This window comes from Eutrigla gurnardus, assembly GCF_963514095.1.
Source record: "Eutrigla gurnardus genome assembly, chromosome: 19".
Classification (NCBI taxonomy): domain Eukaryota; kingdom Metazoa; phylum Chordata; class Actinopteri; order Perciformes; family Triglidae; genus Eutrigla; species Eutrigla gurnardus.
Window position 1 is genome coordinate 18,862,988 of NC_139930.1, and position 144,179 is coordinate 19,007,166.

The 144,179-nt window shown below is 43.2% G+C and overlaps 1 protein-coding gene across 5 annotated transcripts; it reads right to left on the reverse strand.

Moving 5' to 3' along the window:
* Positions 1-28,478: 28,478 nt before the first annotated feature.
* fibcd1b (fibrinogen C domain containing 1b) lies at positions 28,479-118,841 on the reverse strand. Of its 5 annotated transcripts, none has more exons than XM_084035688.1 (9): positions 118,664-118,841; positions 93,327-93,410; positions 88,403-88,882; positions 81,044-81,203; positions 74,922-75,058; positions 60,431-60,527; positions 33,827-34,006; positions 30,697-31,838; positions 28,479-30,636 (listed from the first exon to the last, which is right to left on the reverse strand). In XM_084035688.1, the coding sequence occupies exons 1-8, from the start codon at positions 118,709-118,711 to the stop codon at positions 31,570-31,572; spliced, it is 1,455 nt and encodes a 484-aa protein (XP_083891814.1). In that variant the 5' UTR covers positions 118,712-118,841; the 3' UTR covers positions 28,479-30,636; positions 30,697-31,569. The 5 variants fall into 5 exon arrangements, with proteins under 5 accessions (XP_083891814.1, XP_083891815.1, XP_083891812.1 ...); XM_084035689.1 differs by having other exon boundaries at positions 28,479-30,642; positions 30,695-31,838; XM_084035686.1 differs by having other exon boundaries at positions 28,479-30,642; positions 30,691-31,838.
* Positions 118,842-144,179: the final 25,338 nt, after the last annotated feature.

The window sequence follows — 144,179 nt, forward strand, 5'->3', positions numbered from 1 at the left end:
GCAGGACATTTGTGTAAATGCCATCTCTAAGCCCCCAAATTCCCACTGCTTCTCCAGAGCCACAGAAGGTATTATTTAACTGTTTTCACTGGTTGAGGAAGTACTAGTAAACTGGGCTTCATGCTCAGAATTTTGGCAAAGCGGCCCTTAAAAGCCAGCTTTTATAGAAACAAAAAGAAATCTGGAGATCTCTGTGTAATTGATCGAAACAAATCCAATGTTGAGCTAGACATCACTCCACCAACCTCATGGTTTGTGTCCGCCACCTGATATTTGGATGAATGCTATGTAACAATTTAGTTGTGTAAACCGGACAGATGAGACTGAGCTCACAATCTTTGTTTTTTTTCAGCGTGGGTGAACGAAAACACTATTGATTTCTCCTCTGCAGGTGGATTAAGACATACACGCTTCTCTTTCTCACCAGAGCGAACCTTTGGGGGAATTCAGTGTTAACATGAAATACCTGTCTGCATATGTGAGAGTCTGTCTGTCTCTCGAGGCACAGACAGACAGACAGACAGAGTCACACGTTGTTTGTTGGAAGTCTGGCAGTGACATTTGGTTGTTTTCTATCTGACATTTCTGCAATCAATCAAACAAAGTCCAATCTATCAAGTGTCCAAAGAGCATGTAGAAGTACCTGACAAGATAAAACTATGAAAACCAGAACGTTGTGTGAGTGCGAATGAGGTCAAATAAATGGCTGCGTAAGAACCAGATTACACCCAGTCACAAATCCCTAGAAATGCACTGCTAGCAAAACCACTGTGAGCCTTGTTTTTACCAATTAAAAAATTTGACTTAACCACTTCCTTCCAGGTGGCAAGGTCAGGTTGTGGAAAGTGAAGGCAGTCCTGAAGTGTTTTAAACTTGCATTCTCACTACTGGCCATCAGGGGGCGACTCATCTGGTTGCAAAATGAAGTGTGATTGCATGGAAGTCGATGAGAAAACAACTCTATTTCTCACTTGATTTAGTATCTCAGTAAACATCGTAAACATGCCTTTATGGTTTCAATCACTAATTTGAAGTCTCCTTCAGTACAGCATGATGTTCATTTAGTAAATTATGGTCCAATTAGAGTCAAAATAGATGATAAAGCAGGGTGTACTTCAGGACGTGGCTACCCTGTGATTGACAGGTACCGCGGCTTTGTTACTGTTGCTACCAATACAATTCAAAACTGTAGTCCACAAATTAAAGGTGGTTGTCACAATAACTACATCCACTTCTTATTTACAGTCCTGGAAGATGCCATCGGATTAGCTAGCTAGTTAGCTGTTGGGCTGTAAGGGAGCTACAGCTCCCAAAAAGGAGGACGGACAGAAGGTTTGAATCTCTGCAGGATATTGGTTTAGTGGCTTTTTGAAACAGAAATACGGCTCTGTTGCAAAACGTCTCCCCTTTCTTTTATGTCGTATATTCTCGGCTACATAGTGAGCCAGTGACAGTGCAGATAAGCTCTAGTTGTCGCCCTGTATTTTCCTGCCACTCCAATGCCGCCTTATTACCGTCTCCCCATCCCAGAGGAAAAGACCCCTTTCTACCTGTGATCTCCCGGCGCTGACACTATCTGCTCAGTGTCTCTGCTGATGCAATGCAAAATGACAGCCCCAAGTCCTCTGTTCCACAGCCAGATAACGGTGCAGGGGGGCCCATAAAGCAGAAAATACCAAATCACATTCTGCTAATACCCTTAGTGGTGAAAGCCTCTGTCCTAGTTCACTTGAAATCCACTGCAGCAGAAATACCCAGGGCTGTCCCGCTCTAGTGCTTCTGCAAGTTTGCAAGACAAATGATTTTTTATTGAGTTTGCATTGGGAGGAATGAAGAAAAGTGCCAAAGAAAGCATCAAAGCTGAAATGCCTTGCAAGGGGTTTGTATATGAGGTGACAGTGATATCCAAGCAGCAGCATTTGAAACATTTTTATGATTAAATGAAATAGTTTTGCTGTAATTCTACTGCTATGGATGAAAAATCAGGATGTCTACCAAATGCCTCCCTGTGGTATTCTGGGAATTATCCACCAGGGGGAGACTCTTCGGTGCAGACCTGAACATGCTGGAGTGATTATAAATCCTGTCTGGTCTTGGATCATATTGGGGATTTCCCAGAAACCAGGATTTTGTTGCCCCCACTGTGATCCAGAGAGAGAGAGAGTGGAATGGGTTGATTGGGGCTCTGCAGGCCAATCTTTCACGCACATCTGTGGAGCTGATCATCTCCCATCTGCCAGCTGAGCCAATCAGAATAATCTTGTGATTTTCCCTGGCCTTGCTTGGTCACCGAGGGTTTAACCTACACAGTGTTTCGTCTCACTTGTCAACAACACCGGGCGTCTGGCGGTGGCAGGATGCCAACAGCGGCGGGATGACTTCCAGGGATCTCATGTGGCGTGCTGTGTTGTGATGACAGCAAGGCCATGTGGTAGCCGCTCCGCCGAGCGCTGCCCCTCCGCCCTTGTGAAAGTCCCTCCGGTCCTTTACTCCCCTCACCTAGAGAACAAACAAAACAAAAAAAAGATGCTGCCCAGGGGGGAAACCGGTCTTTGCTCTCTAACAAGGTAGCGCAGTGATTCTCGGCTGACCTTAATTACTTCTCCTCCCATGAAGAAGGTTGTCTACACTCCTGATAATTGAAATCAACGCACGTTTTCATGTCTTTCTATACCTCTTATTTGCTGCTCGTTTTTCTGAAGAGAAAGATGACACAAACAGCCTGATCCCTTGCATCCGAGTAGCAAGGAAGACCGTGTGCAAACACATTCTAAGGCTTCGGTCTAAACATAGGCTTGCCCACTTTATTTGCGGTGACATATCAAGCTTACATCTTGGCAGGCGAGGACGATCCCCGTTGGCATCAGCGGGCCGGATCAGTGGAACGTGAGCAGGACATATGTGCAGCGTTGACTCGACCTGCCTTTGTTGGCTCACCGTCCTCCCACATTCTGCTTTGCAGGAAGGATGGGCGGGGTGTGGAAATGTATTTCTCGACTGTCTGGTGTTATGCTTGGCTTTCTCTCTCCCTCTACAGGTTCATGTTTAAGACTCAGAGGAGACCAGTGGGCGTGAGAGATTTATTGTGCAGGAGGCATAGAGAGATTATTATTTCTTTATTTTAGATCTGCATGTGTTGGCTGTGCCGTCTCTCACCTTCTGTTTAGTGGGTGGATGTGCAAAATGAGTTCTCGGTGATCTGCAGAAAAACTGTTTGCTTTGAGATGTATGTCTTAAGACAGATGAAGGCTTTGTGAATGCAACATTCACATGTGATATCTACTGAATGTTTCATAGGTTAACGATTGCTGTGGTCGCGTCTGCTGTTGTGTGCAACTTTACAGGCTGTTGTTTCCTGCCAACAAATACAACTATCCAGACTGCTGAAACTGAGCAACAGCTTTGGTTGATCTTCTGAAAGAATTGGAACGAAGACTGAAGATTGAATTATTTTGTAAAACGTAGTGATTCTAGAAAGGGATTAAGGGATACAAGGCCAATATTTAATGATCACAGCAGTTCTGTGGTGAGATATTAGATTAAAATAAGCTTTCCAGCGGCCCTATGCAGAGCGATGTTTGTGGAATTGCAGCAACATCAGCGTAACAAATCGTCCAATTCTTTAATTTATGACGAAATACCTTAAATATGTATGACGTTCCTGTCAGTTTCAGCTTTTCTTGAGCCAATTGGCAAATGTTAGCATGCTTACACAGCTAAAGTAGCCTAACAGGAAACGTTATACCTGCTACACATTACATTTACATTCAGGGCATTTAGCAGAAGCTTTTGTCCAAAGCGACTTACAATAAGTACAATGCTAACAATAGCATGTTAGCATTGCCGTTATTAGCATTCTAGCATGCACACATACTATGTAACTCCACTGTAAGCACAGAATTAGACACTTATTCTTGCTATCAAAGTCATGTTTAGCCAAAAAAGTAAACAATTGTTTGCGATACAAACTGTAATCTAACTTTCCAGAATATTCCTGCAGTCTCTCGCTCTTTAGCGTTGATTTAATTCGACTGTATGTTACACAGAGTTTTCCTGCTGTGTACATTAGAAACACAGTCTGCGACATCACCACGCTTTCCACGGACTTTCCTTCTAATCGCCATTTCATTGGTGACAAACTACTGAATATGTATGAATCACTGCAGTGACAAGAATGCCTCAACAACAGGATTACAGTCAGCGCCTCAGCCGAGTGTGTGCAGTACGGATGTCAAAACACACAAAAAGGGATGAAGGAGGGAAAACACACGGCGAAAAGCAAACACGCGAGAAAAACAAACAAGTCAACAAACAAAATGCAGAACGCAGACACACAAACAACGCTGTCATCTTCATACGGAGACACATTTTGGTGGGTTGTTTTTTTGGTATTTCTGGTGCAAACCTCTCAAGACATTAATGAGTAAAATGTTAGCTCATGTTGGGCGGATGGATTTTCACACTAGGCATATTCTGCCAGAGAGGGTTTCACACAGAGACATTGTTTTATGAGTCACACGTATCAAATGAATACACACACACACACACACACACACACACACACACACACACACACACACACATAATAAACACAGATTTAGGGAACACTTCACGTCGTTGGAAGTCGCCCACTGCAGGCATGGGGCTCTGTGTGTCTTCTATTCTGTATTCCGTCGCTGCCTATGGTTTGGATATAACTCATTTCTGAAAGCAAAAAGCCTGACGCCCCACTGCGTCTCCTGTTGGCTTTACTTTTTGTTTTTGTTTCTCTGCAGCTCTCATATTGCTTCCCACCACTTGCTCACTTGAGGACAATCTGCCTGAATTTACTGCAGCCCGTTATAAAGAGTGACCTCCACTCCAGGTGTCATGAATCTGTCACGGTTTCCCTCGGGTCGTCCGGCCCTTCGCTAATAACGATGTGCATCTTCATGCTTGACGACGGTCTTCTTTGCGATATTTTTGTTGGTTCACGTCGGACATAAATAGCTGATTAATCGCTGCGGTGTCGACATATATTACACCGTATTGTATTTGTTTAGCTTGTAAAAAACTCTACTAATAAAACTCCATCTTTCTTTCTTCCAATTAGCTTTTCTTCACAAGCCACATGAGTCTTTTTTTTCTGAATCCATCACTTGAAAAATGTGAAAAGGATGCTTTTACATGCAATGTATTTGCATTTAATTGAATTTATGTGAATATATATATATATATATATATATATATATATATATATATATATATACACACATGTAAAATGCTGTTCCATGTGTGATAATAACACATGACCTTCTTGGCTTAGGAATACCAAAGAGGATTATTGCCACATATTAAATATTATTTTATCTTTTCATATCACCTATTATAAGGTTCTGAGCAGACAGTAGAAAATGGCAACACGTCTGTGCTTTTTATTATGACTTTTGGAGGTCAATGCATATGAAAATGACATCAGATAAAAACTCTTTATGTTGCATCACAGCTCAAAGAGTGTGGCGTTGTGACAAAGCTGGAAGACGCAAGCTCCTAAAATCTGAGACGCATAGCGAATATCATCACCTCAACATGTTTGTGTAAACGGAGAAAAATATATTTCTTCCAAATCAACCCACATCACAGCAAGCGTATACATTTTTTAACACCAGCGTCCTCATTTAGATGAAGAATCACAGCAAGAATGGCATTGTGTTTGTTGCTAACCTAAATGGAAAGAGGAGATATTTTGAATAAGGACTTGGATATAATAATGATTCTCAGAACATGTGACTTGACTGACCTGGATCTATATGAAAAAGATATGATCCATAAGACAAAGACCATTTTGTAAAAACATGCACTCCACTTGTGCTTTTATTTAACATTATTGCCTTAAAGTATGAAACTTGAAACCCCCCCAAATTATAAGTGCAGGTTTGTTTTGCACGCCACTCAAGCATGATTTACATCTCGAGGCAGGTCAGCATTAACATAAAGAAAACCGGGATGAGAATACTGAACAGCAACTCCGACACCCTTTCCCGACAATCGGGTAATGTGCTGACTAAGGTTACGGACCACCAATGGAAATGCCCATAAGTTGGAGCCCTGAGCTCTTTAATGACTGCAGGTTACCATACATCGGATGTGGAGAGGGGCTGCAGGGCCGCCGATGTAAAACCCGTCCATTCCATTAATATCACAGGAGCCGTAAAGCTGTCACTGCCACTCCGTGCTCTTCCCACATAAAGCTGATTTGTGATCGCTCCAATCCGCCAGCCCTCAGTCTCCCTAATGATGGCGAGATCCATCACACTCATTTAATCAGAGCTGAAAGGAAAGCAAAGGAGATGGATGAGGCTATTGTGCGCCTCAATAGGTGCTTTATAAAGTCACCCTCGTACTCCGTCCCACACTGCCCAAAATCCGGGTGATGGTATAATCAGTGATTCACTGCAGTTGGAGTTGTTGTTGTTTCTTTTCTTTTTTTTTTTAATTACCTGCTTGAACTGTTGACACTAATGAGCACAAACAACTCGCTCCCGAATTGATGGCTCCTTTGATAGAATGTCCATTTCACCAGGAGCAGCTAAGGCCACGGAGAAGAAAAAACAGACAAAAACAGAGAGGCAGGGAGGTGACGGATGAACCAACAAGTCCCTCCGAACGAGAAAATAGGGTATTTGTCACAGCCTTCCAAAATGACCCGCGTGACCATTTCTAGAATGATTTATACGTGTTTTCTGATCTGGAGCACCCTATTAGCGAAACAACGCTTGCCAGTGCCATAACAACGGGCCGGCAACCTCCAGTTTTGGAAGAGTGAAGCCGTCGTTGAAGTGTCTTAAAGATGCATTCTCTCTGGTGGCCATCAGGAGGCGACTCCTCAGGTTTGAAAAGGAAGTCAGATAGCATGAAGGACTACTTCTCTCTTGATATGTTATCTCAGTAAGCATCGCAAACAAAGGTTTATGGTTAAGTTTTCTTCATTATGACATGTTTATTTCGTAAATGATGGTCCCATTTAGAGTAAATCGACGCTACTGTCATGCTACCATGCAACCAATGCAATTAGCTACTAAGTTTAACATTTAGTTGTACAGTTCCCTCAAATTATGGAAGCTAACTTTGTCAACAGCTTTACACCAGAAGTCGGATGGATCCAGATCCGGTAAGATTGTCGCTCGGGGTGTGTTCGTCAGATCCACCCGTCGCTCCTCCGCAGACCAAATATGGGCTTTCCTCACCGGTGGCAAACATCCAAGAATGCGACAACCAAAATGCCAAACTCCGCAAACCTATAGGTGATGTCGTGATGAGCATCCTATCACTGTTACAGAAACTAGTTGCAAGTGCTTCCTGATCCGCCACCGAAACGGTTAAGGTTTGGTTTCGGCTTAGCCAACTAAAGCTTCTTCGTTATGGTCTAGGAAGGAATCTGAAGTGTGGTTTCACGCCTCAAAGCCAGGTGCTACGTACCCCCAAATACCACCTGACCTGTCCCGGCACTATAACATCAAAAAACTACTTTTTGTCTTTGCCTCTCAGTGACATCTCGTTATTCGCCACAGGACTTCTTGAGGAACTTATTCAATCAAAATGTTGATGAACAGACAAAAACTTAGACACATACAGACAAATGATGAGACACCAGTCAATCACTCACAGCTGATATGAATATGTAATATGAGCGGTGGCTTTGCTTTGTCTGCCTGTCACCGAGAAGGTCTTGGTTATCAATATCCCTGTTCTCTCCCCCCTGTCAAGTGTGATAATGGTATACTGTGCAGCAAGCGTGCCAGGCAGCTGCAGCGGCGGAGACGCCAGCCTGAGGTGGCGGCCCTTGGAGGACCTGGGAGTTCACTGTGCAGTCAGCTGCACAGGAGGAGAAAGTTAGCGGAGAGAGTGTGGCAGTGATGTTGAGAGGTATGGAAATAAGCCTGTAATTCTCCGTTTGTAGGGAAGTGTGTACATGACCCGCCATGAATAATCCGTCATGGGACCTGTCCTTGCATTCGCACACACTTTGTGTTGAGTGAGTAACAGAAGGAAGAAAAAAAGTCAAAGAAAATTGATCATGCAAACACCCCCCTGCACAAACACCCAACTGAGACAAACCTGGATCAAATAAAACCCCTGAATTAAATGTGACAGAAGGTTATTTGGTTCTTTCAGGACATTTTAATACTATTAAATAAGAATAACGCACAATTGCCGTTTTCTTTCCCCCATCTCTCTCTTTTCAGGCGCGGCCATTTCAGAGGCTGTGCAGCAATTGGCCTTTACCTGTTTATAAGTGCAGCCAATTCCACACCATCAATGGCGGCGGCTGTGCAGACGTGTGGACGCTACGGCTGCGATTCAGCAGAAAGTTGACAACGTTATTCTTTTGCTTAAAGCTATTGAACCAAATCCGTATGGGCCAAGCAATCCACACACACATTAGGGTGGGTGGTGGGTTGATATATTGGGGGAACAAATGGGTGGACAGAGATGTGGGTGGACAGTGGGAACAGGTAGAGGGGGTGTCGGGGTGTTGGAAGCCTGCAAGCAGCCAAACAAATAGCTGACTCTGTATTCCTGCAGGGAAAATGAGGTTACTTCTACGGCAAAGCTGCCCAATAAACTCTGCAATTTGGTTAGGGTCGTGGCGAGACAGGACTCACAGCTTATCACTTTACGTGTGTGTGTGTGTGTGTGCAGTGAGCATGCATTAGCGAGTGTGTAAGCCCGTTGTTAGGAAAAGAAGAGGAGACATACAGAGTGAGACGCCTACCCTGGCTGTATGCGAGAGCTCAGCCCAGTGGGACAGCCTGAGCCACCATATTAGATTTTCTGCCTTATTGCCTCAGCCAGACATCTCACACAGCCTCAGGTCACTCTCCTGTATAAGAGGGGGGGGACGCCGCATTACTCCAAGCTCCCTCAAAACCACCCCAGATATGGTGATCCAAGCCCAGCTTTAATATCTGCCGGCTATAACCTCTCAAGATCCACCCAGGGTTCATTCAATTCAAACAAACGTGAAGAGCGAACATGTCAATATTGAAATTATTAACTGCAGAAATACACGTGGGGATATTTCAGCTGGCAAAGGTCCCGAGAGACCAGCAGGATTCATCTTAATAGGGGGCTGCTTCGGCAGCCGCATCAGTATTCATTTATTTAATAAATGATGAGGGCCGTGTTGCTAGAGAAGCTTCCTTCACCTTTTTTTTTTTTTTGGTCACGGGCTGGATGAAGGCTATGCAAATGGTGAGGGAGGGAAGCTGTAATCTGCAACTGAGACTGATGAGATCGCAGCCGTTTGAGGGGAAAAAAAGAAGCAGCAGTTGGTAAAAAAAAAAAAATCTATATGAATACACAAAAAGAGCTTTCAAAAATCACTTCATCATGTCTCCTTTGCTATTTCTCTATCGGCCTAAAACACGTATGACTAATGGAGTGTGATATAACTGCAGACACACACACAAATGCCTGGAAATATAAGCTGACACACCCAAACACTGATATCCCTCACGCCTCAACTATAGATTATTATTGTAGATACAAATGACAAATGGAAGCTAAATCTTTCAAAATAGCATAATGAAATACAATAAAGTTAGGATAAAGCACTCAGTTTTAAGGTATGCAGATAACCTTCAACGCTGCAGTCGCACTCATTCAGCAAATACGGTTCATAGGAGATGATCCAGATGAAGTCCTGACATTCAACGGTGTGTTACAGATGGAGAGAGACTGGGCTCGGCAGGTTGGTGATGCTCGGAGAGAAATGTGGAAAGCATGAACACACACGATATGACCCATCCATCATTATGCATCTGTGACATGGCTCAGCATGTGCTGGAGTCTTTAATCTTCCTCATACACTGAGCTGCATGGACTCTTTTAGACTTTTTTTCCCCCTTCCATATCACACATGAGCTGATCCACGAATGAAAGACTCGCGGCGGCCTCAGCCGCCGACGCTACTTGTCAGATTTGCTTCTGTGTGCCAAACTCAAAAGAGGAATCATCCACATTGTGTTTGCTCTGCCTGAAGCCGGGATACTGAACATGTACCTGAGTCAACGCAAAAAAAAAAAGAAGAGGACTGGTAAGGGTGTACATAAAAATCCATTATTGCTCTGTCATTTTTGCATTCTTTTAAAGAGAGCGGCGGAGACGCCGAAGAATTGGCAGGATATGCAGTGAAGAAGCTGAAAAGGACAAAAGGAGGCGCGTGAAAGCTCTAAAGACGTTTCTGTGGCAAATTAAAAAGCGATAAGTGCTCTCTCGAAAAACAGAGAAGAGAAAGTATTTGTCAAAAAAACTACAATGTCATGCAGGAAGAAGGGAAAACAAGACGAGGCTGCTGTTGAAGCCGTATCGGCTCCATTATTCTCTGCCACATTTTTAAAGCCCACTGGTTCCTAATCTGCGTGTCGTAGCAGAGAGCTGTCCGAGTTCTGGCATCAGTCGGGTCCGGTGGCCCGTGATGCTGTAAGAAAGAGCTATAAAATAAATATGCATCATCAGCAAATAACATGATGTCTGTGGGCATTCATGGGATTGTTTGTTATATCCATCGGCTGCGAGGTTCTTCATAATGGAGGAACATCCAGTGCCACGTTTTTACGTCTTTCAAAATAAGCTTTTGATTGAATGAAATACTTCACACACGATTTCAGACACACAAACAAGTACAGCGAGCCTTAACATATAATATACAACAACCTTCAAGATATAACATCAACGTTTTAAGGCTACTTCAGGGAGTCAAACAAAAATGGAATTTTTTTATATGCCCTGTGTTCGCCTTTGAGTAGGGGTGAATATTGGCAAGAACATCACGATACGATACATATCACGATACTTTGGTCACGATACGATACGTATAACGATACTTTGGTCACGATACGATACGTATAACAATACTTTGGTCACGATACGATACGTATCACGATACTTTGGTCACGATACGATACGTATCGCGATATCGCTATATAAATGAATGATGGTATTGATCAGAGGACAAATTGAGTCAAAACTATTTCATTCAAAACAGCCTCTCCATTTGATTAATTCCCATGAAATTCACTGGAATAAATACTGAAAATAAAATGAAAAAGGATAAAGTACTGCATTCACAACGCGTCTAAACATTATTTTTTTCACGATCTTTGGAGTTGAAATCAATATTATTGTATCACGATATATTGCCGTATCGATATTTTTACCCACCCCTACCTTTGAGAGTCTAAAATCAAGGGAGAAATTCTAACGTCAGACTACTGATGTGGTATTTGTCTAGATTATTATGATACGGTCAATCCAATATTGCATAAAGCAGTAATATCAGTGTTCTGTCAGTCAGAACAGATGGTCACATTAGCTTTCCTGCTAAATCCTCTTCTTACTATGCAAAAGTTGTCACTCACAGTTTGCAAACACAACATTGAAAGTTGGCCCCTCCTCCCCCTGGCTCAACGACACCAGTACTGCATGTCCCCTACCTGAACACAGCCCATTGTTCCACCCACAGCATCACATATGACCACTAAGGTGAAAGGTCAACCCCAGATTCACTTTTGGAATGAGCTTTGACCCCTCGCCTCGAGTCTTTTTCGGTGCTGTGTCTGCAGTGTTATGTCTCGGTTCCAAAATTCACAACATGTCAATCGAAGGAAATATTCTGCTTCAATCCATATTTGTTGGCGCTGACTTCGGCCTCGATGGGCCTGTGCATAAGGCGCCACAGCTCGGACAAATGTGCAATTAGAGTCAGCATTAAGTGCAAAAGCAACTGATTCCCCTCATTCAGCAGCATCATCATAACGTAGAAGATTTAAAAAAAAATAAAAAATCAGACAAACCCGGCTGGTTCTCTGCAGAGACAGACGCTGCCACACACATACAAGATGCTTGGATGCAGGCCATTTATTTTATTTTGACCAGCAATTTGAATGTGTATCCATTAATCTAATCACTGTAAATTCTCCAGTAATCCACAGGATGGCATCGTCACTGCTGCACGCTCCTGTCCAACGTTCTCAACATTCAGACCTGCACCTCCCAAACTATTTAAGTCAGGGATCATGCCGGACGCGGCGTCCTTTATTAGGGAATTAATGAACGTCGCCTCTGAAAGTCCATTCCTGATAATGGAAAACTCGAAGGGTAATATACCAAGGTCACTTACCAAGGAAAATAATAAGAGCATTAATGTATATTTACATGCAACCAAAATCTAATGTTTATCACAATCCATTTACTCTGTTTGAGCCTGAGGGGTTTGCTAATACCTGGAATATAAACTGGCAAATTTGCTACTTTAAAAAGTCACACATTTGATATGCAGATATGTACTTTATCACGATGCTAACAACTGGCATAGAGTGTACATATATATTTTTCTAATTAAAACATATGACAACGCCTCGTTAAGGTCCTTAGGGTGATGATGCTGTTGATGGTTATTGTTGGTTTTATGGATATGAGGCCATGTTGTCATCTTATGGGTGTGTATTGATCGGGGCTTTTAAGCTAAGATGCTAGCGGTAGCTTTCACTTGTCATAGAGGAAGTAAAGTTGCTTGACTGGATGTTTGCCGTTGCCATGACAACAAGTGAAAGCTATGCTAGCATCTCAGCTCACCTCTGGGCTCCGTTTTTTTTTTTTTTTTTTTTTTTTTTCCTACAGTGGCCCTAAAATGCCGTTGAACCAAATCAATATCAAGGTTTTCACAAACAAATAAAAGGCCACGTTTAGCTGCTGTCGGTTGCCCGGGGCAACAAGGTGAATATCGAATCGGAGACGATTGCTGTGTCAGTAAGTTCAAAGCTTCCTTCAGGTTGCTTGTGTGTTACATTCGCCACCCGTGGTGTTCAGAGGATGAGGAGGGAAGTTCATCCATTTTTTATTTTTGATGTCGCCTGCACATGCATTTGGAATGGTGAGCATAGGCTATATATATATATACGTTTTACTGAATCTACTAAGTTGTTGTCCATTATCACTACATTAATGCAGCAAACCACAAGCAAGTATTTGACTGTGGTTTAATAGACATATAGGATCTACATTTCCCAAGAAAGGACCTTCCACTCATGTAACCCCCCCCCCCCCCCCTCGTATGTATTTTTTATAATAAAAGGAGAACAGTTAAATAAAGTGCTTCAAAGATGTATTATACTTTGAGATCAATTTCTATTTTGGGGCATTTTGTAATTTATTAAGTTTGTTGTTTAGCCTGTTATTTAGATTCTGCTGACTCCAGACACTTACATGAAGTGAAAAATGGGTCTAATATCAATTTATCAGGGATCACAATAAATATTATCTTCTGATCTTTGTTGTATTCGAGACCTAAATGCAGGAAGGCGGGAACATGCTAACACGCTAAAGTCACATGCTTTGAAGTTCAGGGATCAATTTGCTAACATGCTAACATGCTAAAGTCACATGCTTTGAAGTTCAGGGATCAGGTAGAATTTAAGGGTGAACAACTTATGTAGAAAAGCTAAATAATTTACTTCCTGGCGACGTGCAAAATATGTTCTCAGACAGCGAGGTTATGACCTAAGAGGGAAATAAACTCCACTAGGATAGCATCAGCTTGTTGATGCGTTTATGGGATTAATGAAGATCGACCAAGACATTTAGAAAAGAAAACAGAAATCAACGTAAGAACATGTTTTTAAAAGTATTTTTGCAGCAATGAGGAAAAGGGCTTTATGTATCTCAGTGTGGGGATTGTTGATTTTATTGGTGATTCTTGTTTTGTTCTTTATTATTTATCACACATTCTAAATAAAATATGTCCTTCTGGAGTAAAGGGGGGTGTTTCTCGACCTGATGTCACCCCTTTAGGGATTTGTGAGAAGAAAAAAAGCATTCTGGGTAATGCTATTTATTTAAAAATCGGTTAAGATTAGAGCTGCAATTACACAGATACTTGAGTGGGTTTTCAGGCTATTTATGTTTTTGTTCTTTTTGTGTATTTCGGTTCCGTGTAAAGTGATGACAGCAGTTGTAAAATGTGTTGCTATCCAATACAACCTTTATGAAGCGTGCAGCTGCAGTTTGTGTATCAGAGATGTTGATTGAAGACGAGGGTTGTTGAGGAAATCATTGCGGGGCGTTGGTGTCAGGAATATAGAGTTTAAATATATCAACGTCTTCGCCTAATGAGCCCCAAACGTACGGTACTAAACTAAACGGTTACAGTTACATGTTAGATGCACAGTAGGAGGTATTTTACATGTTTGTTTCTTGTAACAGAAATCAAAGGCTGTCAATTATTCTCCATTGTGATTGAGTGAAATGCATGAATGGGGAATATGAGCTATAATCAAAATAAATGTCCCCATACGGATTGAAACCTTTTATCTTCTTGACATTTTTGCCTTCTTCGCCTGCATGTCTGAACAGTTGTCTTTTCTGAAATTGACCGTGTAATATGCGAGGAGTCAGGTGGAACTTGGAAAAGTCAGGGCTGGAAGATCACCAAGCGTGGTTTGGATAGGATGTGACAGAACCTGGACGGCACAAATACGCCGAGCCCTGCCTTAAAACACAAGCTGCAGGACTTTTTTTTCTTTTTTTTTTTTATCTCATCTTCTATTATATGTTTTATAGTGAAAGATGGCACAAGTCAGGAATTAGACACCACCCCGGACACCCTGGCATCTGCCATAATGTTGAGAGATTTCAAACGCTGTAAAAGAAGGGAGCCTTCACGCTGGGAATCCGCTGACAGATGCAAATGCTGCCACCGTGCCTGCGAGGTCTTTGATCAAGGAGTCAACCTGCCACAAAAAAAAAGAGCTAGTATCATATAGCATATGCATAATTCAGAGACTTGCCATGATGGGTCATTAAACTGTTTCAATCCGTATCCCACTCATCTGTTCTGAATGTTTCTCGTGTTCAGTTACAAGCTAATCAGTAGAGCGTTGCCTTATTTTTTCATCGAAATAGGATTAAAGCAAGGAATATGGCAAGGTTACACAGCATTTTGCTGCATATTTGAGGCTTTTTTAATATCTTTATGCAACTGTCTCTTTTACCATGCACACAGACATGCACATAAACATGCACACAGACATGCAGACGTACCACTGACAGTTCAAACAGCAGCCTGCAGAGCTCTGACGGGAGTAAATGCTCCATAACCGCCGCCGGCAAGCAGGTTGTTTTTGGTCCCATTTGTCTGTTTGTCTGTCAGCAGCTTATTTTAAGAACTAGTTCACAAATTTGAAGTGAATTTTGTGGCATACATTACAAATATGTAGCAAAACATTGAAACAAAACTAGCAGGGAGTTACATAATTACGGAAATTACGTCAGATGTCACTTATGACCTAATTTGTAGAAGATTTTGAGAGCATGTTTATGTTTACTGAGGGAAATAAATCAAGTGAGAACAGGATCATTTCTCATAGACTTCCATGCAATTACACTCCTTTTGTAATCTATGAGGCTGATAACGGCCATTCAATGCCAAGCAGGTGCTTTCATAAATTGTAATTGGAGATGTGGCAATATTCATTTTTAACTCTTAAAAAAATCGGATGAAAATATATTTTCTCCAACAATCCCCGCTCCTAGAGCGCCGGCTCCAGTGGCAACAAACTAATAAGGGCATCCTCTTTCCAAAGCCATGTCCTCCAAGCTCCTTCTCGGGGATCCTGAGGCATTCCCAGACCAGTTGGAATACATAATCCCTCCCGAGTCTTCTGGGCTTCCTTCCAGTCAGACGTGCCCAGAATACCTCCACGGGGGAGCCTTCGGGGAGAAATCTTAATCAGATGCCCCCAACGCCTCAGCATGCTCCATACAACATAAAGGAGCAACTGTTGCAAGAGTAGTTTCGGAGCTTAGATAGAGCATCAGAGAATCTGCCCCCCCCCCAACCCAAACCCTGCTAACAAAACTCATTTCAGCTGCTTGTATCTGCAGTTTCAACCCTTTTGGTCACGACCCGAAGGCTTGTGAGTAAAGGTGAGAGTAGGAGCGTGGATCGGCGGGGGAAATCTGGAGCCTCACCTTCAGGCTCCGAGCGAGGCCTGAAGGTGAAGACGGTACGGCAGATAGAATTCTGTTAGGAAGAAACAAAGACTAAATCAATGCATAGAAAAAGAGAAATGCAGATAAAGAGTAAACATTTGCCTGAGAGAGACGGTGGAGCATTAATGTCCCATTCGCTACGAGCTGTAACGCAGTTAAATGTTACTCATAATCAGTTCGGCATGAGGCTAATCTGCGGCGTTATCACCGTCGTCGTTTTCTGGAGGACCTTGTTATGGTTGTGAGCGGAGATGAGACCAGTCATGTGGAGCGAAGAGACAATTTTACTGTTTAAGTGTTGGCATTGTTGCCAAAGTCGCACATCGGAAAAACCTCAAGAGCCTCAGGAGGGATAGAAAAATGTATTATTAAATGTGTCGTTAGTTTTGGTCAATGTCAGCATTTCTAGTGGAATAAAAAGAAGAATGAATATACAATAGACATAGAGTTGACCAAACGGCTTGCACCATTGTGACAATCTAAGTTCACTTACCCAACAGTTGTTAACAAGGGAATTGTTTTTCACATTCATGTGTTGGATCTGACTTTAGCTGCGAGAAAACTACGAAAAAGCTGTCATTGTTGTTAATCTGCGAGTGTGAAAAGCACAAAAATAACCACCTTGCAATAAACTCTCTTGTTGCTACTGTGTTACCGTAGGCTGCGTTAAACATCCCGTGCCTGCTTCACAGCCGTCACCTCGGTGTTTGCCGTGTTTGTAGGCGTTTATGAATGTGTGAAGACAAAAAAGTGAGGGAAAGTAGACAAAAGGGTGTCGTAGGCAGAGAATGATGAGTTTAAAGGGCACAGAGGGAAATGCTAGAGGATCCGGTGAAGGTGTATGGACATAACATTCCACTAAAACAACAGCAGCCGCCCCATCTATCTCATATCTCCCTAATTAGGATGTGAGCGAGGAAGTCACTTTTACATTTAAAGCTCTGGAGGATGACTCCAGGGTTACGAGGTGCCGATGTGCTGACTGCAAGTGTTTGCGCGGCTCGTAAAGTTGTTCCCAGAACAGTTTCCGTCCAAACTAAAGCTGTTCATGAGCCACGATCAAGCCGAGTATGAGGGGAGTCCAGACTTTTCTCATGGCCACAAGAAGAAGAAAAAAAAGATATCTAGTCCCGGGCCATAAGCATTTTAATTTAACTGACTTAATGAGTGAGTTTTAAACACTTTGTGCTGCGCAGTAGATAGTAAGGATGATTTTTATCACTAAAAAAAAACACTTCTTATGGGAATAGTGATGCCAGGCCTTGGACTCAGCAGCTGCTGTTCAGCTCTGTCTAAATGTTTACCCACATGTATTTAAAGAGCAGAATGAACTGCGCATCCTTTTGGCTCGGTCTCTCTTCTGGGCCAATGTGGACTTTTCCAAAACCCGTCCAGGATCTGTGATGGTTGAAGCTGCAACTTTGTGTTTTTTTTAATTTATCATCACATTGTATCTGAATAACTTGTTCAGTAATCCTTCCATGTCAACAGCGAATAAATCTGAGACATTCTGCTACTTTTTCAACCTCAAAAAGGCCACTATTGCACTTTATGGTGACGTCTATAACTAAATGAGTTGTGTTTACCGGCACGGTGGGACACAATCAACGGGGTTTAGCACATTCAGTGATGTCTGCAGCACCGAGGCTGTGAGCTGTTCACTGTTAAAACACGACACATTCCACAACATCACACCTAAAGTCAAAGCCTCAGTGTATTAATTTAAAATAATTAAAAAAAAACTAAAAAAACCCCGAATGAATCTATCTTTCTAACTAGTTTCTACTTCAACTTACAGATATTCATGGCTGCAAACTTTTGCAAACTCAATTTACAGATATCGATTTCAGTAAATTGCAAACTTTTCGGAGTTGTGCACGATGTGATGACATCGGTTTGATTTTTTTTTTTGCCTGTGGAAATGTTCTCAGTCTTGATTTGTTTTCCAAAGTAAACTCCACATCCTCCATTAGTCTCAGTGACATTTTCAATTATTTCTGACAACCAGCTTATATGCAATACAAAGCATTGTACTGATGGTAGAATTCTGTCTGACAACCATAGGTATGTTTACATAAATAGATGTTGAGGTATTATATAGCTTATATATATATATATATACCCAACACTGCAACAGGAAAAATCATCAGACTTAATCCTTAATTTTCTTCAGATTCCATGGCAATCCTTCCTAAAGTTGTCGAGAAATATATATAATATATAATATAAATAAATACATAAATAAATGATGGCACTAAAGGAAATATCAGGGGATCATCCTCTGGTGACAACGAATGTCTGTACTAAATGTCTTGGCAATCCAGATATTTCAGTCTGGACCATAGTGGAGACTAAAGATCATAATTTGCATTGTAATGCTTCTACCACGGCTACAATATATATATATATATAGAAAGAATGAGAACTCATAGACCTTTTTACAATTATTAAATATATAAGTCATTTATTATTCTCACCACAATATATTGCAGAAATAAGTCCGATAGATGCTCTCAGGGTTTGACATTAAGCTTGTTCAGCCTTTGGGCAACAATCTGACTGAATTTGCAGATAGACAAATGAAAGGCCTTGTCATAAATAAATAATATCAACAGGGATATGGATAATTGGACAGATTGTTATTCTTTTACTTCATTATCATCATAAATACGGATTCTTGCAATATCATATTTGCACTGATATGATTAGGAAACAAATAATGTATTTTTATTTACATATTTCCTTTGATTACGAAACACAGTCTTGTCATTAGTAGTTGTAAGAATGGATTGTATTATAAGCTGCTTATAATTCCCTCTCTATTATACATTTTATATTTTTATATTTTATATTGTTCAAACAACCGTAGGCTGTTTCTCAGCAAAGACTGAATTTTACAAGATTTGAACACATCATGAAAACGTTATGTTCTGCACCGGCAACAGAGATACCAACGCAGAACTCATCTCTTTTATATCAAAGCCGAAGCGAGTCATTTCAATAAAAGCCTGTTAGCCAAAACCTCCCTTTTTCTTCCCACCAGCGTCCTCACATTAAAGGCTCCCGCGGGACGTGCTTGGTTATTAGCCACCGCCTCGTATTTGTGAGGTGCCACCACTAATAAGCAGGTCTCCCGTCTACCTCTGCCTGTGTCTGTCAGGTGGTATATTGGATCCACAGCTCCCACAAGAACCCCACTGGGACGTTCCACCTGCCAGTGCCATCAATTAGTTTAAGGTAGGATCACGTCACGTGCCACGGGGAGACGGGGACTCCGGAGTATAGGAGCTCGGAGATGCCGCTACCTGGCTTGTGCTATATTCACATAGAGGGGGAGCAGCAGAATGTAATTCTTCTATATCGTGGATCAAAGATGGATGCATGCAAACGCATACAGGGACAATTATTTGATATAGAAAGTAGGGAAATATTTTGGAAACAACCTTTGGTACAACCCCTGCTGTGAAATTGCAACAGTAGAAACATACCTCAGGTGTCACAAGTCGGGGATCAATCCCAGGTCTCCAGGTCTTCGGTTGGAGTCTTCCACAACTGCACCAATCTTCAAAATGTGAAGAACCAGACAAAGAAAGAGCTGCAGAAAATTCATCTTCACCATCCTGCAAAGAAACCTAATTTCACACTGAGATGCATCTGTAGAAACCAGATTTGAATGACATTTTTAAACTGCCTCCGAATCCAAATCCAAAAATAGTTTTCTTGCAAAAAACGAATCTAGATACAATCCCAGAAAATGGATTTCAGCTGTCAGTCTGAATGAGACTGGAGAGTCCAGATAGTGCAGCTGGTCAAGTTTGACATTCTGAAGGTCATGGGTTCAAATCCCTCTTGGATTGGTTGTTTTCCTTCCATCAACCCTCAGAGCTGTTTCATAAAGGCGGCTCTTATTGTGAACAAACCGACCCAGGATCAGTCTGTTTCACAAAGACGCTCAGAGCTAAGAAAAAAATAAAAGCCTAACTAATTCAAATTGACAGTTTTCTTTCATGTATTTTCTAACGTCCACATTAAAATTTCCTTAAAGCTACCTGTGAATTGGCAGAAGCAAGAAATCCAAACCCGTTTTATCTGAGCCCACTCTCCACACTCGTCACTGTCACGACACCAAATCACTTCACAAGCATCGAGTTGAACTCTGCTCAACTTCCTCCCGTTTTTCCGAAACCCGCCGCGACGCCCCTCTCATTGCTCGGCGCCTCCCTGTCACTCCTCGTGTCCGAGCGCTCGTTTGAAATGAACGACTCGTCTGCTCGGTTCGCCGCCGCTGTGAGTGTTTCAGTTATAGGGGGCTGTCACATCCGCTGCCGAGACCCTGGAAAAGAACAGGTTCCTGACTGCGAGTGTCTCAGACTCTTGTTGTTCCAGTGTCGGATGTTGGGCACCGGAGGTGAAGACGGTCCAATTTCCTGACAAAAAGGAAATTCAAAGTGCTTTAAAGTTGTCAAGAGATGAAATATAGCCAGTCAGAGAGGGGAAGAAAAGTCAGGGGTCACACTTTCATGATTCTGATTTATAAAGAAAGATGACGGTCAGGTAAGGCCGTGTAAAACTCTTGCATCAGTATTTCCTCATCCATAGCCGCTCTCTACCTGGGATTATTATTCCAATTAAGGTCCTGACATGTCAAGAGCCGCCGCCCGCCACGCTACAATAAGGCGTAATGAATCGTGTGTGGGTTTTTCTCCCTGACATTTGCAGCTTGATATGAAACCTCTGCTGAGGTCGATAAGAAAAAGAAAGGCTATTTGAAAATAAAAACGCAAGATGAATTCTGCAAGGACAGGGGCGAGGAGGGGGAAAAGAAAAAAAAGCAGCCGTATCTACAAAACCTGGAACACCTGAAAGCTTATCGGAGCCAAACGTCAAGGCTGCGTGAAGAAGAGTGACTGCTGCTCTCAAGTCGATCAGCACAATGACTCCTCGTCATTTGCTCCGTCAAAAGCCCGGCACGCCGAGACTCCTCGTGTCTCAATGATAGGCTCAAAAAGGAACCCGGTGCTTCGGCGTGATGCGATACATATCTGCTGCCGTGCTCGTTTGGAAAGTTAATTTATTGCTTGTTCCTGCGAAGTGAGAATGTGAGAAAACGTGTTGACAGCTTGTTTTATTTTTAACATCCAGATTCATGAATGCAACGAGAGGCGAAGCAACTTCAAACTGTTTTATGCTCCGAGGTGGAAATCTTTAGCTCCGATAAACTGGGAGGGCGAAAACGTGATAAAGAAATGATTCCGTGAAATGATTTGACAAGTTGCTCCGTTAATAAGGGCCTTGAGTAGAAAAATAGATGGCGTTATTGCGGCAGACTGGATATTTTCTCCAACAGATGCCCTTTCTCTGCAGCGTAATCGTCGAGCCCCTTTGAGGGGATCACAAATCCCCGTCTGTGCTCCCGGCGGATCCCGTCCTAACACCATCAAACCATCTGACATGTAACCAAGGTGACACTTACATCAAGGAATATTAAGCCGAGGTCTCTGCGGCTCCGGCTGCAAAGAACTGGAACTCCATATAGAGGTGAAATATTAAAAGAACAACGATACTTACAAGGGAAAGGTTTAAGTCGAGCAGACACGCGGCTTTGCACAAAATATGTCATGCACAAATGCAGAAGGTGTTCATGGAGATGATGGGGAGCAGTTCTGGTTTACTGTGGATCATATCAAACTGGAGCTGCTGTGGTGTGTCCAGGTGTTCTCTGAGGACTGAAGCATCATCTAATACAGACAGGAAGGTTGAGGAGAAGAAGATAATGTGCATCGATTCAGAGAATAGAGAGAAACGGAAGATTAGGAATGTATTTCTAGTGATTTTGCTATAAAAGGGGAAGTCGCAAGTAAAGCCTTGCCATTATATGCTGGATATATAGCAGCTAGCAGCACAGGAGGTATGGAAATGTCACCCATTGGCTCGATACATGGCGGTAAAGGTCTTGCACTTAACTAGCCTATCGATTAGCCATTAGTTAATTCTGGATTAATTGATTCCATTAATAAAATGCCCATCACAAGTTGCAGCAGAGACAAAGAAAAACAGAAGATTTTCCACATTTAAGGAGTTGGAACCAGCTAATTTTGACTCCATCTCTCAATTAGTTGGTGGCGGTTTAGCTGGAATTCATGGTGTGCACATTAACAACAAAAACCCCCGACGGTGATGAGGTTTCACGGCATGAAAGAGAACCAATCCACTCCTGCAGCGCCTCCATCTCTACATTCTCCATCTGCACACTCCAAAAATGTGCCAAAAAAATGTGACTAAATATTTATCCGTTTGTAGCTTGCACGCTAAACTGAGTGGTTGCAACTGTGCCTCCGATGGTGGAAAGAAAAGGATGGCTGGGCAGATCCAAAAAAAAGTCAGAGAGGTTCACTTATGCAGGTAATCATTTTAGTTATGAGCACTGCAGATGCAAAAATAAAGGCTACTGCTGCACTACTGGTTGAAAGGGGGTTACATCAATGCACAAAGGAGTGTGATTAAATCAACCAATTGAATTTATGATGCAATTAATTGATATTACCATGAAAACTTAAGTAGTGGTCCTGACTGCTGTGAGAGCAGAAAGCTTGCCCTCTGAAGTCTGAAGTGCTCTACAGCTTATTAATTGTCATTTGTCAAAATATCAGCACGCTTTGCGAGGTCCTCCGACGCCACCAAGGCTGCCACTGAGTGGTCATTGCTCATTGTGTTGGCAATTCAGTTAGTTATCAGGCATGAAGAAATGAATGGGCATAATCATCTGTCGAAGCTACATTGTGTTTAAAGTGTTCTGCAGAAAAAAACCCAACCCTAATACTGTGAAGAACAGAACATTTAAAAAAAAATAGTCATATTTAGCAGACAAAATAACTATTCCGATCTACACCCTCTGCACAGTTTAACTATAACTATAAGTGTACAAATTTGGCAGTGATGAAATCAAATCAAAGTGCCTCTTTCACCATAATAAACTGACTGTCACTAAAAGGCCTTTGCACATCGGGGTGTGAAATAAACGTCATGGTTTTGAAATGTGTGACAGTTTATCAACAATAGAGTTTCTGAGGGAGGAGACCACCGCTGGCATCCATATCGATCCAGAGCAGCGTCTGGCAGTCTGTCTGAGGTAAACCGTTGTTTAACCAACGCTACTGTAAGCTATTTTATTGACTTTCCCTTTTTGAGAGTGAATTTGAGTTCCCTCTGGTATACAGTTAAGGCAGTGTCTTTGTCTAGGGCTTTTATTGTGAAAAGGTAGAAGGAATGGATCTGGTATGTGCTGCTTTTGTCAATATAGAAAGGATTGATAAAGTTTGTCGCCTTGGTTCACACCAGGGCGACCTCAGGTTCTGAAAAGTGAAGCCAACGCAAGAGTGCCTTCAGCTTGCATTCTCTCTATTCGCCATTAGGGGGCGACTCCTCTGGTTGCAAAAAGAAGTCAGATTGCATGGACGTCTATGATGAAATGACCCCTTCTGACTTGATCTATTACGTCAGTAAACATTGTAAACATGAGTTTACGGTCTCAATCTCTAGTTTCGAGTCTTCTTCAATCCAACATGACGCATATTTAATACATTATGGTCCCATTTACAGTAAACTAGATGATAATACAGGGTATGTTTTAGGGCGTGGCTACCTTGTGATTGACTGGCCACCACCTCGGCGTCAATACTATACTACCACACTACCATGCCACCATACTACAGTCTGTTTTGAGTCTGTCAATTGTGCCTTTATTTTCGCTGTTTTCTGCGATATCTCAGGAAAATAAAACTAGTTGAGAAAAAACAATCACTTTCAGCATAATATTCGCATTCCGAGTGAAAGTGCTCATGAAAAAAACAACAGTTGGAAAAAGAATATTGACGTGCGGATTAATCCTCCCCCCAAAACAAAACAAAACAAAACAAGAAAGGCCTCTAGTGTGAAAAAGGCCTTAAAGATGACAAATAGCAACATGCATTTGAGTTCAGTCTGAAAGACATCAGTCAAAAGATCAGACCTTGTGAAGCAGCAAACAGTAACAGTTCCATCTGACACTGGCGTCTCTGCAGCCGGGTGCCGATATAGAGATATAGTCAGCCCCCCCCCCCCCCCATGGGTGTTCACAAAGTAAAGCCAGGGCAACAACAGCACTGTGTTATTGGTGTCAGAGCTGCTGGATAGACGACATCAGATAAAGACTCGGGGAGGCGGCGAGGCTTTACCTCGCAGCAAAGAAAATACAGCCGTATATAGAGCAACAATCAGTGGACAGCAAGTCATCTCAATAGAGTGATGACATTGGTGTGTGTTTAGCGATTAGCTGATAGATTAGCAAAGCATAGCCCTTGTGCTCTGCCTGAACTAATACTCTATTTCAGTCAGGTGTTCATGTGGTTAGTTGGTTTGCAGTCATCTGTATGCGGACCCCGCCGGCACGCTGGAAAAAAAAAGGGATGCAGGGAAGGAATGCTAATGCCCCCGAAGCCAGAACCGTGTGGCAAAGGGTGGATCAGCCAACAAGCCTTCACACATAACAACAGAAGAAGAGCAGAGCATCTCTTCGTATTCTCTAGACCCCTTGATCTTCCAATTTATTTTTCTTTTCTGATTGAACGGGCAATTAAAAGCCTGACGTTTCTTATCTTCACGTCACTTTCTCGCCGAGGCTCGATCCGTACTCGCATTGGAGCTGGAGCCGAGAGTTGATCAGCTGAGCGCCTCGGGGAGTTAACAAGGAGATATCATGGATGAGTTGAGAAGAAGTGGGTAGCGTGCTGCAGGAGGGCGCCACCTTTCATCCTATTACACTTGATCCTGATCACAGGTGGGCCAGTATAATGGTTTTTTTCCAGTCTTTGGCGTTTTTGTAGGCCATAGAGTTGAAACGTTAAATACTTCCTGTGAGCTCCAGTGGCGTAAAACATACGACTCCTCTAGACTTTCCAAAATTTATGGGACTGAACGGACCGAAGTCTGGTCATATAAAGAATCATTTGAGGTGTTTATTCAGCATTTAACAGCCGCTCGCTTTCTAATCATTGGTTCTTCCCGGAAGTTAAAGTTGTAACTTTTGGAGAATATAAAACCTGGAAACGTAGAGATTAAAGTGGTGAATTCATGAGAATAAACACTTAATAAAAATACTTTAATATTCCCTGGGATATTTTATAATCCCAGAGAATATTTAAGTATTTTATATAAAGTCATAAATGTGCGAGCAAAAACTGCAAACTCATCACCATGTGGTCATATATATAAATATATATTTAATTTTTTGTGATACAATATTTCAAAACAGGCTAGTTACTTTAGTTTTAATGCATTTGAGGAGAATTATGTTTTTTTTTATTATTAATAAGTTGCTAGCCTTGCAAAAAACTTTTTTTCTTTGGACTAGAAAAGGAGTACATTTCATAGCCTGTAGCTACTTTTTTACTTTTACTTGAGTAGAGAAGTTTAATCAGTACTTTGACTCTTTGAACACAAGTATCTGTACTTCTACTTGAGTATAATATGTCCGTACGCTTGACACCTCTGATCACCTCATAAGACCTGTAACAGTAATATATATAATCAGAACCCCCGCTGCAGATCTCTGTATGAGCAGTTGGACTGGAATTTAAAACGACTCGAGATCGCAAATATGCAAACATGTTTACTGCCAACTCGGCACTTTGAAGAGGCTGAGGAGACGGCAGAGCCAGCGATCGCACATACTTTAATCTAGTGGGTTCTGCACAGATACTGACATCATCATTTGCTCTATTTAGAACTATGAATGAAGAGCCAGATCACATCATCCGCCCCCTTCATGCCTCGCACTCCTTCAAGGCAATTAGTAGACCGCCGGCTTGTCTTTCGGTCAAACACGGACACTTGATAATGTGATGAGGGGTCGAGCTGCATTGTGTAGCGTTGCAGGATTTCAGAACAGCAGGGCGTCTCGGGAAGGATGTGCATTAGAGATAATGTGGGTTCTCCTGCTAGAGTGGACACTTGTGATCCTGGATAGTCACTCAGGAATCATCTAATCATCAGCAAGTCTCCTCTCGTAGCTGGATTGTCCAAAACGTCACACGGACACAAGTGCTTTTTCCATGAAATGAGATGAAACCACTCATCTACGCTGTGGGAGCCGACGGGGAGGAATATGTTCCAGAGAGGATGTGGCTACACAACCAAAAGTATACAAGCCAGAGAGACTGTAAAAAGAGAGCAATGAAATCAGTCAAGAATAGCAGAATAATAGCGTTTCATACTTAGCCAGCAGTTTGTGAGCTTTTACAGAACAAACTAATGGATCATCTCTCACTATCCCTGTAGAGTTGAACCAATAATATGATATACAAGTAGCACGTAAAGCTACTGAACCAATTGTTGCTGGGAATACAAGACCGACTGGTGAAATTAATATCCAACATCAACTTCATCATAGGTGCACCTAACCGACACCAACACGCAATGCAGCAAGTGTGATGCTCGTTTTTGCTTTTCAGAGCAAACAAATAAAGGTCAAAGTCATGAAAAGCAAGAAAAAGAAAAGATGTTGCTACAGAAAGTTAGAGTAAACCTTTTGACATACAATTTTGTCCCATTAAATTTTGTTTTTTTAATAAATTACTTAATAAAAACACGACTAATGTGATTATTATTCATGTTATATAGCTTTATGGGGCTAAGTAAGCAATCAACTCTGCAAATGAACTCTTAATTGTTCTTAATGTTGATCAGATTGACTATAAATACAGAAATTCTGTTCCCAAATAATGTTGCAATATTACATTTCTCTAAAAACGACATCAAATGTTTTTTTTTAAATCTTTAATCATCAGATACCTCCTACAATATTTGAAAAAACATTTTGTTTTTTTAAGCTTTTTCTATATTTGGGTCTTAAAGGGTTAACATTGTTTTAACTACTATTTGTTAGGAACCCTGATTTCAGACGGAATGAGCAGCGAAAGTAATTCAAATGTTTATTACCTCTTAGAGCTAAAGCGAAGGAGAACAAAGCTTCAATCACTTGCTATAAAAAAGCAGGCCTCCTTATGTGCTTACTACTAAGACTCCTTAATTCTGATTGGCTGGTATTTGATTATAATGGGTGTAACCTGACACCTCTGACATGGGTTTATTGGCTGTTCTAAATGAATGCTCCAGTATTAAAGCTAGGAAACATGGGAGAAACCAGAGGAAGGTCGATTTTGAAAATGATCCAAGCAAGAAAAGAAAAAAAAAACATGGAAGCAAAGTCTTCTCACTTGATTAAAAAAAAAAAAAAAATACATCCAAGCCTTTAAACTGCATGAATCCCATTTAATTTAATTAACAATGATGTATAACGATGAACAAACGAGGGTTATCTCACTCCGCCTGTGTTTAATTAGGCGTCTGTATGCCTTAATAACTCATACGTAGTATAGTTCATGTGTTTCTACTCTCTAACATGCAGGATTCTACTGTATGTGATCACTACTGTATGTGTCAGTTTTACTGACAGCTGATTTGGATAAATCAATAATGAAATGGAAGAAAAATGCATTTGCTGCCTTCACATCATTCTGTTACTCCTACCATTGACATTTTTTTAATATCCCATGAGATTTTCTTTTACCCACGTTGAACATGAACAGGCTTCTTTTACCACAAATAGAAACATTTCAAACTTACGTTCCTCCGTCCACGTGGCAACGTATCAGCAAGGCATCTGTGGAAGTTAAGATGATGATTTCAGAAAAAAAGCTTATTAAAAGCTAATTAATTTCCTCCACTATCTCCACTGGCTTTATTTATTTATTTTTTAAATTCAAATACATTGCCATTTTCTAGGTAAGCAACGGTGCCGTTTAATCTTGTCCGGTGTAAGCAGCTCCTCGTGGGTAGATAACGCAGAAATAGGTCATCATCTAGTTTTTTGGGGATTTTTTTTACAGGTCTGTTGGAGTTCCAGAGACGCTTCTAGAAAGACATGTAAAGTGAAAATTCATGCACGTATTTATTTTTCTAATTATTCCATCACAACGTCTCGTTAAGGTCCTTAGGGTGATGATGCTGTTGATGGTTATTGTTGTTGTTTTTTGTTGTTGTTGTCATCTTATGGGTGTGTATTGATCGGGGCGGTTGGGGCGAAGATGCTAGCGGTAGCTTTCATTTGTTGTCATAGCAACGACAAACATCCGGTCAAGCAACGCGTTTACTTCCTCTATGACCTCCATTAAAAAAGTAGCAAATCTGTGACTTTATTAACAAGCAAATCTGTGACTTTTTTCCCTCAGAATATTGCCCGCCTCTCTCGGCTCTGTTTTTTTTTTTCTCTCTTTTTTTCCTACAGCGGCTCGTAGCTAAGGTCGCCGTTCTAACCAGCGGTACAATTCTATTAAATATCAGATCCGATGAATAAACCCAAACACCAACCACGCCAAGCATGAAAACCCCCCCACACACGCTTCAGGGTGTTCCCCATTTATAAAATGTGAATGTTTATTAAATGTCGACAAGAACATTGAAACACGGTATCAAGATTCAACAAAAACAATCTATAGTACTTCACCAAAAAGAAAAGAAAACAGAAAAACAGAGTTAGTTCTGCGCTGGGACCGAAGCGATGGGAGGAACGAGGGAGAGGGAGAGAGAGAGAGAGAGAGAGAGAGAGAGAGAGAGAGAGAGAGAGAGAGAGAGAGAAATAAAAACAAAAGAAGAAGCAGAGCGTTAAAGAGGCAGAGAGTTTAGGAGCTAAGGAGTGAGGGGGAATTGGCAGCAGAGGCTAAGGCAATTAAGGAGGTACACAGTAAGAAAGATAGAAGATTTGGGGACCAGGGGGATCGATGGGGGAGGGGGGGTAATGAGCGGGATAACTGGGGGACGATTAGAGCCTCTGATTTCACTCTTTTATCATCTCGAAACGTAGCGAGAGAGCGTCTGGAAAAGCATCCGCTCAACGAAAACACAGGGAGGCAAATAATACGTTACATTTAAATCAACATAGCATCAACGTATACAGTGAGCACCACATGGTGGGGGGTTGGGGGGGTTGGGGGTACGAGCGCAGTTCAACACAGTACCAGAAGTCGGTGTCCACTCTTAATGGGTTCACGATCACGATAAGTAGTAGTTCATTTATAATTATGTAAATCTCTCTGTTATCAACACAAACAGCAGGGGGAGGCAAGTTTCACATTAAGCATCACGTTACTTCAAAAAGTCCACAGAGAGACGCAGTCGACCTGCCACTCTGACACACACACACACACACACACACACACACACACACACACACACACACACACACACACACACACACACACACACACACACACATCCTCTGTCTAACACACACACACACACACAAACACACACACACACACACACTTGCATACGCTCTTGCACGCGACCTCATGCACCTCCAGCTTGTTTTAAATGTTGCCATGTCCTCTGACATCATCAAACACGTGTCCACACACACACACGGCTGCAATAGGAGGTCCATTCCTAGTGTCAGGAGGGGAAACCCCCCCCACAGCTGATCCAGAGTCAGAGGTATCCGGCCGCTCGGTGCTACACGTTCAAAAACTGTCTCCAGAGTGCGATGGGAGGACTCGGGGGGTCAGAAAGGTCGCGTCAAGTCCCAGCATGGCAGCTCATGTGCCAAGAGTTTTATAATCTCTCTCTCTCTCTCTATGTCTCCAGTTGTGCCTCGGGCGAAAATATTTCTATTTGTGCTGCGGATTTTGAATGAGCATGTGCTTTAGGGACAATCACATTCCTCCTCTTCACTCCCCCGACCTTCGGAGGAAAAAAGGTTCTGCAAATACTTTGATTTCTTTTTTTTTCATTCCTTCTAACAGGTGGATTCTGTGAAGTCCATGTGCTTGAGTATTCTTTGTGTTTCAGCATAATAAGAAAACAGCTTCACATGCTCTAAGTCATACACACTGTACAATAAAATCTACAGATATCTTTAAAGCTTTTAGTACATCCAAAAAAACTCCATAAAACAAACAAAAAAAAAGAAACAAAGTTGATTCACCAACTTAAAAAAACAAAATAAGAGACGGAAAATCAGGATTGCACTATTTTCTGCCCCACAGTTTGCATTGTTTTTTTTTTCTTCATCACATTTTTTGTTTGCTTTTTCTGTTATTCATATTTTTTTTAGGCAATTTTCGTTTTTTTTTTTGCCATAACACATTGTTCCTACTTAGAAGAAAAACATGGCGGTTGACAGCGTCGAATCGTATTTTACAGCAACTTTCTCACCCCTCCGCATGACTACACAAACTGTGTCACGCAAAACAAAAATAGAAAAGAATGAGAAAAACAAAAATACAAAACAGAGGACAAACCAAAGAGGTGGGAATGAGATGCAACATTTCCTCGACCGGGGGAAGCGATGACACGGTCTTTGATTTCCTCCGATCCATCGCTCTCCTTCAAACGGCTCTCGGCGCCTCTTTGCTCGCCGTCACACGATCGTACGTTACCGCCGTTGTTATTCACGTTAACTACGTCGATGGAGGGCGAAGGTTCGTGTTTAGTCTGCAGCTAAACATCGTAATCGGTCGAGACGCTCCGCTGAACTCAGGATCGGAAATGAATAATGTTTGAGAACTCTGTCTTTGTCTCGTCATACACACACACACACACACACACACACACACACACACACACACACACACACACACACACACACACACACACACACACACACACACACACACAAAGTGCTGGGTTACCATCTGTGAATGCTGCATCGCTTGGCCAGTACTCAGCTGGCAGGCAGATCAGACAAAGTGCCCAATATGCTCCCTAATGGCTCAAGTCAGATGAACGAGATCCTCCGTTGTCTCTTTTCTCATTTTTCTCTTTCAATCCATTTTGCACCTCCTCTTCTTCATCTTCCTCACACCCCTTTGATTCAGCCCCCCCTCCGGCTAATTTAACTCTTGTCAAATTGTTTCCTCGCTCTCTCCGTCTCCGTCTCCCTCTAATTATCCGAGGCCCGCCGCTTCCTCGCCGCTGGCCTGCCGGCTCTCGTTCACACGGATCGGTGGAAACGTGGTGCGCCGCCGCGGAAAGGAAGAGGAGGATTTTCAGACATTCACACCATTATACATCAGTGGGCAGCGAGACTGAGTGCCATGGCGGCACAGATGGGAGGTCAGAGGTGCACGTCAGGCGTGAACTACGGGTGTGCGGCCCTGCAGGCGATGCTCGGACTGAGGAAAAGCTAGCGCGGTGGACCGGAGCTCCGGCACGCGTTAATGTGAGCTGAGTGATTAAGAATAAGCATGGCGGTTATGTTATTTTTTTTTAAGAACGGGGGGAGTGATGGAGGAAGAGGAGCAAAAAGGGGAGCGAGACATCAGGAGGCAAACAGCAGAGTTAAATCAACTCAAATGTATGTTTTTAGTGAATAAACAATATCAAGACAAGTAACTCCGTCTAGCTGTCAGAAGTTGTGGTTTGTAATGTTTCCAAAAATTTTCTTTTTTTTTTTCTTCTTCTTCTTCCACCTCTTTGCCTTTTTTTTTCTCCTTTTGTCTTTTCTCATTTATTCTCCGTGTCTCCGCGGGTGGGTCGGATCTTCATCTCGGAGAACTTGAGCGAGTACTGCCAGCCGGTCCAGGAGGACCACTCGATGCCGTCGGCGTACGAGGTGTGCTGGCCGCGCAGGTACTGGCCGTTGAGGTTGGAGGTGTGGCAGTTGCGGTACCACCAGGCGCCGTGGTAGAAGGAGGCGCAGTTGTTCTCCGAGTGGTCGTTGTCCCGGTCTTTGGTGGTGAACTTCATCCCGTTGTGCTTCAGCAGAGCGTCACCTGGTGGCGGGAGAACACCAATGTGTCATACACATAAACACATAGGATAAGGATGTAAGTTTTATTTACAATAAATGGAACGAGCTCTCATAAACATCTATTAAAGCAAACGGCGATCCCATCTCCTTTGCTTCTTTGAATTTTAATTATTTCAGTAATTGTGGATATTAATAACAGATATTTGCTACGAGGAAACAGTAATTGGACACATCCACAAGTGATTAACTTCAAAATAGAAAACGGACCTTTCAATTAATTAACGTCAACAGACAGAGAGATATGATGGAATAAGAAATTAAAGCTCCACGGTTTTCCCTGAGCGTTGCTTTCTCATTAATTAAAAAGAGGAGGTCAAACCACTTTGTAATGTATTTGGAAAAGGTTCTGCTGTGACCTTTTTAACTCGAACTCCCCCCCCTCCCCTCCCCAATGATTCATCCTGTCAGTTAATCGACAGACATTTTGAAATGGACAAGAAACAGCACGGCAAAGGAACTTCGTCTGCTTGATTTGACGATTTCCCGTTGCATCGTTGTTAATCTTAAAGTTAATTTTGTGCCGAACTCGAGAAAAGTGGGCGTGATGGTCGTCATTTCCTGCAGCCTGTGATAAAACCCACACGGCGGAGTCCAATCACCTTTAGTGCCCTTAACTATAGTCACCGTGGCAACTCTGATCCACACAATCAGAACATATCAACACAGCCACACAAAGACTTCTCTCTAAAATCGATAACTGCTTTGCAAGCCGTCTCTGAGAGGCTTCCGGGGAGTAAAACGACCTCGCAGATGCTGCAGGACCCGAACTTCTCAGCAAATGGATGTTCAAACAGCTCATAATGTTCATTAAACTCGCCCTGCACGCTCTGTCCTTTTCCTTTCGTTCCAACAGCCGGCCTCACACTGTGACCGGGAGTGAATGGAAGGAGGGAGCTGAGAGCAGAATGACAGAAGCCGCTCGCCAGCAATCAGGTGACGGCTAACAGCTCGCCGGGGCATCAAACGACCCCCTTAATTGCTCGGGATGTGGCCACGCGGCTCCTTACCCTCTCGCTCTCCATTTGGCATCGCCATGGCAACAAAGATCTGACAGGCATGTCTTGTGTTGTGTTGCTACTCGACATTAGTAGAATGGAGACATCGGGGGAGAGGAGAGAAGAAGGAAAAGAAGAAGAAGCTCAATGGGCGTGGACAATGGGATGATGTCCAAGGGGTGAAGGAGAAAAAAAAAATCCCAGAAGCACTTAGAGGCTCATTTGCAACGCGGTGGATGTCACCTTGGCGGCTGCGAGGGGCCGACAGCCTCCTCCGATGTCTATTAACTTCCAGCTGCTCCCGGCCCAAATGAGCACCTGTCAGCTGATCTGAAAGCAGCCACAGCAGAGCACAATACTAGTAATAATAACAATACTCTGCCTGGAGGGGGAGGGGAGAGTGCCGGCATCCTGAGACAGCTTGAGTAATTTGAGTCCGGTCCAACAGGCGGACGAGTCAAGCTGAGGTCACGAGGACTCGGCACCTTGCGGGACACCATATCTGGGGGGGGGGGAGTTGCACCTTAAATACCTCTATCACCCCCTCCATCCCACTTTCTCTCCTCCCTCCTCGCTCCATCTCTCAGATCTGTCCCCATTCTCTCTCTCCGTGTTCTCGGAGCAGCGCTCCCCAAAGCTTCTTTCTAAATTGCTTCTTCATTTCAAGCGGCTGTTTTTTTTTGTTTACGCTGCAGGTCAAGCAGCGCAATTAATTGGCAGTAATTTAATCAAGGTGACAGGTAGCCGGGTAGCTCAGATCTGATGTTCTGGGGGAGCGGAGACACACGGGGACACGGCGGTCCCTCTTAGTCCGTGCAACTGTCGCCGCGGTTTAAGTAAGCTGACGCGGCGGCGACTGCACTGATTATTTTACCTGGGGACGGCATGCACCGGCCGTTTCACCCCGCTGCTGTGAATTAGGGTTGAAAGAATCAAAGTCTGAGTGGTTGCATACCTGCGTTGCCAGAGTAGTCTCCAACAGTCAGAGGATATCCATCATCATCGGGGTCTACCGAGAAGAGGCCCACTCCAAAGGTCCCGTACTGGGCGTAAGCGGTGCTATTTTCAAAGTCCTCCAAGTCGATGCGGAGCTCGTAGTTTCCCTGGATGGACAGGGCATGGATCTGCTTCAGCCCTGCAGAGGAAGAGGAAGAGACCACAACAATCCATTACCAAAGCACTGCTGTTGTTCTCGGAAAAAAACAACTTAAAAGGCCATTTGAACGTCGGCCGCTTTCTGGAAGGAAGACGTAACGTGGTTTTTGGCCCATTTGGAGGTCTCCACGCTGCATTTGGTTTCTTTCTGAAATGAGATTAGAGATTTGCTTTTGCAAAGAAGGAGTCTGCTAGCATTTGCAGAACTGTTTTTCCACGAGGGCGGCGTTAACACCCTCCAACCATGCATGTGAGTTTAAAAAAGAAAAAGTAATGACACCAACTTCTTGGCACTGAAATGCAGTCGGGCGATCTTGAGTCTGGAGCTTGAGCTTCGTCTCTCTTTAACAAACACTGACTGAACGTGTGCCATCATTCCAACATAGTCATAAACTGGCAAGAGGCCAAGAGGAGTCATGAAGTAGTGACTCTGAGAAGGCAAAATGGTAACAGGCTGAATGCATGGGAATACTTTTTACATTTTGATCATTGGAGCCAGTGTATCGATAACATATCGCAGGGAGTATCACGATATATCGATATTTCAATATATTGTCCCACCACTAATGGGTGTGACTCTCGGGTAAGAACAAAATTAGGTGTACATTTTGGTCTGTATCTGGCAGGAATAGCCTGTTTCTCTCTCCCAGCCTGGTCACTACTCATTCAGAGCTCCAGCGTCGGCCGCCCCGACTGTAAAAGATTGAGAATTTGTCTGTAATTGCTTTGAACTCTCCGTGACACGCTGGAGTGTCCTGGATAAACGAGACGGTGCCGCCAAAATGAACCTGTCCAAGCGCTACGAGTCGTCTTTTCTCCGTTCCTCATGGTCACTTCTACGTTTCGAGGAAGCTTCTTTCAAAAACCCAATAATAAAACTCACAACAGAACTAATCATGTGATTGAGGTCAGCGCCAAGAAAAAAAAAACAGCTGCGATGTCTCGTATATTTATCAAAGCAGTGAGACGAAGGCTCAACAGGCTACTTTGTTGTTCTGCTCGAGGAGGAATCATTTTATTGAAATTGTATTATCATAAACTTTTGAGTTGGCAAATACGATTGAAGTCATTCCTTGTGATGAAATCCCTCCCGGAGATAATTTTATAAACCAAAAGAAAACATCCCGAGTTCACATTTTTATAAAGTTTTAGATTCGCCGAATCGCTCCATCGGATGCCCTCAAACTCATCGTTTTTTAATTGTTGCTCAATCCTTTGGAAAGAATGTGTAAGACAGAAAAGTGCCGCGAGGGAAAAAATGGTTTCCATCCCTTCTTCCTCGCCCCCCGCCGTTCTATGTTCCCCTCCCCCCCTCCCCACCCGTTGTGTCGGAGTGATGGTGCGTCCCAGGGCAAAGTTTTCCTCTCCTGAGTTGATCAAAGGCACAAGCGGGATAGAGTGTGTGAGGCGCAGAGGAGCAGGAGGAACAAGGTCTCTTTGACGAGGCAGGAAGACAAACAAACCTGAAGTCAGCCTGGAGACTCCGTTAAACAGCACCCCCCCCCCCCCCACACACACACACACACACTTTTAAATGCAAAGGTTGTTTGTTTGTTGTTTATTTAGGACACAAAAAAAAGAAATAACATTTGAAATCGTGCAGAAGGGCTTCAAAGGCTTCACGGTTGAGATTTCGTAGAGGACGCTATAGGTCCCATGGAAGAAAAACTCTTCAGGTCCACTTCTGTGGCTGGTTCAGATGCGGTTTAATCACTGACAGTGGAAAAAGGACGTCACAGCGTTGCTATAAAATCCTTTCTGACGAGAGTGGGGCAAAAGAGAGTTTAATACAGAAAACAAGGAGGAAGGTGTGATGAGTGGATTTGCATTGATTCAATACACGTCTCTTCCAAGAGGAAGAGGAAGAAGTTGAAGATGTGCTGCTCTCTGGGCAGCTGGGTTTCCCTACACAATGTCACAACAGGGGCCATTCATCAGGCCTTGATCAATAAGGATGTTTCGGAGACGGTCCAGGACGGGGGAAAGACCAAAAGGTCTTCTTACCAAAAAAAACTAAAGTTAACCACAATCAAACAGGAGCAGCAGGACATTTGATGAGTGAAAGAGAAAGGAATATTAGTATGAGATAAAAATAACAACTGTAAGGTAACGCACTTTCTTCTACAGTCAAACCACAGGGAGTACCTGAATGCCTCACTGCAATCATCGCCCTCACAAATGAAATTTCTTTTTCTTTTTTTTTTAAAGTGTACAGACCTCAAAGCGACATTTGCCTGATTTGAATTCCACCGTTGTTCGGGAGTTGCTCGCCTCGTCTGAAGTAGAGGCCTAATTTGATGACAAACAGCACTGAAAGAAACCCTCGTTATTATTCAGAGACAGAAGCCAACCCCGTCTGGGCCCCCGGCGCTTAGCTTTGGGTTTAATCTAGCACCGACGGGAGGTTGATCCCGCTCTTGTCATTTTCACAGTAGATCAGAGGATTGGAGGCGGGAGGATCATTCATTCATACATGAATGCAGGTAACTTCATGCATGTTACTCCCCGTTACTCTTATACAAGACTCTGAGAAAAAAACGGAAACGCACACAATGCTGCGCGTTCTCTCGCACGGATTCAGAGAAACAGAAACTGGCTCATTTGAAGAACTACTTTTTCATGTCGTAGGCCCTTTGAGAAAAAGTATCAATCCACACAAACACCGAAGGGAAGAAAGAACCCCGGAGTGATTTGACAAACTTCAAAAGAAAGACTTAGGATGTTTTCACTTTCCGAAGAAAAAAGGAAAAAAAGAAAAGAAAATACCAGATGCAACACAACTCTATTTAAAGACTGCAGCTTCCAACTGTATTTACATAACTTTAATTCAGTTCCTAATTAAAGCCCCAGAGAATCTCAGCAAGACGCTAATTCAGAATAATTAAAGAGGAAGACAAGTGAAATAACAACGGAGACTTCTACGGTTGGAAATGTAAATGCTCAGGTGTAACTCCCTGTTAATTAAATGCTATTGTTAGGTTATTCAAAATTGGGGCTCTGATACAAGGGAGAATTTTGAGGTGTTTTGCTTCGGTATTAACATGCTGATTGCTCCGCTGGGGGAGAGAGACGCTTCCTCTCTTCTCGCTGATTCGCCGTTTACGGAGAAGCTTAGCAGAGTCCAAAAACACTTCTGTCCTCCTACACGCTTTAGATGAGCAATTAGGCCACGCGTTCTTTATTCCTTCTGTTTTTCATCTCGGCCATATTAAAGCACATTATTTTTAATTGCTGTTTGTTTTGATTGTACCTTGTTTTTTCTAACTTTGTAAGGCACAAATATTAATGGTCATAATGATAATGACATATTATTATCAGTACTTCTAAAAATATATATAAGTAAGTCATCCTTTTGAAGTTTGTAAAATCACTCCGGGGTTCTTTTCCCTTCGGTGTTTGTGTGGATTGATACTTTTTCTCAAAGGGCAAAGAAACTGTTTCTGTAAGGAAGCCATTTTTGTTTCTCTGCTGTTACATTTCATTAGTGTGTGTGTGTGTCACACAAACAAACACAGGACTTTCACCGCTGTTCTGTCTCCCCATGCAAAACTAAAAGTCAACTTTATCAAGTATTGAATTGTATTTGTTTATTTGTTCCGAACAAGTAAAGACATATAATAGGAATAAAAAACAACAACAAAAATTCCAAGCAACATTTGAAGAGCAATGAAAATCATAAAGCAAAATGTATGCAAAAATAAATGTTCAAATTTGTTTTCTTCTTTACAGCTCGGAAAGGAGTGAGAAGAAAAATAACTTATTTACTCGCACCCCTTCTTCATAACCCTTCTCCCATATTTAATAATTAATTAATTAATTAATAATAATAATTAGTATTACTATTAGTACCATTGCTTATAAGTCAGTCAAGTCATATTTTTAAACCTAAGTGACCTAACTTCCTGTGAAGAAGGACTTTTATTTTGAAAAGACAATGTATGTAACAAGTGGAAACTGACCGAGTGTAGCATAAACGCTATTTACAGCTTACAATAAACGAGCGATGATGATATTGAGCATAACTTTCACCATTGTCAGGTCTAGCGTGCTAGCATGCTAACATTTGCTAATTGATTGCTAATGACTGTTGAGTTTAGACACTAGAGGGCCGGGACACCACGATGGCAGCCGTCTTCTCCCTTCAGATAAATCTACCACACCAAGCAGCTACAAAGGGATAAAAACTCAGTGTCATCGGGAAAAAAAAGAAGATAAATAACGCCCGGCAAAAAAAAAAAAATCAGCATCTCATTTTGAACGATCAATGCGTTTCTCATTTAGAGCGCGGCTGATTAACAAACACATCGATGGGACGAAAATCTTTAAGCTCTCTTTGGCGTTAAATCATCCGCGTCATTACATTCTCCTTCACGACGTCGGCTACAGTAACGGCAGAGCCGAGCAGGACCTTCCACTGGAAGCTAACAAAAATCATCTTCATCATGACCATTGTTATGAATATTAGGCAAAAATACAAAGAGAATCATCTCTTCTTCACGTGTAAAGCAGGCCGACCTTAATTTGAGAACACACTGGTACATTTGGGAGCCACGTATTGAACCTCTTTGGTCATAAATCCATGAAGAATTACAATAAAAATGATATATAACTGCAATTACCTCATTAAACTAGGCCATAGTAATCCATATCTCATTTTTGGAGTTCACAGGGGGAAAGGGGGGGGGGGGGGTTTCGCTTGTTTAGAAAATGAAGACAGTAATTTGTCATTTTTTATTCATTCGGAGAGTTGTGTTCACCGACGCTGGGAAAGAAACAAAGCTCCAGCCGTCTTATTGATTAAACTATGATCACCAGAGATTAAAAAAAAAATGTGATTCCACCATTAATGAGACCCACATCAGTGATTTGATTAAAAATGGATAAGACCTCTGTCAGATGTCTGTGATTCTGCTAAAAGGCCCCCCAAAAAATATCAATGATTTATTTGCTTTTATTTGAAAAGTGTGGAGGGGAAATGTATCGCGATGCTTTTAGGGGCGGCGGGTCACAGTCGGAGTAGTGCAGCACTACGGGGGCAGAACGGAAAATAATAAAAAAACAGATCTCTAAACCCAACAGAGAAATGATTACACTTCTCTGTGCCGCTTGTGACATTTCTCAGAGTTAATTATTCATCATGCTTTTCTCCCTCTGTTGCCGGGGGGCAGCTCCTGAGACTGTTTCAGCTGAAAACGGAGAAAAAAGGGAGCAGCACTCTTCCGTCTCCTCCTCCCTCGCTTCCTCCCACCATAACTCAAACCCTCCCTCGTTTTGTCTCCTTTTTTCTCTTCTTCTCCCCTTCTTGCTTAATCTTCCTGTCAAGCAAGGCGACTTTTACTCCGGCACAGATTGCGGATCGGAGGGAGGAGTTGAGGACGTGGGTCATTTCCATCGCCGCGAGGACAGTCGGGGTGCCCTTTGATACCGGGGGTCCGCCGATGCCGGCGTCTGCTGAAAGGCTTGCTATCTCCGGGGAGAGGGAAAAAAAAGGCTCGCCCCCGCTCCCCTTGTCATGCAAAGATGCGATCGCGGGGAGAAAAAACTGAGACAGGTGTGCGCTGAACTCTTGCCGCTCCCTCCGGAGCCCACGGTGACATTTTGGTGCGACAAAAAAAAAAATAGAGAAAATAATCTTAAGATCAACTGTCACACCTCTGACACGTTTGCAAGTTTCCTGTTTGCTCTCAGAACTGTAGTACGATATCATGTCTGATTCCTGTTAGTTTTTTATGTAGCTTATAAGGAGGGATGGACTCCATTTGAATACGTTTATCTGCTTTGAAGTGTAAGTGTAATTACAATTCAGAACATGCACAGTTCTTCAGAACATCTCTTACTTCCTCCTACTATATACTATATACTATATTCAGGTGTGCTCAATAGTCCAGAAATTATGGTCCAAGTGACCAACGTTGCTAATTCGTGTTGTTGTCATGAGCCTGAACGCACATCAACGACTCACGCAGATAAAGTGAAGAAAAAAACATGCAGGCCGCACTAACACCAAGCTTTGATTTCAGGTAGGGGGCCACAAAATATCCTTCCAGGGGCCGGGAACCGCAAGTCTGAGACCCCTTGGTTTAACCCAACGCACTCACTCCTCACTCTGACTGGTGAACGTTCAGACTGGCTGCAGAGGAAACAAGATACGGCCCTTTACGGACGCTAATACACTCCGAGTTCTTTCATGCTCGATGAGGAAAGTGAAGAAGTGAGCGAGGGGGCTGATTTTATGTTTGCCTCGGTGCATCCAAGTGCACGAGAAGCTGATTCCACTTCATTCCAAGTGCAGAATATGCTTTACCCGAATGAGGATTCGGGGCGGCGGCTGTTTGTTCAGCACGCCGTCGTTCCCGGGGCTCCGTCTTGCTTTGGGAATAACGATCCTGGGAATGTTTGCTCGCTTTCGCCCACAGCGCCCCTCATTACAGCTTCCAGGAGTCACTCGCTTCATCTTTTGAAGCTAACATTTAGCGATATATTATTAATACACATTGTTTCCCCTTTGAATCCTTGTGGGTTTCTGAAGCCGCATTTTTCAGACCTGAAGCGTTTTCTTCTTCTTCTCCTTCACAGAATCAAAACGCCGCACGACTGCAGACGTGTGAAGACGAGGCGTGAACGGCGTGCAGAGCAGACGGGAAGTAGAAAGGGATTAAACGGCACATTTGCAACCAGAGAGATACAGCACGTTAATGCTATATTCAACGAGAACAGCGTGACATATGTAAATCAAATTGGAAAGCCTGGTGCTTCTGTTCTGTTATTATTTCCCGGTCAAAGGTCGTATTTAAGTGGGCCGTGTGTACACACAGAGCTGCGGAGAATCACAAAGGCGGGCGGCGGGCGAGAGTGGTTTTGCGGGCGGCCCAGAGGAGCTTTTAAGTGACAGAGAGACAGTTATTATGGTGGCGTTCCAATGCAGAGGTATAATTAAATGTTAATCCATCGCTAAAACACGCGCTTTAAAAAAATCTCTCCCTCCATCAGGGACGACTCCAACTGCAATACAATTATTTTAAGTGGCAGGAAGTATTTTGGTGGGCTTTTTTTCTTTTTTTTTTTTTTACCGCAAACCCGCACTAAACACGATCTTTTAGTGTCCTCATTTCATAAAGTGAAGGCAATACAATGAGGGAAGTGGCAGTGATCAATAGAAATCACTCCCTTTTACCTCAATGACAAATGTATCAGATTTCAATTTATACTTAATCGTAATTTAAAAAATCGGATTATTATTTTCAGATGTATATATAGCCTTTTATAGGGTCGCCCATGAAGTTGGAATCATTTGCAAATGTCTCGTCTTTTAAAGCACCAAACAAATGTTATCCATGAATTCATTTCACTGGTTAATTGTCACACATAATGAAATCATTGCACCTGGGTAAAAGTGATTACTGATGCATTTAAATAGAAATAAATAGAGGATTGCGTCTGAAAACAAAATACTCCAACTTTATGGGCAACAGTGTATTATACTGTTATTAGGAATCATTTAGTGCTCTAAAGCATTGGAATCCATACAGTAAACTCTTTTTGTTTTGGTTTTATGTCTGAAATGATCGGCTATGAAACAGCAGCAGCAGTAAATATTCAAGTACTTATTCATTTACTTTTAATTTAGCACCAATAAAGTTTCTTATTAACAAGGAAAAACAATATATTAAAAGCCAAAACAGTGCACAACGTGAGCATGGTCATGTTTTCCCCCCCTATCTATTTAAAGATTATACAAATACTTCCATATATATGGTAATGAAAAGACATAAAACCACGTTAGGGCTGACGACTTCCCTACTAAACACAAATCTATCAACAGTTCCTCTGAATCTCATACTTATATTCTCTACAGGTCAATGCAAATGGTGATCCCTTCGACTTAGATGGAGCTGTGGTGTGTGGCTAACCGTGTCCATCAGAAGAAGCTTCCTCGCTGGTCAAGTTCAAACCTCCGCCATTAGCAGTGCTGCTGATTCGCGGTGCCTTAGTTACTTCTCTCTGAGCTCCCCACCAATAACAAGGCGTCTGCGTTTGAAGCCGAAACCTCCGCCTGACTGTCTCCCCCCCGTCTGCCGACTCGCTGAAATCTCTCCACGGCCGGCTGTCACTCCCGTCCCTGTCACGCCACGTCTCCCGTTCATTCATTTCAAATGAGCGCCAGTCACTTTGTCTTCTCGTCACCGCCGCCGCTGCGAGACACGGGAGGAGGTGACACGTTTCACTCACAGCTCGAACTGTGTCACCTCCGCTGCTCGTGAGCTCCAGTCGGAGCTCCTTCTTTGCATGTATCTGTCACAAATATTATGAATGAGCGGGTATATTATTTTAATGGGGGACAGGCTGAGGTTATTCTAACACGCTAATTGGCAGCTTAAAATGATGTACAGCAGCAGCGATGAGTTCTTGATTAACGCTGTCGCATTAACCCCTCCAACTGACATGGCTGCCAGTTTAACCAGGCCACCAACAACACACACACACAAACACACACTGATCTGACATCATGTTTATTTCCCTCTAATCATCTCAGCGTTTCACCTGTGAGCTTTCTCGTGTGTCGAGGCTCCCCGTAATGATATATTATGTATAAAACATCGCCTTTGCTCGGAGAATAATTCATGCGGACACATTTGAAAGCAGGAGAGGATATGAAAATGTCTGCTACGACTACGCAGCTGACAGTGAGAACGCATCGCTGTAATGTGCAATTTAGGTCCACGTGTTGACTGAATGTTTGGGTAAGAACAAGTGAATAGGCGTGCGTGCACACTAATGGATTTATCTTCTATTTTTCTGTGTGTGTCTCTGTTCTATTGATGGTATACAGAGTGGCTGATTGTGAAGGCTTGACTGTATAAGAGTATTGATTTCCTCAGAGCACTTCGCTGCTGCATCTCGTCATTATCGTCTTCCTGAGAGTATTTAAATAACAGCTGTCGTCCACTCCAGATGCTCTTCAAAAGCGGCGGCGGCAACGTCACAAATCGTCACAGAAAAAAAAAAGAGTCACAGCCGAGCCAGAGAGCTTGTTTATCCCCACTCTAGCTGGACTCATTTGATATTGATAAGCAGAGCAGGTGAGACACGGCAAATTTTAAATCCGCGAGGTCATGCGGATTTCCATGTTGTCTAAGGTGACGTGCGATTAATCTCCGCGATGCCAGGCGGCTCAGATTGATGTCAGTATTAGATTTCGGGTTCAACCTCTCGCCTTTTGTGAAACTAAACGCTTCCAAATGGCATCCGCCTGCCAAAATAAAGGAGGGGGGGGGGGATTTTTCGCTCGAGTGGCAGGATGTGAGTCATAAAATTGTGTGAGAGAGAAGAATGAGCGCCAACAACCCATCACATCTGATATCATCAGAAAATTAACCTTCGGGGTGGAAGAGACTGAGCCAAGAAGTGTTGAGGGGAAGATACTGAGAGAGACAGAGAAAGAGAGGCAGGTAGACAAACGCTGGGAGAGTTGGCAGGCCTGCAAGGCTGTAATTCAGGGAGAGGAGCACATTAATATTTAGAGGGGCTCTCAGGTAAAACAAAATGAGCAGAGCAGACCCGGCTTGACAGGAAGGACTGGCAAGAGCCGGGGCATAAAGATCTGCTGGGTATGCCGCATTCACACGGACACAAAGCTTGGGGGTTTAAAGGTAGAAGACGGAAAGGTCTTAGTAAGGAAATTTGCTTTGGAATTTGGATGACGTAGCAATAACAAGACATACCATCCACAGGATGTGGTGTACAATTCTGAAACGGATCAAAAACATACCCTGAATGCATAAAAAAAAGCAAACTAACCCCCCAAAATAAACCTGCAGATCATTCAAAATATGGCCGACCCCAAAATAAAACAAAGAGATGCACCGTTAATTACCAAGCAGTTGTCGTTGGAAAATGTCATTTTTAGGAGGTCGGTCACCAATCTGGTCCAGAACTGCATGGCATTTTGTACAAACACTAATTAGTCCAAGAGGATGGTGATGCCTTTGGCTTGAGATTTGTGATTTGGAGGGATAGTCTTGGAGGGATTGTTGTGAAATTTGGTGCACAAATTAAAGGTTTAATTACAATAATTTTAGTGATCTGTCAAATTTTCATCTAATGACATCGTCAGCTCCAAAACTTTACTTACCCTAAAATCCAATGACTCCCATCACAGCTGTAGATTGTGTTTTGTGCTACTTGATAAATGCTAGCAGGCTAACTTAATGAACTAAGACAGTGACCGTTGTAAACGCACCCTGGTAGCGAGTTAAAACGCACGGTTTGACATCGGTGAGGACGAGGAACCTTCGTTACTTACACTGTCTTCTCTCTCCCTTCATTCTGTCTGCCTCTCTCAGCACATGGACAGGAGCAGATAGCGAATCCACTTAGACCCACTCGGGTATTAGACATTTATGGACTCACGGCAGTAGAACTGGACCTGACTAATAGAATTTCAAACGGAGTCGAGTCTTGATGGACACCGAGAGAAACCGTTAAGACCTCTACAATTCTTACACTGCCCTGATGGTTCAAGCCCTTGGGGTGGGGGGGTGGGGGCTGGTAAAAATGTGAAACGCATTAAAAGGATTGCTGAGCAGCAAATCTAACTGAGCAGAGAGAATGTGTTGGATGAAAGACACTGACAGAGAGGGAAACTAAGGGGGGAGAGTTGATCTGGAGGCCTGATGAGCACGGAGGAAGACGGGGTAACGGCAAGACTTTGATCACGGGGACATGACACCATTAAAGCTCGACAAGGGCAGCGCGATGGTCCTTCTAAGCCCCTCCTCTTATTCCACCGTCAAAGTAATGAGTGGCTTGAGAGAGAGTGTCCAAAGGGATGCACGTCTCCAGGCCCTTCAGCGTTGTTTGCCTCTAATGAGGTTGCTAAGAGTTCAGCGCTAATTAAGCACCAGGCATCATTAGAGTTCTGCTTTTTGGTTAAACGTCATGAAAGTCCCTTGAATATAAGAATGGGGAAGAGAATGGCTTTTTCTGACCGTTGCGTGCACGGCGTCAGAGCAAGTCGGGTTCAGGTCGGAGACATCGGTGATGGATTCTGTGTAGACCTGGCTCACCTTGAACAAACCTGATGATTTTCCGAAGGCAACAATAGCCCTTTCATTGTAAAAATGGTTGGTCACTTCCTGCTTTTGCATTTGTCCAACTTCCCCTCCTCAGCCACTGTTATTAAGTCTAGTAAATCACAGATGGCCTAAGTGTTGGAATAAGAGGCTGAAATAGGAGATTGCAATATTTAAAAAGTAAAAAATGCCATTAGCATGGCCAAGAAAACTTCTACTGGTGCACAAATGTTCCAAAGACTGATCTCAAGAGTTGAATGAGGAGAAAATGGTGATGGCAAGCTTTCCCAAAGAGGTAGTGATCCCTTTTCAAACCTCGCTAAAGCAGCACTGGTGTGAGGGAAGTAAGAGAGACACCCTCGTCGAACGCCTGACCAGGCATTGGGAAGCGTACATGCAGAAAGAACTGAAAAGGAAGTTTGACATGCTCTTTAATCGAAGGCTTCTAAGAGAATTGGCTTAAGGGTGAGATGAATTATTGAGTGAGACAAAACAGAGAGGGGATGATGCGGCGAGACACTGTTTCTTTGGCATGAAGGCTGTCATTCGGAGAGCCGTTCAGTCAATCCTCAATCAAATTTTCAATCACCCCATCTGTGCTCATTCAACATGTCTTTATGGGAAGATTCTGCCCATAAACTTTTACATCTTTGGGAAAATAAAATCCCCCTCCACCTTAGAAAGGGCGCATTTTCTCTAGCATCATCCAAAAAGCCCGGACTTTGCTGCCGACAAGAGAGGTGTTGGAATATACCTGAAGACTGGTGATGAGAGGCATCAAATAAAGTACCTGCAGGGGGGCCGTGTGGAGAGGACCCTCGCAAATCGCTCTGGTCCTCATACATATCGAAATTACTGGCAGAATTGCTGCAAATTGCAGCTATCTCCACTCCAGCGGTGCAATCTAGTGCAGATGGAGTGTCTGCCAGGGTACAGCCACACCAATCAGAGGCTAGCATGCCCTCCTGAAGGAAGCGGAGGCTGGTGGGGGGGCTGGAGGCTCAGGCATCATTGTGTCGGCGCCGGGGCCTGATTGGCAAGACCCTCCGCTGGCTCCTCTGCCTGACTGGATCCCTAACAGCCGGCATCGGTGTGTCGGACTGACTGAGGAGGAATCACACCGCTGAATAATTGATTGGATATGAATGCAGTATTGGAGGAGCTTTAACTGAAAACACTTACGCGTGCTCTAAATAATAGATTGCAGGAGAGGGATTCAAGTCCTGGGAGATATTGTAGTTTATATTTGTCTTTGTTACGCAGGGTAACGCTATCATGTCACTCATTGTTGTATTTCCTGACAGCTGGGTGCAACACATCTCAGTCAGCTCGGTGTTTTGATTCGTAGGTTGTCCCGGTGCTTCAATCAACATATTAACTGCATTTGTAGCAACACTTTGAAAATGTCCTATATGCGGGTTAACAAGGTTTCTTTTCAACAAGCGTCCTCCTTGGGGGACAATGAAGCCTGAAGTGTTTAGAGTAAGAGGTTCCTGGAGCTTGTATTTTAGAGCTGCAGTGGAAGTGAAGAGTACATACTGTACACACTTATATTATATATGTAGTATCCGTCTCATCCGTATGCCTGTTTGAAGTGATGAGAAAATATGGCTGAAAGTCTCAATGAACCAATACGAAGGCTGCGATCGACAATGCCTCACACCCACACTGGAAGCCTCTCGTCAATGACCCCAGAGGGACACCGTTTAAGTGCTGTGTGCATTCATAGCACAGATTAGAGCACCCTTTCATAAGACTTTGTTCGTCTCTACCAGTATTAAGTGAAAAGTTAACCTGTGCAAATGCTTCGTAAAGGCCGCTTTCACGCGGAGACGATTGCATGAAAACGATCTTCACCTTTTTTTTCACGCCGTGACACAGCGAGGAATTAAAAGTGCCCCCCCCCCCCCTTCAAATGCTTTTTTTCATGGATTGTAATTATCAGCGGGTACTGCGGTGGTGGTGGGAAGCTGGCAGGATGAGCCACATGGGTACGGCTGCGTGGGCAGACGCCGACTGTAAAGAGATGCACAAGGCACTAAAAAAACAATTATTTTCCTGACGTCAGGGTCATCTCGAGGTGATCACAACAAGGATTGTTTTCGCTTTAGAATATCGTCGCGGAAAAGGTTTGACGCGTGGAATCGCTAACTTGCATTATGGAAACGGTGTAACAGCAGAGGACACAACAATACATCCATCATGTTGTTGTAGAATTAAGTGGCTTGGATGGTTATTTGTCCGTGCACTTATTGGAAATACGCGAGGCTTTTCCCAACTCGATTAATGATGTACGTTGTATTATTCAGCCACTCATTTACTCAAATGTTAAAAGGATATATTGTGCTGTTCTATCCACTTCTTGGTTAATTGCTAATTATGACGCCCGTGTTGTTGAAACATTAGACTACTATAATAAAAACACAACAACACCATGCTTATCAGTGTTTAACTGCTGGCATTTAAAAAAAAACAGCAAGCGGTGCTAAAACATGCTAAAGAATAATTACTCTTCCTTGTCGTAAAAAAAATATATATATATGTGAAAACCAGCGTGAGGCGGTGGAATACATTTACATTTTCTTCACATCCCATTTATGAAATCACATAAAGAGACGCAGCTGGCTTCCTTGCGAAAGACAATACCGTCGACATCAGGACTAATTCTATCAACGCGTACGTACGTTAAGGGGATACAGCGGCGGCGTGCGGCTAATGGATCGTGAAAAGAGCAGCGACGTCGCGCCGCGTTGGAAAATAGCAACCCTGATAAGATGTAAACTGACAAGTTGTTTCTCTCTCGTTTGGGAGTCTGGGGAGATGTAACGTCACCTGCTGTGAACACCTCACAGGATTTAGCATTAAGCATTTTTTTGCTTCCTCAGGCAGAACAAAGCACCTTAAAGGATCCGATAAATCATGCGTAATAGCCGCTACGTCATGTGTGGTTACCGGGAGTATTGTGAGAAGACGAGTTTTGATAGCAACGTGATGGGAGGAGGGAAGGATGAGGCGATTTATTCTCTCCAACAGGGAACGGAGACGAGTTCAGGGGAGGGGGGGGGGGGGCAAGCTTCTCTAAGCTGTGACCTTCCTGCAAGGTAGCAGCCTTTATTGACTGCATCGCTTTCAAATCAAGCCCTGATGCACGCCGTGGCCATGCATGCATATAAGCTTGTGCACACTTATGCTTGCTGTTTTTTGGGGGGCATTTATGCGTTTGTGTGTCATGTAAAATACTCCTGGCAGTAAAAAAACACTATCAAGGTACTGAAAAGAAAAACAACAACAGCAAAAAAAAAAAAACATTTTAATGCAGCAATTCTGAAGAAGCTTCATGAATGATAAAATAGCATTTTAATTATTTTTTTGCTTTAGTCCCTTTTCCCCCCTATGCTTTCATTTCTCCTCCTAACAAGCTATTTAATCGCATTGTGTGCTGGTTTTTATCTCCAACTAATTCTTGCTAAAGTTGCTCATTTATTTTATTTTCCAAGAGAGCTCGCCAATTTTTCTGCACTCATCATCTCTCCCCATTTTTTTCTTCATCTGTCCTCTCTGTCCAACTCTCTTAATGTATCGATGTATAATGCATTTTCACAAACTGTACGTGCACGGAGAAGCATCGGCTATCTATTAAACAGGGGAGTAATAAATCTCTCAGAGAGCGATCGATCAGCAACTAACCCCCCCCCCCCCCCCCCCCCTCTTCACTGACCTGTGAGTGTTGACCTGGCGGCTGTCAGTGCTTCTGCAGCCGAGCCGAGAGAAGAGGCTGCAGCACATGATTGGGAGGGTTTGGCAGCTTTTCAAAGATTTGTTTTACTCCTCTACCTCTATGAAAGATATGATTACTCTGAAAGATATGCTTTCAAAGTAATCAGTACTTCAACTTGAAACATGGATTTTTCAGAATATTTTGGGACCTGTTTTGGGGACACGCTGACTTCCCCTAGCTTATTTATCTATTTATATGTTTTTAATATGTTTTACTAAACCGAACCAAGTAGTTTTGTAGCTTCAACCCAACTTTATTGTTTTATGCAATGAGGCTCTTTTGCTCTGAAAGGGGTTAATTTTGCACCAAATATATACATATTACCTTCTGTAAATAGCCCAGGAGCACGGTAAGTGGTGCATTTCACCCCTTGTGGGTGTTTTGGGGAATTACACAGCTTGTTTTTTTGCCTTATTTGTTGCAGGTGGTAGCAAAGCAGAAGCCACACGATCCTTTTGTGAATTTGCCCCTTAGTGTCCACAAACAGAATAACCGGGGAAAAAAAATACACAAAGAACGGCAGAATGGGCCGTCATCCTCACAGGAATTGTGATGTTCTTTGATTTGTGCTCTTTCTTTTGTAGATACAGTCCTCTTTAGATTCTCCACTGCGTGACAAGAATACAAATACAAGCCTGGGGATGCTGCATTGTGGTGGAGGCAAGCTGTGGAGGATAAATGTGTGTAAGGATGTGTTTATGCAGGTCCCTGGGAAAGGAAAAGATTAGGAGGAAATGGAAAGATTTAAAAAAACAAAACCGAACAAAACAAAAAACTGGAGAAATATTTGCAGAAGGTAAATATATGGAGGGATTCTGTTCAATACGATGGTGTACGACCTTAAAGGTAGCTTCGGTGTTTCTCAACCCAGTTTTGCTTGTGTCCAAGTGAATAATGGGGGACAACAAGTTTTGAAATTGGCCCAGTTTTTGAGGGATAACGCTGGAACCGGCAGCCAAGAAAACCGCTGCCAGGGCAAATGTGCAGCATCGGTAAAACGGCATGTTCACTAAAAGTGCTTGTTTTTGCCACCGGCAGGCTCGCGGTGTTCCTAAGTGTCAACATTATGAAAAAGGATGCAACGAAGAAATAAAACATTCTTCCTGATCTAAGTCTGGGCTGGAAATCGGGGTTGTGACAGGTCAGACGGCATTCTGGGAATAGGGGCACCCCTGGGAACCCCACCGGTCCCCCTGAGCTTTACACTGTCCGTACTCCAACACAACAAGACACTTCAAATAACAATCAGAGCCTGTCAGTGGCAGAAGGTAAGCACTTTTAGTGGATGTAGCAGATAATGCCAGCTTGCCCAAAAAGGTCAACAATAGAGTAGCTTCTTCTTCTCTTTCTATCTCTCTCTCTCAGCAGCTGAAAACTGAAAATAATAGTTTTTCTTTAAGAGTCCTTCATAAGAGAGAATGTGGTTTTGCACCACGCAGTGTTGTCAAAGTCAAGTCAAGCACCTTGACAGTGACTTTCTAACGATGGCAGCTAAATCACAACATTACTCTGCTCTTTTTCTTTCTTGTGGCTCATCAACACTCGGCGGATCTACTTTTTCCTCCACCTACCTACACCAACGATTCAAACATGACAACCAACACCCCTAACTTTCCATCTAAACCTACTTTAAGCACCATTATTTTCCATCACATTTATTCTTTCAGTCCCATTATGTGTGTGTGTGTGTGTGTGTGTGTGTGTGTGGACACTACGTTCCCTGCACACTGACGATGAATGGGCTCCCCTGCTGTGTGTGGCTCCTCTGCTTCTCAAAGCTCAGAGTAGTTTCTACAGGCTGGGAGTTAATTGCCACAGACTCTGTGCTGTTTCACATTGATCTCAGAAACACGGGTTCCTTCCACAGAAAAAGATTCGGGGGATAGAAGACGGATGAAGGGAATTAAAGGGCAGAAAAGGAAAAGGCAACAGAGATAGTTGGCAATCACACAGCCTACCTGCAGGTTTGTATTTGTGTGTGTTTTAGCGGGTATCAGTGAAATTACTTTACACTTTGCTTTTTTTCATTTTTTTAGACCGTCACTATCTGTTCGCTGCCTCCTTTTTGATGCAAAGTGGCCCTCGACCAAACGTTTCAAACAAATTATAGCCAACCCCCCCACCCGGCTCCCATCTGCACTCCTCGTTCTTGCATAGACACACCCAAAAACACAAATATCTCATTCTACACTGTAATCACACGGGCTTACGGTAGTCGGATCGGGGGGCTAAGAGCTCAATTATACCTCTCACTCGTGTCCCGAGTCGGGAGGAGGTGCACGACAAGGTTAACACTGCAATTTTCTGGAGAATTCTGTGCAATTTCAGTGACAGGCCGGGGAAAAGGAGCGCAGAGAAGGAAAACAAGGGTTTGCTTTTTCGGTTTCGTCTCAGTGGCAGCTGTAAGTGTGTCTTTAATGAGGCAGTCAGCCGAGGAATGTTAGATCACAACGAGGCAGTCGTCGGATAGGGGACCACTCGCAGGCACAGCAAGTCAAGACACACGGGTCTTATTACATCGTTCCCCTTCTCGTACTGCTGGGGAACCATCACAAAGCTAAAAAAATACCACGATCCGACACGCTCCGAGCGACCTCGCCGAAAAAAAGAGAATCGCTAAATAGTTAAAGTGAGAATGACTCGGTTGTATTTTGTGGCGCTGAAATGTAATAATAGAGAAATGATGTCCGTTGTTTTGCCCGGTGGGCAATGACTTTTTTCTTTCTTTTTTTTCTTCATGAAATTCATATGCTAATGACCAAAACAGAGTCAGAACTAAGTTTATTGCTGGAGTGTGCTGCTCGAACATGAAATGAATTTGTCTCCGTTTTGCCCGTCGGGTTTGGAGTGGAAGTCCAATACGACTATTTATGGTGGAATCATAACACGATGAAATCATGTATCGAGGTATCGTGATGCACAAAATCCATAACAACAAGGAACTCCCGTTTCTCAGAAAGTCTGAAATTCTGCCTTAATCTGATTCCTCTGTAGTTAGTTAGTCTCCTTATTTCACCTCAAACTGTTCATTCTGCACTCAAGTTCTTAGTAAAATGAGAAAAGACAAGTGATGTGTTAAATTCACGTAAACAATGTGTTTTTTTTTTATGGAATTAACAGGAGACAGGCTACATTGTGATGATTATCGTTATTGTAGATATGTAATAATTTAACTCCTAGTCCTTGTTGTCATTTTAATTGCATAAAACAGTGACATAGACAAATAAACAACTATATCAGAACAAAAATCAGCCCAACATGGTCTTTATCCACGTACACTGTGTAAACATGCTTCTAGTCTTGTGGGAAATTGCATGTGCAGGAAGCACGGGTCGAAATAGATAATAATGTGTGATCAATAACATTATGGTGTTTGGTACGCGGCTGTAGGCTTATAACAGCGGCTCAGAGCGCCACATAAACCTGGGTGTTATGGACCGCACGGCTACCGGCCAAATATTGTTTGTGAGACGTCGTGTGGCTGAGTTATCTGTTCATTACCGTGAAGCGCGTGGGAAGAGATTGTGTCGGTGCGTTTTTTTTTTTTTTTTTTGGTGCACGGTTAACTGAATTAGAGGGCTGCACGCCGAACAACAAGCAGGTCCATTCAGCCCGCCGTCATTACCACAGGATGAGAGCGGGATTAGAGTCTGTGAAAATATGAGAGCCTTCAAATAAAGTTCCAGTCTCGCTCAGCTACTCGCTCTTCTACGACGGCCACTGTCGTAAAAAAAAAAAAAATTAAATATGGAGCAGAGAGAGGAGAGGAAAAAAGTCCCACATTTACAAGATTGTAAAGTAGCAAATTTACGAGAAAAAAGTTGAAAATTAACCAGTTTATAAAGTCATATATTTACGATGCTAACAACCGGCATTTACGCTAGCTAACTTCCCATGGATCTACGATCTAATATATCGCAACTTATCACAAAAATGAATATGGGGCCAAATTGTGGGTGTCTACTGATCGGGCGGTTGGGCTTAGATGCTAGCGGCAGTTTTCACTTGTTGTCATAGCAACTGCGAACATTCGGTGTCAGCTAGCATAAATGCCCACTGTTAGCATTGTAAATATATGACTTTATAAACTTTTTTCTCGTGAATTTGCCACTTTATAATCTTGTCAATTTGCTACTTTTTTCTCTGAATATTGTCCCTCTCTCTCGGCTCCATTTTTTCCCCTGTGACCCTAAACCACCATCATACTCTTCCTCTCTCTTTGTACACTATTTTATTTTAAGAGTCTCAGCCAGATCCGATTTGAACCGATATCACTCCCAGTGCTGCTCTGAAGGCTGACATGACGGGATCTGGTCGGCATCTTCCATGATAGGAAATGACAAACTGAGACGAGGACGCGATCCATAACATTTTCATCCACTGAAAATCCCCCGCCGCCTCAGGATGAAGTTATTTTAATTAAGCTTATCCTCAGTTCACATCTTCTACAGCTGCCTTATTAAACAGCTGAATAACTGTATTAGCATTTATTTATTTTTTTTAATTAAAGCAATGCACAAGGGCTGGGCTACACACATGTCCTACTTTCCCCCCTGAGGGACGGGACTGATTTTCCACCAGAATTCATCCAGAATTTTCCCCCAACAGATTGTTGGCGACGGGGATCAGGATCAGAAAATCCTGGCAGGTGGGTAAAGTTAAACTCTTCCAAGCCAGGGTTAAAGGAGTCTGCAAAACATGTTGGCTGCCTCCGTCCCGGAGGGTCTATAGGCAGCTTTGTGCCAGTGATCTTCTCATCAGTTTGGACCGGGCACGGCAGCAGGATTTTCCATTCTGCACGGGCCAAAGTCATTTTGGCTGGGACTCTTAATTAAAAAAAAAGTTAAGAAAAAGGATCCTTGCATACAGTAAGTCTCCATTTAAAGGCGTTGCGGGGAATTCAGCGTGCTGCGCCATGACGACGTGTTTGCCCGGTAGGCAGACTGCCGGGGGTCCGGGGGGAAGACAAACACGCCTGCAGTCATCGTCCCCGTCATACAAGCCTTAAACAGATCACAGATCTGTGAGCCGGTTGGTCACCACAAGCCTTCAGATGGAAGTGAGGGATGCCATCTGGGCCAAGGGGGCAAGTCGTCCTCTTCACTGACGCAGCATGCCGGTTGAATGGCGGGAAATCAAAGGTGGAGTGGTGAGTGAGTTGAGGCCAGAAGTATTTTCTTTTTGGCTTGTCTGCTCTATTGTATTTTCCACTGCTGTGCACCTCAAGCTTCCCGATTTTGGCTGTAAACCTCTTCTTATTGGTGTATTATGGTAGGAACACATGTCCGGTCCATGTGCACGCGTAATCAGAGGCTTTCTGGGTGTTTTTGGAAGTTGTGAGAAGAGGAGCGATCCATTCTGTCCCCCCTGTGGGAAACTTAATACTCTGTCTGTATTTCATGGTTGTGGTTTTGCTCCAAATCCCCCCCCCCCCCAGAATAATGAGATGAGAGTTGGGGTGTTCTTCCTACATGCTGGTTAGCCGAGCGCCGCTTTCGCTTATCGGCAGGATGTAAACACCGGCCAGAATAAAAGGAGGGGACACTCCCCTGGTGAATAAAACGATTAATGAAAGGAGTAAAGGCGACAGATTTCCTGCAACATCGATGTACCAACCTGAACTCATGTAAAATAGCAGCTTCTGTCTCCTATAATTTCCCGGTTCTAGAAAACCAGGTCCCGGGTGGACTCGCCTCGCCAAGTCGTCCTGGCTGGTTCTGTCGAAGAGGAACGGTGTGTCCAGAGAGCATGATTCATCAGGACTACACGCCCGTGGACGGACTCTAAAGAACCCCCCTATGGGTGGAGGTGTTAGCAGTACTAGCATGTTTTCCCCTGTTGCTCCGGAGGACGGCTGCTCCTCAAAATGGAAAATCTGTGAAAATCCTTTCGGTGAGAAATACACTGTCAAAATGATAATAAGGGATCAACAATGTTTTCTTTCCTCCCATGAGGTTGCAAGTGCCGTGAAAATTGAGTTTACCTTCCTGTTTGGGGGTTTTCCTCTGTTATACATAATTATTGAACGTGTGTATTGATTACAGAAAAAAAAAAAATCAAGCCGAAAAAGGGGAGGATGGTGTTTTATTCTCCTCTATTGTAAATAAATAAACGGATGACAGAATTCCAATCCAGCAGTTGGTATGACAACAAATTAATATTAATCCCCGTTACTCGGAGCCCCTCCACAAAAACTGGAATTGCATTTAGTGGTATTGATTAAGCTGTTAATGCTCCACTGATTGATAAAATTGGGCACCGCTAGAGAAAGTGTTGTTTCTCCTTTTTTGCGGAGAAGGTAAAGCAAAAGGAATATTCAAATAGAACAAGAAATCTTTCTGTTTTAATTAACAAATCACGTAGATAAGTAAGAATATTTAAGTATAATTTCTTCAGGGCTTTTCCTCTAATTATTACACCAGAATGACGACTAAACTAAGAAGCCAACTTTGGGAAGAAGGACTTTTCTTCCCTCGACACAAAGAAAAGGACGAATGTCTCGGGGAAATTGGTTGTGTCAACTTTAGACTGATCTTCTATAATTCTACGACACACACTGGCTTAGTGACAGCTTTGAGCTTTGGCTGTAATGTTGTTGTTCACACAAGTGTACACAAGTATAAATTATAGCTGCAGTTTAAAGCCGTGAGGAGAGAGAGGACACGGATGTGACAATGGGCAATTTGTCTGTCCTTTTATTTATTTTTATATTTCTGCTGGATTTAAGTGCTGCTTTCATCACTATACAGACCAAAGGATGTTATTGTAATAGGCCGTTTGGTAAAATAAATAAAACTAGGTTAGTCTCTTTGGGACGGCACTACAGATGCAGGACCCACATTACAGGTAGACAAGTCTGCATCAGCCTCGGCAGACCAGGTGTCTAATAGATTTGATGGGAATTGCCGTGACCCAGTTTCAGGCTCTTTATACACGTTCCCCTGGGAGGCATTATTCAGCACTATGTTAGTTTGTACACTTCGACACGCAGGCCTGATACCCCAGCATTTACCCAAACTCTATTATATTTCTATTTATGTACATGTTGGCCCTGTGATAGGCTGGTTACCTGTCTGTCTCTACATGTCAGCCCTGTGATAGACTGGTTACCTGTCTGTCTCTACATGTCAGCCCTGTGATAGGCTGGTTACCTGTCTGTCTCTACATGTCAGCCCTGTGATAGACTGGTTACCTGTCTGTCTCTACATGTCGGCCCTGTGATAGACTGGTTACCTGTCTGTCTCTACATGTCAGCCCTGTGATAGACTGGTTACCTGTCTGTCTCTACATGTCTCCCTGTGATAGACTGGTTACCTGTCTGCCTCTACATGTCTCCCTGTGATAGACTGGTTACCTGTCTGTCTCTACATGTCAGCCCTGTGATAGACTGGTTACCTGTCTGTCTCTACATGTCTCCCTGTGATAGACTGGTTACCTGTCTGTCTCTACATGTCAGCCCTGTGATAGACTGGTTACCTGTCTGTCTCTACATGTCGGCCCTGTGATAGACTGGTTACCTGTCTGTCTCTACATGTCAGCCCTGATAGACTGGTTACCTGTCTGTCTCTACATGTCGACCCTGTGATAGACTGGTTACCTGTCTGTCTCTACATGTCGGCCCTGTGATAGACTGGTTACCTGTCTGTCTCTACATGTCGGCCCTGTGATAGACCGGTTACCTGTCTGTCTCTACATGTCGGCCCTGTGATAGACTGGTTACCTGTCTGTCTCTAAATGTCGGCCCTGTGATAGACTGGTTACCTGTCTGCCTCTACATGTCAGCCCTGTGATAGACTGGTTACCTGTCTGTCTCTAAATGTCGGCCCTGTGATAGACTGGTTAGCTGTCTGTCTCTACATGTCAGCCCTGTGATAGACTGGTTACCTGTCTGTCTCTAGATGTCAGCCCTGTGATAGACTGGTTACCTGTCTGTCTCTACATGTCTCCCTGTGATAGACTGGTTACCTGTCTGTCTCTACATGTCTCCCTGTGATAGACTGGTTACCTGTCTGTCTCTACATGTCAGCCCTGTGATAGACTGGTTACCTGTCTGTCTCTACATGTCAGCCCTGTGATAGACTGGTTAACTGTCTGTCTCTACATGTCAGCCCTGTGATAGACTGGTTACCTGTCTGTCTCTACATGTCTCCCTGTGATAGACTGGTTACCTGTCTGTCTCTACATGTAAGCCCTGTGATAGACTGGTTACCTGTCTGTCTCTACATGTCAGCCCTGTGATAGACCGGTTACCTGTCTGTCTCTACATGTCGGCCCTGTGATAGACTGGTTACCTGTCTGTCTCTACATGTCGGCCCTGTGATAGACTGGTTACCTGTCTGTCTCTACATGTCAGCCCTGTGATAGACTGGTCCAGGGTGAACCCTGCCTTCGCCCAATGACAGCTGGGATCGGCTCCGTGACCCTGAATACAGGATAAAGCGATAGACGATGGATGGATGGATATTTCTATTCCCCCACCGCTGTACACCTACATCGTGAAAAGCACGACTTCCAGGGCGTCTTCAGTCCACGGCGCTGCAGCAGAGCGGATCCCTTCCCACGGAGGGGAAAGATTACAGCAACGGCTTTGCAACTAGAATTCACAAGAGTGATTGTTTCATCCCCGTATACGCAGGGAGGAATAAATGGAGCGAAGGGAGACACTTTCCCAAAGAAAACACGATGTGTGATTTGTTAACCCTTCTCTTCTTTGGATGACTGTCAATAAATGGAATCAGAATTTTACATTAAGTTCTTCAGAGGCGGCTTCGGTGAGCAATATTTGTCTGTCGGAAGGTAACGGCAGTGAATTTCTTTCTTTAGGCTGCAGGCGAGCGTGGATCCATTTTTCATTTTTTTCTTTTTTGCCCTGAGGGTAATCGATGATGGGGGTGACGAGACAACAGCACACTCTGAATGAGCGAGGCTACTCTGCAAAGGTTCAAAGTAGCCTGCTGCCTCATTGAAATTCACTTGGCTAAATCCTGAGCTTTCCACATTCCCCCCCTCGTTCTGCTACAGCCTACCATAGGAAGAGCTGGCTGGCAGTCTGAGCACATTCGTTTATTTTTTAGTATGTGTGCAGTCTGTAATGGCCTGAGGTCAGCCAAAGAGACCCAGATCTCCATTAATTCTCATAACCTCCACAGATACTATAGCGTATATACGTGCATCCCCAGGTCTGGCAAGGACACGGAGTGGTGGAGAATCCTGATATTATTCTATTAGAGACGTACTCCCAAATGTTTTCTACTAACCTGCTCTTCTGGACCAACCTATTTACATATCCTCAATTATTCATTTGTTAATGCTAGCGTCTCGTGATTAATGATTCAGGTGTAAAATATAACAAGAATCTCAATAATAAACTCACATAACTGCAGTCGTACCACTCTTTGCCTGCAGGTAGCACAAGTGTTACATCTGCAGCACCTGTTTGTTTCCTATTAATATCTCACATTTTTTTTATTTTATTTTATTAATTTACTTATTTTCTGTTGTGGTGTTTTGTTCTGTGTTTTTGTCTGAAAATGCCAATAAAAATGTGAATTAAATTTTTGTGTGTTTTTCTTATTTCTCGTCTGCAGAGCACATACTATATCTTCATTTACAACAGTGATCAGCGGTGTGCCATGTGTGAAAGCGGGCTTTAATCTGGAGCGCTTGTATGAGTTTCTGAGCCGTGGTACGACAAGTAACCTTGTCCGTGACACGAGCTCGTTCTTTTTTTTTTAAATACAGAAATAGATTCTTCAAGCTCCACTTCCTCCACCAGTCTGATCTTTTGCAAACTGCGATGAGAAGGTTTCAAAGACACACAGAGACGTGGTGATAGCTCATTAACACTGCTGCTCAAACCCCACATTTACACAGGAAACATTTCTGCAAACGCAAAACGGGGCCTTTTTTCAGACCGTTTTGTGTGTAAGCAGAGCAAATTTGCACTCAGACGACCATAAAACAGCTAACCGTAGCGATGATTTCCCCACGGATGCTGATTGGGCAATGAACTCTCCTGTTTAACGACGGGTTTTATGAAATTTAGAAGCGAAAGTTGTGTTCACATCAACTTTGTGGGACGTGATGTATCGGCGCAGGGCGGGCATCTGGCCAGCATGAAATGCCTCTTTATTTTGGAGATTCTCGCTGGTTTTCACCTCCAGTACTAAACCGGAAGTAACCGACTGGAAATGAAACAACAAAAAGAACAACGACGCGCCGCCACTAGGGGGATGTTTGCTGTGACGTGCTAATGATGCGATAAAAGGTTGTCGGAGTCGCTTAGTTCAGTCCCGCGTTTGCCCTCAAATGATCTTTTACGGCCGTCAGTTGTCAAACACGACCGCCTGATGGGAGAAACTTGTTTTTAAGTTTGGTCTCATCATGCTCTCTCGCTACCTGAACAAATGTCAAACCAATTAAAAAAAAAAAGGAGCTCCAAAGGCCATTCTACGATGGAAAGAACTGGCTGTCTAATAATAATCCCCGTCAGACCTCCGTGAGGTTCTTCGGTGTACATTTTGAGGTAAACATAAATACGACGTGGTATGAAAGTGTCAGCGGCTAACTTTGGAGTCACAGGAACGTCTGCAGATGGAGCAGAAGAGCATTGCGGTATTTTTGGTACATTAAATGAGAAGTGAGTGTGAAGACGAGGGAATTTGGCTTCGGAAAAGTTGATAATTTCACACATGAATTCATTCTTTGTTGGCATTCTCTTCCTGTCAAATTTGAAAAGGAGGCACAGACTAATGTGTCACGCTGCCAGCAAGAAATAAAAAGGATTGTGAACAAGTACTCTGTGGAGAAATGCAAATTATAAGCAGAAGGCGACCGTTGAAAAGCAAAAAAAAGGTGGAGAAATTACACCGTTGTGTTGTTTGTCATGTGAAAATAAAAAAAAGGATATTGTAATTGAATTGCTGCTCTTTTGGCTTGTGTTGCGATGTGTTGGTGCTGAACACAAAGTGCACTTTACACACAGATTTTGATTCTCCGTCACTGAAGTGGTTTTCATTACTGGATTCTTGATGATATGAAGAGGAAAAGTCATCCAATCTCTCTCCGTCTCGCTCTCTTTGGGCGTCTACTTATCTCGCTCCATCGTTCCTTCCTTTCTCCTTCCTGCTGTAAAGTTGTGACGTTTTTTATTTCTAATATTAATATGCATATTATGATAGAAATATAGAATAGTAATACAAATGTATGTTAATGATTGCCAAATTATTTGAAAAAAACTACAAATATAACATTGATAGGTGAACCAGGGACAGATTATTACATATAATATATTAAAGTATGACAAATATCTGATCTTTTAACTGTAGTTTGATTAACCGTCAATGTATCATTTATTAATGATGATTTTATGATGGCTATAACTTCAGTTAATGGACCGAAGTGAACAAAATGGAGAAAGAAGTCTCCTTTCCAGGGTTTGGACCGGCACACACACACACACACACACACACACACACACACACACACACACACACACACTAACACACACACACACACACACACACACACACACAGTCACACCTGAGCCACTTACCGAGCCAGTGTTCACCGGTAATCTTGCCAAATCCCTCACGATAGGACTCCCAGGCTCTGAAGAAGTTCACCGAGCCGTCCTCCCTGCGCTGGATCACCTAGAGCGCCAAAGACAAGAGGTCAGGGGGTCAGCTGAGATTCATCTCATCCTCCTCTGTGATGAGTCATGCAAAACTCCCACCGTCGGTCGCCGAGCTCATCTAGAACTAAACTAAATGAACTTTCACTAATGAATAATGCAAACGCTCTCTCCGCTCTAAAAAAAAAAAAAAAAAAAAGAAGCAATTTGTCGGAAGCTAATAAAAGGAATCCGTTAAATCTTTTTTCACTGACTGGAATCTGCATCTGTAATTGATGTCCAGAGAAAGAGATGAAATTCATAAAACAATAATCCCTAAATACACGGAGAGGTACATTTCACTTCTTCTTCTTCTTCTGCATCAAAATCATGAAATTCGATGAAGCAATGGTCTTTTTTTTAAAGCAAGTGTGTGTGTTTGATGGTGCGGTATCTTTATCACCCAATGACTGATACTGTACAGTGATTGGAAGTGTAACTGTCAGGTTGAGGATGAAGGGAAATAGGAAATGTCCTCCTTAGGAGGAACCGCTCGCAGATGAGAAACAGCCGAGGACTCGCAGTTAGGAGGCCGCGTTAATGTAGAAAATGACAAAAGAAATTCCCTGAGACAGTTTGCGTTCAGCGTGACTAATCCCCCAGCATACCATAAGGTACCAGATGGTTACCGGCAGCCATATTTTTTGCTTTTTAACATCGGCGCAGACGAAGAACAAAAATCCGGCGAAAATCTCCCTCCTCATAATTGCCTTCTTTCTGATGGTCTTAATCATCATTACCGTGTCATCATCGCTATCAGCACCATCTCGGGATTTTTTTTCTCCTCCGTATCCTCAAAGACGGATTTCTCATCTCCGTATTGAGAGCTCTCTGAATTCCTCCCGACATCGTTTACACAGTAACTCCAAAGATCCCATTACATCCCTTTATTCTGGAGATATCACCATCTTCAAACCCTAAAATGCCGTCGTCACATTCGAGCCGCTTCCTCTGATCACTTCTCGTTAGGACCATCAACTTTATGGGCGTCTCCAAAGTAAATATTCTCCAAACACACAAGTTCTTTTGTAGACGCCGATACATCGAATTTAGACAAGATAGCACCTAAAACTCTTTAAATCTGTTTTTCCAGACTGTTGCCGAGGATAGTAAAGATAAAAGACAACGACATAAGCAAACCATTTTGAGAAGGAGAGTGAGAAAATAAAATTATCAGTGCATGCAGGTGGATAAACTCCTCATTTGGCACTTCTGTACCATCATTTCCTGTTATCATATTGACATATAGGGACGGCTAAAGTTATATCTGCAATAACAGCAATTCAAATTTCTGGGAAAGAATTGCACAGCTGGACTGAAATATTGCAACTGTGAGAAAATATGATGGGAACAGTGTTCAGCTGTGGATTCATATGCATTTACAGCACTGCTTTATGAATATGGATGATATATATCTATACACAACACACATCAGTTTATACCGCTCCAGTGCAACTTAAACACACAACAGGCAACAGTTCCTTCCCCTCCGTGCATGTATTGCAATACTAATGTCAGCGGGGGAACCTGAACACGTCATAGGTCACATGGTTTGCATGGGGCCGTCTGTTAAAACATAAAGAAACGGGGGATTTGTATCAGCTGTTGCGTAAGACTCTCACAGGCTTTGGCCCAGTCACGGCGCATTAGAACATCAGACTAGTGTCCCAGATATCTGGAGCGATGTCAGTGATTATACCTCTTAACTTCCCTAAGCTGACACGGAAATCCAACTCCACAGTTCCACATCAACATTTGACTCCTCATATTAAATTTGAAGTTTAATTAATATGAGCGTGTGTGACTGACCGTTATCAACGCCACGTAATAACCCGACGTCGTCCCGCGTTCGTCGTTAAGAAATTATTTTATGTAATAAACGGCATCCCCCCTGACTAATAAGAGGCACAGCAGCTCATCATATTGCTGCCTGTGCATCTACTGGATATGTTTACATAAGTGTTCTCCATCTTAATGCATGCTGTACCGTGTGTATGAACGCGGAAATAATGTCAGCAATCATTCATACGCGGGGCTTGGAGGGCAACTCGTTTTCACACTCAGGCATTGATGCTACAGATGGAGTGGCGTCAGCTCAATAAAAGCAGCCCTGATGTTGTGTAGTCACATTGTAACGGATGCGTCCGAGGGTCATCACAACAACGTGTGGCAGGTTGACAGCTTTGCATTTTCCTCCCACCGCTTCCATACACTAAAAAAAAAAACAAGATGAAGATTCATAAAACATATGGCACCTCTTCATGGTGACATTAAACGGCGTTACGTTTGACTCACTGGGGCCGCTAACCTGTTAATAAGGCTATTACTGTGATAATCAGGCTCATCTAAAGACCTTGGGTAAAAGGGTTTGACAGTGCAAACAATGCAGCGTCATCATATAACACACGACGGCTGAGAAGGAGCCCTAACGGAAGGGGTGCGTAAAGATATCCATATGGCAATATATTGCGATACTTTGATGCCCAATACAATATCGATTTTCAACTCCAAAGATCGATAACAAAAAAAAAAGAGTCATGTTTAGACGCGTTGTGAATGCAGTACTTTATCCTTTTTCATTTTATTTTCAATATTTATTCCAGTGAATTTCATGGGAATTAATAAAATGGAGAGGCTGTTTGGAATGTGAGCGATATATTGTGTTTTCATCTTTATTTATATCGCAATATCGCGATATCGTGATACGTATCGTATCGTGAGGTTCTTGCCAATACTCACCCCTACCTAACGGAGGAGATTATTGATGTCAAACTCAGCTGCAGTAAAGCACGGCCATGTTAAAAGTAGGGGTTGAAAAAATATAACATTCATGTCACTTAGTTCTCCTTGGATAATGACCTCCCAGCCTCCTTATCACACGCCCTCCTTCCTCAACGCCACATTTCCAATTAGCAGGAATAGAGAAGACTGCAAATTGATAACACTACATTAAATATGAGGTGGAGGTTCTCCTTTTCATCCATCCATAATTGTTTTTTCCCCTCTCTCCCCTGGCACTCACTGTGTGAGCAGCACTTTTAGTAGGAAGACAAAAAAAAAAGTACCCCTTCAACTCAATAAAACACAAGAAACTTCAGGGGAAGAAAAAAAAAATCCCTTTTGACAAATTTACACAAAAGAAAAAGTCAAAGTGATGTGTCAGACTACAGTCAGTCGTCAGGAAGTGATTTAGTACAATGATAACTTAAGCCCCTTGATTTCTATTCAGATCGTCTGTGGCCTTTCAGGGAACAATGCATCGCTCACATTATCGCAGCGAGCCTGTCTGGCTGCGTTGGTACTGCCGAGACACCTGGCATATGACAAAGATGTCTGAGAAACGCTCTCACTTTGACGCAGTTTTTATTATAAGAAACACAATTAAAAGTTGTTTTGGTAGCTGTGGCGTTAAAGGCCGACCAACATCCTTATAGCCTGTTTGAACCGAGGTCCCTCCCAGAGCACCGGCAGGATCTGACACCATGAATCACAGCGGCGGTGAGAAATTGACCGGTGGTCATATGAAGTAGTCCTCCACAGCACGCGGGTTAACCAGCGCTGCTCGGTTCACATGCGGGGTTAACGCTCTTGTCTTTCTGGCCCGGCCTCGCGCCGTGTCTAGCATCCTTGTAAGACTGGAGAGCCCCTCTGAGGTTTAATTGCATTGTTGACCCTGAAGGTCAGCATCCGTGTGTGTGTGTGTGTGTGTGTGTGTGTGTGTGTTCCCTGGAGACTTGGAGCTCACAGAGACCTCCAATCATTTTCTTTCACATTTCAGGAGGCAGAGGATTTGGAGGGTGGAGGGAAGCATGGGATTTTTGGGTGTGGGGGGGGGCTGGAAACATAAGTATGTGAGACATAAATGTGTCTGCACATTGTTTGTGAGCATGTGTGTCCACGCACAACAGACACACACACGCACAACAGACACACACACACACACACACACACACACACACACACACACACACGTTGGCAGTGATGCTGCATGTGTGCATAAGTATGCACTTGGTTATATATTAACCTATGTGCACTTTTAAACCTATTCAATAAATGCCCTTGTTGCCTTCATGTAAGTGTTTGTGTGTGTTTGTGTGTGTGTGTGTGTGTGTGTGTGTGTGTGTGTGTGTGTGTGTGTGTGTATGCATTTGTCTGCACTTGTTGTATGCAAAGCCAAAGAGGTTATATTCACCTATGTGCTCTTCTATACTAAGAATGGCCTTCTTGTAAGTGTGTGTGTGTGTGTGTCTGCCATTAATATAAACGCCCACGCGCTTATGCAACCCTGCATACGATTACCAAGTTTGTGGGCAACTTTGAAAAAAGTTGCGTTGCTTGTGGCCTGTTTTCTTCCAGATAACGTGCGAGCGAAGAACAGGCAGAAAACACGCAGCCGAGAGGCAGATAAGCAGACGGTACAACCCGCTCCCACTCTTTACATCACGGCTGCTGCTCACAAAAGGGGCCTCGCTCCCAAACGCCGGTCAACACACAGTTGCAGAAAGAAAGAAAAAAGTGACCGTCAACCGCTTTTCAATTCCACCTTTGTGGAATCAAAAAGTCAGCCGGCCATTCCAGAGCGTGTTAATGTGCGCGAGTGCCTCCCTTTACGGCTGCACACGTCCACACTGTGGCTCCAGCGGTTGTGGTTTTATAGAGCCGTGGCTCGCTATGTCCCCTCACCGCACCTCGCCCTACAGTTTACCGCTGGGAAACGCAGCTTAACGACGTTAAAGGCGCCCCTGTCAAGGTCGGGAAGCTGACGGAGTCGTTGTGTTTGGGTGTGGGGAAGGAGACGTTCTGGACATACCCACACTGAGAACTGCAGTCGAGACACAGCAGACGAGGATTCAGCAAAAAGCTCTCCGTGTTTCACAAGATAAAGTACAGAAAGAGCAAAGTACAAAACCACATAAACAACCGACAGGATCGATAGTGAGTCCAGCCTGGATTCACGTTGGTCTTCACCCGAGTTGGATTCTAGAGATACTAGAATGTTGTTTCTTTTTTAAATGCTTTGGGTTCTGAAAAAGTGAAGCCAATGAAAAACATCTTAACCTTGTATTCTTTCTAGTGGCCAGCAGGGGGCAACTCTTCTGGTTGCAGAAAGAAATCCTACAGTATAAAAGTCTATAAGAAAATGACCCTACCTCTCACTTAATTTAAACATTCTAGTAGTTTTGTTTCAAGTCTTCTACAATCCTATTTTTATTTCTTAAATTCCGGTCCCGGTTAGGGTAAACCAGGGCGTGGCTACTTTATGATTGACAGGTTACTGCCACGGCGTTGTTTGGTTTGGGGGTTCACGGTCTTTTCGGGGAGTTTTTAAATTCAAACTCAAACTTTTTAGCTTTGTTTTCAACATATGAAAGTAAATAAAGTGTAACATTTGTCAGCGGTCGGTTATACTCGGCTCCTCCCTCTTGTGTCACTTCTGGTTGCAGAAAACCAAGATGGCGCCTAACTCCAGGTTTCAAAACCGCAGTCCACAAAGCAGTGGGTGTCGTCACGGTAACCGCGTCCATTTCTTACGGTCTACGGTGGAAGTGAAAAAAGGATTTGGCTGCACCCGATCTGATAGCGAAGTTGTCAAAATGCACCGATTTGCAGAGAAACGACGCAAATTCACGCGTGGAACGAGCGAACATTGAGGAATCGGTTTCTCTACGCCGGCGTCTGAGCTCTTGTGTGTGTGAAGGACCTCCGCTCTGCTCTGAGTGTTTCCGACAAATGCAACCGCCATCTCGTCTCAAGCGGCTCGCTAACGTCAATTACGCTAGTTGCATTCTCCCAGTTAAAAATTTAATTCATATCGCATTAATAATTCACGCTCGTAAACGTCATAGTTTGGAGTGTTTGGATCAAGCAGCTGATACAAAAAGGCTTGTGAGATGAAGGCTACAGCTGTCATTTCTCAATTTATCACATCAGCATTTAAGTGAATATGCTCTGATTTTTAATACTAGAGGACAGTTTTATTTATTGCTTCGGTATCGTATTGAGATCATATTTTTTTGTGTCTGCAGTAAAAATAAAGGCTGATTCTGGAACAGTTATACTTCCAGCTTCCTCTCATCTTGCATCTCTGCACTCTCCCTCATATTGCAGTGTTTTTTTACTTTATCCCTTTTTCCTTGCAGCTCTAAGGTAATTAATTCTTTATACACGCTGTTCTACATGCTTCACAAAGCCTAAACAACCCATCTCTCTCCGAGGCAACTTTCTGCTTTCTGTTTTTTTCTTCCAGAGTTACCTCCACCATTTCTGCAGCGTATTCTCTGTGAGATTATGCGTCATGAAACCAACTGTCAGTAAGGAAGATGTTTAATTGCAGCAGCTCACAATATGGTGACTGTTGTTGACGAGTGAGCAGAGAAATCAATCCAGTAGAAATATTTTATAATTAATGCAAACCGGTAATTAAAACATGGACTATATCTTGTCATCTTTCGGCTTACTACCTCCGTTTTATTTAAGATTGTGCACAAACATACTGGGTAAAACACGTGTTGGTGCATCCTTTTTAAATGCAAAAAAATGATCTCCAGTCATTGAAATATAAAGCTGTTGATGACGTCATCCTAAAAGTTGCCTTACTGTCCTCCCTGACTGTGGAAGCTCCAGTTGAAGATTCTCCCTCCCACCCAGGGGTGCAAGTACAGACGATGCAGAGGGAGAGTGGGTCTTCCGAAAAAACCTGTTGAAGCGACAACGGGTCGCTGTGATTGATTTGAAGCAGCACCTCGGAAACACGCTTGGAGGGAGAATTCCCTTTCATTAAAAATGATGCCACTCGTTAGAGAAGCTCCATCATGGTTGTCATTTTTCTTTTGTCAAGTCAGTAGCAATTCATAACAAGATCATATGCAATAAAAAACATCTATTAAATGAAGATTTTTTCTCTATCACACATCGTCCAATGACGATACGATACATAGTTGTGATACCTTTATTACATTCCTGATGAATCTCATAAGCATTGGACTGTGAAATCCAACATATACTGGTGTGTGTGTGTATGTGCATGCTACTACCATACGTTCTGCACCTGCCTTCCTTATTTTCCCATGATGCACGGCAACACAGCGGAGCACAAAGGCAGACAGGCCAGACAGATGGAGCAGAGAGCCTTTAAGGGGGACAGAAGTCGCTGTAACATGTTTTGTCAGAGCGTCTTTGTCAGCAAGTCGCTATAAAGTAAGTATTGACACTTAAAAAAAGTCTTCTGCAGTCAAGGGAACTTTGTGACAGTTTGTCATAAAAAAAAAAAAAAGTGCGAGCTGTTTTCCAGGACTGCAACCCCGAGTGCAGCTTCTCAAAAGAAAAAAGAGAATATTCAGAACAGCAGCCACCGCTACCGCCACCAGAAACACAGTGAGTTCCATACAAACAATTACGTCAAGTGAAATGTGCTCACGAGATAATCTCTCACCCTTAACCGTCTCACCGAGCGCCCGCTAAAGGGCTGTTGCATTGGCATGATCACATTAAGCTCTCTGTAATCTCTGCAGTAGATGAAGGCTACTTAACAAGCTGCCTTAAGCTCTTCAGCAGGCTTTCTGTCAGCTACTGGGAGCCCACGGCGAGCACAGACGGACACCCTGACTGACGGACCAGAACACAGGGAGGAAACAACACGAGCACTCCGGAGCTGATTGGGGAGGGGGGGGGATTTACGATCTGGCATGTGACCGGCTGGAAAACGGGACATGTGCCAATAGCTTGTTAGCTCCTGGCATGTAGACGCTGTGCACACACTATGTTTACATGTTTGGCAGCAGATGTCACTTGGTACCCTGCTCTACAGCCGAGATCATATGTGACATCTCCGGAGAGGGATTAATACATCAGCATGACAATTACAGCCACAAAAAAGAAATTAAAACAAAAAAGTGTGTTGAGGCTAATAGAAATGGCCCCACAAGCCGCCTCCTTTCATAGATTTAAGATCAAAAAACAGGCAGGCGGCGGAACCGCTCACAATTTGATTACATTGTTAAGATTATTGATGATATGGTGACAAATTGAACACCGTCTGATGGAAGCGCTCATAAATCCACAGCAGTCTGCAGAAAGGAGGCCGCAAACATCTGTTGGTGAATGTTTTATAATCCTATCAGAAAGACAGATGTGGTCTGAACACAGCAGCAGCAAACGGGAACAGAAGGAGGAACACAGTCCTTCACACACACTCACACACACACACACACACACACACACACACACACACACACACGGAAGCCTGAAACACTATTTTCTGCATTTACATAGACTTAAGTAAAAAAAAAGAAAAGAAGATTATTCCTAGCTTTCGGCAGTAACCTGATTTTTCAAATACCATCTAAACAAGAAACCAGGTTTTCCTTATTGGGTTAAGGGATTAAGAGGAGCCAGATTACCACAGGTAGATTTCTGTTAAGGCTTTTGATTATTACATATATATTTTTTAAATATGGGAACGACGAAGAGCTGATGCAGGGGAAGACTTCTACAGGTGGACGAAAAAAAAAGATAACATAATATGATGGATCCAAAAAAATCAAAAAACAGCTTAACCAATAATTCAATCTCCATATGTGAGAGCAGGTTATTTGCTAAATGTATTAGTCTACAGTCTACAGTTTGCATTTTAGATATATTTTTAAAACGGTGAATTCTAACCTCCAGGTCAGTCATGTGATTGGGCCCGAAAAAGCCAATTATGTCATTTCATCCAGCACCCGAATAACCACAACCTGGATGAAAAGTCCAGCTACACTGTCTGGGGTCCACGTACAAATTTTCATATAAATGTAGTGAATCAGATCGCTCTAGCTTTTTAACGGAAAACTATATAATGAGTTCTAAAAGTCATAGACATTTGGTCAAACAGCAGCATCATGGGAGTGTGCAAATGTAATGGAGATGAAATCTAATCACCGGGCTTCCATGGCAACCCGCACACAGCCATAACGTTTCCTCATATAACCTCCGGCTAGTTGCACTAATATCCTAAAGGACATGTCTGACACGACCGGTGATTATGCTCGACGGCGGGAGACGGCTGCATGCTTTTATCTCCACGCAGCCGTTAAATAGGGCACAGGAATGCAATCTAATTTATAGTGTCATATCAGGACACTTTAGGCATAGAAGTTGCAGGAGCTACAGCCAGACTTAAGGCGGAAATCTGGAGCAGACCAGCCTCTTGGGTTCCATCTGCGTTTGCTGTTGATAGTAGCAGAAACTTGTCCAGACAAGTAAATGGAAAAGTTAATACACACCTTCACAAACACGCACGCTACGCTGAATCCAAACATTATGAAAACAATTATGTTTCCCAACAAAAATAAAAAGTTAGATTCTACTCCGAAGTTTTCCATTTCCCTGCCTTACAAAACATTTACAGATAAGACACAACAGCAAAAACATCCATCCTGGATTCCTTCTGTTTTTTCCAAACCAATAAACTAACAGAGATGAAATATTGAAGAGCCCTGTGAGCCAGATAGAGATAGTGGAAAAAGACTATATACACCGTACACTCTGCACAGCTCAAAAAAAAAAAAGGCACTCCAAACCCTCTAAAGGAGTGTTACAACACGCACACAATCACACATTCAATCTAAAACTTTTTTTTTTTCTTCCAGTTCGTGGCTGAATTGAATATTTCAGCGTGATTGCAGTACTTCTGATAAAAGCACCATTTGATAATGCAGCCCCACATTGCACTCTGATATATCTACTCTCATTCATTATTAATTCCTCGGTCATTTTTAGTCCCTTCCTTTTAACAAATAAAATAGTAATAATAGAAGACATAACCCCCCCCCAAGCCGTGAGGCTGTGTTTAAATGGCATTTCCCTTTTTGCCGAAGCAGGTAGGCCACATGCCCAAAGGATTACTTTCTCAGAGTGGATGCATACTTTAGTATGTTTAAAAGCATGTTATTGTATATGGCATATAAGCTCCTTTGATTGAATGGATGTTGTGGTGGAGTCCCATATACACTTTCCTGTGTGTGTATACATGTTTGGAAAAGGCTTGGTAATGACTGAGCTTTTTTTTTTTTTTTTTTGCTTTTATGTCCTACCTGCCATGATCCCTCCCACCTCCGTGGTCACACAGTCTCCGGGGGGGAGAAGAATGGTGAAATACCGACCAATTTCCTCTGACAAGCGTCCACATCAACCTGCGCTAATGTCTCTCTCCTCTCCGCCTCACTTCCTATTAATCCTTTAGGGGCAGACAGACACTAAATGAGTGACTTTGTCTACGCTTGAAGTGAAGAGAACGCCCCGACACTCGTGGTGATTAATGCCACGTCGTCGCTAACGACCGCATCAAATGAAACGGATCATCTGAGAGATGTATTTAAGCAGAGCGCCTCGACGGGAGAGAAGTGCAAAACGCACAATAAGACCTCAAATGGCTTCGATTTTGGAGATCGATGACATCACATCGCGGTGATACGGAGCTTCCTTCCCTGACTTTTTACCGAAACCTGCTAATTATTGTGTTGACAGCATGTTGTGCCGTTGCATATGGGGATTGTTTTCTATTAAATACTGTTAAATAGAAGGTTGGCCAAGGTTTTTTTACATAATGGTTTCTCTCTTAGAGGAAGGCAGGGGAGAGATTAAATTTATTAACGATAAAACAAGTTTGGAGCATGACCTTAATTCCTGTTTGCAGGAATATTTAAAGCTTCAGTAGAATATGAATCCAACTGTAGTGATGAGAGCACTCCAGCTCTACTCGTAGCCCAATATCTGACTCCGACAGCTGCAAAAACTATCAAATTAATCTCCATATTTTACTGCACGCTACGGTGTTTATTGTGTCGATCTGATGGCCGTCTCTATAAAGCACTGAGCAGGAAAGGTGATCTGGCACTCCCGGCCCGCCTCTGTAATAAACAAACTCTGCATTTCAGCGGCGTCAGCTGCACCTAAAGCTAAGCAGCCCGTCCTCGCCGTGGATGTGCCTGTTGCACCTCAGAGCCACTCAAACCATAAATCCCCCCCCTTATATCGCCCCCCCGTCTCTTGTCTCCCTCTAGAAGAACCTGACAGTTATGGTACGCGGCCATCTCCTTTTTGTTCTGAACCCCGGGCTAACACTTCAATCTCTTCCAACATTTCAGCAAAAAACCCACGGATGAAGCAGCGCCATCATTTTTGTAGAGATAGAGCCGTGGGTGATTTGTAGTTCGCATAATCAGGTTATTAATCAGAGTGTAAAAGCTGGTTTCTGATATATATTTTAAGTGAGAGATTGTGGTATTTGTGGGTGGCGGGTCGGTTTGATGCATCAAGCAGAGTATTGTGGAAAATAGGCTTCATTGATAACGGAGGATGCCAGCTTTTTTGCAATAGCTGGCGGCCTTTGATGGGCGTTTTTTTTTATTTGGACATTTTTTGCAGAACTAAAGAAAAAAGCACATTGGTCATCGTGACAGTGGACCACATGTGTAAGCATCAAGATGCACAAGCATCAACATGCACAACAACCTTTGGTGAGGTCTGGATAAGTTGGACTATTTTGTTTTCAGACATTCTCCTCTGTTTATTGCTATTTAAAGGCAATGATCTACATTATGTGTCCCAATTACTCATTCATGCATACCATTTGTTTGGCGCTATAGAAGACATTTGAAGATTATTCCAACGTCATGGGCGACCCTTTATACGGACCGACATACCCTCCTAATGCTTATCTCTGATTGGTCCCCGGCCTCTTCCTCTCCCTGTTAGTTAAGACATCTGCATTATTGCCGAGGCTCCCTAAGGGCCTTCATTTTTACTGCGAATACAATAGAACAGAAATATTTTTTTATCGCAGGCTTCATCTGAATTAATGCATCAGAGTACAGAGATGAAAAATGGAATTCCATTATTGTGGCTTTTTTTTTTAATCCCTGCGTCTCACTTTCTCTCCGTATCAGATTGTGATGTTTTCATCCCCCCCATTGTCTTCTTTGTGTTGTCTGCATCTCCTCCTCCTCCTCCTCCTCCTCCTCCTCTCCGTTCCCTCCCTCATGGAAGGAACGCGGCGGTCCGTCTGCAGCAGCCTCTGCAACTGCTGCCGCGTTATGTCAAAGTATGCTAATGAGGTGTAGGCATATGGCTCATCCCTTATTTAAGCTCAGCCCTCAGACAGTAAGCAAGTCGACTCGCCGTGCCTCCCGTCTCCCTACCTGCCCCTCCTAACGAGTCAATCAAGCTCGACACACGAGGCAGGTCAGGAAAACGACATTATCACGCTATCGGAGACGCTGCGCGAAAAACTCAAAGCAAGATCACACCCAGAGACTATTTCTGTAGAGGTGAGCACACTTTGGCACAAGAGCTAACACACACACACACACACACACACACACACACACACACACGAGCGTTTACCCACCGACAGTCTGGTACGCAGCTCTCGTTCCCGTCATGCTGTGCTTAGCACTCTGTCACTTTGACAGTCTGCTTTCATGTGATGAGGGGGGGGGGCGACCTTGCCTATCTCATAGTTAGTCGACAATTCGACACGCAGAAACCCGCCCGCCGTGACTTCTGAGTTGAAGTTTGACAGGTGACGCGTGCGTCGACGCACAAGAGGGAGGCGGCGTGGGGACGAGAACATATTTTAGCTTTTTCTATGCAAGTTTATTCTTGACAGGTCTTTTTTTTTTTTGGCAGAAGCAGGTAGTGCTAACAGTGGAAATCCAAATACAGTTGCAAGCGTTTGGAGCCAAAGATTTGCGAGCGATGCTTTTAACAAGTTTGAGAAATCAGGCTGATTAAAGATGGTTTTTACACCTTAATAACGTTTTCACACGTTCGAGGGAGGAAGCCTGAAAATGTCCATCCCAGGTGGTTTTAAAGACATCTGTGATCTGTGAAAGCCAGGGGAGAAGATAGCAGATTGGATTTTAACAATTAGATGCAGCGTAGATGTTTTTATTCCCTGAAATCACTTTGCAGAAGAGAAATTATTTCCACTTTATTGCACAGATCTTGCAATTCCAATTCCAAAAAAAACTAAAAACTAAAATCAATCACAACCAAAAAAAAAAAAAAAAAAAAGTAGCAGAGAAGGAAAAAAAGAGTTGTGATGGATTCATACAGCAGAAATTTCCAAACTGTTTAAGTGTTACAAGGCCTTAGTTCTCTATTAAGAAGTGCTCTTCCTTCCCCGAGGACTGCGACAGTGTACTTCACAACAAAGGCAAATAAATGCCTCTATTGTGTGTGTGTGTGTGTGTGTGTGTGTGTGTGTGTGTGTGTGTGTCTACACTCACAGTAAAATACATCTAAACCGCAATTCCAAATATAACTTCAAACAGCTCAATGTCAATGTTAGTTCACCTCGCTGCCTGTCATTCCCAAAAGACACGCTGCTTCCAGTATACAGTCTCACTTAAACAAGCGTGTTTACTTGAGCGAGGACAGGCAAAAAGACAGATGTTTGATCAAGGAAGAAGAAAACAAATCTATCTTTTTTAGATAGATCCTAATACAACCCTCTGAAAAGCGTGACACAGAGACCAGAATGAAGAATCTACAAAAAACCCAAACACACAGCGGACCGGCTCCGGACCGGGCCTGCTCAACACGGCGGCCTTCGCAGGAGTGTTACTATGGTAACGTGCACGCTCGGTGTGTCGTACGGAAACACAAATGAGCAAAAAAGACAAAAGATGTTCATTCATAAAGAGAACGGGGTCGAGTGGGGCAGGTCAATGTCAACTTTGATGAACTGTCTTTAAAATCACACACATTGGATGTTTTGCGATCGGTTGTCGCGGTAACAGGTGACACTAAAATCCCCCTTTAGCTAGCCTAGTATAATTCATCGGATGTACTTCAGTTCTGTCGGCGCTCTCCGCTTCATTTCTTTGTCTCGGTTCCCTTTCAGCATCCTACACTCTCACAAAGATGTGACTAATTAGTATCTTTCTTTCCAAATGACAAACAAAACCTGAACAAAAAAACAATGAATGGACCGTTCTCAGAAACATGAAACTTAAGATCTCCTCGCTGCTCCGCCATGAAACTTTGATGACACCTTTTTTTTTTTTTCCGGCTTGTTTCTTTGCGATTCCTGTAATCACAGCAGGTGCAAACACACACACACACACACACTGTAAAAAGATGACTGGTAGTGGAACGACTGGGACTTGAATGGAACCGGTGTTGCTGTTAGAAAACACTGATGTCGGGGTTATTTAGTAAATAGAAGCAGACGTGTAAAAGCAGACATGGTGAGAAAAAAAAAGGCCTTCATTTTTCCTTTCATGCTGCCGTGTTTTCATATTATTGTTGATTATGACCTCGACGGCGGAGTGAATGCTTCTACGAATGCTTGGTAGATCCGTGTGTGTGGATTCTGCCTCTGACTCACCGTCCAGCCTCCTCCCTCTGTGGTCATGTCGCAGTACACCTGGAAGCCTGCGGGGTGGTGGACAGGAAACACCGAGTAGATGCCGTCCTCTCGCTGACCACTGGCGTACAGATCACCGCAGTCACGGGGACGCGAGCCTGGGGAGAGGTGAACATAGGGGGGGTTAGATCCAACGTGGCTTGCAAACAGGGAAAGACTGCTCGCAGCGTTAAAGTGAAATTGGTGGGAGAGAGAGGAAATGAGGGAACATGAGATAAGTGTGGCTTACTCAATTATTTTTCAGGAAAGGACTCAACTCTTGGGTTCTTAAAAAGGAAAGGAGGGAAGAGCGATGGGGAGGGAGGGAGCGGCTGCACAGGGAGGGAAGATATCCGGCGAGATGGGTGATGGATGACAAAGCGGAGACAACGGAGTCTAAGTGCAGCGGAGATAAAAAGGTGAAAAAGAGACGGGACAGCGAGGAGGTCGGGATGGAGACAGGAAGGCACGATGGGTGGAGCGTGGACGAGGAGACGCAGACGTACGGCACACGGAGACGCTGATTCTAGATAAGAGGAGTCACGGGGAGGAGGAGGAGGAAACAAAAGACCCGATAGAAGAACATACGTATGTTTGAGCGACGCAGACAAAGAGACGGGGGAGAACAGATGAAGAAGAGCTACTGCAGAGCAGAACAGTACGTCTGTCTGAGCCTGAGGAACCCGTTTTACCCGGGGGACGAGAACATCTATCCCCCACAGGGCCAGTGTCATAGATTATGCATGCCAGCCCTCGCCGGGGTCAAACCCCCGAGTTTAAAACAGCCAGGAGAGTTCTTGAAAATAGTTTTTATTTTATATATATATATATATATATATATATATATATATATATATATATGTTTTACAGTCACTACATGATGTGAAATGTTTGGTCTCCCCCCGAAGCTCTTCCATTTCCCCAGCGTCGAAGCCTCGACTACTGAGCTCCGGCTTTCATCATCATCACACATAAATGCCACTTCTTCTTTTCATTACAGGAAGCCGCGGCCGGGGTTCCATGGGACATTAAAAAAAACGAGACCGTCATCATTATTTAAGATTTCGGTCGCTGTGTAACAAGGGCTTTTCAAAGTTTTCTCAGTTTAATGATCCCTCAGAGCGGATTTTATCCCAAGGACCGCCTCCTGATGGTACTGATTCTCCAGGTCCACTTTGTCCGCACATAATTTAACAATTGGTCTTCTACAGAGTGCCGACTGAATCACATTGGATACCTTTGCCTGCCTGGTCTTCATGGTCCCATTTAGTCTATATTCTTACTCCCAATAAATCCCATGAAAAGACCAAAGTCACCCATGTGTATGCCTCTGAATGCTCCAGTAACTCATAGGACATAGTCATCATTGACAACCATGGAGATCTATGACACAGACTGGTACACTTCAGATACACATGCATGGTGTTATTAAGATCATACTGTAGGAACCAGATTTTGGACCTTGGACCTTTGAGGTCGCCAAGTCACCAGAAAAAAATGTCGGCTGGGTCAAACAAACACAGGACTTTCACACAGGAGACCAGCGTTTGTGTCCCATGAGAAACCAAAAGTAAGCGAGCTTGTTACGTACTGTTACATAAGAAAGTCTGGTATTTATTTAGGCTAGTTATGTTGTTACATTGTTATGTTGTTTTGCTGCATTTCTATGTTTTTCCATGATCTTTTTTCTCACCTCGTTGCTGCAACCAAACCAACCCTTTCACGACTTTAACCACATTTGATTGTGTGTTTGCGTGACACAAGGCCGTTATAAAACATATTCTTTTGCTTCGGAAACGTCAATATTTAACATTTTCCACGGCTTCCAGAAACGAACGATGCCAACATTTTATTTTTCTCTCCGTCGACGGAGTTGTTTAAAGAGTATCTGTTCTGAATTTCATCTTTTTTGGCGACATAATCCACAGTCGCATAAACCTTTCATAGTAAGTCACTCTGACATCACAGGCGCTGCACAGTCTGAGCTGAACTCATTTAAATGCAGCCGGTACTCTCATCTCCAGCTAACACTGCTCATCTGTGGCAGCCATTGTGGTTTTCCAAACACGCACACGTCCTGCGTCTAACCTTTTTGGTTTTTTTTTTACTTTGTTTTAAAATGCCCAGTACTCATGAGAAAAATGCATAATTAATCTGGCAGCAAAAAAATAACAATAACATTCTGGTAAAATCAGCAGCAAAGCAACAGCAGAGCAAAGCCAGGCAAGTCCATGAAATAAAAAGTAGGACTCACTGTGGTGTCATAGAATCCCTGCTACTGCCAGAGCCGAGGAGGGCATCATCGCTGTCAGGTTTGGATTCATATAACTTTGAAAATCTAATACGCTCTTATGGGAATCCAATGCAAACAGTACAGAGATGAATACTTCAAATATCCACAGGCACTCTGAGACAGACAGGCAGCCAAAGATACGCGTGGTTGTGCCGCAAACTTAAACGCACACAGCTGTACAGACTATGAAATATTGAAAATGTGCTGCTGAATATATGTGCATACGGTTTTTATTTATTTACCCATTGTGTCTCAGTAAGTTTAGATTTTAGGTGGGTTGAGGACTGTTGTTGTGGTGTAGCACGTACATCTGGTGCCTTTACACCCAAAATGCCAAAAGCAAGAGCTGTAATTTCTAAACATATTTCCAGATAACTAACCCAACAGAGTGTCATAATAATAAAAACAAGGATGTATTGCATAATAAATACACAAGGGCATTTGGGGATTTTATGCATCATATATCATTTTCGAACAGCACTGATGTTTCCGTTATTTTTACAGCTGTTCTCTCGTTCGGCACAGATGCCCTTGATGAAAATGTCAAGGCTGTGCTCCACAAAAACACTGGCTTGCTGCTGGCTGTTTTGTTGTGGGTTTGTCCCGACTGTAGCTCTGAGAAGGAAAAAGGGGAGCGGAAAACTGCATACATGTCTCAAAAAGGATGTGCGTATATATATATATATATATATATATATATATATATATATAAATAACATTTATTATCCCACTATGCTATATCTTGCAGAGTCGGTGCATAAAAGTGCCTAAAAGATTCTTGCACGGTGAACCTTGAACAGAGAATGTGTGAAGCGCTGTCCATGGTGCTGAACCGGTCGGTCAATTAGCATGAATGTTGTACAGCTTTAGCCCCTGACATTTACATATCTTCAGGATTTCTCCGTTTTTTTTTTTTTTTTTAAATAGGTCAGCCCTATCGACATTTTGCAGTACATGAAGCATACCTGAATATCAACTTTTATCAATTATAAATCACATAACGGAGAAATATTCCATAATACCTTGTTATTGTCATGACAAAATGAGCTCCCGGCTCTTTAAAAAATGCAAAAAGCTACAAATTGAGTCACACAGGAGGAGTAATAGCTACGTGGACTTAATAGCAGGCTGTTATTACTGCCTCCGTTGCCTGTATAGAGCCCCGGACAGAATAATGTCAGGTCAGGTGTTTCTGCTGTGAGGACGGGAGTGGGGGAAATTGCTTTCAAATTAAATGCCTCTTTCTGTCTGTGGTCTTCCTTTGCAGACACACAGAAATACTAGTAATTCTCACACTGAATGATGGACAAAGTAAGCAAGGGTATATTTACACATTTGCTCTAATCAATGTCACAAATAATGATAAATTCACACTTTCAGCATGACATATTTCAGGAACCCGGGACTTCATTATCCTAATAATTCATGCATATTCCCTTTTTTGTTATAAAACTTAAGCGTAAAACTGAAAAAAGAAAAAAACTCAAATGTATTGGCTTTAGTGAGCACGAAGTGAAGTTGCTGCAAAGGAATCTACGTTAAAAATATGAATAATAATGAGCTGCAATGTGTTGATTGAACTGTTTCCAGGAGGGTCGCTATGAGATCACGACGGCAAGATCAACATCAACAACGGAGCGGATGTAATCACCATGACAACCTCGTTGTTGGCGCGTCGTACAGGAAGGGAGTTTGAAAAGACAACACACTCTATACTTAATCAGCCCTTATTATGAACACTTTACCAGACATTTCCCAAAGTATCATAATAACACACGTGAAATCAAATGCAATGCAAAATGATCGCCCTGCAAGAAATATTACCTCATAATATTCATTAGCTTTTCATAACAGTGATGTTACTTCACATTCTGTTGCATCATTTTGTGAGTTGTTCTTGTAATTTGTTCTTCTTGTGCAATGTGTATAAAGAGGGTGTGTGTGTGTGTGCTACGCAGCTCATAAATTGACTAATTATTGCCTAAGCAACGGGAAACAATATTGTCTCTGCCTGTCGCTGTTACCATTAATATAGAGCCAGGAGACAAACAAATTAAAATCAAGCTCGGAGAAATGATTTCACAATTGAGTTCTAACACCTGCTGTGAGATAACAATTCTGCTAACGTCTGAGGGACAAATTCATTCATAATGTATTGCCACCCAGGATTCTAGTGTATTTCATGTAACTGTTTGCTGATTGCCTCAAATAATCCGGTTTATGACAAGAAAAGTCCGGAAGGCGCACAAAACTGGGAGAAACAACTTCAGCACCACGGACAGAGCCTCAACCAGTCGCTCCATGCTGCTATGAACGCCGTGTGTCTCTGTAAGGACCACTTTTCAAGCTTTTTTCACATAATTCAGTGGCTTTTTTTTTACTTGTCTATTTAACATAAAGAGATGTTTAACCCATAATCACCAACATTGGAGATACATGGTTTTAATTCGACACAAATGTTCAGGAAATGTTTTGATATTTGTGACATTCTTTCTCGTTCATTTTTTCTCGATTATGAAACCACAAAAAAAAATGTTTTTACACATAATAAAAAAAAAACAAGCAATATAAAAAAGCTAAAAAATCTCCCAAAAAGAAGAACCAGAACAACCACGTCTGAGTTGAAATCCTTAACAGCATCAACCTTCCACCAGTCTTGTCCATCAGGTAAATTTAACAAATCCTAAAAGCAGGCTACGAGTATTGGCCAATCAGAGGCAGAGAAAGGCGGGTCTTGGCCGAATGCTGGGTGAGGAAATAAAATCAATCACACTACTGTAAATAATAGATGGTGCAACTGCCGATGTCTGTGAGTGAGACCATTTGGCATGCAGATGAGGGGAAACTCATAGAGAATCAGAGCTTTAGATACATCTGAATAAAAAGAAAATCATAGTTTGAAAATGTATTCTCACACTCTTGAACCCGGAAGATCCACTTCAAATTCAAACATATAAACGTAAAGTAAAAAACAGAAGTTTCAAAGCATCACCAGGTGAGAATTTAAGGCAGCAACAGCTGACAGATAGCAGGTGGGCCAGCTATTAGTTCAGCATCAATTAGGTTGATGATGTCACATGCCTAAATGGTTAGTGAAGTAGCAAATTAATAAATTAAACAATGTGAAGCACTTCAGCTCCTTAGAGCAAACGTAAAAGTGCATGCCCATGCCATCATGTTTGCAGATTTATGAGCCATCTTCTTATATGCTGCTCAAAAAAAAGGAAAAAGAAAAAGAGGTGAACCCTGTCCCTCACTGTGCTGCAGGAGCAGCCTTCGCTCCTTGCTACCTATGCACGGGAAAAATCCAGCAAGGGAGTGCCATCGGGGATCCTGTGCCTGGTTAAAAGTCTACCAATGGGATGATGCCTCGGGCCCTTCTTTGCCTTTCAGCAACACGGCCCAGTGGACATTCAAGTCATTGCTCTTGTACAGTAGAAAAAAAAAAAAAAAGAAGAAAAATAAATCCACATCTCTACCAAGGCCACGGGATAATGTGGATGAGATGTAGCCCAGGGAAACATACTGATATCACCAGGAGACGTTGAGTGGAATGGATACGTGGTAAGACAGATGACGGAGCCCGCTGGAATATAATTTTACAGAATAGTGGAGTCGGGCCGACAGACGCCCGGGATCGCGACACGGAGCGGGATGTAGCGGCAGAAGGTCAAACATATAGGTAGCCATGGTGTATGAATAATATATATACGGAGACAGAGGGACAAATTGAATATCAACAAATCTACAGAGAAAGAATCCGATGGTGCCAGGACGGGTACGGATGCTCGCCGCGCCTCATTTCTCTTACCGTTGGCGCAGCCCTTGAAGCGGGAGCCTCTGACTGGCGCCCTCTGCAGGTCGGCCTTGACGCGCGCCTTCAGGCCCACGTTCTCCTTCTGCATGGCGTTCAGGGCATCACTCACCGAGTTCACTACCTTCACCATGTTGATCTGACTGTCCGACAGCAGCTGCAAAACACACACACACACACATTACAGTCACATTTATTAACAATATCATTATATGTACTACAAGCCGTATAAACTTCATATTGCTTCTGACCATTTCCCCCCCGAGTGAATTTACAACCTTCCGAGCGGTCATTGATTTCCATTTATTTTACTATATTATAAAAATAGACGTGTAAAACCTTCTTAGAGTGATAATTCTTAAGATTCCGATCATAAAATAGCAAATGTTAGATGCTATTTCTGGATGGCATTTAATTTACTATGGACATAAAATCCATAGTCCATTATTCCTGCACTGGATATGAACGGTGTACAGAAAACAACACGTGTAAAAATGTGATTTTTGCATATATTTTGCAAGAATATAGAAGACGTATAAAGACATTTTCAAGTGAGGAAATGCATGAATGCATGTTCCTTTTCATGGGTGGTATTTCTGATACTTTCTGGTAGCTTTACTCACCTGAGAGTAGGGACTCTGCCCTTTCTACCATCTGACATTTTAGACTTAAGAGTCTTCATAATGTACGAAGTGTCCATGTGTGCGTAATGTATGTGTTCCAGATTAGACCCTGTGTTATAAGCTTGTGGATGCAGCACTTTTCAGATGTCTGAGCATCCTTGAACACACCAGCAAGGACAGTTTTCACAGTTTCAGCTACATGTCTGTGTGATAACAATGTGACTTTGAAAAAAAAAAAAAAAAAAGAATAAGTAGGAAGAAGGAGAAGTGCATATAGAAAATGAAGGCCAAAGGCTGCTTCATAAAGAAAGTAAGTCCCTCTAAAAAGTTGAAGTTTTCTTTGGGAAACGGTCCTCATGCGTACTATATTAATTTACAGTTAATGGAGTACATCATGAAGTAAAAAAACGCTGGTACAGTCAAGTCCTTCAGGGATCTTTAGAAAACACAAGTGCAAAGAGGCACATGGCATCCTATCCCATCATGCACCTGGTTGAATGCTGTGAAATAGCGAGGGCCCTGCGGGAAGCCCGGTGATGAATGTATGTGCTCGGCCGAGCAGAGAGCAGGGTAACCTCTTTGATCTACCGTGGTCACTTTCTTACCCGCAGCCCTTTTTTTGTGTCGTTCATTGCTGAAAGGTCATTTTCCCGCATATTGCCCTAGTTGGCCAACACCTATATGCACAGCCAGGTGTTGGGGGGGGGGCATGTGAACCCCCCACACCATACCTTAGAAGGATGAGGGATGTTCTCGCTGGTCCTTACGCTCACACATGCCCACGGTGTTTCACTTTCCCTCCGCTCGCTCATCCACAAACACACACTCAATCACTCACACACACACACACCTGCATGTGTTGAAAGTCATATATGAAGTCTTTCATCAAAAGGTGTGTCCATGCAGCTGCATTCAGGTGTTAAAACTGCATTAGAAGCCCGGTGGCCTTTCCCTGGCCTCAATAACTATGCAACACACCTCTGAGGCACCGCGAGCTGCACTGTAATCATATTACACGGGCATCGGGGCTTTAACACACACACACACACACACACACACACATCCATACGCTACAGGAATGTGTTATCATTGTTTGTGTGTTAAGAGGGGGGAGGGGTTAAGCAAAGTTGTTGTTTTCCACAGAAGATAATAAATAAATAAATAAATGATTTGATTAATTGGTTTGCCTCTAAGTGTTGTATATATTTCATTATAGAGTACGGTACACTGCTCTGTTTGTGTTTGAGTGCGTTCAAAGCACCGACTCTAGTCTTAATTGTAAGCCTTGGCTGACACATCAATTAGGATCATGATGTAATTAGCTCTCATTAGGCAGCCTTTCCATTGGCTCGTGCAATCAGTCAATCCGCGGCACTTTGTTTGTTTTTTTCTGGAGTCTTTTTAAACACAAGTGTTTGTTTAGTCTGTTTCCACATTCGTTTTACGGCAGAATTTCCTTCATTTAAAACAAATCAAGAAATTGCAGAGTAATAAGTGTTGCACCTGCACTCAGACGTCAAGCTCTTTGGTCGTTATTGGTTTAATTCCCAAAGTGTCGACACTGAAGGGCATGTTCCATTATCACTGTAGGGTGGAGTCACAGAACGGAGAGGAGTTGCAAGGCCGGAACTAGCCGGGTAAAAAAAAAAAAAAATCCCCATTCAGTGGCCATCTGCCTAATACCACATCTCCCCCTCACACAGCAGCTGTCCAGTCAGCTGAAGCCCGCTGCAGCAAATGGGAGACGTGAGAGGAGCCGCCGGGGCGACGCCCACTCTTTTTCCTCTGAACTGCTGGAGATTTGTTTTCGAGGTGGAAATAATTTCAACCCTTAAAGCACATTTGAGCTATTCCACGACTTCACTTATAAATCCGAGTCAGGTATGAAACATAACGGAATATAATGACGCTTTGTGAACGCCGAACGAGGCGCTTCTTGTTTAGAAATAACCCGTTTAATTGAAAAGTTAATCGTTTTTCACGTTTATTTATTTATTTTTTTTTTTTCCGTCATCTTCGAGACAAATCTTTTGTGTTCCGGCTTCTCCGCTGTGAGGATTTAATGGTTTAAGCAATCAAATCTCAGGCAGAAATAGGTTTTCAATTGTTTTGTTTTTTTGGGGCATTTCATAGATTAAACAATTAATTGATCAAATCGAGAAAATATCCATTTTTTAAATCCATTACTTGGAGTCGTGCATCCTGTTGCACATCTCCAACATAGATGTGGAGACAGAGAAATATATATTTCTAAAATGGATACCACTACCCAGCCACTTCTGCTCAGATGTTCTAAAATCCTACATTTTAGAGAACTCCCCAAATGTTTCATCTTTTGGCATCTGACTCCACCTCCTCCTACAAATACACATTTTGAAGGTTCCTCCCTTCCTAAAAGATGTGCACCATTACTCCTAACTCTCCTCCTGCAGGAACAAACTCTGCATCCTTCTGACTGAACGGAAATCAAACATGTAAGAGATCTCTGAAGCAAAGAAACAATGCATAAAAGCTTCACCCAGATGATGGACAGAACCTTCACATATAAAGTCTCCGCTCCTTGACAGGGCTTTTGATTTTATGTGTGGTTGGGGGTTTCCCAGCTGTGCAATGAAATTATTATATGAAATAAAGTGAGAGAGATGGTCCTTTAATGTTTCTGTGCACTTACCGACCATATAATCTCTCTCTCTGGAGCAATAGCCCTCAATATGCACTGCACTCACATTTCTGTCACTTTTGATATACGTGTACAAAATGGAGCACTTGATATTTTTTATTTTGTTTCCATAAGTGCATTAAAAAGAAATTCTCTGTAATTCCCGTTATAAGAGATATATCTAAGGCTACATTTGCTTCATTCAATTTCCACATTTGATATTGTAATCCACAGCCTCGCCGGCTGAAGCACTCAGAGAATCTTTTTTTGTTTTTCTTAAGTCCTCAAAGGACTTTGTGTCCACACGAATGAACATCTTGAGGCAATATGGTTTTTCTATTCTACAGGAGCAGAGGTCGACTCCTAGATCTGTACCAGAGGTTGAGGGTGTCGCTAGTCAAACACATTAATATTCCACAGGCACGTAATTCTGTGACCTGCAGTTCAAGGAATCAGGAAGTCACGCTCCTCCTTGAAGCCTTCGCTGTCTTTTTTTTTTTTTTTTTTTTGCAGACGGACACCATGCAAAAGTGAAGGTCAAGTCGGTTGAATATGTGAACTACATTTTATGCCAGTTTGACTTCCTGCTATGAGGAATCCATGTGTTTAAAGCTGAAGGGCTGCAGGTGACTGTATTTCCTAACAGGGCTGCCACTGCTGGTCAGAGTTGAATACAAATACATGGACGACTTTAAATGCAACTCATACCACCGCCCACTTCATACCATTTCAAAGGAATGCGCCACAGAAATGTGAGGATGTTAAGCACTTTGGATGTTTCTTGAATTCACATTAACCATGGACCCGAGGTCGCGCTAACTTTTAAATAAAGTAACACCGACGTGTCAATGTCAACGGATAGTAAGGGTGGGTAAAAATATCGATACTTCAATATATCGCGATACTTTGCCGCCCGATACAATACCGATTTTTCAACTCCAAAGATCGATTTAAAAAAAAAAAGATTCATGTTTAGACGCATTGTGAATGCAGTACTTTTTCATTTTATTTTCAATATTTATTCCAGTGTCTTTATTTATATTGCAATATCGTGATATCGTGATATCGTGATACGTATCGTATCGTGAGGTTCTTGCCAATACTCACCCCTAACGGCACACACTTCATGGTTTTTCTTTTGGAATTAAACACAGACAACTGGGGCAACTCGTTGCTTTGTAAGGTGTTGACAGGCTGATGTCTGTGTTTTTGCTTCGTTAGATATCTACAGGTGACGACTACAGAGAGGCGGCTTATGCAGGATGTCTGTGTGTGTTTCTGTGTGTGGTCATCCCGGTAATTACTTTCTAAATGTAAATAGATTTTCAGACAACATTCAACCTGGCTCATGACAAAATCATAGCCATCTGGTACGCTCCTGTCCGTTGGGGTTGGATCTACAAACAATGGGCTGCATTCTTGGCATTGGCATTTGTGAATTCAGAGGAGGTCAGGACATGAAGGCACACCATTACTAACGCCGGCACAGTTGGCTCCATGTCGTCGTGTAAATCAGAAATCCGGGCCATAGATCAAACAGTCACCACCGGGGTGTCAAGGCAGAATCAGCGGATGTGCACACCGCACGCCTCGCCTCCTGAAGAGGAAATCAATCACCTGGAGAGACCAGGCTGCCAGCGCCACCTTCCACTTAGCCCTGCCGTCCGGTGCCCCATGCCACCCAAACCACAATGACCCTTTTTCTGCCTCCAGTCTATTAACAATCAGCTTGGTTTTCTCGGTTTCCACGCCGGCAGGGCAAACCAAACCCAGCGAGATTGTGAGTGATTTCTAAACAATGCTAAACCCTGGGCTAAAGGGATTGTTTTTTTTAAAGAAAGGACTGGCAGAAGCAGAATGCATTCCGTTGTTGGAGCTGTACGGCTGGCAGCTATGAAATCTATTTTCTGCAGAATGGAGAGAATGAGGTTGATGGGCCAAAATTAAAAAGAGCATGTAGTGTGAAAGATTTTCCACGCGCAGCATTTAGGGAACCGCATCATCAATAAATGCCAGGAGCTAAAAAGCTAAATCGAGGGTCTAATCGGGTTTTCATCCAATGTGGAGTCTGCCTTCCACATCTAGGGACGCGTTATGTCATCCTGTAGAATTAATGTGCAAGTTGTTCAGTCTCTAAAATCACGCCGGGCATTTCATCCCCCGCGACCTCGTCTTCAAACACTCGACCGGAGTGAGTTCTCCTCAGAGGAACATGAGCCCTATTTGCACTTTAATCTAGCTGCTATTGGGCTCCTGAAGTGCAAAAGAGCAAATTAACATGGTCGAGTTGGCTTTGGCTTAGTGAATGATGGAATTTTGCAGTCAGGGAAAAAAAGGAAAGGGACTAAATGAGACCAGCGTCATGTCCGGTGAGCTGTCAGGCTTCTTAAGGTGGTTTCAGGATCGATATGCATTGAAAGGGGTTTCAGGAGAATTCCAGGTCCTTGAGGCGCTGCTGTACAGTACTTAAAGTCATGACTTCAGGAGTGATCGTCTGCTTTTACCCCTCAATCAAATCACTCTTATGTTTAATCATGAAAACCAAAGAAACATGATTTAATTCACAAATCTAGTTCTGACAAAAAACAAAATTATTGTCTGCAATAATTCAGTATCATTTATGGAACGTGGATTGTCAAACATTTGCATATTTATGATCTCAGTAGTATTACATTACACTACTTTATGCAGAATAAGGAGAAATATGGTATGGCCTCTGCATATTCAATACATTCAATTCATAGAATCGTAAAAATACCATCTTTTTTTCTGTAATATGTATTTGTTTTATATTTATATCAGGACATGCTGGAACATGTAGGTGTACAGCAGTTAATGATGAAGTATGGATTATATGATATCATACATGCTACTGTATATTTGTGGAGTAACAGAATACATGGAACGGTGTTAGGTCATTAAAATACAGAAAAACAAAGATGGAATCAGATTAAAGACAAGAAAAATGGGGATTATTAGCCAGATTACAATTTTGAAACAAAGTGCAAAATAAAGAGCAATTAACTATTATGCAGATGAGCACACACGTAACAACACAAGTCACGCACAACTCATCAGGTCTCTAACATTAGTGAGAAAATCGTTTCTTAATTGGGTGGAAATTTCACCAATATTTGGGAAGTAAAGCAGGAAACATGACAGTGCAGATATGCCTTCCTGTTGTGAAAGTGAAGTGTGAATAGCATACTCAACAAACTAAGTTAACATTCTATTTAAATGCGCATAATTAGTCAGAGACAGAAGCAAAGACTGGGTCCTAACAGTTACTCGGTGCCATTTTATTTCTGGATTTAACAAAACAAACCAGCATGTATTCCCTCTCTAACGTCTGCACACGTATTCTCTGCTGCTGGTAACAAAAAATAAACCAGCAGGAAATAAAGATGGAGGACGAACTGTTCTGCAACATCTACGTGTTCCCAGATATCAATACTACTTTAAAAAACACTGCAACCTCAAAAGAACATACTCGTATTAGTACTTTAGTTCAAATTAAAGTCATTTTATTGTATTTTCCCTCGTTTTTAATTGCATATTTGGTATTGATGTAATCCAAAAATAATAGAATAAGTTATGTTGCTTTAATGATACTGCGATACTTTACTGACTACTGATGTTTCAAGTTATCCTTCCAACCTTGACGAATACATTATTTGTGTAAAAGCAAATGTAGCAAATATCAAATAAACTGTCAGGTAACAAAAAGCTGTAATTTCACTATTGTCTTTTGTGTGTTCTATTTTGCCTCAATAAGCATTCTGGACCACAGACTTGATTTAAGAAGTGGATGCAGTCATTCAGCATTTTGGATTGTGGAATTTTATCAACCAGTGAACAGCGGTGACCATATTTGGACTGCTGAGGAGCGACGGATGGATCTGACGAACACAAGTGGCAGAGCGGCACCCTGGGTAGTAACCTTACTGGATCTGGATCCATCTGGATTGTGGTGAACTGTTCACAAAGTGTTAAAGTCATCTAAGTAGCTAACTAGCATTGGTAGCAACATGGTAGCGACTGGCATTTCTATGTCGGCGTGCACACGTGTCTCACCTGTATGAGGCGTCCCTGCTCCGTCTGCAGCGTGTTCAGGTCTTGCCCCAGGCTGCCCTGCCCCCTCCGTAGGGATTCATAGTCCATCTTCAGTTGCCCCGCGTGGGCCGAGAGCTTGGCCACCTCCTCCGCCAGACTGACGAGAAGCGCCCGGTCCTGGCCTTTCACCGACTTCAGGTCGGAGTCGTGGTCGGTCAGCGAGTGCAGCAGGGACGTCTGCACGCCCTCCAGGCGCAAAAAGTTACTGTTGTAGTCGGGGCAATTGGGGTCGATGAAGATGTTGATGCGAGAGCCGTCGCCCCTCTCCACGGTGACCAGGGCGTTGGCTTCATCCTGGTTGGTGGAGATGTGCGGTAGGCCGTCGGACATGGGCGGGGCCTGGTAGTGGTTCATGAAAAGGATGGTGCCGGTGACCGTGACGGCGAGCAGTACGGCCACGAAGAGGAGGATGGTGCAAAGCAGGTAGCTGCAGCTCATCCTCTGGAAGGAAGAAGAGGAAAAGTAGGTGTTAGGATCACAGTTGTTACAGCGAGAAAAAAAAAACGCTTTAGTGAAAAAGAAATGCATCCATCACTGGGGATATTTCCAATGCCAGATGCTCAGTACTCAGTAATATAAACATATTCCCAATTGTCAGGATGTAGTTTTGAATGATTTACGCCGCAACATAACAACTGCCAGTCCTCTTGAATATCAAGAAGGTTTCCGACCCGAAACTCCCTGTATGACATCAGAGCGGCGGCGGCGCCGGCGGTGCGGTGGAAGGAAGGGTTGTAGAGACCCGAGACACCTCTGGTCAAGGCACCGGCGTGTCTCTCCGGTTCCAGACACAGGAAGGAAAACGCTTACAGTAACAACAACAACCCAAAACAACGGCGGCCCAGACGGGAAAGCAAAAACAAAAAAGTGACTCAGACAGCCTATAGAATGGAAATGAATGAACAGAGAGTAGGGATCCTCTTAGAGGGGGAAAGTCAGACCGCTATCAGTAACCCGATCCCCATTAACCGGACCGTAAAGGCCTGTATGATGGCCTTTTTTATGATCAGCCTCCATATTTCCACTCAGGTCAAGAGACCTAGCAACGGGTAGGCGAGAGCAATATGGCCCACCGATGCGTGATTAACAAATCCTGGCTCCTACATATGAATCAGCAACTGATCTTTTACTGATTTTTTTTTTGTGAGGATATGTGGGCAGGTGTGTGGAAGTGTGTTTGCCTGTGTTTTGTACGTGGAAGCGTGAGTGCAACCTCATCAATATGTAAATCGGCTGCACAAGAACAGTGAAACGCGCTTATAGACGGCTAATGGTCTGCTTTACGAGAAAGGGTTTATGGTTTCTTTAATGTGGAGAAAATCAATTGTGTTGTCCAGGAAATACTCCGATCCAGTGTGTTTACCGACGATAAAAAAAAAAAAGTTGTTATTCCCCCGGGAACTTGTCCATGAAGGGGCCTGAAATACGGCTCTGTGGACAGCAACCATATGGCTCACAGGTACTCGACCACGTTATTAGGGTCCTATTTGAAGAACAATTGTAGCCCTCCTTGTTCCAATCGTGAGCCAAAGTATTTGTAAGCCTTCTGGCTTCATTCACAACTCACATGTGTGGACACACATGGGGCCTGTACGAAAGCTGCTTGGCCTGGTGAGTCCCTGTTGGAATATTAAAATAATAATAATAATAATAATAAATAAGATTTCCAGCTGTGATTTTAAAAATCGAACCCACAGGAAACACTAAGCAAACCTGGACTTGCTGACGAATGCTTTCGGTGGATGGGAGAACAAAACAAATGTATCTGAGAAGACAATCTGTTTTAACAATCTAGACCAAAAAAAAGCATGAGAATACATCATTCTGTTATTCTGAAGAGAAACAAAACCATTTTTCTTTCTCAGAGGGCGAGTGGGAAAATGACTACTTTCATCACATACTGCATGCAATGCTGATTTTGTTTTTGTCTTTTACTTCTATAATATATACAAATCAATTCTGCAGGATCCACTAAGTACATTGATTGCATTAATACATTATTGTTTTACTGCAAGGGCCAACTACTGTTTCCTGGACACAGCTGGCATCTGTCACTGCAAACTGCCCCCGGACACACACACACACACACACACACACACACACACACACACACACACACACACACACACACACACACACACACACAGACATAGACACACACACGCGGAAAAAATGGATTACTTCTCGCCCCAAATACATCATCACAGTAAATAGCTCCGGGGAAGTTTCACCACGTGTACCATTGTTTTTTTGTCTCCTTGCTCTTAAGATGTAGACCGCGACTGCGTGATGAAACTTTGCATGTCAAACAGTGTTTCTATTTTTGTTTCCTTATAGTTTATCCTGCTTGAGTGCGAGTGCGGCTGAGTGATTGTGATGTGCGTGTGCATACGGTGTCTGTGCCGTACATAATGTCTATAATGGCCCCCTCGCGCTGCAGAACGGCTGCAGTTTCAAACTGAGCTCGACCGCCAGCGGGGCCCGAGACATCAGTGGAAAGCATCGCAGGAACGCCACTAAATATTCATCGCCATCATACCGATTGTTGAGTTAACATAGAGAAGATATATGAACCCCACCCCACCCTCCCCGATGTGCTGACAGCGAGACGCACACGAGAGCCGACAGTCGTCTACACGCTCACTAATACACGTACAGCAGCGGTGCATGAAATGAAGCCTTATGCAGATACACCGTCATTATGTCGCCAGATGTTAACATTTTAAGCCAGAAGGTGTGAAGCGGTTTCTGATTTGTTCCAATAATACAGCGTGAGATTAGGAAGCAGTTGATTGTGCCACCTAACAAATATGAACCTGCAAGAAAAGGTTCCCACGAGGGGAAAGAAAAAAGAAGCAGAGCAGAGAGAGGTGGGCAATATTCAAAGGGAAAATGTTTTTAAAGTAGCAAATTTGCGAGATTATAACGATGCTAACAACCGGCATTTATACTCACTAACTTCCCATGAATGCACGCATTTGTTTTTTCTAAATAATCGTTGAGGTCCTTAGGGTGATGGTTGTTGATGGTTATTGTTGGTTTTATTTATGAGGCAAAATTGTGATTTATGGGTGTTTATTGATCGGGGCGGTTGGGCTAAGATGCTAGCGGTAGCTTTCACTTGTTGTCATAGCAACGGCAAACATCCGGTGTTAGCGGAACCAAGCACCGTGTTTATATCGGCTATGACAAGCGATAAATCCCGATAGCATCTTAGCCCAATGAATACATCGTAATAAAGTTGCAAATGTGCAACTTTTGTTCTCGGAATATTGCCCACCTTTCACATTTTATCCGACATTGAACCTAATACGCCGTCGTAATTCCCTCTAATCGACGACAAGCTTGGATCCCTTTTTTTCCTGAGGTCAGATTGAGGAAAATGTTGCCGCCGCCTTATTTTTTTTTTCCACGGTCAATAAAAATAAAACCGCAACCTCCTTCACGTCCCGACGGAGCAAACAATCTCTCAACTCAGCTCGAAGTGTTGCAGTCGGGTAATGACACCATCATAAACACTCATTTTCTTTTTCTTTTTTTTTTTCTTCTGGTAAATGAGTCTCTCAATCTCACAGCGGGAGCCCTCTCTGTAATTAGCGGGCTGACTTTCAGATCCTCTCACGTCTCTACTCGTGCCACGACGTGGGAATCGGGGGGCAACGGGGGATTCTGATAGATGGATTGAATAGGAGAGGCAGAGAATGAGAGAGAATTCCTCCATGTGAAACGTCGTCCTCCCACGCAGGAACGTTGGCAGACGAGTTCTTGGACGAAGAGGCTTTGTCTGCTCATTAGATAAGCGGGAAACCAGCAGGACTCTTGCAAGCTCTCTCTCTCTCCCTTTCAAACACAAACACACTTACGTGCACATACATACGCTGACACTGATGTATACATATGGAGGATTTCACAGTAAGACACAAACGTCTCTAAATGCAGAATTGACTACAAGCCAGATTCAGAAACTCACGATTTTTTTCACCACTTCCATTTCCTTCACCTGCAGCTTGAATAACGGTTTCCCATCAGTATTCAATGCCGACTGTAGCTTCCTACGAAATTTTATGCCACGGAACCGGGCTCCTTTTTCCCCTGGCGGAGCCACGACGACTCTGCCAAGTAAAAAGAATCTTCCGGGCCTAATCCCGTCTGGTGTGTTTGGGTACTTGAGCCGAGGCAGCGTCGCTGGAGAAATGGAATGCGTAATGTGCCGTAATCCTTCGCACAGCCGTCACCAACAACTGTTGCCGATGATACTTTATCTCCTCTGCAGGGGGAGGAAGTCACTGCCTGTATATAAACCTCTACCAACCAACAGTATCCAGTTTTCCAGCCAAATCAATACAAAACGGTTGAAACAATTAAGTTTAGTAATCAATTAGAGCTACAAAAAGGCAAATAATGCAGAAATAATCACTGGTTCCAGCTTCTCAATATCAATGTGTGTTGGCTTCCTTTGTCTACTATGATATTAGATTGAATGTCGTCATGCTTTGGACTGTTTGAAGATGACGCCTTGGGCTCTGGGAGATGAGAGAATCCGATGGTTATTTTATATTATGCCATACGATTAATAGACAACATAATCAGCAGATGATTCATGTCAGCTGCAGCCCTCCTCCTGAGTGAATGGGTTACAAATATTCAACAATTATAATACTATCAAAGAAAGAAATGTCCTTCAAAATGAACTGCTGAAGCTTGTTGTAACAGTGTGATAATAAAATCATCAAAAGCCATAATCTGGCTCTCAGGAGTTCTGAGGTTTGGATACAACAGAACGACAGCATGTGTTTGTGTGTCGGTGTGTGCATGCATGCGTAGCTGCCCTGCGTGTGCATGGCGTGCTGCCGGTGACGGGGGGAGGGGGGAGGGGGGGCCTTACCTTGGCCGGAGTCTCCCTGGCAGTTTCTGAGTCTGACCAGCGATGTTTGAGCTGGGAGGAGCTGGGCACACACTCACAGAACGTCTGCATGGGACAAACACACAGGGCCACCAGTGTTGGCGTTTGTTCAAGTCACATGTGCAGTCAAGCATGCAAGCACATGAGCACAAACACACACACACACACACACACACACACACGCATGCACAGATACACACAACGATTGGAAATAACAGAAAGAAAACAGAAAGAAAATCACACCCCCCGGAGAGGTTCCTAAAACAGAATGAAATGGACATTTTCATTGAGTGGAATGTGAGTGGGCACAGCATGTGCATAAAAGCAAGCATTCAAGTGAGCACTCGGAGCAGGTGAGAGTGGGTGTGTGTATACATTCCTGAATATAATGCACTTCAGCGTGCGTATGTGTGTGTGTGTGTGTGTGTGTGTGTGTGTGTCTGGGAGTGCTGCTAGCTGCTGCACACATAAAAGCAGCGTAATTATGAAAGTAGGGGCTTTCTAATGGCTCCAGGAAAGACCGTAAACCCTGCTGCTCCCACTGTGGAATTGCTCAATTAGCCTGGGAAAACAACGCCAAGACACACACACACACACACACACACACACACACACACACACACACACACACCTACTTAAAAATGGATGCAGCAAACACGAGCAATTCATGTATGAGAATGTTCTCTCTCTCTCTCTCTCCAATTTAAGCCTAAGTTTGTGTGTGCGTGCCATCATAGTGACTTGACGGCTGATTTTGAAACCACTAGTGGGCAGAGAAGCATCGACAGGCTGACTTCAGCGGAGACTAACATTGGTTTAACATATTATTCAAAATGTCGAGAGAAAATATGTGGCTTCTTAATGGTGGATGGATCTGCGTTCTTCACCCAGTTAGCCGCTTCTGTCCGACTGTCATGTTGGCGGCTTTCTCAGTCCTCATACCGGATACCAAGGAGAGTAAAAGCTGCATTGAGTAAAACATAATAAACAAATTATACCAGTTCTTTTTCAAGATATATATAGATCTGTGCAGCAGAGGAGCAGCTAGCAGGATCCTCAGAGATGCATCTAAGGCAGTAGCTAAGCTGCTGTAAGCCATTACATTGAGAAATCCCTCTGGCAAACAGTTAGAGTGTTAAGACTTTTATTGTGAAAGAACGGTATGCAATGTCTTTGTCAAGGTCGAAAGCGGTGATGAAAGTTTTCCATCTCGGTTCAGACTAACGAGCCTCCGTGTTGGTGTCCACCATAATGTGTCTGTTCTGCATAAGGGGATCGGTTGATGCCATTATTCCATATAAAAACTCGCTGCAGACAAAATGACAATTTGCATTCTGTGAAAAAGTTGCAAAACCAACCGAAAAAATAAAGTGAAAAATATATATAGATAGCAGTATTGGGTCAGGTACGGGAGGATGCAAAGCTTTTTGTGATGTGGAATCTACAGACTACCTAAAAAACCTGCAGGTTTTACTGTGGACGTCCACGTTTGCACACCAGTTGTGAAGCAGCGGTTGTCGTTGTGCATCAGTGAGTGTGAAGTGCTGTGTATGCAGCTCACACAGATTGTTATGATGGCTGACCAATAGTTCACCCCTCTGCTCGAAGCATTCTCTTCCAATGTGTACGACAGCAACGAGGAGGAGGAGGGGGGAAAAAAAAGAAAGAAAGGCAGCGATAGAGAAAGAGATGGAGGGATATTTGGGGAAAGGTGAGCTGAATTCTAATGAGCAGCCTTAGGGGTCAGCGATAAAAATCTGTCTGTTCTGCCTAAAACACAGCAGCTGTCTGTGCTTGTAGTACACAGAGGAGCTACAGAGCTTCCATTACTAAATAAACAGACTCCACAGTGAGCAAGCTAAGTCAGAGACACGCTCCGGACACATCCAATGAATATGTCTGATGAGAAAAAAGACCTACATGCATGACTCCACAGGTGTGTGTGTGTGTGTGAATCCAGATATGAACACAAAGGAGGTGTCCTCCCGCTGAGACAGAGAGACAACACATGCACTCCTGTGTGAATGCGTGGCAACGCAACAAAGGTTTGTTGCAGCTGCAGAACCCAGTGAGATCCCTGACACAGTCCTCCCTTCACTCTGAGCAGCACGTATCACAGCTCGGGTTCGCTCATCCCCCCCCCCCCCACACACCGACTGCTAATGCTCACATTCGGGCCTCTTTGCTGCCTTGTGTGCAGACAAAACACACACACACACACATGAACACGCAGTGACACAGCGATATCTGCCCCGCTGTGGGCTTTACCGCTCGGCGGCGTTTGTCTCGTCCTAATCTGAGAGGATTTCCACTTAATGGAATATTCCTTTTTATTGTGTTTTGTATTTATTGGTTGGACCTTAACGGGCAGAATCCTATCTGATGGGCTACGTCTTGGAAGACGGGAGGCTCAGACTCGGGCGTGACTAGATACGTGCACTCTTTTTAGGATGGAGGGAGTCGACTCGTTTGAGCGCACGTGAGGTCGTACATCCCGAACGCCAGGATCCCAGAATGTTTGGATTGTTTGAACTTGTTCTTGGTATATACTTTGCTGAATACCTTTGCACGTGTGTGTGTGTGTGTGTGTGTGTGTGTGTGTGTGTGACAGGGACTTTAGCAAGGTGTGTTTAAACCTTGCTGCTCACTAAGCCGATAGAGTGGAAGAGGATTTGCATATATTCACTTGTGGGCTTACTAATCATTTAACGGGGCTCGCAGACGGCTAAATGAAAGGAGTGAGACTGACAGAATGATTGAAAAGAAGTGGGGGGGCAGAATAATAAGGTGTGCACAGCTCATCAGCGGTACATATAGGAGATCATCTTGCTAAGTATGCATTGTGTGCAGATAGTGGTATGGCTTCTCAAAGCGAGTAAGAAAAGAGAGTGGATGAATGGATGAATAGAAGTGGGACATCCTGACAGGATGAATGCAGAGGATTCCTCCGCCTGCCATTAGAAATTAAGAAGCAATTCAGATAAATTATGGAGCGTCTTTAAACACAACGAGGCTTCGTTTTACCACGGCGTTAATTTCAGATTACTCAACATGGACATGTAAAAAAATGCATTCATATAATCGAATACAATCATTCTAAGCTTCAATGTAAATGTTAATATAAAATCACATTGAATTCAACACTCTCTGGTTCATTATTCATGAATTAATGAACTGGTGCATAATGACCTAATAAATCCTAAATTAATGACACATCCCCAATAATAAAAAAGTCAGTGCCTACTTGTGAGACGAGTAGATGATGATTTCACTTCGAGTGGACGCAAAGACGGTGACTAATACGACGGGAGCCGCTAATCAGGAAGTAATGATTCCGTATTGGTTATGTGCTATTTAGCAGCTGATGGTTAATACGGAAAGATTCGACTCGCATATAGTTGGGAAAATCTTAAGAAAGTCATTAGATACCGGATCATTGGCATAACGCTCAAGTAACTTGTCATTATCATTATCCACAATCCTTAACTCAGAGTTACTCCAGAGATACTTATGTGCTACTTATTGATTAGCAGTTAGTCCCTGATGTGGCGCTTACTTGATGATTACTCAGGATCGGGTGAACCTCATTGTAAATGCTCAGGAAACAAGGAAGCACAAAGTTTGGCCATATATATATATATATATATACGTATATATGCAAACAGGTGGACATGATTTTTGCATTGTCCTCGTACTGTGTAAACTCATGGATACTTCGTAAGGGAATAAAAGGCTTAGGAGACCTTCAATCTATTCAACCTAGGACATTTTACAAAACTAGCGAGCAAATCTCATCTTTGTACGTCTCATGTGTGGCGGGGGCGACCTCGTAGTCTCAGGAACTTAAAGTACAGCTGCTTTTTTTCAAGGTAATTTATTCATAATACCGAACTACGTTGCAAAAGAGCTGTTCTATGTCTACAAGGTGGAGGTTGGGTATCGGATGAGAGTGATGGACGGTCGCTTTTAGTACCGATATTCCAGGTTTATGCCCCGATCGTATACTAGCCATTTCACAATACCTCCCTAGTCTTAACCCAAAAGGGAAAAGTAAAAGTGGCAAAACAGGAGATTGTTGATGATGAATAGGAATATTTACCTTCCCAGAGCCTTCTCTCTGTTCTGCAGAGTTTGGGGTTTTGGTGTTGAGATATTTTGGGACACGGCCGTGGCCGATGTGATGGGTGGCAGAGCGGCTTTCAAGACTTCAAAGGAGACTATTCCCCGTACAGCTGATGGCTGATGCTGCGTCCTTTTGGATTACTTTGCCACAGGCAGAAAAAATAATGGTTTTACATGGTACCAGGAGGGAGACTGCTGTGATGTATAACCCTATATATGATACTTTGGAGATCAATCATCGCCCTTGTCCCGAATAATATTCACATTTACTTTTCAGTTGATTTGGGGCTTAATAGAGTGAATAAGTAGGGAAGAGCCGTTTTTATGAAGCTGTTTTTCTCCGTTTCTACTTTTAGTGGATTTCTTCATCTGTGATGATTTGGCTGCACATGCTCGGAGATTAGCCATTTCAGAGGTGTAAACAAAACACTCTTCCAAGACACGTTATCAAGACCGGCCAGAGGAAAAACAAACACATCAAAAACGGTTGAAAAACGTTTAAAAATAAAGACCTTCATCGGCGAGAAATGCACGATGTGAGCTGATGCTTGAAATATAGAGCAGTGATGGCGATCTGGGCGGAGAATGAAGTCACGTTCCCTCTGTGTGTGTAGTCGGAGCTTCTCTCTGATCGAGCCTGCATGCTATTGCACAACACTCACCCGCATCCGTCAAGTAAACACCGTTTCCCTGTCAGTACATTGTTTGCACTGTTGGTGCTTTTAGCACAGTTAGCTGCAAGCAGCCGGCACAGCCGTCCCCATTTTGAAAGCCATGTAGAGGAAGTCCCTCAATCATATATGCTCGGAATTTTAAAGCATCTTAAATGTTTGAGATCTAAACTAAAGGTAACCTATTGAATGCAGGGTTCTGTGTTTATGTTCAATAATCTGAAATCCAATAAGATGCTGCAGAGAGGACGTATTATTATGGGATGAACCAAGAAGTTAGCACTGCACTGGTTCCCTCGACAAAAAGCCAATGGGGATAATGGTGGAAAATCCCATTGGAGTATTTCAGAAAATAATTTCTGTGGCAAACAAACATTATTTCCAGCTAGATAATTCATGATTTTTGAAGCATGAATGCAATCAGCACAAGTAAACAATGGCGGCATAGCATTTCATTGTTAAGTGGTCTCATTTAGCCACTTGTTAGTAGCTTTTTTTTTTCAGACACATAAAAGCTTCAAAATTCACTAAAGGAGTATTTACCACAGACCTTACTCCATCTAACCAGGCATCGAACAAAAACCCATTTAAAAACACCCATTGATTTTCTGATTGGGGGAACTCATTTTCAGGTTTATGGACTGCAGCACTCGAAACAGGAAGTGGCTCTCAATTCTCTACCATTAATCTCTATTGGCTGAAAATCTCTAAAAGCGTATATGAATCTCCAGTACAACTGTGCAGACCCTCACAAGCAGCATCAGCTGCAACAACTAAAGCAGACGTGTGCAAACGGCGAGAGGAAAGATCTTCACCTTCAAAATAAGACGGCGTGCGGGGAGAAGGCGAGGCCTGCGGGAGACCGGAGAGAGATGACTTCAATCCTAAGAGACAAATCACCCGCTCTACCCTCCACTGCTTGTCCTTGGCGACTCGCGCTGCAATTGGCCACACACAGGGAGCGCCACTGTCACCAACTGTCCCTGAGACAGCACACACACACACACACATCCAAGAGCACACACTTGAATGCAAAAACATATCGGCGCCGCCGCCGCCGCTATTATTAAGCACACAATCACCAAGAGGTCAGGACGGCTGCTTTGTGAGCGTGAAGTGAAACGGCGAGATTGAACGAGGGCTTTCAATTTGGCGGCGGGGTGTTAATGGCTCGCATTGTTACCTCTCTCTCTGCTCTCAGGACACAGATGAGCCGGGGAACTGCTTCTTGCTTAATCTTAAGCCGGCTCGGTTATTAAAAGGCGCCTGAATGCATGTTTGGAAAAAGGGATTCCAAACATGGAGCTCCACCGTCTACATGTTTCTAGTGATTGTTAAAACTTTATTCTTTAATTGCCTTCCTCCCCCCCCCCCCCCCCAACTACTGGTCCACCAGTCATCTTCAGATCTTTTAATTTCCTGTCCTGAAGATGTTCTCGTATTCTTATCTCTTTGTGTGTGTGTGGAGTGTTTTTCTCTTGTTGCTCAGGCCTGTGGAGACTGTTTTGGCTCATTGAGACATCGAATGCGAGATTGAGCCGTGCTAATAAACTCGATGCAGGGCGGGGACGACTGCACCGGTGATTGAGATGCACCAGCAGAAAGAAATGTGGGCTCACAGCATCAGCATTTTTCCTGCGACAGTACGCGGGACAGCAAAGGAGGCAACAACGCTGCCATACGCTCGATTTAGTCAGGAGTAATGAAAATGACTCTCATTAAGGACGCCTCACATTTTAACTTCACAGGCATCGCATCTCCTTTTCTACCTCCTCTCCAGTCCTCTTTTTTTTTTGTTTTTCTTTTTTTAAATCGCAGGGCCACTTACAGTCTTGATTGCTTTGCACGGGCACAATCACGCATGCTTGACACAGACACACACACACACTAAGTCATGCCATTAAAAGACGAGATGGATCTCCGCCCCTCATCCTTGCTTTTCTAAAAGAAGCGGTGATAAGAAGGCAGACACGTCTTCTAACGGCCGGGAGTGAAGAGCCTCCTCTCCTTAATGTACACATTTGCATACGTCGCTATGCGCAAACCATTCCATGCGCTCATAAATAATACATGCATGTTATGGATAACGGTGTCTACTCTTCCACGGTTACAACCTCGCAGAATGACTTACGGTCGCGTATTCAGCAGCACAAGGGGGGGGCGGCGCTACACGAGACGTAGCGTGGGCTTTTAACCGTCTGTCTCTTTGTGTCAATCTCTATCTGTCTTTGTGCGACTGTGTTTGTGTGCAGGCGACACCTTAAATCTTAACAGTTTGACACCGACTAAGAGATCAGGCTTTGATGCCGGCAGTGGGAAACCAATGTGGCCTTTTTTGCTCTTTTACTCTTTTACGTGCCGTTCTTTATTTATGTGGGGAAACCGCCGAGATTTGTATTAGTGTGTGTGTGTGTGTGTGTGTGTGTCTAAAGGATGTGTTGGGTGAGTGCTATCGAGTGATAAGTGCTGGGCGATGAGGGGGGAGGCCGGGCTGCATTGGGTGTTGGCCTTATAAGGTCATGTGTTTTTGTTTTTTTTAAAATAGGAAATCAACTTTCCCATCACGAACCCAAGTTATGACATCACAGACAAACAAACAAAAGCTTTGAGTGCAACGTCTCACCGCTCTCTGCTTTCTCAAGATGGAGGAAGACGGAGCGTGAGATAGAAAATGGAGAGGGTAAAGAGGGTTCTGTTCATTAAGGTTGAAGGAAAACTGGTTACGGGCTGCACAGTGGTGTAGTGGGTAGCACTCTCGCCTCACAGGGTCCTGGGTTCGATTCCCGGGTCGGCCCGGGTTCCTTCTGTGTGGAGTTTGCATGTTCTCCCCGTGTAAGCGTGGGTTCTCTCCGGGTTCTCCGGCTTCCTCCCACAGTCCAAAGACATGCAGGATGGGGATAGGTTAAGTGGTGACTCTAAATTGCCCGTAGGTGTGAATGTGAGTGAGAATGGTTGTCTGTCTCTACATGTTAGCCCTGTGATAAACTGGCGACCTGTCCAGGGTGTACCCTGCCTTCGCCCAATGACAGCTGGGATCGGCTCCAGCCCCCCCGTGACCCTAAATACAGGATAAGCGGTAGACAATGGATGGATGGATGGATGGATGGAAACTGGTTACCTTTCTAGAGACCTAAACCTAACTTCCTGTCCTTAGAAGTGAATTTGACAGCATCGTTTCTGGCTGGAGTCGAGTTAGCGGTTACTAAAGGGACCCAGTAGTGTAGTGCTGCGACTCAGTAGTGGAGGTACTCCTAAAGACAAAAGCAATCTTCTCAAAAGGACCTTCGCTATAAAACAAGCATTCTACAGGTCTAAACCCGAAAAGCTGAATTTCAATGACCTTTAATGAACAAAAAAGCAGGCTCCTTTGTGTTGAGCACACAAAAACAGCCACAGTATGTTGAACCCATTAATGTATGAGCTTTGAGTACAAAACTTCATGTTTTCACTGCTTCATCAGGGCACATTTATTGTGTTATTTGTGCTGAATTGGTGCTGAAAAACCAAGTAACCATAACAACCACTCCCAGAATAAGGGGAAACTTGTGAAAGAACCCGGTAAAGGAAACAAAGCGTGGGAAATACGACATTAAACACGACAAAATCCCCTGATATTCCATGACTTAGCCTATAAAATGATCAAATCCCTGTCTGGGGAATTTTAAGTATTTTCCAGATATTGCCGTGACCTCTGTGAACGCTGAATAAAAGATGTCTGCAAGCACCACGTACACTGCTTTCCATCCCATTAGAAAGGCAAACGGAGAGCCTTTGTGGAAACCATGAATGCCAAAGAGTGTGAAAAGATACAAGAGATACACATGACATTTCTCTACTTCTCATAAATTCTAACAAGCCGATAATGAACTGATAACAATCTGGCCCTCGTATTTGAAGAAACTCAACTAAGCTTTTTTGACAAACTAAATGAAAGCACATCCAAGAAATGTACTCGCCAAATTTGGTGTCAAACTGACCTCTGGTTCGTGAGGTTTTTTTTGCACTTTTTTATAGTTGCAGTTGAAACTGGTGATGAATTCAATGAGCTCCGGTGGCTCGGATTAGGAGCGAGTATTGGCAAGAACCTCACGATACGATACGCATCACGATACTTTGGTCACGATACGATACGTATCACGATATCACGATATAAAAAAAGATGAAAACACAAGTACCTGTATATGTACATCAGATGATATTGATCAGAGGACAAATTGAGTCAAAACTATTTCATTCAAAACAGTAGTACTGCATTCACAACGCATCTAAACATGAATCTTTTCATATCTTCTCCTATCTTAGGAGTTGAAAAATCGCTATTGTATTGGGCGGCAAAGTATCGCGACATATTGCCGTATAAATATTTTTACCCACCCCTAGCTCGGATACATGCAAGCTCCCTATTCCCTATATGTAATGTGGTTTAGGCAAAAAAAACGGCTTTGGGGAAGTACAGGAGGAGCATCGGAGAATGATGGAAGAAAAAAAAGTGCTCTTTATTCTGAAAAAGCTGAGATCTGAAGTCACCAGTGTGATTCCTCGGGAGTCGGGGAGCGGCGGCTGCCACAACTGTCACCCTCCCCTCTCCCCCTCCCCCTCCCTTATGAATGCAGTAAGGCAATGTCAAAGAAAATTTAATCCAAATGAACACTCGGAAGAAGGCAGGGAGTAAATCAAAGTGGAATGACTGCATAAATAGAGCAGTTGAGTGGTGTTAGTCGGTGCTAAACATCAGTCACGCTCTGGAAGTAACAGACAAGCCGTTCGCCATGTTTACCCAACCGGAACCACGTAATAACTCAAACTCACTTCCTGTCTGACAGCTTGGTTTTTTTTTTTTTCGTGCAAACTTTGCTTCGTTTAAAAACGCAAACGCGTGTATTCTCCTAACATTCCCGCGTTAAAACAACAAGCGTCGAGCAGCTGAGCAAAGCGAGCCTCGGTGCGAGTTTTCCACGATAATTGATCCATTATGGCAACAGATTTTTGGATTTGTGTGGACTCGCGGTGTTGAGTGAAGTTGCAAATGGGGAAATCAATGTCGCTATGAAAACTTCCCAGAGAGACAAAAAACACTTGTTTCCTTTGGACTAATCAACACCACACACACACACACACACACACACACACAGAAACAGCGAGCGATGACGGCAAACATGTTTAAACGGCCCATTCTGAAAATGTGAAATACACACACACACACACACACACACACATGAGCTTAATTAATTCAGTCCTCTGCAGACAGTTCCTCTGGAGTTCTGAGATTAAACCACTTCATTAGTGTCTAGAGAGACAACAGACATGAGATGAGAAAGCCAGAGCTCTGCTGAGAGAGAGAGAGGAGACGGAGAAAGAGGAAGAGGCCTGCTTTGTTAGCGGAAAGAGACACTTTCAAGGCGGTATAATTATGACGCCGAAATAATGTCATTATTTTTTTTCTCAGAATGCCGGAGGACCTACGAACGTCTCCTAATAGTGACGGGTGACAATCTTAATAGGCTGCAGATGTAAGTGGGGCTTAATTGGTGTTTGAATAGAAGGAGTTTTTTTGTTGAACACATCGGGGCTCCTTTTACTAGAAACGTGGCGGTGGTGGCGTCCTGCTCTGTGATGTCACCCGGCGATCAGAGAAAAGCATCTCACACCATCTGACAGCTCGCAGTAATAAACCCGGGGTATGGCGAGTATTTAGTAGCGTGTCACGTGTCACAGGGGGGCAAATTGTTTCATACTGAATTCACAGTTAGGAGAGGCGATTGGAGGTTTCCATGGCGACTTCGGGATGTTATGTCATACTCGACAGTTATTCGAGTGACTCCCTCCAAATTAACGTCGATTCCCGAAAGACGCTTCCCGGCATCTCCTCTTCAGAGCGTAAACAGCGTGGAGAGGTATCTCGCCCACACGACTTTCCTAACCTCCGCCATAATGGGTTAAACCACTTTGCACCTTGTTTGCCGCTTCTTTCCCAGGATGCCGGGGCGTGAAGCACGGCTTTATGGGAAATGAAACATTCTCTGCATAACTCCTGCGGGAGAGCTGCAGCGATGAGTTAAAACGTCTGGACTCCTAATGGAAGGCTTGGTCGTGAGAACAAACCACAAAAGGTTTTTTTTTTTTTTCCTCCCTCTTCCTTTCCCTTCACCGAGTCTGTCAGCTCACATTTGCGGACTCCTCTCACAGTCATTTCCTTTCCTTTTTGCAAGTCAGCCCAAAAAAAAAAAAAAAAGTCGATTGGAGAAGCTTAGTATTCAGATTGAAATCATAAATCCATTTTATTCATTTCCAGATTTTTCATTTTGTAAGATCTATTATGGAAGAAAGGCCCATTGAAGGCTCAAAACGCACAGTATGCGGTGGCATTTAGAGGAGAAGTCGCTGGTGGCGTCAGATCTCAGAGAATGTCTGAGTGCAGGTTGTGTGACAGATGTGATAAGCAGGCTGAAGGTTTTTTTTCTTTCTCCTCTAATAAACCCTGTATGGAGGGGGGGGGGGGGGGGGGGGGGGGGTTACATCCGCCTGCCCCCCCACCCTCCAACACTCTGGACCAGGGTCACGGATCAGCGTTTGACCCGCGACCCAGATCACAGCCAACTTCTAATTGTGACAAGGCACATATGGCAGATAATTATTCAGAATAATCTGTTGCCATGGTGACGGCTGACCCTGATGTACCCTCTTTCATGTGGTTGGAGGTGGCTTTTTTCCCCCCCTCTTTGCCCTCCTAAAGTGCTGGGGATTAGAGATGTACATTATCACTTTAATCTCCCGCTTTAACCCGTTCGATCGGCACAGCGAGGAGCGAGAATGTTTTCACTGCTCGTGTGTTTTACGAAAAGCCTAATATAAATAAGATTTCATTCTCTGTGTGGCGCGGCCCGGGTCTCCGTAATCCACTTCAATCCTCATCTCCATCAGCCCCCTTTCAGTGTCTCTAAGTGTATGCCCATGATATAAATACACCAGGCTACTGTTGAGCTCTTACTTACTCCGACACCCCCCCCCCCCCCCCCCCCCAACAACAGCCATCTTTTCTCCAAAACGGATAAACAAGCCTTTCACTCTTGAGATATATAAAATAGAGAACAGAATTTACTGGCGAGGCATCCCTTCTGAGCTGCGTGAGCATGAAATATAAAATTTGCTGGTAGAGTGGCAACGGCGAGATAATTTGTTTTGAGTTTAAGTTAAAATTGAAAGTGACTCAAATAAATAACAACAGTCAAAACTGCGATTTAAAGTGCATTTGGTACAAATTACCGCCGTAAAATGGTAATCATTTACAGCACACACTTAAAAAAAAATCAAAAAATATGTCACATTTTAACCGATCAAACAGCCACAATAACACACATTTTAAAAGTTGATTATTATGACACGAAGGTGACGCACACACTTCATTAAACAAATAATATCGGCAGCAGAATTAAGGAAGACGGGCAAATCAGTCGTGTAGTCTCAGATTATTACAATCTCCTAAAGTTATGAAGTCAGTTTGCCTTCAAAATCTCAGACAACATTCGCAGCAGAATCAACACACAATATACAGGGAACGTTATCTTTCCGTTTGTCAGGTTAGTTTACCGATAGCATCTAATCGGACCCCCACACCCCCCCGCCGCCACCACCGGGGCTGACAGCCGCTGTCACGCTCCACACGCCGGGAAAAACCACCACCGCCACCCCAAAATATAAAGCACATCATCATCATTTTCTCCGCTCGGCTGCCGGCCGATGACAGACAGCGCGATGACCCCCCGAGGTGAAACGATGTCGGCCTATCAAAACAAAGGTCAGCAGATCCCTCCCCCCCCCACCTCTCATCCCAAACCTGTCACCCCCTCCCCCCCCCCCATCATCCTTCTCTCCTCCATCCACTCCCCCTGACCGGCCCCGGCCCCGCGGCGCTAAAGAGTCTCTCTCTTCATCTTCAACACATTTGCTATAAATCAATGCGAGCTGAGAGGCTGTAGAAATACTGTGAGTCTGATTGATTTCTTATGTTAGCACATTACAGGAGCCTGTGAGGAGGCTGCCAGATTCCAGCGGACGAGCGAGAGCGAGAGAAACAGAGAGAGCGAGAGAGAGAGAGAGCATTAGTTTAACATGCGGGGAGGATTTAAAGAAAGATGCCATATAAGCAAACAAAGCTGGAGAACAATTTTCAAGTTTTGTCAGCAGTTATTAGTGTGTCTAACAAATTCAACGTTGGAAGATAAAAAAAATGTAATAAATAAAAAACAGCCTGTCTGAGACAGCTCAGTTTTACTTCTTAACTCTTCTCTGCATGTTTCTTTAAGCTCCACTTCTCAAAATCTCTGCTCCGAACAATTGTTTTTTGTTTTTTTCAAATAAGTTCTCTCAAACCCTCTCTTTAGTCCATACCCAAACTTCATGCATTAGTCATCGCGTCTGTGAGGGGAGATTTGACTCAAGGTGGCAGACAAATGGTCCAGGCGTTGCCGTGCCGACAGCTCCACAGTAGGCAGGCTCTGATCAAATACCAGACTGACTTAGACTGGAACTACATGTACCTGATTAGCTAAAAAAAAACACACAGCCGGAAACATTTTGAGTTACTATTTTAACTGTAGATTTTACACAATATCTCACCAGCTAAAAAAAAAAAGAAATGAAAAAAGGCTCCAGAAACACAAGGAGGCACAGATGGAGGAAGAATAATGACTCTTGTTTGCAACAGCATGGATGAATATTGAATGGGAGCTCCTATTGACATGATTTAATAATCTCCCAGTGATTGAGGTGAGACTTTGCATCTGATGACATATCCATCAGTTTGCAAGCTACAATTATGTCGGCATTATAATTAAAATCTACACAAAAGCCACCTTTTCTCACCTTAAATGCATGGTAGAAAACTGGGTGATACCAAATGTTGGTGTCTAGGGGGGTGTTAACGTGTGTATGAGGTTTGTGCTTATTCGTACATGATGACAACTTCTTATATTGTAGCTAATTGTTTCACACATCGGTGTATAAACCATGATTTAAAGAAATGTGTATTTCTAGTCCTCATCTCTAATCTGACACCTGAAAAATAATGGATCTGGTCTGGCTATCCATCCACCACACTCGATGTTCTTGCCTTTATTTTATTATTTTCACCCCCTTAAGATGCAGCATGGGCTCGGAGAACCCAGAACTTAGATCAAACATTTGGGAGCACAAAGCCGGTCCCACCGTCTTTCATTATCGGCCATTTTTTTTTTCTACTTGAGCTTCCGTTTTTGGACCAGCTGTAATTAATTGGATGCCCCTGTATTGCTCGGATCTGCGGTGCTGGAGTATAGCAGCCAAGTGACTGAACGCTGCAGCGTTTTTTTGGGCAATAGGTTGGCCCGAAGCCCCTTTGGGTAAAATAACACCAACGGCCGCCAGCTACAACAACAGAACGAGGGCTTTAACAAAATGCTATAGAGTTTAATAAGCGGCCCTCCGGCTCGCTCTCAATAAAACTAAGTATTAAAAATCTGACATCTGTTGACACGATCTACTGGATGGGTCTGAGATTGAATGGTATTCCACAGGCGCTCACTAAGCCTTCAGAGGTGAGTCGAAACGGCGGTAAAAAAAACTATATTTTGGTCATTCTTGTCAACTGCTTTATCGAGTTGTGTTTATACACTTTTTAGCTACACTACCTCTCTGGGGAAGTCCATCTGTTGGCCTCCACTTTGGACTTAAATATGTCAATAACTCGCAATTTAATTTGGAAGAACTTCGCTGATCCTTTCACTTTTCAGCGAGCACAGGTCAAACTTTCAAATCGTCCAAATACTTTGTATTATGAACACCTTGAAAACTAATATTACAATGAGTTAGCATGCCAACGGACTTAGCAACATTTATATCTGCAGTACACATTAGAGCCACCTGAGGGAGCCTGTCATGATCATTTTAACCTACTTGAATCTAATATGAAAGGCTAGCAATCATTCTCTTAAACGCATAAAACAAAGTTGCTATTTGACGTTTAACTTCTTGAAATTGCTGGTTTATCTTCTGAAAATAATACAAGGTGATGCAGAAATGCCACTAAAAATAAAAAAGGGTGGCGTAAACACTGATATCCAGTGTGCATTCCTGAGATTAGAGGGTTCATCGACACTTAAAAAGGTCAAATAAAGCCAATGCATTAAGTTAAACTGTGACCTGAGTATATATTTGCCCCCATTAAGGTACCCACTGTTTGAACAGTTGACACATGGATCATTCAGCGGTTGCCCTCCCTGTAATAATGAATGAGTGTGCAGTGTGTGGGTCAGGTTCCAGTGCGTCTCCTTGCACCGGGCCGTCTGAGTGTTTGTTTCTCCCAGGAATAAGTCCTGTTCTCCGCGTTGCCAACTTCCACCGCATCAGCACAAAACCACCGGTGTGCAGTTTCTCCCCATTTCCATATCCAATCTCATTTCGACTTAGGTACTGCCGAGAGGTGCAGAATTTCTCCAGGGCAAAAACCGAATGTAGTAAATATGAGCTTGTCTGCTGCGGAGGGGGTCAGCAAGTAGCCTCCGAATGAGATGCAAGCAAAGGAAAACATGTTTTCCCCTTTCCTGCTAATGAAAAACAAAAACCAGATGGCAAAGCCACTTCCACAAGTTTGATCACTCCGATGTCGTTTTAAATGGGCCAAGAATAATATGTTTCTTCCCGATAATATAATAAATCCAACTACGCGAGCAAGAGATTGTATTCCGATATCAATACGAATGTTTTTGATTGATTTAACGTTTGAATTATTTAAAAGGGAGGGGCTTTTGGAGCCATGTGAGTGAGTCCTACAATCCCTCATTTATTCAAATGTGCCACTTTCCCACAGCACATCTGAATAATGGCACACAGTCTGCCAGATTGAATTTTTGATGATGAATAAATAATGGATGTTGGTGGATAAGCCTGTTAATATATTAGCCATGAGCTTGTCATAACTGTTTAATAGGAGAGCTGCGATAAATAAATCGACGCATCTCTTTGTGAAGCCGTCTCTTGTCTTTCTAGTTTCTGGATATTTTTTTTCAGGCATCATTAATTTTTTGTTATCAAACCTCACTCCGAACGCTTTCTTCTCATCCTCGTTTCAGCGTCCTGATCTCCTTCAGGAAGTTTACTTCTCACTCAGCTCATCACCAATGGAACATACGGTTTGTTGGTTGGAACTTTTTTTTATCTAGGTGATGCTGAAGATGACCAAAATGGTCAAAATGTTTTAAATAGATCATTTCATATTTAGATCACGGAATATATCACCATTCAAGGTTTTCAAGGCATTAAATACATAAATAAACAGTCTATATGAGATATATACACTCCTGTGTGAATGAAAAGTAGACTTACTAGTACATTTTTGTTCTCATTTCATTAAGAACTCATTAAGAGCAAAATTAATCGATATATTATCTAGAGGTGGGAGGAATAATCGATTCTATGATGGTTCTGCATCGATGCAATAAAGTCTAATATATTATTTATTTATTTTTTGGGGGGACATTTTTCCACTTTTTATGTAAGTAATGTAGCCCATTAACTGTATCATACAAATAGGAATTGGTTTGAAAGATTTGAAGGAAACATCCTCATATTTAAATACAAATTGAGATGCATCTGGAATCGTTTAATAATGGAATGGCGACCCTCTGAACTGTGAGGTGACTGACTATTCCCACTAATCTCATCTAATCAAAGGGGTCAGCAAATGTAATATGAATCAGAAGCAGCTGCGTTTTTTTGCAGGTAACAGATATTAAGGCCCATAATGATTAATTCATACACATCTCCATTATTATATCATGGGTTATTATATGTGAGATCAGCTGTAGTTTCTCGATTCGATAATGTTAAATATATAGATTACTTTTCAGTTGTGTTGCAATGTGCTCATATGCAACATTCACATCACAGGACGTGCAGCGTTGGTATATTGAGTCACGCTACAAGTATCTGCTGCTGGATGCAGAGGAGAACTTGCAGGATTCTGGTTCTCCATGTTCTGCGTGGGAGGATCCTCGGCTCCCCAGCGAGCACATCTCCCTGCAGTGGAGCGCTGGGACCAGCTGTATTAGGTGGGCGTGGAACGGCTGGGGTTGAAGGTGGCTCGGGGTTCTGACCGCGAGCTTAATAGCACGCCTCGCCTTGACCTCGCCGGCTTCCTGGGGCCGCGGACCAAGTGCTCGCTCCCTACGGGGGGGGCAGCGCTCCCTGTGCGACTGCCAACCGCCCGTCCATTATGCTTTCATATCTATGAATTTAGGAATAAACTTTTTACTGGAGCACAAAATCTAGCCTCTTCATTTAGCACTCGCAGCGCATTCAATTGATGCATTTAGCTTTAGAATTCCTGTATTTTATTGCAATGCAAAGAAATATTGCAATGTCAGTTTTGTTGCAATATAAACATCATCCAGCCCTAGTGGTCAGTATTATCCCTACAGACAACGTGACTTACTTACTTGACATACTTAAAGCACTCGTCCCTGAAGCTCTAAACATATCTCCTCTCGTCGGATAACAAGGCAGTCTTTTTCTAAATTTGTATTTATTTTTTGGGATCCAATCAATGAAGATTACTATTAACATCAACAAGTATTTGCCTCAGCCTTCATCCTTCTAGTCAATTAATGGCGGAGACAGCCGATGATGCCCGGGCCCCATAACGACGCCATTATGTGTCAACGTTAACTTAAGCAACTCATTAGCAGGTAAATATATGAAGTGGGTTTGCTGAGGGGGGAAATGACTCCATTTGGCTCAGAGGGGAACCAATAATGTGATCCCACGCAGACTAGCGAGCAGGGGAGCGTTCGAGAGCAGCGCGGCTCAATCACAGGCACATCGCCGGCTTAATAACGAGATAAAAAGGCCTTCTGTATGCTAGCAGTGAAACAGATGTCACACTACAGCATCACTATCTTAACAATCAGCTGTGGCAAGCCGCCAGGCATCCCTCTGCATTCCAGCGGTTTCCACTGATTGTGTGTTTAACCGGTTCACGTTGAGGGAAAAACTGCTTTCTCATCCTCTCATCCTCTCATCCTCTCATCCTCTCATCCTCCATGATATTCTTCTGCTCCAGATGTGACGGCCGGAGTAGATTGACTGCCTGATTAAACTTCTCCATTCATCATAAATTATTCACTGGGTTTTCAGAGTCTAATTAATTCCCTTATTATTTACAGTTACGTCCACATTCTTAGTCGGACACATAAGCCATCACGGCAAAAAACAGGGGGGGGGGAAGGAGCGCTGGCGTGCGCAAGCGTTGATTAATGACAAGCCGAGGGAACGGGAAAAAAAGAAAAAGAAAAAGGCCATTATGTTGTGGGAAGCGTGTCCTTAAAAGCCAGCCTTCTAATCTCAAATCTCTATTTGATCAAGCCTCTAGTGTCACACGTAGCGGGGCTCTTTAACTCTTCGATTGAGATCGGCGGGAGGAAATTGGACACTTCTCGTCGCAAATATCGAGATAGAGCCGCCATCCGTCAGAGGAATGGGGCGGCCGGCTTAGTTGTCCATCAAGATGACTGAACTCTGTGACGTCTCTCTCATCCCCCCCCCTCCACCTGCACGCCCCTCACTCTGGCCGTTTCCAATGCATTTTTAATGATGATTAACAGGGGAAGTGAATGATAAATTTCAGAATGGCGATATTACAGTCTTCCGCAGTAAAAATAATGGGGTGAGTGTACACATTTATCTCCAGGCTGTTTTTTTTCCCCCACTTTAATGGCACTTCTTGGCACGCACACAAACATTCACGAGTGGGGGGGGGGGGTAAATCGTGCAGATGGAAATCTAATGCCTCCGCCTGCCTCTCTCCCCTCACACTTTTAGCTCTTCTGCTGTGAAACCCTGCCCATCAGGTCAGCCTGCTGACACATCTGTCAATACAGACTCTGGGAGGGAAAGTATAACCTTGCCCTGCGGTCCCGTCCTAATGTTCCCTCCTCAGCACCGCTTTCATCTCTTAAAATAAAAACACAAAAAACAAGAAGGGAACCGACCATGCGATCCCTCACACACGAAGCATGTGAAAATCAACACAATTACCAAGAATCACCAATGAATTAGGCACAATTAGTGGGTAGTGCAGCTGTTGCGTTTGGATGCGAGCCCCTCGGTGAGGCTCCGGGGCTTCCCGTGATGAGCCGTGTAACCGCCAAGGGCCAGCTGGAAACAACACCGTCTTCCCTCCAATATATGGAGGGTGGTATATCTGATAGCAGTCATTTTGTTGGAGGTTTGTGGGATTTCTGAGCAGCTGGAATATATCTGCGTCCCCCCACCACCCCCCCCAAGCTAGCCTGCTGCCTGCTCCAACACTGATCCGGGACCTTACTGTGATTCACACTAAGCCTCCCTCGTCCTTTCATCTCGTTCTCAGGGTAACTCTTTTGTTTCTCTACTCTATTTTTATTCTTCTGCGTTTATCGACTCGTGTTTTCATTCGTCTTCCCGTCTTTGTTTTTTTGGTTCCTTTCCTCTCTCAAGGCCTGGTGGCCACCTTGCAGCGTCAGAAATGTGATATTAAAACGCCCCTGTCCCTTACATCAGCAAGAGATGTTAATAAAAAAAAAACAAGAGGAGGAAAATGAAGGGAAATGACAGAAGAGGGTGAGGGTTGGGTAAGGGAGGTGGACGGATGAAAAGCATGTGGGACAGCTGCCGTCGTTTCTAACCTTCACACTGGTACAACCTCTGGTTTCACCAGGACTACTGTACATGCACGCTGCCGCTCCTCCATCTCTCTGCAGCAGAAACCTAAACAAACGCTCCATTAAGGTGCCAAACTTCCTATGCAAAAAAATGTTTTTAAAAAAGGCACTCTTCACTTACATAACGGCTTTACAGTAATGGCTCGTTACGGCTTTGATCCACCAACACACACGCTCCTCTCACACACACGTTCGTACCTTTATTCTAACAATAGGCTACACTCCTGACAACCACTTAGGTTTTTGATAAAACTCAACTATAGTCTATAGATGTGTCCAAAGCTAAAAAAGATGATGTTGTAAACGATGAAAGAAAAGGACAAAAACAAGAGAGGCAATTAGAAAAAAGGGATTGGTGTGTGTGTGTGTGTGTGTGTGTGTGTGTGTGTGTGTGTGTGTGTGTGTGTGTGTGTGTGTGTGGAGAATGTAACCCCGCTGGTAGATGAAGAACACGCTGCAATGTTACGGCTCTGAAATTCATTATGGTGCATGCCAATAGAAAGGTGGCGTTGTTATGAAGAGCAGTAGCAGATTGAAATCAATGGCGCCGAGGGATTGTCTATTTATTTATTTTTTTCTTGATGAATTGAATATAAGTCTCCCTTTACTCCCACACCACATATTCTTGTTTAAAAAAAAAGTAACAATGGATGGACAAATATATCTGTACAGCTGTGAATAAGAAATAAAAATTAAAAAAACATACCGTCTCTCTTTAGAGATACGTTCAAGAGTGATAGATTGACTTTTTGATTGAAAAAAAAAACACCTAATGCTCTTTGTGACAGCGAGAAATACACAACATGAGACACATTACAAAGTCTGGCGGATGGAGGGCACTCTGTCAGATTTTGAATGTTTACAACTCTCACGATCCTCCCCCACGATCACCGAGCTCCTCCCCCACGACCACCGAGCTCCTCCCCCACGACCACTGAGCTCCTCCCCTACGACCACCAAGGTCCTCCCCCACGATCACCGAGCTCCTCCCCCACGACCACCGAGCTCCTCCCCCACGACCACCGAGGTCCTCCCCAACGACCACCGAGCTCCTCCCCCATGACCACCAAGCTCCTCCCCCACGACCACCGAGGTCCTCCCCCACGACCACCGAGATCTTTCTTTTTTTCCTTCTTTTCCACCGGTGTTTTCTTTTCCCTGGTTGTTTTGGACCTCCTCGTTTCAGTTTTTAACAAGGAATTGGAAGCGTGTTGCTACTTCCCTCTGCCCCCCTCCTGTGATAGTGGAACAACCCGAGGGGGGAGGGGCTCTGTGTGTGCACTAACACAGCCCTGCGTGCTGATTGGACAGGATGATCCGGGCGCTGTCGATCTTTGCAAAACAAACAGGCTCTACGTGCTTTTTTTTCTAAAACCGGATGATTTATGTTGTTCTATCGGAGCGTAGTGTCGGCTTCAGTGAATAAGATCAGAAAATGTTGCCTACTGGGACTTTAAAAACGCCCCACTTCCCCCCATGCTGAACTTGTCTTGAGTGCAGGATTTTTGAACATCTGCCCAGATGTGTGTTCTGGTAAACGATCTGACAAACGGATGAATCCATTTTTGTGTGGGGGGGGGATCCCTGTGTTTCCTCGAGGCCACCATGATCCGTGGAGGACGAGACGGAGGAAGTGGAGGTTGTTAGAGAGGGACCCCCCCCCCACAGGGGAAATCACAGGCCCACTGAACCAGGGAAGTCTCCCCGCTTTGCTCCGCTCCAGTCCACACTGCCTCCTACACCTCCAGCCAGCTCAGCAGGTTCATTAGTTTCAACAAGGATACCCACGAAACCAGCCGGCCCATCATCTCACATCCAGTACAAAGTCCTCACCTCGCTCCTATTGAACGAGTCATTTCACATTTAACTACAAAAAGATAACGCATATACAAAATGTGTTTAAATACAGCATCATTAGAAGGCCCGAATAATAAATCAAAATTGGAAAGGTTGCAATGTCTGAATTGCAACAGCCGTCGCTTTATTCAGATTTAACACGACGGTGTCTTATAGTTGAAGGCGGCAGCTGTTGATATAGTGACAACATGCAAATTTACTCCGCTTTAATTCACTAACGCTAATTATTTGAGTTGGCACAACAACAAATAAAGGAAAATAACATCGTGGCTGTTGGCTGCTGTGCGGTTAATGTTCGTGCTCGGTGGCGTCTGTAAGTCTCTACTTGCCAACGTTGGTTTTGAGGAAGCAGAAAAAACACTTTATTTAATATTATTTATTTAGTTTCACTTTGATTAAATAAAAAAACTGCAGATCTCAGACCTGTTCTCTTTAATGCTTATAGGTAGAGTGATGTAATGCAGGATTTTGCATGTATTCAGTGTGATCAGAAGCTAATCCATTCAATGGGGCTTTATTGGCATGAAAGTTTTGGTAACAATGTTGCCAAAGCATCAAACATCAAAAGCAACTAACCAGCCAACCATGAGCCAATGAGCAATGTCAAGCATACAAGGGGTGAAATATTGTACTTCATGAATTCAAGTAAGCCAAAACAAAGCAGGTTTACTTCCCTGACTGGTTCGCAAAAAAAAAAAAAAAAAATATCCTCGACATCAAACAACGGCATTATTCTGCCCTAATTATAAGATGTTTGCCTGAAAGCCCTGTTGGTTCTGCCTGACGAGCCACAGTTACCACATATGGGAGGTGTGTGTGTGTGTGTGTCATGGCTGTCATGCAGGCCTGATATAAGTCCTGATCCGGGTCCCTGCCGAGCGTGTTTGATAGATGTGGGCCTGCAGGGTGCGCTGTCAAGGCAAAACCTTCCTCCCCGTTTTTACAGCTTTGTGTCGGATGTGTTGCAGATACATAAACATCCACACGCTACAGTCAGGTGATTTGCTAACTTATTGATGTGGCTGGGTCTTTCTTTTTTTCTTTTGTGTGTGACTTTGATACGTTTGTTCATGGTTTTAAAGAGTTTGTGGCCATAAAAACCCAACATATTGTCTGTAAAATATACAACTCTTTAGAGCAGTGTGTGTGTGTGTGTTTGTGTCAATGTGTGAGCTGGCGAGGCACAGTTGTGCTTTATGGTATTCAACTTGTATACAAACAGGCCTTTCAGTGCTTTGGAAAGTTTGGAGCTCTCAGAGTGCTATTGATTGCCTACAAGCCGAGTGGGCAACTCCATTGGGCCTCATTGAAGTCTCAGCTGTACTTTGTGTGTGTGTGTGTGTGTGTGTGTGTGTGTGTGTGTGTGTGTGTGGGGGGGGGGCATCTGTGTTAAAGAAGAGATCGAAACAGTCTCAGCTCAGATCACAGATCAGATTAAAGATATAAAATTGAGACAAAAGACAATTGGATCAAATTTAGCTCATGGCCACTTTGAGAATGATGCCATGGAAACGGATCAAGAAACTGCTCTTTAAGAAATCTGTTTTTTTTTTGTTTTTTTTTAAAGATCAATATTGCCGTTTTCTCAGCCCAATATTGCATCCCTTGTTGTTGTTCCATGTGTGCAATAAAAAAAAAATTCTCTCCAAAGCAAATAAGATACGTGTGTCAAGCATATTTACGAGATATTTTATATTTTATACCGTTAAATGTAATTTTCTTTACTTTACAATGGCACTATTGGAAAGCAGCAACCTTGTCGTGTAACTCGGCTTATTTTTTATTTCCTTATACAATTAAACTCCATGAGTTTCAAGAGTCCATGAGCGTATCTGAGCACGTAGCCTCGGCCTCTGTTGCGTTATCATCTGGTGAATTAAGATTTGAAGGCCTTTTTTTAAATCTCAGTTTTACTCTAAGTGACCTCCATCTGTTGTAAAAACGATTACAGAACACCTAGAGCAACAAATCAAACATGCAGAGCTACCGGGCTAGATCCCAGGCCATGTTTGTGTCAGAGAGCACCAGACCAGGTCTGAAATGACTGTCGATAGCACCGATGGCTGGAGATGAAGGTCTGGCCGTTACCGCTCAAGATTACAGAGAGACAGTCTGACACGCCGAGACCGAACAAGTATTTATGTGTGTCTGTGTGCGATGGCAAAATAACAAGTGCGGGAGATGGAGACGGATAGATGTGGGGAGGAGAGTGACAGATAGCAGTATTAGCCATCCCCATTTCCCACAAGCCCCACATCTCATCCAACACCCCCCTCCCACCCCCCCACACGGCATCTGATCCGGGCCGACTGTTGGGGTTGTGGGACACGCTTTGCATTTTCATCCACTTGGCTTACCGTTCAGCACATTAGAGCTTCGTTTAGTCATTCAGATTCCTCCCTCCCTTCAAGAACACAGCCATTAATAAGAATCAAAATCACACCGTGGATCGTTTTCCCCTCGCGGAGATATTTTCTCCTGACAAGTTCACTGATCTGAGACGGGAGGGTATTATAGGACACACGATCATTAAATTAAAAACACCAGGGCAGGCATATTTGCTATGTGCATGACCTTTATGTGCATATTAAAAAATAAAGAGGCAAAGCAGCTCATGGGCAGCAAACTGTGGTCAAGTCATCGGTGGGCTCCACCTCAGAAGTGTAAAAGGTTACGTCAACCGACATATGAAACGTTAACCACAGCCTCGTATCGGTGGGTGGAACTAAAACCTTTAAAAAAAAAAGGAGGACGCCGTGTGAATGACTCCGACTGAGGCGTGAAATCTACTGACGCACTCGGACAGGAAGCGGCATATCGGCTGACACCTGTCAAGCTTTGGGAAATTAAGAGACGCGCGCTGCGAGTGTGCTTCCCCTTCCAGCGTGATGGCATCGGTGTGAAGTCGAGGAACAACTTGAGAGAAATGAAACGGTTGTGGTTTGAGGATATAAGAGGGTTGCTATTCCCTGCAGCTTCCCATCTTCCACAGAAAGAGGTCAATTCATGTGGACTTCACATAAACTGGGTTGCCTATTCGTAAAGAGTGCAATGTTGTTCGTGGCGGATGTGTTGACGCATAATCACTAAATCCATCCTCGTCATGAAGGTAAGAGGGTAAGAAGGTGGTGGTGGGAGGTGGGAGGTGGGAGAGGGGGGGTCCAAAAGGCGCCAAGCTTTCTCACTGTCCCGAAATCTGATTCCCTTGTTCCAGGAGAGCCCCCCCTCTCTCTCTCTACCTCTCTCACCCCCATCAATAGCCCTCCACTGACCTTGTGGAACATCGACTACTCCCCAAAGTGAGATTTTGCATGGCTGCAACACACAACTTCCACATCCACTCCAGTCTCAATTCATCCGAGGATCATGCACTACCCTACACCCCCCCACCCCCACCCCTGGACCCCCGTCCTCTGGAGGTCCTCTGGAGTGTTTATGGCACATCGGAGGACATCCATGTGGCGTGTCTCAATGCTTTTCCAGACTAACACGGGGAGGGGAAGACTAGTCAGTGAAGGTGTAGCCAAGATGCGCAAACATGCCCCCCCCCCCCACACACACACACACACACACACACACACTCCGCATCCTCCCCACCGTGATTCCACGATTATTCACTCTGTTCACCCATTTCTGTGCCAAGTAGCCTAAAAACACATTGAAGCGTTGCGAGCGGCATCCGACACGGAAGGGGGGGGGGGGGGGGGGGGGGGGGGGTGCGTGATCCGCGGGTGGGTTCAGACATGATGACAGGAGCGAGAAGTGCCAGTGCCCGGGGAGTGTGTGCGGTTCTCCCCCCGTGCAGCGCACAGATCCGCCCCGGAGCAACGTTAACCAAAACCCGGCGTGGCAACACTGCGCCAAGTAGCCCAGCTGCACCACTCTCTCACTCTCACTCACTCACAACACCACACGCGCAACTGTGTGCTGGACATACCTGGTTTTTATGCCGAGTCCCATCTTCGAGTTCAGAAGAGCTGTTCATGATTCCCCATTTGTCATGTACCAACACTAGACGGAGAATCTGCGCATCCGATCCGCCCGTCGGTTCCGGGCGACAGACAATAAAGCCGCTCTTTCCTTCCAAGTCTTTACCTGTGATTTAGCCTACTCCATCGGAAGAACGGGGGGGAAATCACGCAAAAAGGAGAGGCGCAACTACTTCAACCGCACAAATTACGCGCTAAAGAAAATCCCTCCTGAGAGTGTCCCGATTGTCTGGCGGTTATTCCAATTTAAAAAAAAAAAAAGGAAAAATGGGCTCCGAGGTTTGTAACTTGACTCACAAACACATCACAAAAAAATGAACCCCAGAATGATCCCGGAATCAAATCGCAGTCCTTTTTACTCCACAAAAGAAAAGAGGAACCGGCCAAATCTTCTTTTGGCTCAGATTGCAAAGTGCAGCCTGAGCTTCACTCCCGTCTCCAGGACACTTTTGGAGACGCCAGGTTAGACCAGACGGTGCCCTAGACCCCCTAAAAAACAGGTGAGGACAGGATGGGGATCAGGTCGCAGAGCTGCCCGCGTTCGTCGATTCGACTCCAAATACCGAACCCAGGAGGGGAGGGGAGGGGGGTGGATAGAGCCTCCTCTATTTGCACCAGGCTGGTCCGGCTGGTATTTTCACAGAGATGCCTTTGAGAACAAGACGCGGGGAGATCAGCGTGCTCCGGGTAGATGTCACTCAACGCGTCCCCCCTTCGGTACGCACGGCCGCGCTCCACGGCAGCGTTCCTTCCCTGTGGCGCACTGCCCTCGACTGCTGAGCCCTCAGCCTCCCCGTCTGCTCGGTTCGCCTCCGCCGCTTGTGTAGACCCTCCTATATTCCTACTGCAAAAAAAAAAAAAAAAAACTGAGCGGCGGATCGGGATGGCACGTTTGTGCGTAACGGGTTAATGGAACATGATCCCGCGGATAGAAGCAGATTGCTGATAAATGCCTCCCACAGGAACGAGAGAAAAATATATAAATATAGTGTGGAAATGTACCAAAAAAGAAAAGAAGAACAGGAGCGTCTCAGCACACGTTAGTGGAGCAGAAGCTGATGAGGGTTAATGATTATCCCAAAGTCTCATGAATGGCTGTGACATCAGCCAGCACACGTGAGTGACAGCCTTTAGAACTGCTGCTCACTAAGGTGGGGGAAAAAAGATGAAAGAGAATATTACACTTACTCATTATGTGTATGCAATTTTATAATGTATTGCACAGAAACCTGATTTGAAAGGAAATATATGCACATATAAGCATACGTAACACATTACACATGATGAGGGATGATATTTGAGGGGGAATGTTGCATTTTTAAGAGGTTCCTGTCTCAGAAATAAGATATTGATTATTATTAAAAGGATATTGGGAGCACTTGAATGACTCAGCGGGGTTAACTTCAGATCTCTTTGGTTTTGAACTCCACATTTACAGTGAATTAATCAACAGGTTCCTACAGAAATCAATCCCCTCCCTGACAGTTTTCAGTTTCTGTTGACAGGCAGCGCAGCGGCCGACAAAGAACCCCCCCTCCCTTATACACAGAGTCATTACTGTCAATAATGTGGTGGTCATGTTTTTGCTCAGTTAAGGTGGTTCGATAAGACAGATGATTAGAGGTCTAATCGTTGGTGCAGGGACCAAGGCATGTGTAAGATTACTCATCCCTGTGATGAACCTGCGCTCACAAGGTGGGGGGGGTGTAATGCAAAACAGGGTCACTGCTGCAGAATGTGTCGTCAGCAGATCTGACATCCCGCAGTGGAACCGAGGGCACGCTGTTGGATGCATGACCCCCACGATGCAAGCTAAATGTTATGACATATACATTTTGTTTGTATTTTTCAAATGGAGTCGTTACATAAATGAGCTTTGGTTCACAGTGGGCACACAGGACCCGTGTGGTGGCGGAGCTTAAGCATGCAGATTTTAATTGCATCACCTGCTGAATTATGCACGTCATTATGCACAAGTGTTCTTTAAAACCCCCCGTAAGTGAAATCATAATTATTTCTCAATAACATAAAATATTCCATGAAATATGCATAGGGTCCGGGGTTGATAATTACCCTTTAAAAAATAAAAAAGTTACCCTTTAAGATGTGATGACAGTAGCCGCTGATCGGTTTCCCATTAGAGCGCTGGCACAATTCCATGGAAGGTTTTCTCGTGCATATTCAAAAAGGACATTGCAGCAGGAAGCGGTGGAGAATAATTATCAGTCCTGCACGTTCCTTCGATACGAGGCGTTACAGGTCGATCACAGAATCAATTAACTGAGCGGAGAACGCAAGAAGCCAATTGAAAAACAAAGACTTGCATTTCGTTGTGTAGAATTAATTATGCCTGCATATAATGAAGGGCAGATATAATTACATCTGAGCACACACGCAGTATAGTAGATGTGATTGCATGTGGATATCTGCATTACCAGTATATGCATGAGAGGAAGCAATACGAATAAACATGTTAGAAGCACTTTAATTGGCGCTTTTATTAGACTTTAGAGGGAAATATTCCGACTTCCAAGTTCTTGCCAACAAAGCTTCCTCTCATAATGACTCTGTATGAGAGAGACGGTGGGCTTTTGTTAGCTAACAGAGGAGAAACTGAAATTTGATGAGATATTGATGAGAAGGGGTGCCTGCGCAGATCCCAAAAGGAATACTAAAAGGCAAACCCACCCACCAGCCACAGCATGTTCACCCGGCTGCCGTCTGGTAAGATGTGCAAGGCCCAGAACAGCAGTGATATTGGTGAAAAGGGGTGCCTGCGCAGAGCCAAAAGAAAGTCACCCACCAGCTACAGCATGAAGTATCTCCACCAGACTATACAGAGCTGCTTTCCTCAGGCTGTGAGACTCATCAACTCCACATCCCACCATGAAAAACACTTTTTGTTCTTCTTATGTAGCATGACGGGACTACGACTTCATTTCATTGGGCAAACCCTGTGTTGTACAGTGATAATGACCATGACTAGACATCTTTTTGTGTACAGTGTGACATGTTTTGCTTCCCTATTCTGTGTAAATATGATCAATTGCTACTCATTATAACAGGAAACATTGAATTGTACACACTCATTCCCAGGACTGATATTTTGTCGTGCGACAGAGTAATTGACATGTCATAGATCACGTGGGGAAGCAGGCGTGTTGACTTGTGCTTATTGGAAACGAAAAGGCAGTTTAACATCGAATATCTTAACGCCCCCGAGGTCAACGGCTCTGATTTGATGAAAACGGACAAATGTGCAAACAATGCACATTTTCTGACAAACTGCAGGGGTGTTGCATTAAGTCGATATCCTTCCGGGGCTTTTGACAAACATTATAGTGATGTAGCGATTTTCTTTGCGATGAATGAGCCGTGAATTTAATATCAGGAGGAGGAGAAGGGGCGGGGCAAACCACTGGAGGTGAAACCTGGGTGACAACATCTGGTGGTGGTGTGTGTGTGTTATGTTCTGGCCCCATGTTTGAATGTCACTGAAACCTGATCAGCCAAAGACATTCAGAGAAAAGGAAGTCTCCCAGGAAGAGCTGTTTATCTCAACAATTAGCCGAGACAATAAAGCCTTTTATTGGCTTTGCCGTTTTATGCGTCTTATATCCAAAACAAGCATGTGTGTGTGTGTGTTTTTTGTGCAACAATTTGCTCAAGCTCTGCTCTTGGTTTAATGTTGCAGTCTGAGATTTTTTATTTTTTATTTTTTATCCCCCTCTTGGCTGTGTTTTTTTGAATTGTCACGCATGGAGTGGCAGCAGTACAAATGCACAGAACTGTGAAGAACCCACAGAGTGAAATGCCCTTCCCAAAATGCCAAGCCTGTAATTTGCAAAACGCCGGAGTTGCAAAACAAAACAAAACGGAAAAAAAAGGGGAAAGAAATTAAAAGACAAAGAAACGAAAAGGGAAAAAATGCATGGTAAATAAAATTAGTAAGAATAGTATACAGCCTCAGAGTTGGTTATGGATAACACATTTTTGGAGAGATTTACGAAACAAAGTTAAAGAATATGCACATAGATCGAAACATCGATATATCGTGATACTCCCTGCTGTGATACGCTAGCGATACACTATATCGATATTTAAAAAACAGTCACTACTTCATGACTCCTTTTGGCCAGTTTATGTCTATATTGGAATGATGGCACATGTAGACATGTTCAGTCGGTGTTTTAAAGAAGGACGAAGCTAAGATTTTGTCGGATCATCAAATCCCGTGAATAAAAAATGTTTCTCCTTCAGATACACAGATATCGTGATGCACATCGTAGATGATTTCTTGCAATATATCGTGTATCGCAGAATCGTGATATCATCGTTATCGTGGGCAAAATATCGCGATATTATCGTATCGTGAGTAACTCTGCGATTCCCACCTCTAAAGACAAACACATTGCCCAAGAACATTCAGTGTACATCGGCAACAAAACACACACCGTATCACGTTAATTACAATCAAAGTGTCATTCCTAGTATGGCGTACGTTCATTGGAAAGATGAAAATAAAAAAAGCGATGGTGGACACGAACAGAGGCTGCGCAGTGCGAGGGAGAAATATCCGGTGTTATTAAGGTATAATGATGGGTCTTTCTCAAGAATCTCCAGAGGCGGGGCAAAAGAGCTCGCACCTCTGGAGTGCAAAGTCAAAGGCGGTGTTGCATGTCTCCCTGGCTGCTCTGTTAATTCCCTTACTTAGCCCGAGGTCAGCCATAGGTGTGGGACATGATTGAGGTTACTCAACTTCTTTGCAGAGCTCTTCGCTCGCCTCCGCCCTCTTTCTCTCTCTCTCTCCCTTTTTTTTTTTTAGTAACAATATCAAACCCGCGGGCCAAAGCCGTTTCATCACACACACAAAAAAAAAAACACATTCTGGAGCGGCGAGGGGGGTCCAGCGAGTACAACCCGGGAGAGTCTGGGGCTGCAGTCTCACAGAGGTGACATTTACTAACGAGGGCAATCAGATGCAAATCCACGAGATGGAATTCCATAGCGGCGGCGGCGGCGACGATCACAAAAGTGATTGTAATGATTATGAGCTTGAAAATATGGTGGGTGTTTCAAACACTTTATGGCCGGCGTATCGTCTCCTTTTTACGGTCTTCATCACCGTCTCCGGGCTACAAACTGCCGTTATGTTCTCTATCTGTGATAGTTAACAGCATTTTATGGGATGGATCATATTCTGAGATCTCGCCCTCGCCGCTGTCGTCTCCTTCCGGGCGTTTCCTTTTGCCAACTTCCGTCAATGTTAGCGAGTCGTGCGCTCGCCGTTTTTTTTTTTTTGTCGCCTCCGTCTTGTTAGAGCTGCGTTTGCCTCTCGGCTCGACCGTCAGCCAGCCGAGCCGTGTTTGTTGAATGGTTTGTAATTATCCGCGGGCCTCCCTCGAGGCGATGCTCCCAGCCTCCTCCTGCAACTATATAGTGCTCCACCCACCAATGAAGCCTTTCTTTTGGAGCTACGAGAGCGGCGGGAGGACGAGGGAACATGCCCGTCATAAAATAAAGGTGCAAGTGTGTACAAGGGGCTTATAAAAACATACAAGCAACCCGTCTGTGCACCATTTACCTGTAACTTCATCTCCTTCCTCTTGCAATAATCGCCCCTTCTCACTTATTTCCACTTCCTCGCTCTCTCTCCATTGTACCGCATGGCATCAAACAAGCTTACCTAGCAAGAAGTATGTGATCCTATTGCCCTTTTAAGGAACGTCTTTAATACAGTACTTCATGTAGGGCTGAACTCCCACAGTAGTTTAAGTCCAATTTGTACCTCTTTGGGGGATTGGGAATTAAGTAGGCAGGCGGTAATCCAAAAATACTTGTTCTTGTAATGTCTTATAATTCCATTAAGACTCTTTTCCCCCCCTGCTGGGATTCCAATGTACCTGTGGTGTAGCCCAACCCTTTCCAGTAAATCACTCCGCGGCTCCAAACCGTGTGTTTGGCTTTGAATATAAGACGTTATAAAGAAAGTGGAAAGCCTTGTATGCCAAGCTCCCCCCTCCCTCTTATACGTGTCATATTTCACACATGCAAATGCAGCGTGAATATTATTTACATCTTGCGAAAGGTTGGAGGACACTCCATGTTCACACTACAAAGATGGCACGTAATTTTTCTTACAGCTGCAAGTAGCTCTTGGGTATGAGAGCGTCGCCTTGTGAGGCTCTCCGCCTCCGAACTCGACATACAGTGTAAACCTGTCCAATGTGAAATAAGCAGTTTTTCAATGTGAACGATGTTGGAAGAGAAAATGCATCAAAAATATTTCACAGTGGAATGTGCCTCTTTGGCATGTGGGCTTTGGCTTGCAGCACAAATCTTCAAGGTAAAATGCAACCATTGTCCTCCAACATCCATCCAATCCTTTCCAACACCACAGCGGTGTTCATAACTAGCGTGCACCAGCGACAGCAGTCCTGTCATCACATTCTCTGCACTTGTGGACCATATTCACTCTCCTCTGTGTGGGGGACGCTGCTCTCGTAATGAGATTCAGCAGCCTGCCTTCCACTCTCTCATAATAAGCTTTCAAATCAAGGAGGAGGAACGCAATTCGTACATAATTTGCGTCTCCGGTACGTAATCTGCATTTGAAAGTTTGCGATCATTGTGTGCGGGAGCGCACAGTGTGACCCAAGAGCTCTGGAGAAAAGGATCAATTGGGAGAGTCTCGGGACTCAGAGATGAAATTCTACTCCTTCACTGTGCTTCCAGGTGAAACCGAAGAGACGGTCCGTAGTCCTGCCTCTTGGAACAAGGTAGCTCATTGGAGCCGATGGAAGATAGGAAGGGCAAATGTCAACCCACAGAATCCATTTCTGGCCAGAGAATAAGGTAAAAAGGTATCTCTGTAGGAGAGAGATGTGTAGGTTGAGTGGGCACGGATGGAGGAGACTCCAACTCCTGTCTTTGTGTCTAGTAAAACAAAAACAAATCAATCATGTACAAACACCATGAATTACTTAGTTGTGGATGCAGCCAGAAGGTGAAAGGTACCACTCTCCAAAAAGCATCGTCTCCCCTTGATATATTTGTCCTTCCGTCTTGTATCTCAATCTGATATTATGCAATGGCACCACAGAGCATAACAACTGTTTGAATAATTCATACTTCAAACAGACAGGATGCTGTTAATATTTGGCTGCAGCAAAACCATCAGACAGTCAGCGATGACTTTCCAAATTTGGAGCGATTGTTTCTCTGAAGATTACTACTCAATATGTTTGGGGATTGGGGAACAAAATGCTGCCAATATCATCATATGCTCATATTGAACATATGTTAAAACATGTTCCTTGAATGTTTTTTCCTCATATGTCAATAGCGCTCTGAAAGAATCTGCCAGCCATGTTCATTCCAACAGCCAATTTTAATTCCAACATGACTCTGCAGCCATGAGCCTTTATTAAATCCACGACCAAAAAGCAAGACAATAGCTGATCAGATGAGAAGCATTCCGTTTGGTTGAAAAGGGATTTCCTGGTGTTAAATGCATTAGGACGAAGGAAACCCTCCTCAATTAAGGAGGGACAAGAGAGAAGAATAGCACAGCCGAATAGAAGTAGACAATGATCATCCTCGGCCTCGAGGAAAACAAGGATCAATACGAAGGGATCCCTGCGAGGGATGCAAGGAAATTACAAAAAAAAAAAAACTCAAATTGCCCTTACACTGAATAAACTCAGTTATTACAATCTACAAGACGCAAGAGATAAAGATAACCTTGCCATAGGCTTGTATTCAAAAGAACATTTATTTCATCGTTATATGCTGTTTTACTGCTTTATTATACCAATGTTTGACCACATTTGGTCTTTCTAAAGATACCTCCTGATAGCAGGACAGTGGTTTCCTATATGATAGAATTATTAATACAAATACAATGGAGAAAAAAGCAATATGAAAAAGAAATTGTTTTAATAAGGCCTATCTCTTTAAAGAAAATCCTTCACATCCAATTGTGTCTTCTCAGGAATAAAAGGCACAATGAAGATACAGGGATTCAACGCTGGCGGTGGGGCATCTCTTGGCAGAGGTCCAATTAACACCTTCGTTTGGGTTAATGTATTGTCATGCCCCTTTTATAGCTCAGCAATTGAGGATTCTTGTTGCGATGACTAAACCAATAAACACGCCATTACCGTGTACAAAATAAAGAACAACGCCGCTTTCTTTCTTGAAGCCCGATATCGCGCTACGCCGTTCGGTTGTAATGACATTCATTTAGCGCATCTGCTTTAAATGATATTCTCCTGCAGTCCCTCAAGCTTTGAAGTGTGAGCACTCGCCATAATTAGAAAGACAGTGCAAACGGCGGGAAATGGATTGGATTGGTGCCTCCTGCTAAGCTACACCGTTGCCCCCCTCGGGTGTTTTCAAATCCCACAACCCCTCGAATGCCTCTCTCGAAGTCACGCCAGCATTTAAAAACAGCACAAAAAAAATGAGATCATTCTGATGGAAAAGTATGCTGACCTTTTAGGAGACGGAGAGCCAGGTAGTCATAAGTGGAGGGAGATATCGTAGCTAGTTTCATTATTATTTATGTCCAAAACAATCTACAATAAGTGCATTTAAACCACGTGGAAGCAAGCAGTTAATTTCCATGTTAATTTCCTTAAATGAACATACTTATACATCAAATATACATGATGTTGTAATATTTTGTTTTCAGACTGTTTATTCCTATTTAAATGCATCAGGAATTACTTTTGACCAGGTGTAATAATTAAATAATGTGTACCAATTACCCAGGTGAAATTAATTCATGCATAACATTTGTTTGGCGCTATAAAAGACAAGACATGTGCAAATTATTACAACTTTATGGGCGACCCTGTACAATATTTGTTTTGTTTTGTAAGTCAAATTTAACATGAGATACTGTAAGCATAAAAGAGATTCTTACTGTTAAACGAGCAACAGAGGCGGAACATACGGTGCACTGTTTATTCAAGGTAACTTCATCCGGGATTAGCAAATCAATCCTCAAATTGCCTTTAAAAGGAACCAGGATGAGAATTAACTGGATTTCTTTTTTAACAGCATATTAGCGGGAATTAGTGAAGCCGCCATTTGAAGAACGAAGCTCTTTAAGAATGAAGACGGGAGTTTATGAGGTCATAGTTCTCCACTGTCCACTATCTTTGTTTTTTTTATTCTACCCCCACATCACGCATCACATCACTCGGCCGAGCTGTCCACCGGGATCCCCTGTACTCACATGGCTGCTCAGCTCTGACACAACTGCAGAGTCATCTGCAGAAGACGTGACTCCGGGTCGCACTGGAAGCCTGCAGGGTAACGGTGCAAACATGAAAGGGAGACGGGACCGTTCCCTGCTGTTCAGGCACACGGGTTGGGGATTACTGCGTTACCGGACGTCTGCGGTTGAAGCTACTGGGATTCAAGTAACGCCAATAAATCTGCGGAGGTGAAGCGAGAAGGACGACGTGTTCATACCAAAGCAGCTTGGAGCAGTTCACACACATCCATATCACACTGTGCATTGAAATTAAAAAAGACCCGTTTATCGCTACAGACGTGAGGAAATCAGATGTATGCAGCGTGGATGCCTTCAATGTAAATTAAAATAACTACATTTACCGCTTGCTACTTCAACTGCTTAATTATACCTCATTTGAATCAAGTGATTTCATGTTGCTGGTGTCGTGTATGAGTGAAAACATGGAGTCACTGATTAGAGCAAGTGATGGGAAATAGAGCAGGATCAGAAGTACATGGAAAAAGAAGAGAAACTACAGTCTAAATAAAGTGGTGATTAGGATGCTCGGGGGAGATAAAAGAGGCATTTCAAGTATCAGGAGCAGATGGGGGGGGGGGGGGGGGGGTGCTCTCATAAGCTGTCATTTGACAGCGCTCATGTTATCACAGGTAGAGTTGCAAACAGCTCTTGTCCTCTTGTTAAATGCTTTTTTTTCAGAGGGACAGAATGAGCACACGCCGTCTCGTGTCATCTCGAGTTCACGTTCTCACTTGCAAATACTTGCAAATACTTTTTTTTTTTACCCTCATGAGAGCAAATTAAAGCAAAATGGTGTCTCTCCAGTTACAGACACGAGCCCGAGAAGATCGGATGACAGATAAAAACACAATACCCACAGCCGTTGATCAGTCAGCTCTTCCCCACTGTGTACAAAAGGCGGAGTAGAAGTGCACTGTCATTGCTCATTGCTGAAGAGATCTCTGATATCTGCTAGTTATTAATATTATACATACATGCACATTTTCAGCAACCATCCATTATGACTTAGATTTGAATATACATGAGCTGCTGGGGAGAAGCAACAACAACGCTGGTAATCTGTTAAGCTAAGTGCGTTAATTGAATTTTGGCCGTTTACTGGTCTGCAATTCACCAGGGAGCAATTTAGCTGGTTGATAATATATTTGCTGTCTGCACCCTCGGCCCTTGGCCTAAGAGGTGGTGATTAGCAAACCAACTTCAGTCATTAGTCTGACCGTGACATCACCCATCGTTCGGGATTTTGGCCATCTTGGAATTTTTGCAACCACTGAAGGAAGTGACCATATTTGGACTGTCGGAGGAGCGATGGGTGGATCTGATGAATACAAGCAGCAGAGCAGCAACCTTACTGCATCGGGGTGGATCTGCATTCTGGTGTGAAGCTTCATAACTCAAGGTAAACGTTTCAGCTGAGTGTTGAAGTCATCTCAGTAGCTAACGGCCTTGGTAGCGACCTGTCAATCACCAGGGAGCCCCGCCCCTCAAGCATCCCCTGCTTTATGGTCTATTTGCCTCGAAATGGAGCATGATTTACTAAATGAACATCATGCTGCATTGAAGACTTGAAACGACCAACTGAGACCATAAACTCACGTTTACAATGTTTACGAAGATAATAAAAAAGATTGGCTGTCTCTCACTTTTAACTGCCTTGTTCAGAATCTAGCAGAAAATCTTAATCCCTGTGTATGCAAATTTCTCTCACTTTTTTATCAATTTCCTTCCACGGTTGGGGGGAAGAGAGGTAGAGGAGCTGATGGTCTACTGCTGACAAGGCTGTTGCACTACCAAATTGCTTTAATGTACTGTCAATCTGACAGGACTTCTAACAGGGAGGTGAAATTAAAGAACATAAAAAACAACTTTCAGGAGACAAATCGTCTCCTGGAAACCGAGTAGCTGAAGAGTTTGACGACGGTGTAATGAACCAACAATGATGGAACGTCTACTCTCACCTGCTCACAGTTAAATCAACTAAACGGGGCCGCTGCAGAGATCTGAACATTTTGGAAAAAATGTGCGTTGTCATTTCCACATGTTCTCTCTACGAGAACAAATATCTTGTGAGAATGTGCTCGGGCGTACGATAAGAGGACATCCGCCAAAACAGAGTCAAAGTATTTGAAAAATCTATCGTTAACTAATTATGACAAAACAACAAAAGATCAGTCACCGGTGCAGCTTTTAAAAAGAGACTGAGTGCCGTGAAGCCCCGAAAGCCAATTAATGCGTCATGTGAGAGTTACCAAGTTATGTAATTAAAGTAATTGCATTTTTCTTAATAACATAGATTATATAAAAAGATTTTCTTCTAATAGTTGTCTGATTTTGTTTTTTTTAAATGGACAATCGGCTTGTCCTGGCCGATGCCAATATCATATCGGCTTTGTTAGTGCAGATTATCGCCAATGCTGATTATCTAAAAATGGCAGTAATCTGCACAGATTAATCTGTCTACTCCTGCAAAATTCTCTACATTAATAAAAGCAAAAGCTTTAATATTTTCATGACATACCACAAATGTTGTCTTTCTGAGAGGAACAAATCATTCCTGTGAATCTAGAAAGCTTGACTGCCTCGAGGTGATAGTTTACATTCACAGTAAAGGGGAACTGAACATTACAAATAGGTTGGAAAATGTGGAAGAATCACAGAAATGTTAAATGTCAAATATTGGCCTTTAGATGACTATTGATGAATACTTTAAAAACAAGCAAATATATAGACGTGGAAAATTTGCTACTTTATAAAGTCGCAGATTTGCTTCTTTATTATGGAGGTCACAGAGGAAGTAAACGCGATGCTCGACGGGATGCTGCTGTTGCTATGACAACACGTGAAAGCTACCGCTAGCATTTTAGCCCAACCGCCCCGATCAATACTCAAATACCCATAAGATGACAATTTGGCCCCATATAAATAAAAACCAACAATAACCATCAACATCCATCAACCTAAGGACCTTAAGGAGGCGTTTATTAGAAAAATGAATGTGTACGGGAAGTTAGCCAGCATAGATGCCGGTTGTTAGCATTGTAATGAAGCAGCAAATGTGCAACTTTTTTTTTTTTTCTTACAATGGCCCTAATACTCTGTCGTAAAAAACAATGGAAGACATGACTGATGAGAATATTTGCTTGCTGCCACATATCATTTCTCACAATTATTACTGCAGAGAAACCGTACCAGTGAGCATGCTCGTCCCTAATCCCATGTATTAGAAGCGCTGCCCTTTTGTTCCCAACTCATTCGTATCAACACTGAACGGCACCAACAGTCCGGCCTTCGTCACTCTGTTCAGGATGTTCACGAGTGCAGCACAAGCATGCGTGGCGATCAGCCAAATTGATTCCGTCAGCACAATTACAAACTGATTACACTAGCAGATATCATTTTCATTATTTAAAAAAAAAAAAAAAGAGAAGGACGGACCGCCTCCTCCGACTGGAAATAGAATAAGGAGATGGCTAAACATAATGAGATTACTGCCTCGGTCCTGGAATGAGCAAAAAGTGTAATTGACAATTAGGAAAAAAGAATTGAGAGAACCAATCTGACCAGCTTTGTTCCGTTAGATCTGCTGATTTCCAAATCAGAGGAGTTGCATCTCAATTAAACACTCCCAACTAAGCTTCTCTAATGGCATCTTTGGTTTCGCTGGACTAAACCAAAGCAAGAAGGTCAAAGGACATTTCTGAAAATGCTTCACTGATTGGTCAACTTTGCCTATAAATAAGATCCATGTCTTCGTGATTGTTCTGATGTATTAGTGCCCCACAAATACGGCCAGTGTGAGCGTCCGGTATTTAAGTACGGTACGGTTCATGCATGGGTACACAATGTGAACATGACGTAGGCTTTAACCGGTAGGCCGTCCCACTCATTAGCGCTCAGTGTTCAACTCGGATCTCCCCCCTGCTATCGAGCCGATTTATGACTGAAAATACTGTTGATGAGTGTGTAGAAAACTGCGGGATTGGGGCTTCAGACTCGTGGCCCGTTTGGGCTGGAGCAGTGTGAGTGCAAACCGGAGGGGGTGCAATCATGCCGAGGCATGGTACGGATCAAATGGCCCTAGTTTGAGTGCGCCCTTAGATGCCTTGTAAAAATATACACAAAAAACACTTCTATTCCAAACTGGATCATACCATGTAGGTATGAATTCTTCTACAGGTGCAAAACAAAGAAGGAATGCCAACCTGAACAAAGAGATTTAATTATGATAACATTCTACATCAGTTTGATACGGGAGGGTTATTTTGTTTGCAATCTACCCGCCAATTTAATTAAAACACGTTTGATGAAAAGTTACAGGACCTGTTTGAAACCTAAGTGAATATTAACATAACGTCTAGGCTATATTTTTGCACAGCCACCATCAAGGCCTGAGTCATATTATCAAATGTAACGGGGAAACAGGGAGAGAAAAAAAAAACAATCTAGCACCCAAACAAGCAGTCCAGTAAATAAAATAGTCGAACGCACAGAATAAGCTGCCTTGGGATGGTGAAAATCAATTAAGTCAGGGGTCCATTGAGAGTGTTGGGGGGGAGGGGGTGGGGGGTCTGCTGTTCCTCACTGATAAGAACATTTCTGTGCTTGATTTGGTTATGCCAAGAGAAGATTATCGGCTGGCAGGAGCAGCAGTAGGCCTTACTCATTAAGTGATGGGTTATTGCCAGTCCTCAACACCGCCGCCAAGGTTTTAGTACATTGTAATGGGGGCTGGGTAAATACTCAAACACTCTGGGAATCTTGTCCCGCGTTCCTTTTTGCTCAACTAAATTGCCCGTTTTATAAAAAGGGATTAGTTATTAACCTTGATCCCGTTTTAATGTCAGGGGTTATACCTCGTCTGATGCTTAGTAGCGGGACGTGTTGTGATGCTGCAGTGAGAAATATGGATTTGACAAAAAACGAATGAAAATCTGTTAAATGTGGGAGATGTGGGTCATTACATCGGCTTCTCCGTTGCCTTTGTTTCCTTCTAAATGATTGGTGGGTTTCTTCTGCAGCAGCAGCGGCCCCTTTGAACCCCGGCTGAGAATCCACGGATGAATCGCACCGCCGGACAAGCTGTCCATTTGCGGTTCAAGATGATAATTGGTCTCGCATGAGACAACACTTGCTTAGTGATACTTTCCTGTCAATTACATCATTTCATGTGAACACATTTTGGCCTTAGTGTGCTGTAAAAATACACTCCGAGGGGGGACGTAATGAGTAGAGACTGGCTGGGGGAACAGACAGAACTTCTGCAAATTAAACCTCGGCTCTAAAAACCCTCAATGTGAGCGCGTTGTTGCTAAAACAAACAACTTTAAGGCCCCATTGGGGGGGGATGCTTACCACTCATCCCCATAGGTGTGTTCCTGGTTTGCCCTTGAACATGTTTAGAAAGGTTTCACACCCCAGCTCCCAGAAATGAAAAAAAAGAAAGAAATAAAAAAGTCTGTCATGTGTAATTGGTGCGTGTGGCATTGTGCTGAGCCACTGGGACCCGGAGTAAATATAACCTGACAGTGTTGGGGAGAAAAAAGGCTCTTTTGATCCCTTATTCATCTCCTCCCTGTCACTGATAAGGCTGGCGGGGGTGGGACGACTGAAGGGATATTTTTTTTCCCCCTGGAGGATACAGAGATGCTACACTACAGTGTCACAATGCGGACGTGGAGGGGTTGAAATCGAAGAGTAGCACTAAACACGGGCGATTACAAAAGCATTTTCCGGTGAAGTTGGAGAAGGATGAAGCGTCTCTCCTACAGGATATATGTGTGAGGAGCTGCAGCGTTTGTTCTCTTCCCTCCTCTGACGGAGGCATGTGAAATAAATACTGTAAATATGAAAATGTGACAGTAATGCTTTTTTCCCTATGTGCCTCTGTGGTGCTGAATGCATTGTATTTAATGTGCAAACAACGTTCTGTAAATGAATATTGGAAGTGTGTATGTGTGTTAAGATATGAAGAATAGAAAAAAAAGATAAGGGGGGGCAGAATGAGAGGAAAAGGGGAGAAGTGGAGAGATGCAGCTGTTCATTGAAGCATAATTCCATTACAGTTGGTGGCTGCTGTGAAAGGAACCATTAGAGGTGTAATCAGGATGGATGGATGGGGATGAGGACAGAGACGGCGAACAAGGGGAGATATACAGCTGATGCTGTGTGATCGAGCCGAAGCCTATGACCCATCACCCCCCCAGTGGGGAAGGACTATAAGGGAATGAAATGACACCTGTCAGTGAAGGTAATAATGATGTCACTGGCTCCCTCAGAATGCACACCATCGCAGGAAGGATCAGTGGTTAAAAATCTGATATTTGCTGTTTATATATATATACATAAAAATAAAAAAAAGAGAAAAATACAAGAAAATATACTGCATTCAAGATAAGTGCAAAAATGTAATCTACAAAAATATGCTCCATTAAAGTATGGAATGTATTCATGGTGCAAATTAGAGGGCAAGGGTTAGACACATGCATCTCATATTACAGATCATTTTTACTGTTTAACTGTATAAGCTGGAGATATTTTTTGCAACTTATACTTCTGGGCAGATGAATCTGCAAAACACCTAATTAATTGAGTATTTCAAGGTTCGAGCTTCATTGTCATTGTAAAACACAGGGATGTACAATGAAATAGTCTAGTCAGTATAATGTGTTGTTTTTTTCGATAATTCAGCCTTTTATTCTTGTCCTTGTTTTGCCTGCCACCACCCTCCACCCCCCTACATGTATTTATTCATGTTTTCTTTTTCTTATTAGTAGCCAATGACAAGCAAAAAGGACAAATAATGATACATGAGGAAATAATATAATAATTATTTTTTAAATTAGAAAGGAAAGAGAAGAAAGAAGGGACGATCTGCCAGGCCACCCACCCTGATGACATACAAACAAACAAAGAAACAAACAGTGAACAGAAAAGCACTCAAGAGTAGACAGGGACACAAGTATTTAAGCAGCAACAACTAAAGAACCAGGTGGCATACGATGAATAATAACAATAATAATAATAATAATAACAATAATAATAATAATAAAGCCCTGTTTTAAATATGTTTCTACATCTGGAAAGAAATGTGAGGTAGATTGTGAAAAATAGATTTTAGATACTCTCCTAGACCTGCAAGTCCCAACCTACCCACACCTGGTCCCATCCTACCCACACCTGCTCCCATCCTACACCTGCTCCCATCCTCCCCACACCTGCTCCCATCCTACACCTGCTCCCATCCTCCCCACACCTGCTCCCATCCTACACCTGCTCCCATCCTCCCCACACCTGCTCCCATCCTACACCTGCTCCCATCCTCCCCACACCTGCTCCCATCCTCCCTACACCTGCTCCCATCCTCCCTACACCTGCTCCCATCCTCCCCACACCTGCTCCCATCCTCCCCACACCTGCTCCCATCCTCCCCACACCTGGTCCCATCCTACCCACACCTGGTCCCATCCTACCCACACCTGCTCCCATCCTACCCACACCTGCTCCCATCCTACCCACACCTGCTCCCATCCTACACCTGCTCCCATCCTACCCACACCTGCTCCCATCCTACCCACACCTGGTCCCATCCTACCCACACCTGCTCCCATCCTACCCACACCTGGTCCCATCCTACCCACACCTGTTCCCATCCTCCCCACACCTGCTCCCATCCTACCCACACCTGGTCCCATCCTACCCACACCTGTTCCCATCCTCCCCACACCTGGTCCCATCCTACCCACACCTGGTCCCATCCTACCCACACCTGCTCCCATCCTACACCTGCTCCCATCCTACCCACACCTGCTCCCATCCTACCCACACCTGGTCCAGACCTTCTTCCAAGTATGCAGTTTAAACTCCAAGCCCCATGTTTTGAACATTCTTTCTATTAAAAGTATGTAACCTTTAGCTCCGTTAGCGATAACCCATAATGCCATCATCAGGGTTATTTTACCAGAATATACAAAGCTCTACAAAGAAGAAAAGGAAGGCTATAGAGCTGTTTTCACTCAGTGGTATTTCTCACAACGACTGAACTGATCTTGATGTGTAAATGTGGATAGAAACCCTTTATCAGTGTAGTACTGGAGTACGTAGTTCAGCTCCTCTCTGTAAAAGCCCTTCAGAATTCATCAAGACTCGCCGCATATTTCCCACTAGCTCAAAAAAAAAGAGGCTAAAATAATAGCAGTGATATTTCTTATTGAAAAACTTCAGTTGTATTTCAAAAATAACAGATTATTAAATACAATAGCAGGGAAAACAAAATATATGCTTTTTTTAATATACTGTTAAATTAATCATATCACCGAAAGCCACGGAGCTGCAGACACACTTAGAATCATAATTTTTCCAAAGTGCTTCAAAGAGGAGCTGTTTTTATGAAGAGCTTTATATCATTTGGAGGCGGCATGAAACATCTTAAACTAAAGTCTGCCTGTAAATTTCAGCAGTGAGGCCTCCACGTGGAAAGCCCTTGACTTTGCCTAACATTGCAGAGAGGGTGAAGCAAGATGAGGTGTGTTAAAAGCAATCAATCCACACTGTGTAGACCCCTTGGGTTCCACGCCTGGGCTCTATTTTCTTCCCAAGACGTGGTGCTGAATCTGAAATAAAGCCGGGGCGGGTAAATGCGAGAAGGGGAGTTGCGTGGTTGCTTCTAGAAAGCCGTCCCTTTGTGTAAAGGCCCAGTCACGCCAGTATATATATCCATGATTAAAACGATAAGTTGCTCAGGGAACCAAATGATTGCATTCCCCATGTGACGCAGAAAAATGGTGAAAAGCGATCGTACGGACAAATCACATGACAATCAACAAAGTAGCTGAATCCTGTTTCGCAGCTCAATGCAAAAACAGGCACAGTGCCTTTAACAGGAATGTCAATGCTGGACATTTTCTGTAAAATCTTCTTGCTTTCTACGATATTTGCTTCATGGTTAAGGTTAAGGGATGATTGTGGTTATATCTGATAAATCACGGCCGAGGCAGGGTTAAAGTTAGGCAAAAAAAAAACCGAGAATTTGATATGATAATTCATCATCTTTCCATGACGTTTTGATGAAATCACATATCGAGATATCGAAACATGGATATGTCGTCTAAAGTGGTGATATCAAGCAGACATACATTTCTGATTGTTTTTGCACTTAAGTTCTTAATTAAATGAGCACGTGTATTTCCTTTTGTGCCTCCTGAAGGCTTAACAAACATTATGTTTTTCCCACATTAAACATCTGCAAAGCAGATTTTACTTTAAAATATATTCTACTTGGAAAACCTGCATTGTGTACTTCCATTTGGCCTTTCCCACGCCAGCAATGATGACAATAAAGGTATATTTAAGCTCATGCAAGGATGGAAAAGAGCGGGACGCCAAATAAATTGTAGACTTGTGAAATGTCAACGTGCCGGTTGGAACGGCGTCATCAACAGGAGCCCTAATCTCCAAACAAGTGTAACTGTGGGGGAAGTAACAGCAGGATGGAGACGGATAACTTTCCTAAGCAGCACTTTGCTGTTCTCCACACTTCATCAGCTTCTTAACAACAACACTTCCAACTTTCTCACTAGCCGTGTGACTGAACTGACCAATCAGAGGCCAGAAGGACTGAGGTAAACAGGAAACCACAGAGCTTATCAACTGTTTTTTAATGTGAATATTTTTAAACTGTCACCATAAATACTTGTAACTTTATTTTCAGTACATTAACTCATGAACATATCCTAACTTCTAAACCTTACAAGCAACAAATCCCTTTTATATAAATGCCACTTTGCAGCATACTTATAATCAATTAAACATACTTCACTAGTAGCGCCTCATAGAGTTAACCAGAATTTATAAAAAAAAATAAAAAATAAGTGAAAATAAAAAGCAACAAGAAGCCACGAACATTGACAGCAGATGAATCATCACCAAAGCAGAAATAAACGTTGTTGTCGTACTCGCCTGTCTGAACGACGTCATCCCGCGAGCCCCCGTCCTCGAGACGCTCCGGGTTCAACTTCCGTAGGCTAACACCAACGTCCCTCTGTCCCATTACGACCAGTCCACGCGCCTCTCTGTCCCAGTACGACCAGTAAGAGACCAGCAGAAAAGGCCTCACAAACCTCAACTGAACACTTGCGCGTTAGCCAAAACAACGTGGGTGCGTTTGATTTGTGTCACCTAGCCTGCTGACGGGGTGGGGCTTTAGATCAGTTATTCATTAAAGGTAAACGCCAAAGTAAAATAGAGAGGCGAAGTCCCGCCCCTTCCGGTGGACCATCATTGGCCCTGGGGGGGTAATAATAATAATAATAATAATAATAATAATAATAATAATAATAATAATAATAATAATAATAAATAAATAAAAACAAAAAATAGATATAAATGTGTTTTGATCATGTTTGAATTGTGCGATACATTTTGTTTAATTTTGCATGTCCAGATACATGTGAAGGTTGCGTTAGGAAATAAAGCAATAAATACAGAAAATACGTCTAAGAAAGCCATGTAAATGATGTCATATTATGATATTATGATATTACGTGGGAACTCTATGCTAGAGGAAAAACAACATAACAAATATATCACTGTTATACTCTTTCCCATCCAATCCTATTCCAGACCATCAGAAGTGCCATGACTTAGCCTCTCTATGTGGTGCAGGAGTGACACACATGGTGACGCATTGCAGAAATTTGCAGAAAAACAAGCCTATAAGCGTTTTGTTCAGAAAGATACTCTTCAGAAGATTGAATTCAATCACCGTGAGTAATCAAACAGTTATTGTAGTATTTATTGAGTATGAAGTGTAAGCTTAAAAATGAATGGGAGGAGTATTTACTGACGGTGTTTTAAAGTGTAAAACAAAAAAAAATGTTGGATTCTCCTGTTGCTTTGTTAACCACAGACCTTATTTCAGGCATCTTACCAAAGACAGTTTCAATAAATAACTTCAAGGCTATGAGGGAAGTGGAAGTGCAAAAAAATGCATTCATTTGGAAGTTTCACCACTCTATAATGCTAACCCATAATGATGTTACCCTTGTTTGTATTCCATTATTGTCTGATTGTTGTGTTACAGTGTCAGCTATGATAACACACAGGAAGTTGAGGTCTTGGTTGCTCTGCCCCCTTGTGGCCACTGACAAATCAGAGGCCCATAAAGTGGCAGCACGTAACATTTTCATCTATTTAATTGTATTTTAAGTTACTATCTATCAAAGAGTGAGTTAAAACAATGGTGATTGATCATGTGACTCACTAATGAAAGTGCTTGTACTGCTTTCATTAGCTGCTTTGCGGGACACAAATACGATCTCTGTGTCCACGCAAAATTCAAAATTGGTCAGTCAGCAGCGGTTGGTCTGCGCAGGTGGAGCTACTCACAGAAGCGTATGCTTCCCTAACCCTTACCCCTAACCATAATCCTTGAGGGAGATAAGTCCCAGAGGCTCGCCTGCAGTTCCATCTACCGCCAGAGAGGCCGCTAGAAGCAATCTTAAGGACTGCCACTTTAAGGCAAATTTTGTGATTTATGAAATTGGTTTGTATACAAATTATTATGTTTCATTTTCACAGTCTATCATGACATTTCCATGTGTTTTGGGGATTTACTGTGTAAGTGATGAACCTTGAAATGTGATACATAAAGATACCCCCCAAAAAACTACACAAAATCATCTTTGTTACAGTGAGGAGAGTGAATGCAATGTGTTACTTATATAGTTGATGTCAGCCAAAAGCTTTTCACCCCAGCCTCCAATGGGTGAGAGTCGGACGAGCTGCACCTCGACCTTCACACTCGTGCTTTTCTGCCTCGCGCCGGCACAAAACGCTGACATTGGATGTAAATCGTGATGTGTGAAATGGTCCAGCACGGACGTAATTTCCTGGGGGGGTGCTGGGCCGGTTTACAGACAGACAACTGTGGATAAAGGTGAAGGTGTTTCAGGTTTGTAGCTACACTGTGAGGGATCCCAGTCTACAAAAGCTCCAGCTTTGGGGGGGGGGGGTTCAAGCGTCGATACCACATGACTCATTCTCAGCTGGCAGAGTGGTCGCTGGGTGGTGGGTAGAGTTACTTGGTGCTGTTTTTTCCCACCACAGACTGACTCATTTGGCTGCGATCCACTGCTCCGGGGCAGCTGTCTTATCTTCACGGACTGATGATTTCGACTGGCATCTAATCACATTAGCAAAGAATTACTGTCTGAGAGTGGATAAGACATTTGGAATAAACACATTTTTAAATTTTAATTTAAATTAGGCTACCTACCAGCATGGGCGCTAAACCCACAGAAACACTGTCTCCTGAGTCACCGCTTGCGTAATAATGATGACTAGAACGCGCGATAAAAGCCTCTCGTTTGATCGCGGCGGTTTTTGAAAGGAACAGCGAACGCGGCTGTCTAACGTCATGACATATAAATGAAACGCTAATGCACTTTCTTAATAAGCTCCAGAAATGACACAGAGTGCAGCGGGGGAAGAGGAAAATAAAATCTATTATTTGATTTGATGCCAAAGAAAGTAAATATTCATGAATCCTAACAAACAGCTAATGGTCCGATTCATCTTTAACCACACGCGGACCCCGATGAAAGAAGACACTGATGAAAGATGCTTAATAAAGCGTGACTCAGTGGAGTTGCGCGGCTCTAATGCACAGCATTGTTGGAGCTGGGTTCATTATGAGTCAGCCTATGAAGCGCATCTACACTATCCACTTAATTCAGATTTTAGTAGGCCTACTGGGTTTCTATTTTTGATGTTTTTTACTGTAACTAAAAGTGAAAATGTGGTGGAAACAAGCTTTTATAATACTCCACTCACTGCTGCAGCACATAGTACAATCAACGTGGTTATGATTTGCATAAAAACAGTTGGAGTGTTTTTGGCTGAATGCTGAGCATATATGATTGGGTCTCTCTAGCAGACTGTTCTGTTCATTCTAATGTAACAGATGATTCCTCTAATATTGCTCATACATCGGGACTGAATTTGAAAATTTGCCTAAATCTCATGTTAATTAAATCAAATCAGATAATCATTAACATACAGCAGGTTTTCTAATTCTGTAGCCGTACTGGAAAACACAAGTCCTCTTCATGTATCTCAATTCATCCCTATCCTAAAAAAAATGCATCACATTTTAATCAACACGTCCTTCCAACCTGTTCAGCCTTACTTCACATTGAACACTAACCCACTCTCGTGCATGCAGCCTTTTTTTTTTTTTTTTTTTTTAATGGGCCGGTGCAAGTTGAAGTGAGGTAAAAGGTTTTTATTTTCATTTCTGTTTCTGAAATGCTCACATTATGTCAGACCCTCGTACCTCCAAAACGCTGTCTGTGTAACCAGATGACACATGTTGCTTGAGTGCACTTCAGTTAAAACCCTTTTTTGTTGTGCGATGACATTCTATCCAAAAGGAGTCCATACGACACATACTCCATCTATGAATCAATGGATATGCTTTCACGCTGCCGGTCGTAGTTAGCTGCAGCTGTAAACAACGCTAAATGAGAAGCATTAGCGGAGCTGCTGACCTGCTCATTTCCTCTGTCAAATATGATTGTAGATAAAATGTTTATTTGCCTAACTTAGTGTACAATGATGGTATGTCATTTTAATATGCGTGTGATGAACTTCTACAAACAAACATCACCTGTGAAGCGACAAGAGGGGAGGTGGTGGGAGGCTGAGTAGGCGAGGGGATGGACCTTTGCCCCTCTTTCTTTTATCTACTTATGTAGATATCATTTGTGCCACCGTGTGAGGATGGCGTGGACTTTTAATAAAAAGTTGCTAACAAAAGAAGAGAAATTTAAATACATTTTATATATATATATATATATATATATATATATATATATATATATATATATACAGGGTCGCCCATACAGATGGAATAATTTGCAAATGTCTCGTCTTTTATAGCCCCAAACAAATGTTATGCATGAATTCATTTCACTGGGAGACATAATGTAATTATTGCACCTGGTCAAAAGTGATTACTGAGACATTAAAATGGGAATAAACAGAGGATTTGATAACAAAATATTCCAACTTTATGAGCAACAGGGTAGAGATTTATTTAGTTGACCTTGCAAGCCAGAAATTAATCTACAAGCACATTTATAATGTAACAAAACACAATGTATATAGATATTAGGATTGAAGAAAACAACTCGAAAATTAGAGATTGAACATTAGAGGCAAAAAAGAGAGAGAAAATGTTCCCATGGCGATCTGGAATAGACCAGAATGATATTTACTCCTTGGCATTGGTTTTGATAGAATTCAGCTGATATTATCAGATCAGATTGTCGCTCATTTGGAGTATTTCCCATCGCTGCTGCTTCTGGCCGACGGGCCCAGATAGCAACGGAGCCGCATGCTGTGTGGATGGAGACCATTTCACTTGAGGACGATTGGGTGTCACCTCACAAAAGGTCAGCATTATTAACACAGTGGGACTCAATGGTCCTTGAGACAATCATGAAGGTTGACCTGCCGAAGTCACCTGTCCAACACTCTCAGTAATAATTCCCCCACCCATGTTTCCCTGCAGTGATGCGGTGATGCACTGAGTTTCTAAATGTCTCCCGGCTTTCATGTACATTATATCCCTGTGCATCCGGAGTGTTATGGGATTCCCTGCATGGGGTTTATTTGTTGTTGCAAGTTCTTCCCTGTGAGTGATACACGTAGTTAAACGTGAGTCTGCAGCCAGTGCAGCGTGGCACTGCGGCAACCAAGCTTCATTTATCATTTGAGGAGGTATCAGCTGGCTCATGATGGGCTGAAATCTGCTTGGTAATTGGATGCCGCGGCTGATCTGATGGGACTGTAAAAAGAAAAAAAAAAAAAAAAAAGGAGCCGGTGAAAGTCAAGGGCAGTTTTTATGTGCAGGAATTTTAATGAAGCAACATGCCTACGTAGAAATGGCTGCAGTCTAGAATACATCACAGCGATGGAAGCACAACACATGTGATGGTTTAAAAACAGGTTTCTATAATAAATAGCAGCTTGGAACATAGCAACAACAGCTGTGCAACATATTAGCGAAGGAGTGATGGCCAACTGACCAATGATGTCCCATTTGAGAAACACATGTAGTTGTTTCCCCGTCCTCCCGTCGTTCTATGTGAGCTTGAGGAATTAAAGAGGGAAAAAGGGAAATGCACATTTGGCTCCAAGAAAACAACAAGTTTGCAAACACGCGTGAAAAATATATTTTACAATTTGATAGTCCAACAAGTCGTTATTCTATAATATTGTCAATAAAACCAATGAAAAACGTATAATGTGTTAATATGTTTCTAATTACATTCTGACTAAAGACCTAAATCTTAAAAAAGAAAATTTGCTGAATTAGCTTTTAGCAAATCAAACAGGAGTAAATAGTGTAATGTGACATAAAGTTTTTATATAATATTATCCATTTTTCTTTTTGTATAGCCCCCCCTCTAAGTGCATCCATGAAAGGTACGAAGCTTTTTTACCAAAACAGCACCTTCCTGGAAAACATCCATTCAAAAGAAGGCGAGGATGTCTGGCATATAAACCGTCTGAAGGCTTCGAAGGTGCTTTCACACAAGTCGTGCATTTGTTATCTCCTTTTTCGGTTATTCTCACGACATTTGCTGTAATGTGATAGAGAAATCTGCTCGAGTGCCCCTGATGGTAGCATTTCACCCACAAGCAATTGGACCTCATACCCTGTAATCAATATCACAAGCTGCGAAGCGTTGCTACGCCTGAATTCATAATTTGGTTTCTTCATAAAATGATGCAGAAAAAAGAAATAATGTAAAGGTGAAAAACAGGTTACAGTGAATAACCCTCCCTCATTAGAAATCATGCATAATGGATCTTCAGTGGGGTTTGTGTGTGTGTGTGTGTGTGTGTGTGTGTGTGTGTGTGTGTGTGGGTGTGTGTGTGTGTGTGTGGGGGGGTCATGTGCTTATTTCATGAGTTGTTTTTTCCATGACCTGAAACATGCTCTGGGGAGGTGGAGCAACCGTACATCCAGCGCTGCCCTGCGGCCTTCAGCCTAATTGGTCTCTGAGCCCGCATTTTTTACGTGATCTAAGCCGGCTAACTGCTCCTTCAAAACGGCTTTTTGGGACACACACACACACACACACACACACACACACACACACACGCACACACAC

Excerpts from the sequence above, each read along its gene's own strand:
- fibcd1b (XM_084035688.1), bottom strand. The coding sequence starts at position 118,711 with ATGAACAGCTCTTCTGAACTCGAAGATGGGACTCGGCATAAAAACCAG. Across the intron at positions 93,411-118,663 it reads GGACTCGGCATAAAAACCAG|ACGTTCTGTGAGTGTGTGCC; the intron begins GTATGTCCAGCA and ends TGTCCCATGCAG. Across the intron at positions 75,059-81,043 it reads CTTCAAGGGCTGCGCCAACG|GCTCGCGTCCCCGTGACTGC; the intron begins GTAAGAGAAATG and ends ACCTCTCCCCAG.